The sequence below is a fragment of the Juglans regia genome, chromosome 6 (assembly GCF_001411555.2).
Source record: "Juglans regia cultivar Chandler chromosome 6, Walnut 2.0, whole genome shotgun sequence".
NCBI lineage: Eukaryota > Viridiplantae > Streptophyta > Magnoliopsida > Fagales > Juglandaceae > Juglans > Juglans regia.
Genome location: NC_049906.1, coordinates 3,460,175 through 3,604,353, shown reverse-complemented (window position 1 = coordinate 3,604,353; position 144,179 = coordinate 3,460,175). Strand labels below are relative to the sequence as shown.

The window sequence follows — 144,179 nt, the reverse complement described above, 5'->3', positions numbered from 1 at the left end:
AAACAGAGTGATGAACTATTAATTAAGAAATATGGTTTTGGGTGTAAGATTAATCTACTCTAGTATTTATATCATCCTTCCACATAAAAGCAAGATCCCCACGGAATCTTTTACTGTCCACCACAAAATTATGCTTGAAACCCAACAACTTTTTAATCTTTTCAACCTTAGTCATTCTACACTTTAGTTTCAATAAGGAAAATGAAACTCGAGAACTTTTTCCTTCACCATGAGGAAAATGAACCCTAGTTTATTTTGAACAACAATATTGCAAACTCTGAGAACTTTAATGTCGTTATTCATATATTATTATAAAGAAGATCGTGAACGTACTTTAATTTTATTAATAACGTATTGTTATTCGTATACTTGTTAATTAGAAGTTTGTTTCTGCTCGATTACCTTTTCTTGGGTCTCTTTCTATTTAGAATGTTGTGGGTTTTGCGTTGTTACTCAGCATTTATGGGATTTTAACCAAATTCAAATAATTAATTGTTGGAACGAAAATACAATAGTATTAGAGACATTCTTCTAACTTTTCCGAGTGTGATAGTATACTATCCTGTGTCCTAGCTCTTTGATATGATTTGAGTGAATGGTACAGATCGAATGAAAATGATGCCACCTGGTACAATCTTAATGGTTAATTGCCACTTGATAGAGTCTTTCTTGGGCCTTATCAAAGCTGCCGTATACGACTTGGCTAGATGTAGACGACAGAGACTTTGTGCAGCCAGTACTGGAATATATGTAGGTCATGTTCATACCTGGTGCATGGAATAATGTTCTTGATCCTCCCATATCCCTATAAAAATCGATCATCTACAGCAAGTTTTACAGGCCAAAGACACAATAGTAAACTTGAATCCCTCTCTTAGAAATAGTAGTGGTGGCAATTATGGGTGCTTATAATAGGCTGCTTGTGCAAGTCATATGGGGAGGCGTAATATTATTATCTGGAATGGCAACTGCAACACTTGCAGCAGCAGAACCTAATGGATCAGCCCTCCCTAACTGCCCCAACCGGTGTGGAGATGTTGAAATTCCATTTCCATTCGGCATAGCTCATGGTTGTTACCTAAATCAAAATGACGACTTTTTCATCAACTGTACCCAATCGGCAGGCCGACACCAACCAATGATGGGAAACCTTGTTGTCCAGAACATTTCCTTAGAAGGCCACCTTGACATCTTGATGTTCACTACCAGCATTTGTTACAATGAATCGGGCATGCGTTCGACAAACATTTGGTGGTCCTCTCTGCAAAGCTCCTCCACTTACACGATTTCTAGCACCCAAAACGTGTTCGTTGCTGTTGGCTGCGATACATATGCATACCTTCATGGTAAGCAGAACAATGGAAACTTTTCCATGGGCTGCATGTCCATTTGCCAGAATCAAAGGAATGTTTTGAATGAGACTTGCTCTGGAATTGGTTGTTGCCAGGTAGACATCCCGCGAAGAGTGAGCAAGATGACTTTGGAAGTAAATAGCTTCTATAATCACACAAAAGTATTGAACTTCAATCCCTGCAGCTATGCTTTCGTTGTTAAGAAAAAACTCTTCAATTTCTCCTCCGTTTATATTTCCAGTCTCCAAATTAATATAACCATTCCGATGGTACTTGATTGGACAATCGGTAAGGAAAGGTGTAAGTATGCTCAGCTCAAGTCTGATTACAAATGTGGAGGGAACAGCACATGTGATGATCCTGAAAACGGCTATGGTTACCGTTGCCAGTGCAAGAAGGGTTACGAGGGCAACCCCTACCTCCCACGTGCCTGCAAAGGTACTTGCTTACTACCCACGTCTAAGAAGCTTCTCAAAATCAAAATCTTAATGACTAAATTTTTCATTTTGAGAACATGTTTTGGTTTCATTTTCTTTAACTTGGCTTAATTCCATGTCAAACTGTTCGATCTGCAGATGTTAATGAGTGCCTGAACCCAAATCTCAATAATTGCACATCACCAAAGAGATGCATTAACACAGAAGGGAATTATACATGTTCTTGCCCCAAGTGGCACAGTGGGGACGGAAGAAAAGATGGTGAATCGTGCACTTTGAACCTCGGACTAGTGAACAAGACTGCCATTGGTAAGCATACAAAGTTTATTGTAATATTGGGAGGTGTTGGTTAAATATGTTTTTGGAATGTGCAGATGTTTGTGAATTATGCACAATGGCTTGAGGCTCATAATTAATAATACTCTGTTTCTTTCCATTGCAGCTAGTGGTGTAGGCTTTATAGTGCTTCTGGTCTCTAGCTCTTGGATGTATTTGATAATCAAGCAAAGAAAGCTAATCAAGCTTAGAGAAAGATTCTTTCGCCAAAATGGTGGTGTGATTTTAAGTCAACAACTCTCCGGACAAGAAAATTCAGTTCAAATAGCCAAAATCTTTAGCGCAGAAGAGCTAAAAAAGGCTACCAACAATTATCATGAGAATTCAATCATTGGTGAAGGAGGGTTTGGGACAGTTTATAAAGGTGTTTTATCCGATAAAAGAGATGTGGCAATCAAGAAGGCCAAACTTGTGGATAAGAGCCAAATTGAACAGTTCATCAACGAGGTGCTTGTACTTTCTCAGATTAACCATATAAATGTTGTTAAACTCCTTGGTTGTTGTATGGAGACAGAAGTCCCTTTACTAGTCTATGAGTTCATCTCCAATGGCACGCTTTTCGAGCACATCCATCATAAAAATAGACCATCACCAATTTCATGGGAGACTCGTCTTAAGATTGCTGCAGAAACAGCAGAGGCATTATCTTATCTGCACTCTGCAGCCTCTCCACCAATAATTCATAGAGATGTCAAGTCTTCAAACATATTACTAGATGGTAATTACACAGCTAAAGTGTCTGATTTTGGAGCTTCAAGATTGATTCCATTAGACCAAATAGAAGTGGCTACGTTGGTACAAGGAACTCTTGGATACTTGGACCCTGAATATTTGCAAACCAGCCAATTGACTGTGAAAAGTGATGTTTATAGCTTTGGCATCATCCTGATAGAGTTACTAACCGGAGAAAAGGCGCTTTCATTTGATAGGCCGGAGGAAGAAAGAAGTCTAGCTATGTATTTTCTTTCTACTATTAAAGAGGATAGACTATTTGAAGTTCTTGAGCAGAATCTAGGGACTGAAAGAAATGAGAAGCAGCTGAAGGAAGTGGCTAATCTTGCAAGGAGGTGCATCAAATTGAAAGGAGAAGATAGGCCTACCATGAAGGAAGTAGCCGCTGAACTGGATGGTTTAAGAGAGATTGACAAGCATTCTTGGGTTAACGTTGGTTCCAATTCAGAAGAGAATGAGTACTTGCTGGGGGAGACATCCGGTTCTTATACATATGATGTTGCTATTAAAAGTAGTGTTGTATATGATAGCATGAAGGACCATACGATGGTAGCCTTTGATGGTGGGAGATGACAGGAGTGTCTTCATATATCTTTTCTCGGGATACCATGTTGCATAGAATGTTGTTTTCATAAGTTTTCCATGCGTTGTCTTGCATATAATGTTGTCTGGTTTCTCTGTTTCAAATGTACTTGTTTAGATTCTATTTCTGTACGATTGTCACTAATCTAGACATGTTAGATTGCTGTCATGACATGTAAACAATTAGTGTAATATTTTTCTCTGTTGGTAGATTACTGTTGTCATGGCTCCGTTATGCGAATGAGAACTCACAATTTTATTATATGATTGTAGAAAGTGTAATGTTACGTATAATCGTAAAATGCGTAAATGTCGTGCAGTCGATTTGAAAAAGAGTGAAATCTATTATTAAAAAATTAATTTTTTTATGTGGATCTCATATTAATTTACTTTTTTCAAAGCGACTGTACGACACTTACACACTCACGACTGCAAGTATCATTTCTCTTGTAGAAATGTTATGGTGCAATTGACGGAACTTATATCAGCACATGGGTGCCTGCGGAGGCAACTAACACGTATCTATCTCAGAATCGTTGAGTTAGTCAAAATGTGCTGACAACTTGTGATTTCTATATGAAATTCACATTCATATATGCTGGGTGGGAGGGTACTGCACGTCCATGATGCTTGCATATTTATAGATGTGTTGAGTCATCTAGGGATTAATTTTCCATGACCTCCTGAGAGTAAGTAATATTATATATTAATTAATTTCTGGACGAACGGTATTTCATAATGTTTGAAACAAACATTATTAATGGTTTTTTTAATATTTTTCATGTTATTATTATTTAGTAGATTCTGCATTTCCATGCAATGAGAGATTTATGCCCCCATATTCCTGGGTGGGGTATCATACCGTGGTTTGCAGACCCCTTGATTTTTGCAATATATACAAACGAAGCTTTCATTATATTTATATCCAGTTCCTTTATTACAGCCAACACATGACATGTAATAAAAGATTTGGTCCAAGTCAATAACTTTTATCTTGGCCTCTATCCAGATTTTGAGTTTCTACATTAAATCATAATCAATTTTTAGAATGAATGTTTGTGTAAATATTTGAATTTATTACTAATAAAATAATATTTACCTCCATGGGTTGCAGACCCTTCATCAACTCTGCAATATCGCAGTTCTTCACAATTTCTCGGATACCAACAGATGACAGAGGGGCAGATGGGTATGTTAGGTTTCTTGCAATGATACTTTTGATGATCAAATCATTATCATCCGCCCTTAAAGTACAGGAATGAAGAATAATATAAGGAAATGAAATATGTAGATAAATTACATAAATCGCATAATTAACTATAATATAAATGCACTAATATGTAATATTTATTTTTTGAGAATTACCATTTCTTCATTGTAGCTGCCTCAGGAAGAATGGGATTGATTGTAATTGAGATAATTATTTTATAAGATTTTTTTTATTTATTTTAATTGGTTGGAATATTTATATATATATATATAATTTATCCTAAAATTTTTAAAACTAAAAAAATTCGTAGGTTAAGGGTACGTTTGGGTGTTGAAAAGTGTTAAGAAGTGTTGAGAATGTTTGTGAATAGTTATGAGTAGAGATTGGAGTGAGTTTGTGGGTCCCATTAAGAGTATTTTAAGTTGTTTGGATGTGTGAAGTATGTTGAGTTGTTAACTTTTGAGTAGGTAGTTGAAAAATGTGTGGGTCCCATAAATATTATAGTGATTTGATTTTTAATAATAAATATTATAATGATTTGATTATAGTGATTTTTTAATATTAATAAATATTGTAGTGATTTTATTTTCCTTTTATATATAATAATGATAAATATTATAATGATTTTATTTTTAATTTATATATAATAATGATAAATATTATAATGATTTTATTTTTAATTTATATATAATAGTGATAAATATTATAATGATTTTATATATACATATATATATAATAGTGATAAATATTATAGTAATGTTATTTTTTATTTATATATTATAGTGATTCTATTTTTAATTTATATATAATAGTGATAAATATTATAGTATTTTATTTTTTATTTATATATAATAGTGATTTTAGTTTTATTTATATATTTTAGTGTTTTTATTTTTTATTTATATATAATAGAGATAAATATTATAATGATTTTATTTTTTATTTATATATTATAGTGATTTAATTTTTTATTTATATATTATAATGATTTAATTTTTTATTTAAATTTAATAGTGATAAATATTATAGTAATTTTATTTATTATTTATTATATATTATAGTGATTTTATTTTTTATTTATATATTTTAGTGATTTTATTTTTTATTTATATATAATAGTGATTTTATTTTTTATTTATATATTATAGTTATTTTATTATAGTGATTTTATTTTTTATTTATATATTATAGTAATTTTAATTTTAATTTATATATTATAGTGATTTTAATTTTTATTTATATATTATAATGATTTTATTTTATTTATTTATATTTAATAGTGATAAATATTATAGTGATTTTATTTTTTATTTATATATTATTGTGATTTTATTTTTTATTTTTTTATTTATATTTAATAGTGATAAATATTATAGTAATTTTATTTTTTATTTATTATATATTATAGTGATTTTATTTTTTATGTATATATAATAGTGATAAATATTTTTTATTTATATATTATATTTATTTTATTTTTTATTTTATTTTTCACAATCCGCGTCACTACTCTCCAATCACATCCTGGCCGTCCACTCCAACCGAGAAGACACAACATAGAGCTGCATCCACTGTTCCCTCTCACACAGGAAAAGCACAACACACGGATTGTGCTTAGAAAGTTAAATAAACTCCCGCAACCCTCTCTCTCTCTCTCTCTCTTTCTATCTCACGGAAGGAAGTTCAGTATCTGCATCCACCGTTCCCTCTCACACAGGAAAAGCACAACACACAGATTGTGCTTAGAAAGTTAAAGAAACTCACACAACCCCGTCTCTCTCTCTTTCTATCTCACGGAAGGAAGTTCAGTATCTCCATTGTTTTCGGCTCAACATTGCCTCTCTCTCTCTCTAGATTTCTCATCCCTCCCGATCACACCGTCGGCATCTACTCTCTCTCTCTCTCTCCCATTTAATTTTCTGTCTTCTTTTTCACTTCTGACGAAGTGCTTGTAGTTCTTCCACCGTGTATTTTATACTATAAATTTGATCTATTTAACTCGTTTAAGGGGTTTATGATCCGATTTGGTTTCTTCTTACCTTAGGCTATAGTCTTGCCTGCTTTCCAACATGGCTGGCGAGAAGGCCATCAGTCTCGATGGGATTAAAAATCAGTCCGTTCATCTGGTACTCTCTCTCCCTCCCTCTCTCTCTCTGAATGAATATGTTTGGTTCCTGAGAAAAGTTAAAAATTTTACCTTTTGTTTTCGTGGATGATTACTCGTTTCCCTCTATATTTATATGTTTTCGGAACTCATAAAATTTTCGAGCAATCCCGTTTGTGTGTATATATATATATATATATATATATGTATTTTTCTTTATTTTTGTTCGATGTGTTTTTGCTTATTTTGGATGGTGTAGATCTGAATAATATGTCCATACTTTTTTCCTACCTTTTGTCTTCGACCAAAAGATGATATTTACCATTTTTAAAGCATTCCAGTGAAAGTAAACGACCTCTTTGTGTGTGTGTGTGTGTGTGTGAGGCCATCCACTTCACGGGAAAGGTGGATTTTTTCTTAAAATCTTCTTCTTCTGATCTGTTTTTTTTTTTTTTTTTTTTTTCGTTTTTGCTTCTTTAAATATGAATGTATGATTCTCCCTCTCCAAATAGCTGTTGCTTAGCCCAGCTGAGCCACTGTGAGGCCATCCCCTACACGGGAAAGGTCGAGTTTTTTTTTTCTTCTTCTGATCTATTCTTAATCTGATCTGTTTTTTTTTTTTTGTACTACTAGAAATCAGCTATTTTTCAGCACTATTATGTTCCAATTTTTCTTGTCTTACATTATTCTGTTTGTGTAATTTTTTCTCTAATCTAGCCAAAGGTTTTGGTAGATTTTTCTCCCCATAAAGTTACGATAAATTGAAGAATGCACGATAAAAGGTTACAATTTTTCTTGTCGTACATTACGAGTAGAAGAAATTGAAGAATGTACATGAACAGTATTTCATACGAGCGCCCTCCCTCTTTTTGGTGAACTGATTATTCAAAGAGACATGATTTTGTTATAAAGAAATTTCACGAATGTAAATTTACAAACTAATTATATGACTTGAAATCTATTTGGGATTGCCGTAAGAGTCTTAATAAATGCTTAAATAACTTTAGAAACTCTTTAAACGAAAAAATAGGTTGTTTGAGCGTTACATGTTAATCACTTTTAATATCAAATAAGCTAAAAAGTACGTTTAAGGAAAAATATCATTTTGATGCTTGTCCTCAAATATGTTTTTCTAGATAATGCAGAACATAATTCAAAATTTAAAAAGACTATCAATCGACAAAAATACTCATACAACTTTAAGATAATTACAACTTTTAAACTTTTTAGGATATTGTCATAATTTTTGAAAATTTAAATAATCGTAATTTCTACCTCATAAAACACTTTTTTAATTTGTTTTTAAACAAATATAACATGTTTAAAAGTGTTTTAAACATATGATTATCAAACAGTAAATAATTTTTTAATAATAGAACTTATTACTTAAGTTATAAGCTATAAGTTATATTTCTCACTGCAATCTCAAACATGCACTTGATGTGGTAACTGGTACGTTAGATTGTAAATTTATTTTTAGTGAAAAATAGATATAACATATCAGATAAAATCATGTCAATTTGTGAATTTACTTTTTACTCAAAATGATTAGTCAAATGGAAAGTCCCCAAAGAGAACCATATACGATTGAAAATATCCAAGACTCCAATTGTTATCGTAATTATAACCTGCTCATCAATTGGCATTGATGCGTTATGATAAAGCTTCCACCCAAAAATAGATCGATATTTTTGGAGGCAAGACATGGTTCCAAACACAAGCAGTGTTAAAGTATCTAGAGTATCTTCAGCCTCAGATGGAGGCTTGACTAATGACCTCACTCAAGGCCATATACAGCTGGACAATGAAGGCAATGGAGCCTTAACTAATGCCTTAACTAATGGCATTGACAGCAGTCTACATTCTTGGAAAGACAGATCACGATGATCAGTCTGTTAGTTGACAGCAATTGATTTAGTTTATTATTTCCTTTTTTTATTCTTTCCTAGTTATGTTTGTACACTTTCCTTCTTTTGTTTATTGTAATCTTCTTAGTTTGAATACCTTGTAATTTCCTTACTTAGAGTGATACTTGTATATATATACAGCAAAGCTGTATTGTAATAATTCATTGAGTGAATAGAAGAACCTTCTCTTTGGTCTAATTTCTTACATGGTATCAGAGCCCCTCTGGGGTTAACACCTTTCTCTGTTTCTTGTTTCTAGTTACTATGTCGATTTCTGGTCAGTCTTCCACTCTCTCTCTACCTAGTATCACTCACTTTATCTCTATCAAACTAGATAGTAACAACTATCTAAACTGGGTATCACAGTTCCTACCTATGTTGTGCAGCCATGATTTAATGGGCATTGTGGATGGCACTGAGCCATGCCCACCAAAATTTCTCTCTAATGAATCAGGGAATTTGACAACTGAAGTCAATCCCAATTTTCTGTTATGGCAAAAGAAGGATCAATACCTTCTTAGTTGGTTTAATACCACCCTGTCTGACAGTGTGTTATCATCTGTCTATGGCCTACATACTTCTAGGCTAGTGTGGAACTCTTTGGCAACAAGATTTGCCTCACAATCCAGGTTCAGAGTGGCCATTTGAAGCGACAGCTTCAGTCCTTAAGTCAAGGCTCACAAACCTGCACTCAATACCTTGGTCAAGCCAAGATTCTAGCTGACCAACTCACAGCAGCTGGAAAAGCAGTTGATGATGATGACTTGATCTCCTATATTTTGAGTGGCCTCAACCCAAACTATACTGCATTTATCACTTCCTTTCATTTTGCCACTAGAGAGTCAGTCATGTCTTTTGAATACTTTCAAGCTGAGTTGCTTAACCATGAGATCCTTCTAGGAAATCAACACAACCAACAGACCAATGAGTCAGGAAATTTTGCCCTCTACACTCAAAAGCCTAAATCTTCTAATTACAAAGGGAAGAACACTGGGCAGGGACAGCAAAGGCACACCTTTCCCTACAAGAAATCTGAAGGACAGAGACCTAAAACTGAGACAAATCAATTCAACTCTCAGAGAGGATCTTGTCAAATTTGTGGGAAGTTAGGACACCAAGCATTGGACTGTTATCACAGAATGAACTATTCATATCAAGGAAGGCATCCTCCCTCTCAGTTGGCTGCAATGGCTGCCAGGATGAACACTACAAATGCTGAATCTGATGAGCAACCTTGGTTTGCTGACAGTGGTGCTAACAACCATGTTACTGCTGCTTTGGACAATCTCACACTTCAAGAGCCATTCAAGGGTGATGAAGAAGTGGCTGTGGGCAATGGTTCAGGTTTACCCATTCTAAACATTGGCTCATCAACTTTCTTTCATTCCCACAAACCTTTTAAGCTCAATAACATTTTGCACTGTCCAAATGCAGCAGCAAATCTAATTTCCATTCAAAAATTTTGTGCTGATAACAAGTGTTGGTTTAAGCTAACTAACAGTCATTTCTTTGTGAAGGACAACCTCACAGGGCAGACTCTTATGCAAGGGCAAAGTAAAGATGGGCTCTATCCTATTCAACTCTCCAAGGCAACCAATAAAGTCAAGAAATTTACAAGTTTTCTTGGAATTTCAGCCAATGCCACTCTTTGGCATCGTAGACTAGGACATCCATCTTCTCCTATCTTGAATAAAATCAAAGAATATGCTCATATTCCTGTCATTGAGTCCAATAAAAATGTTGTCATGTGTGAGGCTTCTCAATTGGCCAAGGCAAAAACTCTTCCTTTCTCAGAATCTGCTAATGTAACATTGGAACCATTGGAAATAATACATTCTGACTTATGGACCTCTCCTGTTATTTCTACCAATGGTTTCAAATACTATGTTGCATTTATTGATAACTTCTCTAGATTCACTTGGATCTATCCTCTTAAAACCAAGTGTGAAACCTTTGAATGTTTTGTCAAGTTCAAATGTTTAGCAGAAAATTTGTTGTCAAGAAAAATAAAGGCCTTTCAATCTGATGGTGGAGGTGAATTTCTCTCCAACCAGTTCAAAGAATTCCTCCTTTCTAATGGCATAACCCATCGTATATCATGCCCTTACACTGCTCAACAGAATGGTCTTGCAGAAAGAAAACATAGGCACATAGTTGAGATGAGACTTTCCCTCCTTGCTCAGTCTAAACTTCCAAATACATACTGGGTTGATGCTTTTAACACCTCAGTGTACCTCATAAACAGACTTCTCAGTCTTGTGCTGAACAATAGTTGTCCCTACTTCAAGCTACTCAACAAGGCCCCTGATTACTCTTTTCTTAAAGTCTTTGGTTGTGCCTGTTATCCCTTTCTCAAGCCTTATAACACTCACAAGCTCATGTACAGATCCAAGAAATGCATCTTCTTGGGTTACTGCTCAAATTATAGAGGGTATAGGTGCCTTGACCCCTTGACAGGGAAAATTTTAATAAGCAGAAATGTGGCGTCTGATGAGCAGTCTTTTCCTGCCCAGGATTGGAAACCATCTCTACCTGTGTCTACTGCAAGAGAGCCTCCTCAACAGGTTAGTCCTTTGCACTTTAATGATGTTAATTTACCTTTACACCACACTGCATCAACACAAATTTCAGCTTCTGAAAATGCTGCCACTGCTGCACATAATTTAGCTTCATCACAGAATCATATATCCAACATCTCCCTTCCAGAACCATCACAAGAAGAAGAGCCAGCAGTCTCTTCCATACCTGAGCCATCTCAAGCAGAGGACACAACAGCCACTGCTGTACCTCCTCCTGAACCCACAGTAGTGCCTATACATCCTATGACAACTAGGTCTATGGATGGTTCTAGGAAACCCAAAAGCTTCTCAGATTACATAGTTTACACAGCCACTAAACATCCTCTCATGGCATTGCATACACTAGCTTCAGATATTTCATTGCCAACCACACCTCATTTTTTTTCCCAAGCTATTAAATCACCCCACTGGACAAAGGCCATGAAAGAAGAATTTGAGGCTCTTTTAACCAACCAAACCTGGACCTTATGCCCAAGACCCTCTCACAAGAATGTTATTCATAATAAGTGGTTTTCAAAGTCAAGCAAAAGGCTGATGGTTCTTTTGATAGGTTCAAAGCTAGACTAGTAGCTAAGGGGTATGAACAAAGAGATGGAATTAATTACACTGAGACATTCAGTCCAGTGGTTAAAGTGTCAACTATTAGAACCATCTTGGCTATTGCTGTCCATTTCAATTGGCCCTTGAGACAGCTTGATGTTTCCAATGCTTTCCTCCATGGCACACTTGAAGAAGAAGTCTACATGGAACAGCCATCTGGTTTTGTGGATCAAAGATATCCTCACCATGTTTGCAAGCTGCAAAAATCCATTTATGGACTAAAACAGGCCCCTCGAACCTGGTTTAACAAGCTTGCAAACACTCTCCTTGCTCTCGGTTTTCAAGAATCCAAAGTGGACTACTCATTGTTTGTCTTTCATCAATCTAACATTCACTTGTTTCTACTGATCTATGTAGATGACATCATTCTTACAGGCAACAATGTTCCAGCTATGACAAAATTGGTTCACTGTCTCAAGCAACACTTTGCTATGAAAGACCTTGGCTCCCTCAACTTCTTTCTTGGTATTCATGCCCAATATATGCCCAATGGCATGCTGCTATCACAGTCCAAGTACACACTAGACCTACTCTCTCGGTTCAAGATGCAAGAAGCTAAACCTGCAAAAACACCCCTTCCAGCAGGCTCTCAACTGTCACAACAGCATGGGGATCCCTTGGAGAATGCTACTGAGTATAGGCAGCTTGTTGGGGCATTACAATACCTCACTTTAACAAGACCAGACATCAGTTTCTCAGTCAATCAGCTGTGTCAATTCATGCACAACCCCACATCTGCACACTGGACAGCAGCTAAAAGAGTTTTGAGATATCTCAAAGGCTCACTTAATCATGGTCTCATGTTCACTAAAGGATCTCTCACACTCAATGCTTATAGTGACTCAGATTGGGCAGGGAACCCAGATGATAGGAGGTCTACAATAGGCTATGCCATATACCTTAGGCCATGTCTCATCAGCTGGAGTGCAAAGAAGCAAACTGTGGTAAGCAAATCCAGCACAGAAGCTGAGTATAGATCACTTGCACTCACTACTGCTGAACTATACTAGATTCGAATACTTCTTCAAGAGCTCAGGGTACCTATCACTACTGCCCCTACCCTCTGGTGTGACAATTTAGGGGCATTGTCTTTGGCAACCAATCCCATTTTCCATGCAAGAACAAAGCACATAGAAGTGGATTATCACTTCATCAAAGAAAAGGTTGTCAACAAAGATATCACCACTAGATACCTTTCAACCATTGATCAAGTTGCAGACATTTTTACTAAAGGACTCACCTCAGCTCGATTCTTGTTATTAAGAGACAAGCTGAAAGTGACAGCTTCACCCATCAGCTTGCAGGGGGATGTTAAAGTATCTAGAGTATCTTCAGCCTCAGATGGAGGCTTGACTAATGGCCTCACTCAAGGCCATATACAGCTGGACAATGAAGGCAATGGAGCCTTAACTAATGCCTTAACTAATGGCATTGACAACAGTCTACATTCTTGGAAAGACAGATCACGATGATCAGTCTGTTAGTTGACAGCAATTGATTTAGTTTATTATTTCCTTTTTTTATTCTTTCCTAGTTATGTTTGTACACTTTCCTTCTTTTGTTTATTGTAATCTTCTTAGTTTGAATACCTTGTAATTTCCTTACTTAGAGTGATACTTGTATATATATACAGCAAAGCTGTATTGTAATAATTCATTGAGTGAATAGAAGAACCTTCTCTTTGGTCTAATTTCTTACAAGCAGAAGGAGGAAAAAGTATGAGATGGACTTCTACTTAATTTTCAAGCAGACTTGACAAAAAATTTACTAGAGAGGATGGCATCGAGACTTTCAAATCCTTTGTCATTTATATGAACTTTGAACTCCGAAACAACTTCCTTCAATTGGTTTCCGCCCAGCTGAGAAATGAGATTGATATTAGGTCCAGTTTGTGGGCCATATGATGTCTTTAATCGTTAGTTCAAGTTTACTAACAATAAACCCTCTTCCAGGCAATGAACCATCCCTTTCCCAGTTTTCAAACCAGAAATTAAAAGCACATTCACAAATTATCCAAGTGCTATGTTCCATAATGAAAAGCAAATGGGAATACACGGATTTCTCTAAAGAAGAATGAGAATTTTGTAGAGGGTATTCATAAGGACCAATTAAGTTTTTAGCATACTATTGGTGGATGAACTCAATCAATAAAGGTATAGAATTTATGATTTTCCAAGCAATTTTCAATAGAGTATTGAAGACATGCATCTTGCAAACTTCTTAACACAAGACCACCTTCTTCTATGGGCTTACAAATATTTACACAAGATACCCAAAACCAATCTTCCCCCTAATGATTCGAACTTGCTACCTTCTCTTTTATTTTTTGTAATATAGGCCCCAATATTGCAATAGTGAGATTCTTGAAATGGGGGCCTCTAAGTATCTGAAATGGAATTAACCCTCCCTAAATTAAGTTACTATAACTATAACTACTTTTCTGGAATGTGAAACAGAATTGTGCACCAAAAATGAGCTCTTTTGTGGATTGATTAATTCTCCTGATGCTTTTTCATAGCCTACCAAATCTTGAGTAATTTGACAAGACTACTAGTTCTTGACCCATTTGTGAGAACTAGTATATCATGTGCAACTAGTAAATGTGAGATAGAAACACAACCTTTTTGGTACTTTAAAAGGAAGAATAACTCCATCATGGAGCATTTGAGACAAGCCCCCTACTCAAAGGTTCTTCACTCAAAACAAAAAGTAGTGAAGAAAGGGGATCTCCCTATCTTAATCCCCTTCTCGAGCTGAAGAAACCCTTGTGTTCCATTTAAACAAATAAAAAAAATTTGGTTCTTTGAAATAATGCTCTATCATGCTCATCCACTCTGCAGAGAAACGAAAATGAAATAAAACTCGAGCTTGAAAATGTTTCTTTATCAGAAAGAGAATCTTGCATTTCAAAATTTTCATCTACTAGCAGAGCATTAATATTCAACTGATCCATGAGAGTTTCAAAATAATTCTTAAGAGAATAAAATCTTCAGGCCTAGAAGATTCATATAATACTCGTAGCCAGAAACCATAACTAAGATTATAAACTATCCAAATGAAGGCTTCCTTCACTTTTGATAGATCCATTTCAACACATGCGAGCATAGCTTGGATGAGCATGTGTCAATGTAGCTAAATCTATTTCTACAAATTTTCCCAAAGGCCGAGCAATTAATTTCTGATATCAGACAAAAATTCAAAAGGAAGTAACGACAAACGTAACCATAATGGCGCAATTGGAAATTCTTCCTTTGGAGAGAAATCTCTGGTCCATTTGAATAATCAAAACAATGCACCTTTCATTTCTTGCGAATCCTTGGTCCAAGCTTTGGAAAATTCCTTTGCAAACTAATGTTTTAGAAGCACATGACGCTGATCGATGAGACCAATGATTGGCAGTTTTTCAGGATTCCACATTGTAGCTATAAGCAATCAAATAGCCTCCATACGTATCCGGGCAAAAATTATTCCAAAGAAATTAAACACAACACTACTAAATATGGTTTAAAATCATCCAAATTCACTTATGCCACCCGGCACTTAGTTATAATAGTTTAGGAAGCTCTTTTTTCAGGCTGCTAAAACAGGGGTTGTTTGGACGTGCAGTGGTGGCTTGGGTCACAACGGCTGCTCTTTCTGCACTGGACTATGTTAAGGGTTAATGGTGGCAGGGTCGGCTCAATACATTCCGTGGCTTAAGCCTAAAATTTTGAGTGAGGTTTTTTTTTAAAAAATTAATTTTTATTTTTATATTATATGTTTATTTAAAAATAATTCATATCATTTTGTAAACTAAAATTATTGATTAAGATTTTATACCACATTTTCAATTAATAACTGACTTAATCTTCATTAGAAAATTTTTGATTTAGAGAGAATTTTATCAAATTTAGTTTTACAAGTACTTTAAACTCTTCGACACAATTATAATTATTATTGTCAATAAAGTTCTATAAACAACTTACACATTTGACCTTGCCTCTTCAAAAGATTATACAAAAACCTTTTATGAACACTGAAAAATTAAATTTTACTATTTAGAATTTTCACATTAATTATATATTAAACTAATAATGACAAAATAGAAGTGTATTCTTATAAGAAGAATAGGTAAAATAATTATTATATGTGATAGTTTAATAATGATATAATATCTATTTAATCTCATTTATATTCTGATTCTCATTCTCATTGAGTTAATTAAAGTTTTTTATTGGGTATATATTTTTTTTAAAAAATTCTACTTTATATATATATATTTTTTTTATAGGGGGCCTTATTCCATTAAGGCCTTAGCCAATTGCCTAACTCGTCTAATAGAAGAGCCAGAATTGTGGTGCAAACAAGTGCGTTGCCATGACCATGAGGGAGTCGATGTGAAGGGGTTGGTGTCTTGGGTTGTAGAAACTGAGGTTGTACGTGACATTGAGGTGGTCACGAGGAGGGTGAGAGGCCAACGGAGGAGACTGGAGAGCTTGGTGGTACATAAATAGTGAGGAGTATACGGTGCCTTCTGGTGGAGGAGGGTTGCCTAAGGTGGATAGAGGTTGTCTATGTACGAGGGCTGCCCGTTTTGCGTGTGGCGTATGTGTTGGCAACGTGGATGCTTGGCTAATATGATGGTGGTGTTGTGCGATGTTTGGAGGCTATGGGCATGGAGGTGCTTAGGTCATGACTTGAGGCTATGGTGTTACAACCTTAGTTTCGTGATGAAGACGCGTTTCAGGTGCATGGGGCTCACAGTGTGGGTATATATAGTAGTCGGGTAGCGTTTTCTTTGCAACTCGGTCATGGTTCTTGGCAAACGGGTCTGTGCATTGGGGTAAACGAGTAGGATCCATTTAAGATATTTGGGCTCAAGTCTTGGGCCTTCCATATGGGTTCCTTGGTTAGTCCATAGGCCTATGTGTGGACTTTCAAGAGTCACTTTGGGCTTAACAAAAGTATTGGGCCGCTCTGATGGGTCTAACTAAAATCTAGGGCTTGCCTATAATTTCATTGGCTAAGTCATTTAGCAAGACGGATCTTAAATTGAAAAATAATCCAACTCGTCTAACAAATGGTTTGGGATCTTAAATAAATTCTTGGACCTAATACCAATTAATAAGGGTCCACTTGATCCATAAATATTAAATGGGATTCAATCCAATTAATTGGCCTAGCAAAAACTACTAATCAACCAAAATAAGATTTTGGGCCTGTAACCTATTAAGAACTATCCAATAAGTTCAATCGGGTTTTCCAAAATATTAGCCCATTAATACTATTTTAGGCCTAATAATATTATCCATTTTCCATCCCTAGCAATTTTAAACTGATCGTTACATCAGCAGCAGTGTTACAATCTAGACAAAAAATCATCACTGCTGTATTAGTTGCTCATAACATCAAACTAACCATAAAAGCACGCCCGATATACTATACTCCAACTGAACTCTGATCCATCCCCACAGTCTATAAACATGAACCCTAAGTTTTCGACTTCCAGAGACTTTCACACCAAAAACTCTTTGTTTTCATTTCAGCCCAAGTTTAGCAAATAACTCAACAAATAATTCTTCATTTCCGTTAGAGATACGCTATTAAACGACCTCACTACGTGAACTTACCACCCATCAACCGAACCAACACCATTAACCACACCAACATCACAATCAAACCCTACAAAATTTTTAGAGCTGTCTAGTCACTTGACACTATAAGTCAACTACTGTCTTAACATAACAGTGAGTAAAAAGAGAGTGTCTAACCAATCTCGTGGTAATGGTTGGCTGGATTTGGTGACAGGGCAATGCAACAAAAAATTAGTTGTGATATCCCATATGATAAATATAAGAGTATGTAGTGTATGAAATCCCACGTTATTTAGGAATGAGAAGTTTTTGCTCTTCTTACTCTTTATAAGATTCTAATGGAACTCCAATTGTATCATTGACTAGTTCTTTTGGAGTATAGACCATATAGTTTAGGTTTTCTATTGGGGCCCTCCAAATGATATCAGAGCCTATTCAAACTAGAAATGTGAGACTTGAGTTGTATCACCTACGATAGACTGGCCTAACGATGATGTCGAGAATTTAAGAAGGGTAGATTATGATACCACATATGATAAAGATAAAGATAGGTGGTGTATAAGATTCTACATTGCTAGGAAATGAGAAATTCTTGCTCTTTATAATGTTCTAATGAGACTTTAATTTTATAATTAATTAGTCATTTTTTAGTATAGGTCATGTGGTTTGGATCTTCCATTGGAGTGCTACATTAGTCATGTGGGGCAGCTGTGCGTGTTGTGTAGCTATCTCCACTGGTCATGATGGCAGTATTGACAAAGGGGACAGAGGACAAACTATGATACCCTATATGATAAAAATAGTTAGTGTATGAGATCCCACATTATTTGAGAATGAGAAGTTCTTGTTCTTTATAATGATTCCAATTAATAGCGATTTAATTGTATCATTGACTAGTCATTTTGGCTAGATGTGGCACAAATAGTATCAGTCTATCCCTACCAGAAGTGTGAGACTTAAACCATGTCACCTAAGATGGGTTGGCCTAACGAGGACATTGTAAATTTAAGGGTAGAGATTGTGATACCCCATTTCATAAAGGTATATATGTGGTGTTGAGATCCTACATTGATTGAAAATGAGAGAATTTCTATTATATTCACACCTAAACCGGATTTAGGTTAGTTTGAATCTCAAACTCATTTCAACTCATCTCATCTCATGATTACAACTTTCTCAAATTTTCACACAAAATATAACAAATAATTCAACTTTTTCAAATCTCAAAATAATAATAATATTAAAAAATAATATTCGAACAATATTTTATTCAATTTTCAACTCTCAATTCAACTCAATTCAATATCCAAACACAAATTTTCTTGAAAAGTTTCTACAAATATTCCATGTAGAATCCAACTAATTTTGGAGGAAATGTAGTACGATGAAGAATCCACCGAATTGCATATAAAACTCATATTTCTTAAAATTTAAGAGGTTAGAAACATGTAATCGGGATATGAAAATAGCTGTGAAACCTCCCTCCCTATTGACTTTGACTTAGCCTATATTTAGATGTTGAGATGAATTGTGAATAATAATATTTTATAAATTTTATTAAAATGAGTTTAAGTTTTTAAATTAAAATGTATGAAGTAAGTTAAAATAAATTTAATATTTTTATTAAAAAATAAAAAAATAGTGAATGGCATTAATAATTAATTTTAAATAAATTAAATTAAATTTAACAACCAAATACAACTTTAATCTTCAACGTAGATTTGCGCAGCTATCCAAATGAAAGAATGTTCTACCAACAAATTTCCCAGTACCGGCCTGCCTGAAGTAAATTATTTAAGATGGATGTCACATCTTGTAATGCAATTATTTTCATTAATAATAGACTCTGACTATAAGTTTTGAAAGGTTCTTTCTGAAAATTAAAAAAAGAAAAGAAAAAAAAGGAACTTAAATTTTAAATTCTGAAGGGTTCTTTCTGACCATAAGAGCAATACTAGATAACTTTCTCAACTTCTACTCATCACAATATTTTAAATTTTTAAATTTTTCTTAATATCTTTTTGAGTTTATTCTTTTTAAATTAATTCAATTCTTCTATTCATTATTTATATATTAAATATTTGATAAAATAAAAAAAATTAAAATTAAAAAAAAGTATAGTGTGTGGAGGTTACGTAAATATTAGGAGATTGTGTAGATTTTTTCTTCGTGTAAAGATATATATTTCACGATATTTTCTAATTGCTTTAAAAAAATAATATTAATTTGACACTTTATATATTTTAATTTTTTTATTTATTTAATACTTAAGGAAATGACTATTAATGTATTTCTAATTTTTTTTATATTTTTTTAAAAAACTTTAAAATGATAAAAAAATATGAATAAAAAAATTAAAAAAAATGAAAACATGATTTTGACCTAGTAGAAATTTGCAGCGGACAAATATGAGAGGCAGAATAACACCACTCTTAAAAAATAAATAAATATGCGATTTATATAAAAAAATAATTTTTTTTAACCATTGCGTGATATTTATGTAATAAGTCACAACTATACGTGACATTATTATTATATTTTCATTTACCAAGAACGCTAGCCAGGAACACGCATACTATATATAAATACATATATATAAAAGCACGCCGAGTACTACGCACACGCATGGAGTGGATGAGACTCCCCAGCAATCATCCAATATTGATTACACATTAATTACCTAGTTTAGATTACTGATCTACCATCTCGTGTAATTTCGATATATATATATATATATATATGCACTATGCAGCTAGGATGTAAATGGTGTTAATTAATACAGTGATGGAAATATCTATAAACGATGTCAATTAATACAATTAATATTTTGGTAAAGAACTCCAAAAACTTTGAAAATCTTTTAAACGTCTACCCATATTTTTTAATTAATTTACATTTTTTTTGTAAAGACATGAGCTTACTGTTAATTAGATGTGTTACATTATTAATGTTTGATTTAAATGGTAGGTCCTTTAAAAAAAAAAGAAGAAATTTCAATGGAAGGTATAAAATGAAAGGGTGCAAATTAATAATTAAAGGGGCGCCTTAATTTTCACTGTTATGTTAATATTTATTCTTATATATGGGTTAGGTTTAAAAAAAAAAAAAAAAAAAAAGAGGTCAACGGTGCGCCTTATATTCAATTGAGAAAGTTATTGGATCTTATCAAATTAGCTAATTGCCTTGTATTTAATGCAATATAAGTGAGGTGATACCTGGTACTGAATGGAATGGGTCTTCCCCCATATGGCTATAAAAACATGATATCCTCTCTAGGAAGTTTTGCTCACAAACACACAGTAAAATTGAATCCCTCTCTTAGAAATAGTTGAGGCAATGGGTTATAGTACTTTGCTTCCGCAAGTGATCTGGGTTGGTGTCATTTTATCAGAAATGGCAACTTCTGCAGTGGCAGCCACTTATGAATTAGCCCTCCCTAACTGCCCCGACCGGTGTGGAGATGTTGACATTCCATTTCCATTTGGCACAACTGATGGTTGTTACCTAAATCAAAATGACGACTTTTTCATCAACTGTACCCAATCGGCAGGCCGATCACAGCAACCAATGACGGGAGACTTTGTTGTCCAGAACATTTCCATCCAAGGCCAGCTTGACATCTTGATGTTCACTGCCAACATTTGTTACAGTGAGTCGGGCATCCCTTTGGACGTAGACTTTTGGCTGTCCTCTCTGGAAAGCTCCTCCACTTTCACCATTTCGAGCACCCAAAACGTGTTCACGGCAATTGGCTGTGACACCTATGCATTCCTTAATGGTGACCAGAACAATGGAAACTTCTCCATGGGCTGCATGACGATATGTACTCAAAATAAAAGCAATGTTTTGGATGGGACATGCTCTGGATTCGGTTGCTGCCAGGTAGATATCCCAGAAAGAGTAAGCAATTTTAGTTTGGAAGTACATAGCTTCAATAATCACACAAAAGTATGGAGCTTCAATCCATGCAGCTATGCCTTTGTGGTTAAAAAGGACAAGTTTAGTTTCTCCTCCGCTTATCTTTCCAGTCCCCAGTATAATGAAACCCTTCCGATGGTTCTTGATTGGACAATTGGTGATAAAAGGTGTGAGAATCCTGTGAACAAGTCGGATTACATATGTGGAGGGAACAGCACATGTTATAGTCCTGCAAACGGGTATGGGTATCGTTGCGACTGTTATGAGGGTTATGAGGGGAACCCCTACCTCCCTACTGGTTGCAAAGGTATGTATAAGTACACGCAAACGTACATCTAAGAAGCTTCATACAAAAAAAAATTATTGTAGAATCCTTCAATATATAAAGATTTTGGAAGAACTTTCAATTATTCTATTACGTACATATATTCTTTTGATCCCTTTTCAGGTCGTTGTAATGTTTTTTGTTTTCATTTTCTTGTACTTGGGGCTTAATTCCATGTCAAACTGTTGGATCTGCAGATGTTAACGAGTGTCTGGATCCAAATCTCAATAATTGCACATCGCCAAAGAGATGCATTAACACAGAAGGGAATTATACATGTTCTTGCCCCAAATGGCACAGTGGAGACGGAAGAAAAGGTGGTGAAGGGTGCGCTTTGAATCTCGGACCAGTGTACAAGATCGCCATTGGTAATTATACTGCATGTTTGCTATATTAGGAGGTGTTGCATTAACATTTGAATTTGGACTGATCTGAATTACGCTTTCTCATTCAGTTAAGTAGAACATGAAAATCAATGCCATTGACATATCTATATCTACCAAGTAAGGCTGCTAACCACCCTTACTAGAACAGATACCTTCCCCGTTCCCTGTCCCAATATGGTTGGGGTTGCAACAATCTTTAGCCCACCTCCACACCCTCCTCTTGTCCGGCCGTAGTCATTGTTTGGGCGGCTGGATTGCCCAACCTGTTCAATCACCACTTTTCTAAAGTTTTGAGTTGGTGAAAACTAGTAAATTTAAATATTTAGATTATATACATTATAACACTCTTTGACATGCATGTAGGTCAAACCCTTATTTATAAATAAAATTCAATCTTAATACCATGTTAAATCAATATTAAGTTATCGTAAAAGTTAATCAAGCCAATAGAAAGAACTAAATTTAACTATTTTGATTAAAGAAATGATAGACTCATTTTTTTTTTTTTTAAAAAAAAAAAAGTATATAAAATTTGAACACTTTAAACTTATATCTAGTATTGCCCATTTATTATATATAATATCTTAACACAATCTACCAGCATGATCTGGAGCCCAAGTCCACAACTGGAAAATCAAATATTCCATGTACAACAACGTACGCGTGTACGTGGCCTCAAAATCTGATTCAAAACTAAAATGGTCGAACAACAAATAAAAAAAAAAATTCTTGATATTTGCACTGGACCAGTGGTTCAATTTAATTTGCATTCCGCTATGGGTTAAAGGCAACCTCTCTGCTTCCAACAAATAATATTTGAGGTCCATTAGTAACATTGTTTCTTTCGATCCAATGCAGTTGGTGGTGTAGGATTTATAGTTCTGCTGGTCTCTAGCTCTTGGATGTATTTGATAATCAAACAGAGGAAGCTAATCAAGCTTAGAGAAAGTTTCTTTCGCAAAAATGGGGGAGTACTTTTGTCTCAACAACTCTCCAAACGAGAAAATTCAGTTGAAACAGCAAAAATTTTCGGCACAGAAGAACTAGAAAAGGCTACCAACAATTATGATGAGAATTTAATCATTGGCCAAGGAGGATTTGGAACCGTTTATCAAGGATTTTTATCAGATAGTAGAGTTGTGGCAATCAAGAAGTCGAAAATTGTGGACCAGAGCCAAATTGAGCAGTTCATCAATGAGGTGCTTGTACTTTCCCAGATAAACCATAGAAATGTGGTTAAACTCCTTGGCTGTTGTTTGGAGACAGAAGTTCCTTTACTAGTCTACGAGTTTGTCCCCAATGGCACACTCTTCGAGCACATACATTATAAGATTAGTAGGCCATCTGCAATTTCATGGGACACTCGTCTTAAGATAGCATCAGAAACAGCAGGAGCACTTTCTTATCTACACTCTGCAGCCTCTCCGCCTATAATTCATAGAGATGTCAAGTCTTCAAACATACTACTAGATGGTAATTACACTGCTAAAGTGTCCGATTTTGGAGCTTCAAGATTGATTCCACTAGACCAAACAAATGTTGCCACAATGGTGCAAGGAACTCTTGGATATTTAGATCATGAATACTTACACACTAGTCAATTGACTGAGAAAAGTGATGTTTATAGCTTTGGAGTCGTCCTAATAGAGTTGCTAACAGGGGAAAAGGCACTTTCATTTGTTAGGCCTGAAGAGTTGAGAAGTTTGGCAGTGTATTTTCTTTCTGCTTTTGAAGAAGATAGATTGTTTGAAGTTCTTGAGAAGAATCTAGATTTAGGGAATGTAGGAAATGAGAAGCAATTGAAGGAAGTAGCTAATCTTGCGAGAAGGTGTGTTAACGTGAAAGGGGAAGATAGGCCTACAATAAAGGAAGTAGTGACAGAGTTGGACGGTTTAAGAAGGACTGAGAAGCATTCTTGGGTTAACGTTGATGCCATGTTAGAAGAGACTGAATACTTGCTGGGGGAGACATCTGATTCTTATAAATATGATGCTATGATTAAAAAAACTGTTGTATATGATAGCATCAAGGACCATACAATAGAAGCCTTTGATGATGGGAGATAACAGGATCTTTTTCATATATCTTTACCAAAACCATTTTCTATATATAATTTTGTATTTCTGCTTCTTCTTCTTCTTCTCTATTGGCTTTCTTCCCTACTTTTTTGCTTTATTCTTGCTTTCTTTCTTGGAGGTTTTCTGTAATACTTGTAATAAAAGTACCTTAGTGCATTTATATGATTTGATTTCTCTATTTCAAATACTTTTTCCTTGGATTATTTTTCTGCCTTATTGTAACTAACCTAGCCAATGAATCAGGCAGATTTTTCTTCCACTTCCATGACTAGCTAGTCATGTCTACTAGCTTCTTTAAGGATCATTTGAATCATCTCCGACCTTTATCCAATTTGCTGGATGCCCGAAATTTTTGGCATACATTTCATACTCGATTATGCGATAGAGTCGATATATAGTAGATATAAGTAATATTGAATTTACAGATAAAAAAAGACATGAACAAATTTACTAGCCTACTTACAAGCTGGAGAAATTATCAGCTTATATACTCCAAAGTAGTACTGTAGGGTAAGTTAAGAGTTACGTAATATATTATACACTGCAGGTATATATACATTTCGTAATAAAACTCTTTCCGAATTAAACTAGTCAACTACTCGAAGTTTATACCAGAGAAAAAGTTTAGTATTGTAACACCCCAAACCCGGTTGGCCTGGAGAATTATTACCTGTCTCTTAAGAACTTATTTTCCAACACAACTAAAAAGAAAACCCAAAACTTTAATAGCAAATCTCAATATCAAAAGTGCTAAACAACCACATTTAAAACTCCTCAAAGTCATTACTGTAGTTAAAATAAATTAAGAAGTCCGAAATCTCCCGGTAGTCATAACAACCCAACCAATAATTTCATAAATCTCACTGAAACCCAAGATATAAATAAAACTCAAAGACATTAAAACTAAGAATATCAGAAGTCCTTCTTCTAACAACATCTCCTCAGTTTAAACACATTCAGCAATCTAATCCAAATCTTCATTTGGACTCTCAACATCATGTGAAAAATATTATAATGGTAGGGGGTGAGTTATCAACAACTCAGTAAGCAGAAATCATATGCTAGCGTGCCATTTACAAAGTAGAGCATGCAGAACAACATATTTCCCAGAGTTAACATGCAGAACAGAACATATTTTCAAAAGTAACAGAACGATGGTTTTAAGACAAGTAAAACCCTTAGTGCTTTGGCATAACATAAACTGAGTATCATCATCAGATCAAAACAGAGCATCAAACAGAGCAGAGACCATGTTTCACCCCCGTGGTAGGGTTGTACTAACCCCGGTGGCCAAACCAGGCAGAGACAGAGGTGAAATCTTTCATTTATTCTTCTCGGAGCCCCGAGTGTGCACACAGGAAAGACCACAATAAAACCACTTTGTTTCCAAAGTGGGTGCACTCAGAGACAGAGAAGTTGGTACCAACCCAAACAGAGTAGAGCATAACAGAGCAGAGCAGAGCAAAGCAGAGACAGAGTCAGATACGAAAACCAGTACACCATGCCAAAGGTTTTCAGATGTTATATCAAAATAATACAGAGTACCAAAACAGAATCAGACAGTTTATACACGCTGAACACAAAAGCCAGAACATCTTTCTAAATAAATGCACAACTTTTCATATTCTCAATATCGCTCTTTTTTCCAGATTTCAGAAAACACATGACAGAATTTAGCTCATGTCTACACAATGCATGTCAGAATATATTTTTCCTTTTTCACACAGATTTCATGAATAATACAGATAAGTGACCGAGGTTGATCTTTATTTTCACAAGTTTCCAACACAACACAAATTATGCAAGTTTTCATAAAATCAACTTCAGTCTTATTAACTTGTATAAAACTCAGCATAGGAACCCCGCTTACCTGACTCCTGCCGCGCATTATCTATGACTTGAATACGGTCTCTATCCGTCTCGTCACCTATTCATAAAAGTAATATAAACTAAATATTAAAGTCCAACAACACAAAATTGGTCTTAGACAACTTAAGACCCAATTTCTAGACCATAATTCAGCAAGTTTAATCTAACTCAAACAATCAAATAACAATCTGGACATCCCACACTTCGACCCAAAATATTCTATATCAATCTCAGTATTGTCCAATACATGCATCAAGACCAATGCCAATTCAAATTCCAATAACTCACACTTATTCCAACAGTTCGCAGTCCCAAACAATTACTAACAATTTAACCAACACTAAACTAAGCACACTTCTTCCCATTCACAACTCCATAACAAAAAATATAAACTAATACCTCCAAAAATTAAATTGCACTCGACAAAGAAAATTAAATTTCTCTCTAAATATTCTCTCAACCACCAATCTAACCGACCCCCTTACTCCTCGGACTCAGTCCGGCACAACCAACAAAATCACAGTAAATAAGAATTAGCGCAGAAATACATTTAAATCTCAAAAGTTCTTTGGGAAAAATACTTACAATGCTATAATATAATTTTTGAAAGATCACGAAGGTGCTAGAAGCGGCAACGCAGCAACAAAACAGTGCCACTGTGGCCGTGGGTCTCAAAAACCCACTTTTGAACGGGTGCAAACGAAGACCCGAGATTGATAGGGTAGGGCTTAGAGATGTCGGTGAGACTAGTGGTGGTGGTGGTTGGCCGTGGGTGGCGGCGCAGTAGTCGGTTGAAGTGCAAAAACACCCAAAACGGAAATGTTGATGGTGGGGCTTCACCGGTGACAGATCGGAGGTGGGGTTGGGTTGGGTTGATTGGGTTGCTAGAAGGTCGAGGATAATGTGGTGAGAAGATGGTGGCCGGAGGTGGCGCGACGGCGGCGCAAGGAATGCCGCGGCTTCGTGTGGTGCGTGGAGGCTAACGACGGCGCGGCTGGGGCTGGAAATCGGAGGGGGAGGTCGCCGGCCAGTGGGGAGCACGATGGGGTGGGCGGTGTCGCGCACGGCGGCGCGACGGCGGCGGGCTGGGTGAGGAACTGTTGCACGGCGTGAGAGAAAGAGAGAGAGAGAGAGAGAGAGAGAGAGAGAGAGAGAGAGAGAGAGAGACGTCCGCGCGGGAAGCAGGGGGAGAAAAAGAAAAAGAAAGAAAGGAAAAGAAGAAAAAGAAAAGAGGAAAAAGAAAATGTAGGGAAAGAAATGAGGTCCAATCCTCAAATCTTGGGTCACAAAAAAGATCCAACGTAAACGATTTTAAAACAACAAGTAAAATAAAATAGTTTAAACGTAATGATTAAAATGAAAATAAATAATTAAACCCCACAACAAGTTAATTTAATTTGAGAAGAAATTTAAACGCATAAAAATAATTAATTTAGAGAAAGCACTTCAAAAATAATTTTCACAAAATTAAAATCATAAAAATAACACAACTAAAAATCCAACAATTTTAAAACAAGAGAATAAATTTTAAATTAATAACAAATAATCTTTCAATTAAAAAAAAATACACTAAAATACGGGATGTTACAAGTATTGGCCACTAGCTAGCACGGGGCATCCTCTATATATGATACAAAGCTAATTAACACGAAGACAAGGGGCGATACTGGGCGGGGGGGAAAAAAAAAAGAGAGAGAAACTAAAATAGTCTCCTCACTATAAGAAAATTGTTTATTTGTAGTCATTTAATTTTAGCGAAATGACAGAAAAATGCTTATTTGTAGTCATTTAATTCTAGCGAAATGACTATTTACAACTAAAATGAGTTTGTTTTGGTCACAAATAACCTTTTCGTCACAATTAAATGGTCACAAAAGTCTATTTTTCTTATAATACCTATAAATAAAAAAAGAGAAGAGATGTAAAGACTTGTAAACAAAAATAATGGTTAAATACTAACTGACTAGTCTCTTAATTTACCTTTTGGAAATATTAGTCCATATATTCTAATTTTGAAGTTTTTATTATTTGTGCTTTCCACTTTATCAAATTAGTGATCATTTCATTAGTTTTGGCCATTTATATATAATATTGGTAAGATAGGAATCTTTTGCCTTAGTTTGCTTTCTTGAGAATGGGCAACTAATTGTGAATTAGATAACAATGATTATATCGTACGTACAGATTGGAGGCAGTCGCGATGCTGAGGTACAGATCGCACGGATTACACACCCCATGGGCAACATGAAAGCAAGTGTGTGCAATCATGCAATTTAAAAGTGTACAGTTATAAACGCAATAAAAAATAACAAGGCAATCTAAAAAAATCTAAGTACTAGAAAATTGAAATACAACCCAACAAAAAAGTCCTCCTTAAGGTTATTATAGTCATTCAATAGAAAACAATAAAATAAAAATCCAATCAACTACAATGGGGTTAAACCCGAGGTTATGACTCCTCAGGTGGGGTCGATCCTCCATACTCATAACCGTTCTCTGCATCAAAATCTATGATTCCATGAAATGAACCGCATGTGGGAACACCATAATGAGATTTCGCAATCTCAGCAAAGAAATCCATAAATCAACCACCAAGAAATACAAACAATTGAAATAGAAAACCACACACACACACGACAAGCATGAAAATATATTCCAAAATTTTACTTTTCCTCTCCCTTTACAAGAAAAATTTACAGATAACTCACTCATACCAAAATTCCATTTTATACACAGAAAATATTCATTTTGTTATGATACGCACCATGGTCTCCCCTATGGACTATCCACACACTCTGGCTCCTTTCGTCACACCACAGATAACGACCGTACTTACCAAGCATCCTCTAGCCTCTGTCTGAGCCCATTGTCACCCAACGACAACCTAGGGGATGTCACTCAGTTTTACACGCTCTTGAGTGGCCAAATGAGCTCTATCAGAAAATGCTCCATCTCGTCTTTGGATCGTCATACGCACACAAAATTCCATTAGCCTTTTGACACCAAAAACACAGTTTCCAAATTTACAGCACAGACAGGGAGCAGAGCATAATTAGTACAATAAAGATAAATAATGAAAATTAAGAAATGTAGATGCATAAACAAACATGGAGATTCCAACTCACAACTACACATGATTCCCAACTCCCAACGCTTCACCAAGCCCTCAGCCAACAATTCTAACACCAATTACAATATTATATCCCAAAGCTCCACAGGCCCCCCGGCCACTTTTCATTCACAAACAGACTGCAACAACAGTCAGATAATAACATATTCCACGCTAGTATTTCAAGGGTCACTCCAGGAATTTACTTACAATGCGGAAGGGTAATTTTGGATGATCAAGCACGCCAACTTAAAGTGTCCCTATTGATCAAGAGAAAATTATGAGTGTGCATGTGCACGGGTCATTACGCAGATGGGGAAAAGGATAAGTCAAATCTATACGGTGCCTAAAAAATAATATACATGGTAAGTGGCAAACGGGCTTACTGTTGTGGAGTCTAGAGAGGCGGAACACAACGGTGGTAGTGGTGGTGCACGGTGACAGGGGCGGATCTGGACAAGTTGAAAGGGATCTATAACTAGGAAAAAATCAAAGAATGGACGAAGGGAAATCTTGCAGTGAAGGGTGGTGGTAGGCAGCGATGCAGAACACTAAAGAAGGATCTAGACTCAGGTTGGGTGGATCTGAGAGGGGAAAGGCCGACACTGGAGGGAGGGTCAAGCAACCTCTAATGAGCTCTAGAGGGTGGTGGATCACAACAGCTTGCGGCGGGACCCTAGGCAAAAATCTCCTAAGCCACACGAAATGGAAAACAAAGAGGGGAATTAGAGATTTGGGAGTTGAGAACAAGGTTGAGAGGAAGAGGAGGGCTCGATGATGGGTTTTCGAAGGGTGGAAGCTAGCTTAGCTCAACGGTGGCGTGACTTTCGAATGGTATGATTTGGATGGTAGGTCTTGGTGGTTTGGTGTAAGGCAAGCTACAGAGGCTTCATGCATTGTCGTGAGCGACGATGCTCACATGGCCGAAAGAAGCCATGCTCTGCATGTGGTGAACTCGACTTCAACTGGGGGTCGCGAGCGGTGGTTAGATGGTGGCAGGGGATGCATGGGTGGCGGAAAGCTGCTACTAGATAGGGGAAAAAAACAAATGCCGAGAGGCAGGGAGAGTCTTGGGCAGCACCGGGGGAAAGAAGAAGAAACTTTAGGGTTTCCTTCCCTTGGTCAAAACGACACAGCATAGAGGGAGGGACTGGGCCTTTGTTTTTAGATTATGGGTTCACTTACACGGACTGGGCCCGAAATTTGAATACTCTCACACTGAAAATGAAACCGACTTAAATGACATATAAGGCTTAACTTCACCAAAGAAAACACACACACACACACACACACTAAAAGAAAGAAAAACCCACTTCCAAATTAGTCTTCGGCTTTTCACGGGTTGGGCTTCACATTTTTTTTTATCTAATTTATTTTTGTTATATTTTATATTTCTACCTATCATATGTTACTCAATTATCAAGAGTGCAATACAAATTCTCTTTTGTTAATCTATCTTACAACAATGGACTGGAGGTGTTAATGAAAACAAATTCAAATCTAATTTCATTCATGCCAGCAACCAATACAAACCTACAAAAAAGGTGTATACATAGCAAGCAGTACACATTCAATTCTCCAGCAAACAATGCAACCTCCATGCCCACAAGAATAGAAGCTCGACAAATATATATATATTAGCTTTACACATAGTTGGCCACCATGGATTACAAGCTTCACAAATGTACTAGCTTTACAAAAATAATCATACTTCTCCCTCTACGAGTCTACAAGAAAAAAACACACATGAAAGGGCCAATGTGATATCACCAATAACCTGCCTCAAAATAGCCATAAAAATGTGAAGAAGCAAACACCCCAGCTCTTTGTCCTTGACAAAAGCCACCATGAATAGAAGCAACCTAATGGAAAATAGAAGGAATCTAGTGAAGGAATCTTAGGACCATGGCCAAACCTTTGCAAAAATCAAATACATAGCGTTCCTTTCCAACTGTGTTCCGTTTTGCCAAAGCTCAACTAAATATTTCATCAAACATTCTAGAGACATCATAGAAACCAGTTATAAAGGGACAGTCAACATTCAGTTTTGAATAGTTGGCCGAAAAAGAATTGGAACAAGGAATTGAATATTTAATGAAGCAAATACCATAACAATCATAATAAAAAGAAAAAAGAAACCCAGGTCTCTGGAAGAGAATGACTAGTCAAAGATAAATTAGCAGGGTTGGGTGATAATTAAATAGAACTAATTTGATGTTTGTACACCAATTACTACATTTTAAGAAGTATACCACAACCATTGGTTCCAAATAGCAACTACTAACCAAATTCAAGTTTCACTTTTCCTCCCAAAGGAGAAAGGAGAAAACATTTATGGATGGCTACGAAAAGAAAAGGAGAAGAACACCTTAAACAAAAAATACTCCACCCACACAAAACTCAAGCACAACCCCTAGCCACAGGAGACAGAAAAAAAAAAAAAAACTATATTATCCACCATATTCCACCACATAAAACAGAATATTGATGTAAAATAGGCAAAAACCAGATACTAAATTTTACCTACGAGAAAGCTAAAATCTACAACAACAAAATACAATAATTTTTTTCGGGATAGAGAAAAGACATAGTCAAATAATTTATTCCGGTAAGAGAGAGAGGGAGACCAATTTCTTCCAAGAAGGAGGGGCTGGGAGCTCCACTAGGCTGGGAGTTCCACTAGGCTGGGAGCTCCACCTCCAACTTGTGCTTCATTCTCCATTTTCACCTGCAAAACAAAGAAAAGCAAAGCTCGGGCCAATCGCTCAAGGGACAAGAGGAAATGGAGTGGAAGGGAGAGAAAGTGATAGAAAAGGAGAGTCTGGGAGAAATACAAGAGAAAGGAAGAGGCAGTTGGACAGGATTTACTGTTTGGATAGTGAGTTGAAATAAGATGAGTTGAAATGAAAATTGAAAGTTGAATAAAATATTGTTAAAATATTACTTTTTAATATTATTATTATTTTGAGATTTGAAAAAGTTGAATTGTTTATTATATTTTATGTGAAAATTTGAAAAAAGTTATAATGATTAGATGAAACACTTTGAGTATCTAAACTAAGCCAATAAAATATAGCTTTTAAGCAAGATAGTTCCAAATGAAATAAAATATACATTTGGTCCATGAATAGTATCACACCAAATATGACTAGCTCTTCTGATTTACTGTTGCTCAAAGTTTCAATTGTGTCCCTTTGGCCAATCCAATGCAGCACTTCTGCTGTGAAATGAGGCATATTTTAATTTTTATTGAGATTTGGCTAAGTCAATGCCAGTGCTCTTAGTCCATATATTCTAATTTTGAAGTTTTTATTATTTGTGTTTTCCACTTTATCAAATACAATTATTATGAAAAATCTTGAGATGAGATATGATGCTTTCAACTCATCTCACTTTCCAAACATGCCCTGACTTCCACGAGAATTCCGTACAAAAATTCCATTAAGAATCCCTAATTTCCAGGAAAATGTCACTACAACACAATTGAATTTTTGTGATGGTTTTGAATTTGTGACAGTCTTGAAACTGTCACCAAAAATTCTTTTCTGTGACGATCGAAGGAAATTGTCACTAAATGTGAATGAGAAATGGTTATACATTCGCAGTATAATAGTGTTTCGTTCAAACATAAATCAAATGATATTGTTTTCGAATGAGTACCTGCGAACGTATAAAATATTACGTTTGGATGGTTTATTTATAGTTGAAGATTAAGCCCACTTACTTGTGAACATTTAAGTTATTCGTTCGAACGTTAGAATGTGTAAACTATTCGTTTGAACGTTTTGTCTTACAGTCCCAACGATTGTCATTAACGTTCGAACGTGAACTGTTTTAAAATTAAAGATGAAATTTCAAATTGAAAAATATTGAGAATTGAAATACAAAAACACTAGATATATTAAATAATATTATTCATTACATAAAGTATAGAAAAAGAAATATATTAAAATATTATAAATACAAAATACGATACAAAATGTCTTACTTGGCTCTTTAGGAGCGGCGAAGTGTGGGCAAATATATTTAGTCATAATTACCTATTTGGGGCAATAATATATGGTATTTGCAGTGACTTCTGCCGCCAGAAATAGCTTTATTTCTTGTAGTGGCTCAGAATGAGTTGTTTACAAATGTATAAAATTCCTTAGTCAATGTATTGACCTTTTCGTTAAGGATATCTAGACGATGACCAACCTTGATGACCCTCTTTGTACTGATGATATCTGTCGGTCGATGTACGCAGTAATATCTGAGACCATCCTATCGACCCAAGCAAGAGTACACGTATCGACCCAAGCAGGGCATGCATTCCCTGCAGATGTACCCATCGGCTACTTACTAGTATTCCAGCTATGGGAGAAACATCGGCCTGAGACTGGGTCGGATGAACAAGATCTGGTGTAGGCCCAGGCTCACGCTGAGCACATTCCCTTTCTTTTCCAATGCTTCAACAATGTGAGGTCATGTCTAGAGGGTTCATCTGCTCAATCAACCACTCCTCCGCTTGGGGTGCCACTCTGCACTCCAATAATAGCTGAGTAATGATCTCCCCATATGGTAGGTTGTCAATTGAGATCATGCTCGCCTCATAACAGATCTTCTCAAATATCCACAGTGGCAAGTCAATGGGCTCTCCACTTGCCACTTGTAGGAGTTAGGAATTGTGCACGAGTTTGACTGAAGGGTGACCTAATGAAATAAAATGTACATTTGGTCCATGAACAGTATCATGCGAAATATGACTTGCTCTACTTATTTATTGTTGCTGAAAGTTTCAATTATGTTCCTTTGGCTAATCCAATGAAGCACTTTTGATGTGGAATGAGGCATATTTTAGTTTATATTGGGATTTGGCTAAGCCAATGCCAGTGTTTTTAGTCCATATATTCTACTTTTGAAACATGTAATCGGAATATGAAAATAGCTGTTCAACCATCCTCCCTGGCGTCTTTGGCTTAGTCTTCAATGTAGATTTGCGCAGCTACATCCAAATAAAAGAATGTTCTAACAACATATTTCCCAGTGCCGCCCGGCCGGTAGTAAACTCTACGAGGACAATGATAGAATAGCTACCTACAGTTCTCCAACTTATCCACAATATCATATTAAAATATTATTATTATTATTATTATTATTATTATTATTATTTTGCTTCAATTCAAAATTATATATTGTAAAAGGATTGTGACATAGATGTTATTATATCATTTGGTGTCACATCTTTTAATGCAATTATTTTCGTTAATAAGAGACTGACTATATATAAGTTTTGAAAGTTTCAACTCATGATTCTGTGATGAATTTGAAGAAAAAGAGAATTAAAGTTGGTGATCTAAATAAGTGTCGCATCAATCACGTGAGCAAGGCTATTAATTAGCTCGATTATGCGATAGAGAGTCGATACTAATATAAGTAACATTGAATTTACATGTCAAAAAAGACTTGATCAACAAATGAACTAGCCTACAAGGAGAAATTATCATCTTATATACTCCAAAGTACGTAGTACTGTATAATGTAAGAATAGTAAACAAAAATAATGGTTAAATACTAAAATAGTCTCTTAATTTACCTTTTGGACATATTAGTCCATATAAAATAGAAACTAACAAATTTTTGGCAAAATGAGAGATTTTTGGGTTTTTAAACATTGAATAATTTCAAAGGTGGATGAGATGAAAAATAGTCCCTAATTTCTAAATTCTTACACTTTTATTAGTAATCAATTATCATAAGCTTTCCGTGGTGCCAATAACTATTTGGGTAAAATATAAAACAAAGATTAATCCAATATATTCATAAATTTAATATATATATATATATATATATTTATATATATGTTTCTAGCTAGAAATAGATCAGTACGGTTGTGTTCGATCAGATTTCTTAACGTTTCCATCTAAACCTTAAGATATAAAGTGAGGAAGAGATCAGAGCTTATTCATATTGTTATAAATATTAATCATGTACATACGTGCAGGCTTTATTTTATAAAAATTATTAGTGCTTGTAAATGACTTCTGTCATAGAAAAAAATCATAATAAAGAAAGATTCTTTCCCAGAAAAAAATAATAATAAAGAAAAATTTCTTCCAAGGAAAAAAAATAAATAAAGAAAGACTTTTCCCAAAAAAAAAATAATAATAATAATAAAGAGAGACTTCTTATACTAGTCATTCCCACAAGGTGGCACTAAAGCCACCGATTTTGGGTTCAGATCATCTGTCTTGATTTGTGTAATTCATTTTTTTTTAATGAATTCTTTTAATAATTTTAAACATTAAAAAAATCATAACATTATTAAAAATACTTTTTTAATCTCTAAGTGAAAAAAAAAATGTGTCGGCAGATCACGGCTTTCTCTTCCCATAATTGGGGCCTAAATTATTCGTCGCAATTTTGAAGCTGCAAAAAGTTTAGATTTTACTATAACACTCGGACTCAAAATTGGTATAGTTGAACTTTAAATTTTTATTTATTTATTTATTGGAGCTTGATATTTTTTTTTAAGTTTTTATTTTACGAATTTGAGTAGTGATTTTCTTTTAATTTGGAGATCTTGGTCGTTTATTTTTTTTTATTCTCCCCGCATGTTTAATTAATTATTTTTTTGTTTTTGTTTGTTTTCTTCTCATTTCCGTCTATTTTTTTTCTTTACTCCCATAATTTTCCTCTCGCCCACTCCATGCACACACACGGCACATCCGCGCGCACGTCTCTCTCTCGGCTCTCTAGGGTTTTCTTTTCTTGTTCCTCCACTTATATATATTTATATATGTATGTATTCAAAGAATGCTTCCGCCGCTGCCCTCCTAAGCGAAACCTTAGCCCAATATATTTTTTTTTTCCTCCTCTTCGCAAACAGCGCTCGCCCTCTAGCTCGTTCACCACCTTGCCGCGCCCAACCATTGGTTCACGCACACAGCCATGCTTACCACCAGGTTTTAGCCACTGCCCGAGCCCCACGAGAACCACACAACCACCACCGAAGGGTAGTCTCACTGCCAAACTCTTCCACATCACGATCCAGTCGCTGCCACCAGCATCTTTCCCGTAGCAGCAACCCACAAATCAGACTCAACGCTGCCGTCGCATCCCACCCTAAGCCATCGTTCAAGCCATTGAAGAAACCTCTGTTTTTGTCTCCGAAAACAGAGCACCTTTTTTTTCCTTTTCTGTTTGCTGCTTTTCAACGCAAACCAGCCAAGCGCCGCCGCCAGCAGCAGTAGTGTACGCCAAGGAATAAGTCTCCACAGTCGGAAGTCGTCCAGTTGTCACCTAGCACCACCTTTCACCGCTAACGCTGCATGATACGCAAACTCCCTCTCTCCCTCGCGGTTGCTCTGTCTCTGTCATTACTTAGCTCTGCTTATCACGCTGCCGAACCACTCAGCCAACCTCAAACCACTGGCTAGATACTCTTCGTCAGCCCTGTTCAGCCGTGCATTCTTCATCAGCACGCCACCCAACTACCAACATTTTCCATCGAAGCCACTCAGCTCCGATTGGATCCCTGGTGTAGCCTCCTTCCTCGGTGAGCCTTGTCACTGCCTTTTTTCACACTTGAAAACTATTTCCGGTTTTAGTGAGCGTCCATTGCATGCATTTGTGGTTCCAGTAATTTGTTGCCCTACATTTTGAGGTGTTTTGATCTTTATGTAAGGTTAGGGAAACTTACATCTAGGATATTACGATTTTACCCTTGAGTTTCAAGCCAAGGCTTTAGGTGGTCTGAGGTTATACTTTTCGGTTGGGTTGGGTTGACTTTTACGAAGGGTTTTTTATGACAGATAAGTCTTTTATTATGTTAGTAAAAAATGTTTCTTAAATGCTTTAAATTGTTATTTCTTTCAAAGGAATAATCGGTAAATGTTGTATTTTTACAATGACTTAGTTTATTATATGATCGCTGTGTAATTTAAAATATTTTTGGTGTAATTATATTAGCTAGTATTAGATTTTATAATTACACGTCAATAGTAAATAAGTTAGACTTTTAAATGTTTTTAGCCGAAGTTATTAAATGGACGTTGCCAATTTTAGGAAGGGATGTTATATTTTTGGACTTTTGAGGGTTTATGGTATTAAATAAGTTATTCTATAAGTTTAGACTTAAATACCGAAATACGTGATTGTTTGAAAATTTACGGGAATTACTTGATTATTTGATAGGTGACGATTGTTAATTATCGACATTTTGAGGAAATTTCTGAAAAGCTAATAAGTCCAGGTAAGCGGGGTTCCTATACTAGAATTTGCATTAAATAAAATGAACTGAGGTCCGTTTTGAAAAATATGCATGTTTTGTTATAAAAAGAAATTTGAACTACCTCAGTTATTTGTTCTACATTATTCATGAGATTTTGTTTAAGAAGAAAGTATTTTCTGTCATAACTGGTGTAGATATGAGCTTATTTTTGACATTCTATTTCTAAACTTTGAAAATGAGAGCGAATATGAAATTTGTGCATAAATTATGTTGTGATATGATTTTGTTCTGTTCTGAAGATTTTTGTTCAGTACTCTGTTTGGATAAGACGTGATTTCTGAAAATCTTTGGCATGATTCTCTGATTCTGAATTTGATTTTGTTTCCGTTCTGTTCAGTTACGGCTCTGCCACGGGTGATAATAGTGGCATACGGCCCAACCACGAGTTACAATAGTGGATATGGCCCAACCACGGGTAATAATAGTGGATACGGCCCAACCACGGGTAATAATAGTGGATACGGCCCAACCACGGGTAATAATAGTGGATACGGCCCTGCCACGGGTTATAATAGTGGTCTCTATTTTGAGTGCACACCTTGGTGACAGAGTGTTTCATGTTCTGCTTGGCTATCCGCAGATGCACAACCCTACCACGGGGATTATACATGGCCTCTGTTCTGATATGATGTTCTGATGATGATCTTTTATGTTATGCCAAAGAATATTTTGAATGAAATTATTTTTAAATATTCGCTCTGATATTTCGATAACATGTTCTGCTTCCGCACTCTGAAAATGAAAATGTTTTGTTCTGCATTCTGGTTTCTGTAAATGCTCATGTTTATCCACTGGTATATGTTCTCTGCTTACTGAATTGTTGATAACTTAGATTATCGAAATAATTTATTTTGAATACTCATAGTAGTCGTTTTTCGTTTGAATAATTTATTTTAGTAGGTACCCTTCCTTAATTAATATTGTTAGTCCAACAAGGACATATATATATATATATTATATCTTCCTAGCTACTCAACAATATATATGGGCATGCAGGAAGAGATTTTTATTCATTGATAAAGATTTTATTGTTTTTTCTAGTTGGATCGCATTGGCTCACTGAATACATCTATGTCCTACTTGAACTCCTAAAATTTCGATAAAAGTTTTAGAAATCTCATAAAAGACCATAGAAGTGCTAGTGGCCCATTATCGGAAAAGAAAAGAAAGACTTGAGTCATTCCATATGATTGAGCTTATCTTAAATTATTGTTGCGGGAATGTAACGCCCCGTCCCCGAGGGTCCGGAGAGTTAACTCATATAACCTGATAATCAACTCTAACAAGGCTAGAGTACTTCTAAATTCAAGAATATATATTTTCTCAAACCTCAAATCAAACGTAAATGCTTCAATTAAATGAACCATATAAACTCATCTATCCAATTTTCAATCCAACAACCCAAATAAAAATTCAACTCTTCTTCATGTCTCAAATAACAAACTAGAAATAATAAAACATTAACATAAGTCTCCATAAACCGTCTAAATCCATTGAAGCAAACTTAAGAAATATAAATAACTTCCAACATCAACACTAATACCACGAGATACCCAATAACCATTCACTGCTAAGCTTCTCCATAAACTCTAATAATGATCCTCAACTGAACCATCAATGTCATCTGAAATATTATGCAAATTAAAGGGGTGAGTTATCAACAACTCAGCAAGTAAAGAGCATATACTAGCATGTAAACATGAGCATTTATAACATTTGATAAGCAGAACAAAAAATTTACTTTCAGAAGGCAGAAACAAAACTTCGTACAAAAGCATTAGAGCGAAATTTCCAGAAAATAAACTTATTCCAAAAAAAGAAAATTCGTTAGCATTTCTAAACTGAAACATTATAATCATATCATCATTTGATGGTGGTTTAGATCGCTTCACATGTTCGACTAAACAGAATCAAAATATTTTCATTGGCTTATAACAAAAACTTTTAGAATTCCTTATTCACTCTTTTGCATAGTTCAGAAATAAAGTGCACAAAACTAGCTCATCTCTACACCAGTCATGATAGAAAAACACTTTCTCTTATATTGAATTTATGCATGTGCAGAATAAACAGTTGAGGTTGTTTCAGATCATTTCTTTTCAAAAATAAACATGTTTATTTTCAAAGTCAACCTCATTTTATTTCTCTTATGCAAAACTAGTATATGAAACATAGTTTTGAATTTCGTTCCGTACCGGCCGGTACGGCTGAAATTTTTCATACCGGCCGTCCAGCTAGTACAGGGACTATATCTATTTCGTATCGGCCAAAATACCAGCCGGTACCGGACATACCGGCCTAAATTTCGGCCTATACTGGCCTCAATTTCGGCCGGTACCGGTCGATATTTCGGCTAGTGTTTTTTTTTTTTCATTTTTTTAAACTACAAGTTTATTTTTTAACCCTCAATTCAGACTAGACTATTTATAATTTATATATATATGTATTTATATATAATTTATTTATATATCGACTATTCTGAAATGTTATCCCGAAATGCTATTCCGAAAAGGTACCGGTACCGAAATATTTCATTCCAATGCCTTGACCAGTACAGCGTCCAGTAAGGTATTCAAAACATTGATATGAACCCCGCTGACCTGACTTCTTCGTATTATCAACACCTTGAGCCGGAACTCTAATAGTAACACCACCTAAACAAAAAGAATATATATCCAACATTTAATAACCAATCTAGTAGGCTGTTATTTATTGAGTAATAAATCAAAACAGTCCCTTCACAACTCAATAACTATCATAACAATTAAACCTGAATAGCTCTCTCCTCAAACCATTCGCATTTAAAAATCCAAAACAACCACCTTCTATTAACACCAAACCAACTATAATTATTTCCAAAACCAACAACTGCAACTCCAATAATTAAAACATAACCCAAACCAAACTTCACTTCCAACCTTCCAATAAAACAATTTCAGTGTCCGCATCAATATTTTATTCATTCAACAATTTAAGACTTGCATAAAAAATTCAAAACAACTAACTCAAAACACCCATCAATTCACACTAAAAAGTCTCAAATAATAGTCTAAAACAGTCTCACAAATCCATCCAAAACCATACTCCTCAATATCAAGAATTCCATCATACTCAACCACCATCAAATCAGTAACTCTATTACAACTACACAGTCCAAACCTATCATTTAAAACCACCAAAAGCTTCGGGAAACTTACCCAAAAGAAATCACAAAACTTCAAACCACTTTGAATAAGCCGCTGTAATTCACTGCAAACCACGCCCCAAAAAGAAATTCACAGCAATCTCTAGTGAAAGAGAATGCGACCTGCACAAGGAAGGCTTGAGAAGTTGAGTGTGGGCAACGGCAAGCCAAAGTGGAGTGGTTTGTGTGTGTGAGCAAAATCGAGCAGCACCAAAATAAAGAGAAGCCGTGCGAGCAAAACCAGAAGAACAGGGAAAAAAAGAAGAAAAACCAAAAAAGAAAGAGAGAAAAAAATCTGGATTGAAGGAAGAAATAACCAAAAAATTTGATCAGAAGCCGAACGAAATTGTAGTGGAAATACAATTTGAAGTTCCAAAACCTTGAGTTGAGCACAAGGTGAAGGGGTGAAGAAACTTGAGAGGAACCGAAGGAAAACTCTGCTCCAAGGGTGATGGGTTGCTTCTTGATCGCAAGAAGAGATAGAGAAAAGAAAAAAAATAACTTCAAAGTAGTGGGTGCACGGTTGAGTGAAGTGCGGAATTGCAGTGCAGTGGAGGATACGTGAAGACGAAGAACAGTGCATCCGAAAAGGGAAATTAATCCCTTCACCCAAACGACGCCGCTCGGTCTCACATCACCTGCTTGTGGGCTGGGCTTCATACAACCGGCTGACTTCAAAGGGGCTAGGCCTAAAGCCCGATTATTACAGGGAATCTTTCGCTTTGTCAGTCATAAATTTACATGATGATATTCATTTTTCTTTGTTACTTTTATCTTTGGATAAGATATCTTTTGTCAAATCAACTGCTTGAATTTTTGTTTGTTATTTTGCTACTTTTGAAGACCTATCTTATAATTTGTGTTTTATTATTCGACCTGCGTTTTATATATAGGAAAACATCAATGTCATTAAACGCATAAAAGCATTACAAATTGTTCTTATCAAGCCAAATAGATTGGGAAACAGACATAATTGGGACATGGTCCCGCCACATTTCAGTATCTACCACATTCAAAGCATTCCTAGCCAATCTATATGCAGCTTCATTTTCCAATCTGTGAACATGTACACTATCCACTCTTGGAAATAGCTCAACAATCTCTGTATGTCTTGCAGCAAATGTCCAACCTAGAGGTGTTAAATTTTCACCAGATGATTGAAGCTCATTAACCAACAAGAAACAATCAGTTTCCAAAACTGCAGCCCTCTTAACATTGCTAAAGCTTCAACATTTTCTTGGTTTGTCATCTCATTTGCTATCTTACTGCATGCTATAATAACAGCCCCTGTTTCATCTCTTAGTACCACCCCCACACCAGCCTAATTCCTTTGATCAAAAATGGCACCTGCATCCACATTTAGTTTCAAACTGTAACCAAATGGAGGGAGTTTCCAATAGCACACTTGCTTGGCCTCTTTACACTCAGAAACCTGCACCACTTTATGAGCTTTCTGCAATGACAAAGCATATTCAGTCACATATTCAATCACCTCTTTATATATATTTGGAAGGATAAAAGAAGCAAGTGTAGAGAATGTAAATATCTCACTCAGACCCTTGAAAAAAATATATCTCACTTATATTTGATTGCCAAGATTGTACACCTCGCATTTGTTTTTATTCATCTTAACGGTTGAAGTTCGATATGAGTACTATATGTCCCTTTTTTATAATTAAAGGCTATATTTTTTAGTTTAATAATTTGATACATAAAGGATAAAACATTCAATTGGAGGAGTATAAAGGTATTGGCTTGATCATCTTAACGGCTGCATGCATAGGATACTTTATAAACCACAATCAGATGATGGGATTGGGGAATCTTTTACTTATCCAAAGTTAAAAACAATATTGCTTCCGTCCTTCCTACTTTTCTTTTGAATAAGAGATCATATTTTGTTGAACCAAGAGCTAGGGAAAAACACTTAACTTGGTTCGATAAAGGATCAGACAAGTCTATATATGTATCTCTTTCTTCTTTAAAGAAGAATAAATTGTTTCAAAGTTGTTAAGAAAGGTAGAGCAAATGAAGGGAAAGCGGGGCAGCTGAAGGAAGTGGCCGCTAATAATCCTATTGTGCTCAAGTGGGAGAGGTGAGGTTCATAGATCTACTATCAAGAAACCTAGCTATCTTCTTCTCATGCAATTTTCCCCTTTGCTGCTCAAGAAAGAAAACTCGAGCAGCAGGCATTTTGTCAATGCCATACGGTTGTTCTTTCGCAATTTCCATCCAATTAATCATGTTGCTGCCTGCTTGTGGTGCTGCATACTATACTCGAGTTATGAGGTTGTACTGTTAATATGTTATATATTCTCATTTGGTGCAGGTGAATGGACTGTTCTGCTTTTATGGATTAATGTACATGACATGTTTACTTCGCTATATATATATATCATGTTTCTTAACGAACCATATAAAGAAAACTCAAGTTGCTTGTATTGATACATATTTCTTGCTGTTTTGCATTGACTAAAAATTCTAACTCATCCTAATTAGTCTCGTTAAAGGTACGTACCTAATTGACTTCTACAGAGACTAGGCCTTTTAAAGCTGTCTGCAGCACAAAGAAAGCAGAGTAAAGGAAAGCCATGGATATGATTGGAAAACTTCTACAACAACTGCTAATTGGGGTCATAACTTTAGCAGCCACAGCAGCATATATTCCAAACTCAATCTGCGACCGTATGTGTGGAAAAATTAAAATACCCTACCCATTTGGAACAAGCAAGAGCTGTTCCCTTGACCAAACTTTTGTCATCACTTGTAACCAAACGTTGGATCCAGCAACACCATTTCTGGACAGTGATATACCTGTTGAGGACATATCAGTACCAAATGGTGAACTGTGAGTCTCAAACCCCGTAGCCCTCCTTTGCAAAGGCTGCGATCACAAAGGCTACAATTTCCTCGAAGGCGCCGATTCCGAAAATAATTTTAAACATTGCGGTGGGCCCAAAGATAATCCATCATATAGTTCTTGCATCTCCAATCGTGGCCCTTCTTCTGACCGAACAATAGCTAAAACTTGCAGTCAGCCCAACGGTCCTTACAGTCGATGCTTGAGGTCAACTAGTGTGGACTACACACGCATCTCTGCCTTGCTTAATTTGTCAAGTTTTCGCATCTCAGAAACGAGGAACAAGATCACTGCTGTTGGTTGTGATGTTTATACGTATATTCAAGGTTCAGAGGAACAGAAGGGCTTCACCACTGGGTGCTTATCACTCTGTGACCAAAATCACAATGTGGTTAACGGGTCTTGCTCTGGCATTGGCTGCTGCTAGACTTCTATCCCGAAAGGAGCAACTGGGTATATTTTGAACGTTCGGAGCTTGAGCAACGACACCTTACCTTGTGGCAAACATCAATGTGGTTACGACTTTATAGTGGATGAACAAGCATACAAATTTTCCTCTGTAGATTTCACAAACTTAAAGAATAGGAAGATTGTACCTCTGGCGCTTGATTGGGCAATTGGAAATAAGACATGTAAAGATGCTCAGAAAAATAAGGGAAGCTACGCATGTAAGGCAACACATAGTTATTGTTACAATTCCACTAACGCCCTGGTTATCGTTGCAATTGCTTGAAGGGTGATCGAGGGAACCCATACCTTCCTGATGGACACGATGATAGTTGCCAAGGTAAATGATGCCATCCTTTATCTGTCTTATTATTCCTTGTTGGGAATAACTGTATATCTAAGACTAACTCGAAGTATAGTACCGGAAATAAACGAAAGAAATTGATGACAATCACACAGAAAGAATACCAAGAATTAAGTGGTTAGACTCAAAGTGAGCCTACGTCCACTGGTGGGGTCAGTATCGGAGATTTCACTATCAACAAAGATGGAGTACAGATGAATAATACAAAACTTCACAAGGAAGTTATCTCTCAAACTCACTCTAACTTCTCTCTCAAGAAATCACTAAAACAAGACAAAAATTATTTCTGAAGTGTTAAAATCAAAGGGGGCGCGGTTTGGTATTTATAGGAACAGTGAGAATTCACTTCTGTGAACATTGGCTCGAGCGAACACTCGAGCGAGTGTCGAGCGAGCGTAGGTTTTGTACACTTCGCTCAAGCCAACAGACGAGCGATGTCGAGCGAAACTCTCAGACTGAATATCGCTCGAGCTGAATGTCGAGCGAGGGTCGAGCGAAGCTCTCTGTCTTCATATCGCTCGAACTGAATCTCGAGCGATGCTCGAGCGATGCTCGAGCGAAGCTCTCTGTCTGAATTCACTCGAGCTGGATGTCGAGCGAATGTCGAGTGAAGCTCTCTGTCTTCATATCGCTCGAGCTGAATCTCGAGCGATGCTTGAGAGACGCTCTCTGCCTGATTTCGCTCGAGCTGAGTGAACCTCCGCTCGAGCGAACATACGACAAATGCACTGTTCCATCTGAATTCAAGCCACTTCTTAACAAATCTCCACCTTGGCTTGAACTCTGCCAATTTCAACACAAAAAACCTCTGACCACAAAGCCAATCCCCACCACCAAATCCCTTACGGGAATTACGAAATGCGAACCTCAATCAAGTCCAAACAGAGTTTGAACTTGTATACTGCAACTGGCTTTGTCATCATATCTGCTGGATTCTCTGTAGTAGCAATCTTCAGAATCTGTATAACACCCTCTGTAACAATCTCTTTGAGAAAATGATACCTGACATCAATGTGCTTCGTTCTCTCGTGATACATTTGATTTTTGTCAAATGTATTGCACTCTGACTGTCACAGAATACTGAGATCCCATCTTGCTGTAAACCCAAATCATTGATCAAGCCTTTCAACCAAATGGCCTCAATAACAGCCTCTGATGCTGCCATGTACTCTGCCTCTGTAGTTGATAAAGCAACAGTGGATTGCAGTGTTACTTTCCAACTAATAGCAGACCCACACAAAGTGAAAACATAACCTGTCAATGATCTTCTTTTATCTAAGTCTCCAGCATAATCAGAATCAACAAACCAGTAAGTTTGGAACTGAGATCGACATCTCTATCAAATATTAAGCCAAAGTTTAAGGTTCCCCTCAAATACCTGAGTATCCATTTCACAGCCTGCCAATGAGTCTTACCCGGATTAGCCATATACCTACTAACTACGCTCACAGCCTGTGAAATGTCTAGACGAGTGCAAACCATTGCATACATGATGCTGCCAACTGCACTGGAATAAGGAACACTAGCCATGAACTGTTCCTCTTCATCTGTCTGAGGAGATAGGGAAGCTGAAAGTTTAAAGTGTGTAGCAAGTGGTGTACTTACTGGTTTGGAATCAAACATTCCAAATCTCTGAAGCACTTTCTCAATGTACTTTCCCTGGGACAAGTACAACTTTCCAGCTTTCCTATCTCTGAAGATTTCCATCCCCAAAATCTTCTTTGCAGCATCTAAGTCTTTCATTTCAAACTCATTTCTGAGTTAGGTCTTTAACAAACCAATGTCAGATATGCCTCTAGCAGCAATAAGCATATCATCAACATATAATAGCAAATAAATAAAAGACTTATCAGATAACTCCTTATGATAAACACAACTATCATAGTTACTTCTCAAATAACCATGATCAATCATAAAGGAATCAAAACACTTATACCATTGCCTTGGAGACTGCTTCAAACCATATAATGATTTCTTCAATCTGCACACATGATCTTCTTTGCTTTCAACAATGAATCCCTCTGGCTGATGCATATAAATGGTCTCTTCAAGCTCACCATGTAGGAATGTTGTTTTAACATCAAGTTACTGTAGCTCTAAGTCATACAATGCTACTATAGCAAGTAGCAATCTGATCGAACTGTATTTCACCACTAGAGAGAAGACTTCATTGAAGTCGATACCTTCTATCTGACTGAAGCCCTTAGCAACTAAGCGTGCCTTGTATCTTGCATTTGTATCACCCTGGATTCCCTCTTTTCTTTTGAAGACCCATTTGCAGCCAATAGTCTTCACCTTCTTTGGCAACAGAACCAAATCTCATGTTTGGTTTTTGTGAAGAAACTCAATCTCTTCAGTCATAGCTGCGCGCCACTGTGCAGATTCTGCTCTCTTGACAGCTTCTAAATAACTGGAAGGCTCCTGACCAACAATATTCTCTGTCGTAGTAAGAGCATACATCACCATATCTGCATGAGCATATCTCTGAGGTGGTCTAATCTGCCTCCTCTGTCTACCAGTCGCTATATTGTAGTCTTGCTCACCTTGTGCGCCGCTACTTGAAACAGAATCATGCTCATCTGCAATAGCATGATCTTGGGCGCCACAGGGCAGCCCTTGTGGTGCTTCCACCTGAAACTCCACCTGCTTTCTAGCATCCTGTTCTTTTCTTGTAGACACAGTAATCTCCTTTCTCGGATTAAGCATGGATTTTTCATCAAAAGTGACATCCCTACTGATCACAAACTTAGGTGATTTAGGATCAGTACACCACAACCTGAATCCCTTCACCCCACTGGCATACCCAATGAATATGTCTTTCTTTGCCCTTGGCTCAAGTTTTCCATCATTAACATGGAAATATGCAGGACAACCAAAAATTTTCAAATTTGAATAATCAGCAGGAGTATCAGACCATACCTCATTCGGAGTCTTCAAACCAATCGCTGTAGCTGGAGAACGATTGACCAAGAAGCAGGCTGTGTTGATTGCTTCAGTCCAGAAATCCTTAGCCAAGCCTGCATTAGAAAGCATATTGCGGGCTCTCTCCAAGAGAGTCCTGTTCATCCGTTCAGCTACCCCATTTTGCTGTGGAGTATGTCTAACTGTACGATGTCTGGCAATACCTTCATTTTTGCAGAATTCATAACTCACCTCCACAAAACTGCATACCATTGTCAGTGTGAAGTCGCTTGATTTTCTTGCCCGTCTGATTTTCAATCAAAGCTTTCCACTGTTTGAAGTTAACAAATAGATTGCTTTTCTGCTTCAAAAAGTAAACCCAAACCTTCCGTGAGAAATCATCAATGAATGTAAGTAAATACTGAACTCCACCTTTTGACGGGACGGAAGATGGGCCCCAAAGATCAGAATGAATATAGTCCACAGAACTTTTGGTTCTGTGAACCCCTGTAGAGAACTGAACCCTGCACTGTTTTCCAAACACACAGTGTTCACAGAAATCCAGTTTTCCTATCTTCTGGTCACATAACAAACCTTACTTACTCAAAATTGACATCCCCTTCTCACTCATATGACCCAAACCCATATGCCACAAACGGGTGACATCTGAATCTGGATCATCTGAAACAGACACTGCAGCTGCAGCTGTCACTGTAGAGCCTTGAAAGAAATAAAGACCATTTGTCTTATCTCCTTTCATCACAACCATAGATCCCTTACTGACTCTGATAGCTCCACCTTCACCAGTGTACTTGTAGTCCAGAGAATCAAGAGTACCCAAAGAAATAAGATTCTTTTTCAACTCTGGAATGTGTCGAACATTAGATAATGTCTGGACAATTCCATCAAACATCTTAATTCTAACTGAACCAATCTCAACAATTTTACAAGCCATATCATTCCCTAACAGAACGGAGCCTCCGTTGACTGATTCATAGTTAGTGAACCAGTCCCTCTTGGGACACATATGAAAAGTGCAAGCTGAGTCCATGACCCACTTGTCACTAAAGCGAATATTGGAGTCGCTAATTGCTAGAACAAGATCTGGGTCGTTAGACCTATCATCAGCAACACTAACGGCATTAGAGGAACTAGTGCCGTCCTCTTTGTTTTTCAATTTTGGACACTCATTTTTGTAGTGACCAAACTTATGACAGTAATGACATTTGACATTTTTCTTACTAAACGTTGTTTGTGAACTGCCCCTAGATTTCCCCTTATACTTCACTGAACCCCTGTCATTCGATCTACCCCTGCTTGAGGACCCCTTAACAAGCAAGCCACTAGCTTGTTCATTAATGTTCTTCACACTCAATTTATTCCTCAACTCCTTAGAATTCAAAGCAGATTTTACATCTACCAAGGAAATTGTATTTCTACCATACAATATGGAATTCACAAAGTTCTCAAAAGATGTGGGTAATGAACATAAAATAATTAACGCTTGATCTTCTTCTTCAAGCTTAATATCTATATCCCTCAGATCCATAATGATTTTATTAAATTCATCTAGGTGTTCAGAAATAAGAGTACCTTCCTTCATTTTGAGAATGTACAACCGTTGTTTCAAATATAAACGGTTGGTGAGAGATCTCTTGATGTACAGATTCTCAAGCGCCGACCAAAGACTAGTTGTAGTCTCCTCGTCAGCAACCACTCTTAAAACTCCATCAGATAGTGACAAAAGAATAGTACTATGTACCTTTTCTTCTTCTTCTTTTGAAGGAGCCGGAGAATCGTCAAATACTGACACTTCTAATACTTTTGACAAGCTCTGTTGTCACAGTAAAGCCTTCATCTTGATGTGCCATAAACTGAAATTGTTCTAACCGTCAAATTTCTCCACTTCGAACTTAGCCATAGCCATCCCACCAGATCACCCTGAGCCAAGCTCTGATACCAGTTTGTTGGGAATAACTGTATATCTAAGACTAACTCGAAGTATAGTAGTGGAAATAAACGAAAGAAATTGATGACAATCACACAGAAAGAACACCAAGAATTAAGTGGTTCGACTCAAAATGAGCCTACGTCCACTGGTGTGGTCAGTATCGGAGATTTCACTATCAACAAAGATGGAGTACAGATGAATAATAAAAAACTTCACAAGAAAGTTATCTCTCAAACTCACTCTAACTTCTCTCTCAAGAAATCACTAAAACAAGACAAAAATGATTTCTGAAGTGTTAAAATCAAAGGGGGCGCCGTTTGGTATTTATAGGAACAGTGAGAATTCACTTCTGTGAACATTGGCTCAAGCAAACACTCGAGCAAGTGTCGAGTGAGCGTAGGTTTTGTACACTTCGCTCAAGCCAACAGACGAGCGATGTCGAGCGAAACTCTCAGACTGAATATCGCTCGAGCTGAATGTCCAGCGAGGGTCGAGCGAAGCTCTCAGTCTTTATATCGCTCGAGCTGAATCTCAAGCGATGCTCGAGCGAAGCTCTCTGTCTTCATATCGCTCGAGCTGAATCTCGAGTGATACTTGAGCAAAGCTCTCTGCTTGATTTCGCTCGAGTTGAGTGAACCTCTGCTCGAGCGAACATACGACAAATGCACTGTTCCATCTGAATTCAAGCCACCTCTTAACATTCCTAATCATATTTTTTGATACGACACATTTCAAGTGGTCTTAATTACATCCGTATAATTTTTTTTTTTTTTTAAGTTTGTATGGAAACATTGAAATTTCTTGTGACGGCTGGCTATATATATTTATTGTGTTTCAGATATTGATGAGTGCAAGCTGGGCAATTGGAAACCAGCTTGCAATGCCACAGCAACATGCATCAACACTAATGGAAATTACACATGCACTTGTCCCAAGGGATACGAAGGCGATGGGAGGATAGACGGAACAGATTGCAGGCCTATAGTTGGCCAATCTAATAATAAGATCATCAGCATTGCATTGGGTACGTACGTACGTACATTTATAAGAACTTTATTTCCCAAGCTCACTGATTTCTACTTTGAAAACTACAATATTATGGAATCACTAATTATATACTTTCCCAGTGCATAGATCATTTGCTTGACAAACATTCATGTATTTCAAATCTTGGTTGACTCATGATCTTAATATAATACATATTAGGTTCGTAACCTTCTCGATAGAGATACGAAACTTTCTAGCTAATTGGCCGAAGTGTATTTTATAACTTTGAATATGCAAATACAGGTGTCAGCATAAGCCTCGTAGTGCTCCTTGTGGGAACCTCCTGGGTATATTGGGGACTCAAGAAAAGAAAACTCATCAAACTCAAAGAGAAGTGGTTTCAGCAAAATGGGGGCTTAATGTTACAGCAACGACTCCAACATCACACTGGATCTATGGATACAGCAAAAATCTATAGTGCAGAAGAACTTAAAAAGGCAACCGACAATTACAACAAAAGTAATATCCTTGGTCAAGGAGGTTATGGAACTGTTTACAAAGGAGTGTTGCCAAATAACAAAGTGGTTGCTATTAAAAAGTCCAAAATTGGTGATCAAAGTCAGATAGAGCAATTCATAAACGAGGTAGTTGTGCTTACTCAGATCAACCACCGGAATGTTGTCAAATTGCTAGGTTGTTGTTTGGAAACAGAAGTTCCCTTACTAGTCTATGAGTTCATCACAAATGGGACACTTTCTGACCATATTCATGATAAAAGTCGGTCATCCTTACTCTCATGGGACAAGCATTTGAAGATAGCTACAGAAACTGCAGGAGCCCTTGCATATTTACGTTGTGAAGCTTCTATGCCAATTATACATAGAGATGTGAAAACTGCAAATATACTTTTGGATGGTAACCACACAGCAAAAGTATCGGACTTTGGAGCTTCAAGACTTGTTCCTCTAGATCAGACACAATTAACTACGTTGGTGCAAGGAATGTTTGGGTATTTGGATCCAGAATAGTTCCGTACTAGCCATTTGACGGAAAAAAGTGATGTCTATAGTTTTGGTGTTGTTTTAGCAGAATTATTGACAAGTAAGAAAGTAATTTCTTTTGTTAGCCCTGAAAGTGAGAGAAATTTGGCAACGTATTTTGATTCTATAGTAGAAGAGGATCGCCTATTGGAAATTCTTGATGATCATATCTACAATGGGAGTAATGCTAAGGAACTTAAAAAAGTTGCTAATGTTGCAAAAAGAAGCCTTAGTGTTAAAGGAGACGATAGGCCTACTATGAAAGAAGTGGCAGTCAAACCGGATGGATTGAGAATTAAGGAAAAACATTCAAGGAAAGAAAGTTAATCACAACACAGATAACGGGAGTGAGTATTTTCTTCATCCATCCACACACTCTTCAAGCATCGATGTTAGCACTGGTTATTCTTCCACAAGTACCATTGATAGCATGGGAAATCAAGCACTAACACCAACAAATGATGGCAGATAATCCATTTTTCCTTTAAGCCACAATCAGGCAGCATGTTCCTCCAAGTCAACGGATGATGGTAGATTTCGGTCTCTTTGCACGCAGTGTTTAAGTTATCTCCATATAGATCTTTTTGTATGTAAAATTTTTTCTCTCATGGTCTGCTTTGTATTATTGGGAGCTTTTGTATGTACGAGTGAGCAAGTCTAGTACTGCTCAATTAGGTGTGTGCTTTGAGGATCCTTTCATCATGTGTTCTAAGTTTTTATTTGTGAATTATGGGTAGATTAATTAATGTAACTTAAATATTTGTGCATGCTTGGTGGTAAAAGAATTTATACTTCAAGAAAAAAAAACGCACTTTTTATCCAAAGATGATTAAGCACAAAAAAAAAAAAAAAAGAACTTGTTAATTTTTCCATTGCACGCCGCCATCGACCCACCATCATCGTCCACCTCCACCGTCGCCGGCGAACCCAACCAAGCCCCTCCCTCTTGGTTTCTCTCTCTCGTAGTTCTCTCTCGCTCTTCACAATCGAAGTCCTTTCTCCCTCGGGTTCCCTGTGCTGTCGCGTCCTCCGCCGCCACACCACTTCCATATACCGGCGTAGCTACCCCCCAAGGGTCCCCAGCCCCTCCACCGAAGCTTTCCCTCTCTCTCACTGTCGATCTTCTCTCCTCCTCATAGATCTTGCTCAAGCTTCTCATACAAGTCCAGCTGCCTTCCTCCAGGGTCGCGGGACCACCCCCATGCTCCACTGCCTTCCCTTCAACGCCGTAAGCCAACCTAGAATAGAGCACTATTTTGTTTACCAGAATATAGGAAAGTAGCTTTTATCTCAAATTAAACGAAATTCTTAATTGGTTTGGAGAAATTCTTAACTGTTTACAGAGTTTGTATCTCCCATTTTACTCAAGTTGTTGATAGCAAGTGATGACTGATTTTGTCGTGGAATTGTGTTTCTCCATGTGTCTCCCATGTGTTTGTGTATGTATAATGTAACTGTGGCCATATAGTGTAAATTAAAAGACCTAGCTTCTCACTTTATTTCCTTCATTGCTTTCCTAGATCTTCTTTTAATTTGTTTAGAGGAAAGCATGCAAGGAAAGAACAGAACAAGTACTAGGATCATTAAGGATAAACACATTATTTTGCGTGTACTCGACCTAGCTAGGTAAACAATAGGGTAAGAAGTTTGGAGAATTGAAGTGCTAAGGAAATTTTCATTTCTTGTGCCAACTGTGTTAATAAAACTGCTTAGGGAATTGAAGTGCTAAGGAAACTTCTACAACCGCACCAGACAATGAAACTCTGTTTTGTTGCAACCATTGAGAAATAAGCATATAATGAGTATCAAGTAAAGTGTCATGTTCCTATAAAAAAAAAAAAACAAAAAAAAGTAAAGTGTCATGAGGTGCTTCGGCTACATCTTTTTCCATCAATAGAGTTTTATTCTTACTTATAAAAAAATGTCATCATAAACAAATAAGTCCAGAAACTAACCATAACAAGAATCTCTATAGTTACATAACATCAAATCAAGTCTACGCTACCAAATACTGAACCAAATAATAATCATGAAAGCATAATGCAATAATCTTAGTAACATAAATCATTTGGCTCTCGGGGCACTTGTATTATCAACTCCTCAATATTTCATAAAAACTCTAGTCAACAGGATCTTGATATGTGGAATTATCTAACAAACATAAGAGAGAATTTTAATGAACCAACTTTGTAAGTTAAATTAATCCAGATTAAATCTTGGGATCTGTTTAAAGAAGATCCAAAGAATATACATTCCTCATTTCATCATGCCCATGAAATTTAAGTTCTACAGAAAATACTAAATGGATTTTAGTTCAATAAAAATAGAATAGCAAAGTTATTAGGTAATAATTTGCAGTAAGCAACAAATCATTCAACTACTCTCTTGAATGGAAATATATTCTTCTTGATGGGTTGGAATTATTTCACTAATATGATGACTTAATATATTTCATTACAATATATTCTTCTGCTGTGCTAAATGTTCAATTATAAAAAGAAAAGATTATGTGCTAAATGTTTAAAACATGTTATCATCTATATATTCCTTGTGTGCTAGGGTGTTGTCTTTTTTGTAGATGAGTTTATGTGGGATGAGCTACATGGTATGAAATTTCAATATTTTCATAATCTTGTATGATACTTGGATAAAAAAATACTTTGTATTTGCTAGGCAGTCGCTCAAGGATTATTCTAGATGTCATGTTTTTCAGAGAGATGACTAGGTACTTAAATTTCTCACAGAATTTTCAAAGCCTGCACTTCAAGTTATTTACTCAATTATCATTAGCTGTTGGAATAGATCTCAGAATTAGCGGCGATTTATTTTATTTTTCGTGACGACTATAATTCGCCGTAAGTAATCCAATACCAGCGACGTTATGATCGCTGCAACTGAGTTCACAAAACCAATAACTCAATTGCAGCGATTTTTAAATCGTTGGTATTGATTTATACCAGTGCATTTTAATCGCCGCAATTGTTATTTCAAAACCATTTAGTCAATTGCGGTGATTTCATAAAATCGCTGGTAAAGTATATTTTAGGCGATTTTCTTACTTTTAGCGACGGTATTAAATCTCTAGAATTAATCTTTCCTAACGATTAACAACTTACTCGTATCCTGCAATTGCTGCGATAAAATATACTATTTGTGGCGGAAAAAAATCGCCGGTAAAGAAAATATTTCGCCGGCGATTTTTGGCTTCTGTTGGAGTAGATTAAAAGTGGGGCTTTAATACCGGTGAACCTATAGCGATTTATAAATCGTTGGGAAAGGTGATAGGCGGCGATTTTATTGGTCTTCCCAACAAATTAAATGAATCGCCGGGAAAGGTGATTCCCCTTGTAGTGGTTGCAACCAACACTACTAAATTATTTCACATCCGATATTCAAAATTGACAATTGTTGTTACAACTTTGGAAATTTGATACAAGTTTGATGTCAAACATAACTCGTTTAATTCTATGAAATGGGTTAGAATTGATTCATATACGACACAATCCAACTCGACACAACTGACAGCCCCAGTTCTAGGATAACTATACTGGTCTATTAGTCTGTTTCAAATATATTGGAATGAGGGGAAAAACATTGGGAAAAAAACCATTGATGTTATGCCTTAAAGCAGGACCATTTTGTGAAGTTAAAGCACATAAAGCTTTCATTCGTGGAAACTAACATTAAACCAACATCCAGCAAAAGACACCATTAAACCAACATGTATTATATATATATATATATATCGATTTGTCCTTCCATTCGAGGAAACTAAGGTACCTAACAGCACTAGTACTAGCACTAGTCTTGCTCTGTAGTGCTCATATGGCACGGAGGAACTATTGCGTAAAAAAAGTGCTAAATCGTATTATCAGTTGTTTCTTAAGGACTGTATAGTGTCTATAGGTCTAGGTGGTACGAGACCACAGAGGGAATGTGTAGAGATTATTTCAACTTGAAAACCATTAGGGAAGACAGTTTGATATCTCTGCCTGATGTATTAGCATTCCTTTATTGTTTAAGTTTCTAGACTTCCCACTCTGCAATTTAGAAAAAAAAAAAATCTTCTGTAAATACATTCTTATATCAAAAATTTAAATACATTACTTGCCTTTCCATTCTATAATTTAGAAACATTTTCCCTTCTAGAAATACATTCTTACATACAAAATTTAACCATTAGGGAAGATTACATGTTGAACCTTGACCACAGTAACCCATCCTGTCTGGATTTGATTCAAGAACTGCATATTTTATATTGTTTGGAATTGCTCGTTGAATAGGGATTGTTTGTGGAAAGTCAAACATTTGGTTGTCAAAAGATATATAAAATTGAAAAGTGAGATGAGATAGCTGAAAAGTACTATATATAATGGTTTGAATTAAGAGAGAAATATATAGCTGAAAAGTATTTTGTGCTAAGTTCAAGTTTTGGTTGGTCAAGTTTTGCTTCTAGGAATTTGTGTTGTTGTAAATATTACTAGTTATTCCTTGTCCAAAGAAAAAAAAAATGATATTCACGAGGAGAATTTTCGTTGGAAAATGTATGAGCTGCAATAGTCTAAACTTCATCGAAAAATGCATTAGTAAGCTTATCATTTCTTGACAAATTTGGAATTAAAGATGTTTTTGATTGTTCTCAATTATACATTCATTTGTTACGAATTGAAGAATTAAAAATATTAGTTAAAGGCAGTATTGAAACTCAAGCTTCAGCCTTCTGCTCTTGATTTAAACTGGTATTATTTTGTGTTATCAAAATTTAATGGCCCATTAAAAAAAAAAAAAAAATAGAATCTTATGCTCTTGCTTTATCTCACGGCGCAATTGAACCATAAAGAACCTAGTGTTACTATACACTCTGCCTACATTCGCCCTCCTATAACAATAAAACGGGGCATATCAGCTGTATGACAGCACTTTACTAGTATTGACGACTTCGAGGATCCCAATGAACCCAAAGCTGCATGCGATTATTGTGGTAAAGTTTTGTTATGTCATCCAAAAAAAAAAGATACTTCATCATTAAAATACCATAATCAAACATGTAAAGCCTTTATTGCTATTTAGGTTGGAAGGGATTGTAACATCCCGTATTTTAGTAGATTTTAATTGAAGGGTTATTTTTATTAATTTAAATATTGGTTCTCTTGTTTTAAGTTTATCGGATTTTTCGTTGAATTATTTTTTATGATTTTTAAGTTGTGAAATTTATTTTGATATGTTTTCTTAAGATTAATTATTGTTATGCATTTAAATTACTCTTTATTTTAAATTAGTTTATTGTTGGATTTAATTATTTTATTTTCATTTAATCACTACTTTTAAATTATTTTATTTAACTTGCTATTTTGAAATCTTTTTCGTTGGATCATTTTTGTGACTCAAGATGTGAGCCCCCAGTTTCCAGCTCATGCTCGCGCCGCCGTGAGCACCAAGCACGGCTTCAAGCCGCGACACCCATTGTGCTCGCATGCCGTAGTCGCGCCGCCATTGGCCCCCATCTCTTCACCACATCATTGGCGACCCCCAGCTACCTAACTCACCCATCCTCAGCTCTGATCCACTACCGATGAATTGCATCCATCTCCATTTCCTATTTGAGCTTTTTGGACGTCAACCACCGCCACCCACAGTCAACCATCACCACCATTTGCTTCACCAAAATCCCTAAACTCTTCCCTAGTAATCTCAAGTCTTCGTTTGTCTCCATTCAAAATCTAGCATTTTGAGACCTTCGGCCTTGTGCATTTTCTCATTGTTTCATTGCAATGTCACCACTTCTAGCACCTACGTGATCCTTTGAAAATTATATTATAGCACTGTAAGTATTTTTCCAATGAACTTTCATGGTTTAAATATATTGTTGCACTAACGCATTTTTACTGTGAATTGGTTAGTTGTGTCGGATTGAGTCCGAGGAGTAAGGGAGTCGGTTGGATTGGGGGATGGAGTTGTTTGTGTGACTGGACTATGTTGTGATTTGTTGGCTGTTGGATTTTGTGTCGTATCATGTACATTGCATATTCGCACGCAAGTTCATGTGTTTTTGAAAACTGGATTTTCATGTGAGAAATGGTTTTTGGGTGCGTGTGTATCACGACCCCAAGCCGAGATGGGCCATTATCTCGATGGAGCTCCTCTAGTCACTCGGGAGCGGAATATACTGAGTGACGTCCCTTGGGGTATCGCTGGGTGACAACAGGATCGGATGGGAAGGTAACGCTCTCGTGCCGACTCCATGGCCCCTCTACTGGCAAGGGCTAGAGGATGCTTAGCCACAAACGCGCTAGACATGGAACTGGGCATCACTCGTTACGAAATCACTCGCACAGTCATTTCCCTTGGTGTGATGAAGGGAGCCGGGGTGTGCGGATGATCCCTAGGGGAGATCATGGTGCATACGGTTAAAATGGATATTGGACAATTTTCTGGGAAAATGGCGAATTATTGATTTGGGCCATTTTCTAGAAAAATGACGGGAAAATGTTTTATGGAAATATTTTGGGCCAAAAAAATGGGATTTTGACGTGCGTTGGAAAATATTCATTTTCAGGAAAAATGTTATTTTGGGTCTAAAGCATATTTCATCATATACATACATAATTATTGGTTGTATTAATGCATTTTTATTCTACAGGGTTGTTTGGATTATTACTTGCATGCGATATCATTTTATGGTAATGCAGATTTTGATGCAGATGATGTTGTGGGTGAGCCGGAAGATTCGGCTTCGCCAGAGGAGTGATATGGGATCACTCGTTTATGTATTTGGACTTGTATTATATTTTTTCGAGAAACTCTATAACACTTTTTAAACGTTTTACTCTGTAAATTTGTATTAAACAATTATGATACTTAGTCGACTTACTTAAACTATTTGTTGCATTGTTCATTGTACATTATTGCTTGTACACACACTTGGTATTATCGTTGGGATGTGTGACTGTGTTGTGATCATCCGGGAAGTCTCGATTCCCAAGCTTGCATACATGGGGGTCAGGGGTGCCACAGGGATAACCCCTAATAAAAAATGACCGGGGCTACGAAGCAGAATGTGGTGGATGGTACAACTAGCAGTCCTAATGCTGGACTTGCCAAGTACAATAAACAGAAAATATGGTTGGTGGTAGATAAAATGATAATTGTGGATAAGCTACTGTTTAGATTTGTAGAAAAATAAGGTTTTAAAGATTTTATGGCTGCAGTTGAGCCTAGATTTTGTATTCCGTCTCGCATTACTGTTATGCAAGATTGTATGAAGATGTTGATGTTAGAAAAGGAAAAGTTAAAGAACATGTTCATGGCATCCGATTATAAGATTTGCATCACTATTGACTTGTGGACGTCAATTCAAAATCTTAACTATATGTGCATAAGAGCCCATTTTATTGATAATAATTGGATCTTGCATAAGAGAATATTGACTTTATGAAAGTTCCTTATCATAAAGAGATAACAATAGGAAAAGAGATTGAGTCATTCACACTTGGATGGGGTATAAAGAAGATATTTACAATCATAGTAGACAATGCATCTTCTAATACTATGTTCATCGATTATTTGAGAAAATTTGCCAAACTTAGGGACTACATGGTATTAGACAATGATCTTTTGCATATAAGATGTTGTACACATATTATGAATCTTATTGTCCAAGATGGATTGAAAGAAATTGATGAATTAATTATGAAGATTCGAAATGCACTAAAATATGTGATGTCTTCCCCTGCAAGAATTAAAAAGTTCAAGTCATGCACGGAGAGACAAAATATTTTGGATGGTGGGCCTCTTTGTCTTGATATTCCAACTAGGTAGAACTCAACATATCTAATGTTGAGTGCGGCTCTTAAGTATTATGCGGCGTTTAAGGTGCTTCAAGATGAAGACAATGAGTTTGGCCCATATTTATGTGAGGTTGGATAAGCAATACCAACTTTATGTTATTGGGAAACCATCAAGGCTTTTGTTCGATTTTTGAATATTTTTTATGATATGAAATTGCGGATTTCAGGCTTAGTTTATGCCACTTCAAATTTGTTCATTCAAGAAATAGCTACAATCTATAACCATTTGAACAAATTTTCAATGAGTGAGAGTGATATGTTGACAACCATGTCGGAGAGTATGTTGTTGAAATATGCCGAGTATTGGGAGAATTTTGAGAAATTGAACATATAATGTTGTTTATAGCATCTATGCTTGATCCGCGTTCCAAGTTGGAAGTTTTGGAGTTTTGGTTTAAAAATATTCTTGGCCATGAGCGAGCATCTGAACTTGTTACAAGTTTAAGGAGGATGATTGAGCGGATGTATAAAGAGTATTCAAATCCAATGTAGGTTCAAATAGGGGGCCAATCAAGTGTGAGTGAGACCCAAAGCAACACTTTTTATGATGATGAGGATGATCCCTTCAGTATGTATCACCAATATCAAGCATCAAAAGGTTTGGTAGAGTCTAAATCAGAATTGGATAAGTATCGTTGAATGATTGACACCCTACTTTGATATTCTAATGTAGTGGAAGGTGAAGTCTAGTAAATATCCGATCATTGCCAATATAACTCGAGATGTGTTAGCTATTCCCAAATTTACTGATGCTTCTAAGTTGGCATTTAGCATTGGAGGTCCTGTCTTAGATTCATTTCGTAGCTCATTGGCCCCGACAACAGTTGAAGCTCTTACCTGCACACAAAACTAGTTATGGCTCCCTTTATTAATTATGACTCTCAAGAAGTAATGAAAGATATTGAAAACTACAAGTTAGAAACCGGTATGATTTATACTTGAAGAATATTTTAATATAGTCATTTCAATCAATTATATGTTTAACATAATTTTTTTTCATATAGAGATAACTTTGAAGAATATTTTGAATGAGGGCGATTGAAAATTCCTTGAATTTTCCCTACTTGTTGAACTTACAGTGATTACGAAGGAAATTACGAAGTTCCTTATGGTGTTTTACGAAGTTCCTTACAAAGTTACTTAGTTGGCTAGCTAACTTATTTAACTTGATAATTTTTTCAGGTAAATATAGATTTTTGCATTGAATGATCTTTCCATTGTTTTTATGATGATCGTTTTGAATTTCTGATGTGATGATTTTGACAAGTAAATATGATCTTTCCATTGTAGACTTAGACTTGTGAGAATAAAACGGATGTGATGATTTTGTGATAAATGGAACATGATCGTGGGTTTATTCTTTCGAACCAGGTTCCCCTTAGTGCATCTATTTTTAAGGAAAACATTTAGAAGGCTCACATCATAATATCATTTTACTAGGGTTAGAACTCTTGGAATCACCTCTGTGTGTTTCTCACGTCTCTGCGTCTAGGGTTACTGCATGGTGTCTCAGATGCCAGCGGGGAACCCAAAAAAATCCCTTTCGTATGCCCACGTTGTTTCTAAAGCACCATCTTCATCGTCGTTCAAACTCCCTATGCGTTATCCTGCTGATGTTAATGGTCAATCGAGTTTTGTTTTTGCAAAGGTAGAGATGTCCAAGGCTGCAGAAGATTTTAGATTTGCTTTGGTGTTGAAGTTTCTTCGTTCCCTTCCTTCTATTGATGTAATTCGACTCTCAGTAGTCAAAACGTGGGGCTTGCAAGAAATCCCTACCATTAGTTTTATGGATGCTCACCATGTTTTCATTAATCTGCAATTTGAGAGGGATTTCGTGCATGCTTGGGCAAGAGAAGGGTGGGTCATTGATGGGTGCACATTTTGTTTATTTAGATGGACTAAAGATTTTGATCTTAAGAAGGAGCCATCTACAACGTCACAATGGATATTTTTGCCAGGTTTACCGATGCATATGTATAGAGTTGATTGTCTTCAGATATTGGCAACGAGGTTTGGCAGATTCATGGGGACTGATAATGCAACTTTGAATAAGATTAGGGCATCAGGTGTGTGAATTTGTGTGGAGATTGATCTCCTAGAGGAGCCTGTTCAAAGTTTTCTCATTGTTGTTTCCGCTCATCAGAAAATTTGGCAAGAAGCGCGATATGAGAAGCAGGTTTCTTATTGACAAAAATGTCGCCATCAGGGTCATACAGAAGTGGTTTGTAGGGTTGGGTTGAAGGATTTTAAATTGGAGAATCGAGTGATGCAAAAAGTTGATAAGAAAGAAAAAAAAAAAACTAAGTGTGGAAGGTTAAAGGTTAAAGTGCAAATAAGGAGAAGGAAGTAAGAAAAGATCTAGTTATTAGTGAGAAGGAAGACCTAGATGTGGATCAAAATATTATTGTTGAAGAGCCAGAGAACGTGCAAAATGAAGGCTCTCAGGGTTGGGACCAGGAAATGCAAGTGAGAAATGAACTGGTTGTTGGTGAGTGAAATGTAGTAATTGTATATGAGGATGTAAATGGGGTTGATACAGGGAAGAAGGTGGTAGATATGGAGCCAGCTGTTAGCGAAGAGGAGAAAGATGTATTGCATGAAGATGGCTCCTTGAGTCATAATGTTGTGGCTGAGGAGAATGGGAATCATGTTTTAAAGTTTTGAAGTGTTGAAAAAGATATGGCAGTGTAGGAGTTTTTTGCTTGTGAGAGGCTAAATGATGAAAGCATGCAATATGATATTTTATTCGAAATTCTGGAAATGGAAGCATTTTGGCATTAGAGGATGATGTGCACTGCTCGGATCAGGAAGAAAATGGTAATTCACAAAATCTAGCAAGTGAGAAAGGGTATAGATCAAACTCGGAATTGATTACTCTGGCATCATGTGTGGAGAAAGCTACAAGTTATAATCTGAGACATTCTAGACGGGTTGCTTCCCGTCCTGAGAAATTAAATTTATGATAGACAAAATCTTGTTGTGGAACGTGCATGGTTTGGGCACATCTAAAAGAAGATTAAAGAGTTCGGTAAGGAAGTACAAGCCTCTTGTTTTGCTTATTTTTGAACCTTTTACGGGAGAGGTGTTTATGGTTTATTGGGCTGATTATCTTGGGTTTTCTTCTTATTGCACTAATGAAGCTATGGGAGGAAAACTTTGGATATTTCTGAATCTATCCATGATGCTGCAGTGGTGTATTTTGAGGATTTTCTTCAAGAGCATCCAGGCAATCCTGTCCTTGATCTATCGGGATTAACTCAGCTTGAGGTGGTGGAGGAGGAAAATCAAATACTTTGCGGAGTTCCATATAAGAAAGAAATAAAAAGAGCTTTGTGATTTTTCCAACATTGCTGGGAATTGGTGAAGTTTGATTTGAGGGAGGCAGTTTGTGATTTTTTTAGGGGTTCTCTCCTCTTCCCAGGTTTTATACTTCCTCTTTTGTTGTTTTAGTGTCCAAAGTTTCAAGTCCCTTGTCCTTTGAAAAATTAGGCCTATTAGCCTTTGCTCTGTGGTGTATAAAATCTGCTCTAAAATCTTAGTCGCTCAATTAACTCCGGTATTGAGTCATATTATTTCTTTGGAGCAAGGTGCTTTCCTCCCTAGAAGAAGTTTTTTCGAAAACATAAGTCTAACTCAAGAGTTAGTGCATGATTTAAATAAGCCAGTTCGTGGGGGCAATATACTGACGGAAGTAGACATTGCCAAGGCATATGATACGATTGATTGGAAGTTTTTATTTCATGTGTTAAGTGCTTTTGGATTCTCGGCAAAAGTATGTCAACTAGTCTTCAAATGTCTTACAACGCCATGGTTTTCAGTGCTTGTGAATGGGACGGCTAAAGGGTTTTTCAAGGGTGGTAAGGGCTTCGTCAAGGGGATCTCCTTTCTCCTTATTTGTTCATTCTTGTAGAGGAAGTTTTTTCTCGGCTTCTCAAACAAGGATTTGAGGGAGGAAAAATTGGTGGTTTTACTCATCCAAGAAATGGGCCATTCATTTTCCATTTGCTCTATGCGAATGATATGATGATATTTGCAAATGGTAGTAAAAAGTCGGTTCAGGAGATTAAAGCTATGCTTGGTTTATACGCATCGTGGTCGGAACAGAAAGTGAATGAAACAAAGTCCTCAATTTTTTTCTCTCAGAAAATTTCGGTATGCAGGCACCGTGAACTTTTGGCTTTAACGAGTTTCTCGGAAGGAAAATTTCAGCTAAGTACTTAGGGGTGCCTATTATTTCTAGAAGGATGAAGGGAATTTACTTTGAGGAGTTGGTGCAATAGATATGCCAAAGGATTGAAGGATGGAAAGTTAAATTTTTTTTCTTCAGGCGCTTGGCTTATTTTATTGAAACATGTTCTATCTAGTATGCCGGTGCATTTGTTGGCTATCCTTCAGGTTCTGAAGTCGGTTATTGAAACGTTACACAAGTTGTTTAGCTCCTTCTTCTGGGGCTCGGTTGATGGTAAATCTAAAAGAAAATGGGTTTATTGGGAAAAGCTGTGTAAACCAGTTGATGAGGGGGGGCACTAGTTTGAGGAATTTGAATGGGGTCCAAAGTCATTGCATTTGAAGTTTGCATGGAATCTGGTTACTACAGACTCTTTGTGGACAAGGTTTTTTAAGTCAAAGTATGTTAAAGGCCAGCATATTCGTTAGTATCCCATTCTAAATAGTTGGTTAAAGAAGGAAATATATCATTTTGGCAGGACAAATGGGTGGACTCTGGTCCATTATGTGACTAACAGATGATTGTGGAATGCCCAATGTTAGTTGTGAAACAATGCATGGTGGGTAATAGCTAGGACATGAATTATTTAGTGCAGCTTGTGGGCCAAGAAAAAACGGACTTAATATTTTCAAAGGTTTGTGGTACGAGACAAGGTTAGGACCAACTGGTTTGGCTGGGCACTTTGGATGGTTGTTTTACGTCCAAGAGTGCATGAAATTTTGCTCATGTTGTGGCTCCAAAATCACAATGATCTGAGTGGATTTGGCATGCTGCAATGCCAAATAAATTTTCGATTATTGCAAAATAAACTTGTTCTAATTACATTAAGAATCAATTGAATGATTGATAGTATGTCGCATTTTAATCTTTTGACCTTAATTATTACCTTAACGCGTTTTAAGTGGTCCATTCTCATCTTTTTGAAGAATAGAACACCTTTTCGGAAAAAAGAAAATAAGAAAACAAATATTGGAGACAGATGAAGGCTAAAGCCCCCATTCAACATGCCACAGTCAAGTCCATAAGAGTTGGAAATGTGTGTTGATAACTTGATTGGAAGCTTCCCAGAAGTCTCTGAGTCGAGTCAACGAAAAAGCAGGTCAAGTCTTTGAGCCAATTTCGTCCGTTGGATCGTCTTTATCATTAATGGCTTGAAATTGACAAGAGTCTACCCGGATAAGTACCAGGTCCCTGCCAAAAGTCGGTCTTGCAATAGATGAGAAATTAATAGGGCCGCAATTTTATATATCCAATTATTATTACGTGGTATTAGCCATTTAATAATTAAAATAGTAATTTTAATTTATACTAGATATATTTTTATTATATTTATATAATATATAATAAAAAAATGATTAAAAAAATAAAAATAATATTAAAAAAATATATTTTAATAAGATTTTATTCAATTTTTAAATATTAATTTCAATTAAAATTAACATATTTTATTTCATCTATAAAAATAAACGGTGCCTTACGAACATACATACCGATAAAAAGATATAATGTACAAGAGAGCACGTATTTCATTTTACAATAAATTATAAAATCTTTTTAGGCCAGTTGGGATAAGGGTTAATAAATTGGTTAGTGATACGCTTACCACCCTATTATTATTTGTCTACTATCCAAGTTTATTTTAAATTTTTTTTATTTTTTATCATTTTATTTTAAATATTTTTTTAACATTTTTAATCATTAAAAAAAATTAAAAAAATATATAACTTTATTAATATTTATTTTCTTAATCTAAGTAAAATTAAAAATTAAAAAAAATTAAATATAAAAAAATAATAAATAGATGATAATAGAGTAATAATTCTGTCATTATTATTCTAATAAATTATCACATGCTTTTTGGACGTGCAGGGCCTACATAATTAATGGCTTGAAATTGACAGGATCTACACGGATAGGTACCAGGTCCCTGCCAAACGTACTCGGTCTTGCAATAGATGAGAAATTGAGAGGGCCGCAATGTTATATATCCAATTATTATTACGTGGTATTAGCCATTTAATAATTAAAATAGTAATTTTAATTTATATTGGATATATTTTTATTATATTTTTATAATATATATTAAAGAAATAATATTTACAAACTAAAATATACAAATCTCGCACATTTATATTTAAAAAAATAGATAAATTTAAGACTTATATAAAAAAAAATTAATTTGTAATAATAGATTCTACTTTTTTTAAAGAGAGTACATAAAACTTGAACAATCTTTAACTGTATTTAGTATTACTCAATTATCAAATAGATGAATTGTATAATAACTATATAAAAAGTTGTATTATTCTCTTTATTTTTTTCCACGTAATTAATATTAGAAATTTTCTTACATTACTTAGTTGCAATTTTGGAACAGTGTTCCTTTGAGTTTTTGGCAGGAATTCCCTTCACTGTGTATAACGTGATTTAAGCTGCCTGTTTTTATTTGATTCTCTCTTCTACAACTCCATCCAATTAATCATGTATACCTGTTTACTTCGCATTATATATACACACGTTTCTTAAAGAACCATATAAAGAAAACTCAAGCTGCTTGTATTGATACATATTTTTCGCTGTTTTGCGTTGAATAAAAATTCTAACTCATCCTAATTAGTCTTGCTAAAGCTACGTACCTAACTGACTTCTACAGAGAAGAGGTAATTTAAAGAAATAATAATAGGGTTACTGTTTTATTACTACTCATTTATTATTTAAATTGTATTTGATTTTTTTTTTAATTTTTAATTTTATTTAATAATTAAGAAAGTAAATATTAATAAAATTATATATTTTCTTATTTTTTTTAATTATTAAGGATAGTAAAAAAATACTTAAAAAAAATAATAAAAAAATAAAAAAATTTAAAATATACTTAGATAGTAGGTAGGTAGGTAGTAGAGGGATAATAACTCTATCCCTACCCAATTTAAAGCTGTCTGCAGCACAAAGAAAGCAGAGTATCTGTGAGAATCTTTTTCTTTGCCAGTCATAAATTAACGGAAAATACTATTATATCCACTCATTTTCACACAACCATTTAATTGCAGGTTAAAATCTTTTTTTATTTATTTAATAATTAAGAAAATAATTTTAAATTATTTGATATATATTTTTTATTTTTTAAATATATTTAAATATGTTAAAAATATATATATTAAATATTGCTCAGTTAATTGCATTTATTTTATAGCACTCCACGTGAATTATTTGGGGAATTAGCTTTCTCTTTTTGAGTTTATTTTGCAAACCTCTGGGGTCAAATAATTTGCACCCGTACGTGTTTCCAATAATTAGAAACGTCAAGAAGTCCGTTCACACTTGTCCACGGTGGAAGAAAGGCACTTTCCAGCTACCAGCTACCAGCTACACAAATTTCTAGAGATCTCTTATATTAATACTGATGAATTAAAATTAGTTTGACTCTTAATAATTTAGTTTTAACTGTTCAAACTATATATAATTATGTCACAGGGTTTTTTTTATTTATAATTTTTATAATTAGATGATATAATGTGCCATATTATTGATAATTAATAGCATCAAATGTAAACATTAATTAAGGATCATGCTTGGAGAATGAGATGTGTTGAGAATTTTGTAAGTAGTAGCTAGTAAAATGAATTCTGAATAGTAGTGAAATAACTTAAGTATTTATTATGTTTTGAAAAATGAGTGAGAAAAAATTAAATAAAAAATGTTATAAAGTTTAAATATTGTTAAAATATCAATTTTGTTTTGATATTTGAAAAATTTGAAATGTCTTTTGGATTTTGTTTTGGAAGTTTGAGAAACTAACTGTAATTATTAGTTTGAAAATATTTATATTTGAATGATGTTGAGAAATAAAATGATATGAAATGGAATGAGATAAAAACTATTTCCAAACAACCCATGAATAATTTGACTTGCCAAAAAAGATCTATAGCTTAATTTGGAATGGTCGGCCCCCTTAGCTAGAACCACGAACGTACCAAGAGGAAAAAAAAAACATAACTTGGTAATTCGATAGAGGAGATCACAAGTCTATATATGTATATCTTTCTTCTTTAAAGAAGAATATATATTGTTTCAAGTTCCTAAGAAAGGCGTAGAGCAAATGAATGATCAAGAAAAAGCGGGGCAGCTGAAGGAAGTGGCTAATAATTCTATATATTGTGCTCAAGTGGGCAGTGTGTTCCAAGTTTTTAATTTATTTGTGAATTATGGGTAGATTAATTAATATAACGTAAATATTAGTGCATGCTTGGTGGCAAAAGAATTTATACTTCAAGAAAAAAAACCACTTTTTATCCAAAGATGATTAAGCACAAAAACAAAAGTACATGTTAATTTTTCCATTCGTCTTTGTTTAAAAAAAAAAAACCATCTCTTAAAAATTCTTAATTTTCTCAAAACATATTTCCGAACAGCCCCAAGATGGATTGGGACTTGCATGACTAATATCACTGAGAATTAGGGAAAAGCATTCAGGGACAAAAAGCTAATCACAACACAGATCACGAGAGGGAGCAATTGCTTAGTTAGTAATATAAGTCTGTGCAATCTTTAAGTAATGTTAGCACTGGCTATTGGTCGACAGGTACCTTTGACAAGTCCACTTTTTGTCTTAAACTTTGTTTAAGTACGAAAAAACAAAACCATCTCTTCATCAGCACTCTCAGGTTGCGTTTAGACGTTGAGATAAGTTGAAATAAGTTAAATTTTTTATAAATATATAGTAGTGAGTTGAGATTATTGAATGAGTTTAGTGGAGTCTACTTAAAATGAGTTTAAAATATGTTTAGATGTTAAGATGAGTTTAGATATATTTATGAGAAGTTTAAAAAAAAATCCCACCATTATTTTATACTATTTATATCACAGTAAAAAGGGAATCATTTCCGTAGCGAACGCCAAATGCTTCAGGAAAAATATCAAATAAATGGGCACTGTAGCTTATACGGCAAGAGAACATGCAAGCAGAAATAACTTTTGGATGCCATCGTTTTTTTTTTTTTTAATAGTATGCACTATTCACAGATTTGTACTATTTGAAGTTGTTATTCACAGATTTGCACTGTCGCGTCCTGCATCTGTACGTAAAAATGAGTTTACGGATTAAAGCTTCACGTGTGTTTGGGGGCAGAGCTCAGCCACAAATTTTTCTTCAGCATCTTTAATGACCCCACTCCTCCAAATAATTCCAAAATTTCAAAACAATTCCGGCCATTAATATTAAGTTTGACCGTTCCAATAGTTGGACTAGCCCTTTTTAGAAGTTTGACCGTTCCAATACTATAGGCCTAATTTTCACACTAGCTAACATCTCTAATTTTTCTATTTTTCTATTCAAAGATCGATGATAAAAATGTCATTTTTATATAATAAAAATTAATGATTCCTTCTAGTTGATTAATCTTACAGAAATATTTTGAATAACCTCAAGAAGGGGAATTACAAGACAAATTACAAAACACGACTTTAAAAGGCAGTTGACTTGTGAAATTATTTTTGCATTTTTTTTCGGTAGGTTCATTTCTATCTCTCCCTCTGTGTTTTTCGGTAATTGAGATATTGAGAAAAGATAATCCCAGCTTATCTTATATATGATGGATAAAGAAATTTCTTAGTCCGATGGCTCAAAGACAGTGAATGCAGAGAATTTTCAAGCCCAACACATCTGGTTTACATGGCTCGCTACAAAACTATTACACCACCCCTTGGAGTCGATAATTATGTTATTTGAAAACACAGAAAATTAGAGTAAGTTCCATATGCAGCAATTAGCAAACAGTTCTTACAAATTGACATGTAAAATTGATATTTTATAATTGAAAGATATATATGGTTTAATGCGATATGTTGGATCTCTATGCAGACGAAACTTATATAATTGAGTAAATTTCTTATAACAAGGCCAAACATTTCTCTTCCTAGAAAGTTAAAGATAAATAGTTGGAAGACCAAAAATATAAGAAAAATATACAACCAAATAGAACTCATATCAACACAACAATTTACAATTATTTTACAATTATTTTTAGGATTCATATACTTTTTTTATTCAAAAAGAGATATTTAAATTATAAAGAAATTTTATAAAAATAAACTCATAAATTAATATGGTATCTTAGATTGTAAAATTATTTTTATTATAAAATAAATTTAATGTATTATATTATATCATGTCCATTTATAAGCTTATTTATATGAGATATTTATCTTTGCGTTATCTTGTTTTCAAAAAGTCAAGATATGATGGGATTGGGGAATGTTTTGATTTTCTAAAGTTAAAATCATTGCTTTCTTTCTTGACTCCTTCCTACTTTTTTTTTTTCTTTTGTATAAGAAATAATATTTTGTTGAACCAAGACTAAAAAACACTTAACTTGGTTCGATAGAGGATCAGACAAGTCTATATATGTATCTCTTTCTTCTTTAAAAAAAAATAGATTGTTTCAAAGTTCTTAAGAAAGGTAGAGCAAATGAAGGGAAAGCGGGACAGCTGAAGGAAGTGGCCGCTAATAATCCTATTGTGCTCAAGTGGGAGAGGTGAGGTTCATAGATCTACTATCAAGGAACCTAGCTATCTTCTTCTCATGCAATTTAATTTTCCCTTTACTGCTCAAGAAAGAAAATGACTTTTACTTCCCTGAAAATGGACATAAAAATAACAAACCTAAAGGCTAATTAAAACTCTATTCGGAACAGTGTTCCTTTCAGTTTTTGGCAGGAATTCCCTTCTCTGTGTCTAACGCAATTATAGCTGGCTGTTTTTATTTGTTTCTCTCTTCTACAACTCGAGCAGCATGTATTTTGTCAACGCCATACGGTTGTTCTTTCCCAATTTCCATCCAATTAATCATGTTGCTGCTTGTTTGTGGTGCTGCATACTATACTTGAGTTATGATGTTGTACTGTTCATATGTTACATATTCTCATTTGGTGCCGGTGAATGGACTGTTCTGGTTTTATGGATTAATGTACATGACCTGTTTACTTCGCTATTTATATATCATGTTTCTTAACGAACCATGTAAAGAAAACTCAAGCTGCTTGTATTGATTCATATTTCTTGCTGTTTTGCGTTGAATAAAAACTCTAACTCATCCTAATTAGTCTCGCTAAAGCTACGTTATACCTAATTGACTTCTACAGAGAAGAGGCCATTTAAAGCTGTCTGCAGCACAAAGTAAGCAGAGTACTTGTGGGTATCTTTTGCTCTGCTTACTTATACGTACCTAACATGACGGCATTCATTTTTTTTTTTTTTTACTACTTTTATCTTTGGATAATATATCTTTAATTTTTTTGATCATCAATTGCTTAATTTCTCTATTTTCGTTATTGCTTAATTTTTACACTTTATACTCGAGATTATTAATTAATACTAATATATCGTTATTGCTTCTACTCGACCGCCATTAATGTGTACACCTCACATTTTTTTTTTATTGATGTTCTTAGCGGCTGAAGTTCGATACGTATAATTAAAGGCTATATTTTTTAATTTTGATAATTTGAGACATAAAGAATAAAACATTCCATAATTGGAGTATAAATGTGTATTGGCTTCACCTTAAATATTGCTTAGTTAATTGCATTTACTTTATAGTACTCCACATGAATTATTTGGGGAATTAGCTTCTCTTTTTGAGTTTATTTTGCTAGCTTTTGCAAACCTCTGGGGTCAAAAAAAAATATTTCATTTACTTTATAGTCTACAATTATAGTCTACAATTATTTGGGGAATTAGCTTTCTCTTTTTGAGCTTATTTTGCATTTTGGACCCGTGTTTTCATTTTCTGTTATTTTTCCCCCTTTTTCCACGTGGTTTCCAATAATTAGAAACGTCAAGAAGTCCCTTCACACTTGTCCACAGTGGAAGAAAGGCACTTTCCAGCTACCAGCTACACAAATGTCTAGAGATCTCTAATATTAATACTAGTACTAATGAATTAAAATTAGGTTGACTCTTAATAATTTAGTTTTAACTGTTCAAACTATATATAATCAATGAATAAATCTTCACAACTTCCTCATACTTCACATTTTACATTTTTTTTTTAGTTTTTATTATTTTTTTCTTTTATCAAATATTTATTATATAAATAATAAATAGAAAATTTGAAATAATTTAAAAAGAAAAAACTCAAAAAAAAAATTTAAAAAAATATTAAAAAATTTAAAAATTTTAAAAAATGTAAAGTGTGGAATGTGATGGAGGTTGTGTAGCAAAACTCATATATAATTATGTCACAGGGTTTTTTTGTTTCTAATTTTTATAATTAGATGATATAATGTGCCATATTATTGATAATTAATAGCATCAAATGTAAAACATTAATAGATGCTTGGAGAATGAGATGTGTTGAAAATTTTGTAAGTAGTAGCTAGTAAAATGAATTGTAAATAGTAATGAGATAGTTTGAATTAAGTATTTATTAAATTTTGAAAAATGAGTGAGAAAAAATTGAATAAAAAATATTATAAAGTTCAAATATTGTTAAAATATTAATTTTGTTTTGATATTTAAAAAACTTGAAAGGTCTTTTGGATTTTGTTATGAAAGTTTGAGAAACTTGTAATTATTGGTTTGAAAATGTTTGTATTTGAATAATGTCTAGAAAATAATTTGACGTGCGTAAAAAGATCTATAGCTTAATTTGGAATGGCCGTCGGCCCCATTAGCTAGAACCACGAACGTACCAAGAGGGAAAAAAAACATAACTTGGTATTCGATAGAGGAGACCACAAGTCTATGTATGTATATCTTTCTTCTTTAAAGAAGAATATATATTGTTTCAAGTTCTTAAGAAAGGCGTACGTAGAGCAAATGATCAAGAGAAAGCGAGGCAGCTGAAGGAAGTGGCTAATAATTCTATGGCAATGCGTATTCATAGACCTACTATCAAGAAACCCATCTTCTTCTCAGATAATTTTCCCTGAAAATGGAGACTAATTAAAACTGTATTTGAAACTGAACTGTTCCTTGGAGTTTTTGGCAGCTTCCTTTCTGTGTCTAACGTGTATAACTGCCTGTGTTTTTATTTGTTTCTGGTGATCTCATGATCTACAACTCGAGCTGCATGTTTGTTCTTTCCCAATTATCATCCAATTAATCATGTTGCTACGTACGTCCAATTAATCATGTGTTAATGCTGCTATAATTAATGGAGTTATGCTGTTGTCTTAGTACTGTGTTATCCTGATTTGGTTTTATGTATTAATGTACATGCATGGTCTGTTTGCTTTGCTATATATGTTTTGTTCGATGTACGTACAGGCCGCTCCTTCTTAGTACTCTTCGCCATTAGTCTCTATATCATATGTTAATTATGTCTGTCTAGGCTCTCTGGTTAGAGATCTTAAGAAAGCTCGGTGCCTTTATGTGGGCTGGCTTTCAAGTTCCAATTGCTTGTACAATATACTTGGCTATTAAATCATTATTAATATATGTATTCATATATTTCAAGATGCTTGTATGGACACATGTATTTCTTGCGTTTTTGCGTTGGATGAGAACTCTAAGTACTCATCCCAAGTCTCGCTAATGGTACCTAATTCACTCCTACAGAGGAGATCATTTACAGTTGTATACAGCGCAAACAGCAGAGTCCCGGAAAAGAAAGCCATGGATTTGCGTGGAAAGCTTCTGCAACTACTGCTACTTGGGTTCGTAATTTTAGCAGCAACAGCAGCATCTATTCCGAACTCAAACTGCGAACGTATGTGTGGAGAAGTAGAAATCCCCTACCCGTTTGGAACAAGCGAGGGCTGTTACCTTGACAAACCTTTTCTCATCACGTGTAACCACACGTTCTCTCCTCCAAAACCATTTCTGGACGTTGATTTATCTGTTGTGGACATATCAGTACCAAAAGGTGAACTCCGAGTCTCAAACCGCATAGCCTTCCTCTGCAAACGTTATAATCCAATTACTGCTAATGCAAAGAATCGTAATAAGCCAGCTGTATCATCTTGCGGTAGGCTTAGATATAGTTCTTGCTTGCCAAGTACTGTGGACTACACACGCATCTCTGCCTTGCTTAATTTGTCAAGTTTTCGCATCTCCGAAACGAGAAACAAGATCACTGCTGTTGGTTGTGATATTTATTCGTATATTCAAGGTTCAGAGGGACAGAAGGGCTTCACCACTGGATGCTTATCACTCTGTGACCAAAATTTCAACGTGGTTAACGGGTCTTGCTCTGGCATTGGCTGCTGCCAGACTTCTATCCCAAAAGGAGCAACGGGGTATATTTTGAACGTTCGGAGCTTGAACAACGACACCTTACCTGGTGGCAAACAGCAATGTGGTTACGGCTTTATAGTGGATGAACAAGCATACAAATTTTCCTCCTTAGATTTCAGAAACTTAAATAATAGGACGACTGTACCCGTGGTGCTTGATTGGGCAATTGGAAATAAGACATGCAAAGATGCTAAGAAAAATAAGACAAGCTATGCATGTAAGGCAACGCATAGTTATTGTTACGATTCCACCAACGGCCCTGGTTATCGTTGCAAATGCTCCTCAGGTTATCACGGGAACCCATACCTTCCTGATGGACAAGATGATAGTTGCCAAGGTAAATGATGCCATCCTTTATCTAAGTCTTATTATTCCTAATCGTAGTTTTTGGTACAACACATTTCAAGTGGTCTTAATTACATCCGCATAATTTTTTTTTTTTTTTTAATTTTGTATGGAGACATTGAAATTTCTTGTGACGGCCGGCTATATATATTTACTGTGTTTCAGATATTGATGAGTGCAACCTGGGCAATTGGAAACTAGCTTGCAATGCCACTACAACATGCATCAATACTGATGGAAATTACTCATGTACTTGTCCCAAGGGATACGAAGGCGATGGGAGGATAAACGGAACAGATTGTAGGCCTATAGTTGGCCAATCTAATAATAAGATCATCAGCATTGCATTGGGTACGTACGTACGTACATTTATAAGAATTTTATTTCCCAAGCGCGCTCACTGATTTCTACTTTGAAAGCTACAATATTATGGAATCACTAATTATATACTTTCCCAGTACTGCGTAGATCATTTGCTTGACAAACATTCATGTATTTCAAATCTTGGTTGACTCATGATCTTAATATAATACATATTAGGTTCGTAACCTTCTCGATAGAGATACGAAACTTTCTAGCTAATTGGCCGAAGTGTATTTTATAACTTTGAATATGCAAATACAGGTGTCAGCATAAGCCTCTTAGTGCTTCTTGTGGGAACCTCCTGGGTATATTGGGGACTCAAGAAAAGAAAACTCATTAAACTCAAAGAGAAGTGGTTTCAGCAAAATGGGGGCTTAATGTTACAGCAACGACTCCAACATCACACTGGATCTATGGATACAACAAAAATCTATAGTGCAGGAGAACTTAAAAAGGCAACCGACAATTACAACAAAAGTAATATCCTTGGTCAAGGAGGTTATGGAACTGTTTACAAAGGAGTGTTGCCAAATAACAAAGTGGTTGCTATTAAAAAGTCCAAAATTGGTGATCAAAGTCAAATAGAGCAATTCATAAACGAGGTAGTTGTGCTTACTCAGATCAACCATCGGAATGTTGTCAAATTGCTAGGTTGTTGTTTGGAAACAGAAGTTCCCTTACTAGTCTATGAGTTCATCACAAATGGGACACTTTCTGACCATATTCATGATAAAAGTCGGTCATCCTTACTCTCATGGGACAAGCGTTTGAAGATAGCTGCAGAAACTGCAGGAGCCCTTGCATATTTACATTGTGAAGCTTCTATGCCAATTATACATAGAGATGTGAAAACTGCAAATATACTTTTGGATGGTAACCACACAGCAAAAGTATCAGACTTTGGAGCTTCAAGACTTGTTCCTCTGGATCAGACACAATTAACTACGTTGGTGCAAGGAACGTTTGGGTATTTGGATCCAGAATACTTCCGTACTAGCCATTTGACGGAAAAAAGTGATGTCTATAGTTTTGGTGTTGTTTTAGCAGAATTATTGACAAGTAAGAAAGTAATTTCTTTTGTTAGGCCTGAAAGTGAGAGAAATTTGGCAACGTATTTTGTTTCTATGGTAGAAGAGGATCGCCTATTGGAAATTCTTGATGATCACATCTGCAATGGGAGTAATGCTGAGGAACTAAAAAAAGTTGCTAATGTTGCAAAAAGAAGCCTTAGTGTTAAAGGAGACGATAGGCCTACTATGAAAGAAGTGGCAGTCGAACTGGATGGATTGAGAATTAAGGAAAAACATTCAAGGAAAGAAAGTTAATCACAACACAGATAACGGGAGTGAGTATTTTCTTCATCCGTCCACACACTCTTCAAGCATCGATGTTAGCACTGGTTATTCTTCCAAAAGTACCATTGATAGCATGGGAAATCAAGCACTAACACCGACAAATGATGGCAGATAATCCATTTTTCCTTTAAGCCACAATCAGGTAGCATGTTCCTCTAAGTCAACGGATGATGGTTGATTTTGGTCTCTTTGCACGCAGTGTTTAAGTTATCTCCATATAGATCTTTTTGTATGTAAAAATTTTTCTCTCATGGTCTGCTTTGTATTATTGGGAGCTTTTGTACGTAAGAGTGAGCAAGTCTAGTACTGCTCAATTAGGTGTGTGCTTTGAGGATCCTTTCATCATGTGTTCTAAGTTTTTATTTGTGAATTATGGGTAGATTAATTAATGTAACTTAAATATTTGTGCATGCTTGGTGGTAAAAGAATTTATACTTCAAGAAAAAAAACCACATTTTATCCAAAGATGATTAAGCACAAAAAAAAAAAGAACATGTTAATTTTTCCATTAGTCTTTGTTTTAAAAAAAATTCCCTTAAAAATTCTTAATTTTCTCAAAACATATTTCCTAACAGCCCCAAGATGGGCGATTGGGACTTGCATGAGTAATATTAAATGCACACATGTGAGATTATTCAAGAAGTGGCTGTGGAACTGGATGGATTGAGAATTAAGGAAAAGCATTCAAAGATCACGAGCGTGAGCAATTGCTATTGGTCAACAGGTACCTTTGATAAGTCCACTTTTCATCTTAAACTTTGTGTTAAGTACTAAGAAGTTCAGATAAGTGGGGTTCCTATGCTAGACTTTGCATAAAAATAAAATGAATTGAGGTCATTTTAAAAAAAATATGCATGTTTTATTATGAAAAGAAATTTGAAACGACTTTAATTATTTGTTCTTCATTACTCATAAAATTCTGTATAAGAATAAGATATTTTCTAGTATGACTGGTGTAGACATGAGCTTATTTTTGACATTCTGTTTCTGAACTGTGAAGAAAATGAGTGAATATGAAAGTTTGATAAATTTGCATGTGACGTGAAGATGTTCTGAATCTATTTTGGAAAACGTGAAATGATCTGAATTTCAGTACTCTATTTCGATATGATTTGGCATCTAAAAAACTTTTGGCGTGACTTTCTGATTTTGTTCTGACTCTGATTCTGATTCTGAATCTGTTTTGCTCTGATATGTGGCCCTGTCACGGGATATAATAGTAACCTTTGGCCCTGTCACAAGATACAATAGTGACCTCTGGCCCTGTCACGGGATACAATAGTGACCTCAGGCCCTACCACGGGATATAATAGTGGATTTCTGTTCTGAGTGCAATCATTTTGATATTCATGGTGATTTATGTTCTACTTGGCTTTCCACAGAATGCACAACTCTACCACGGGGGTTAAACATGGCCTCTGTTCTTATATGATAGAATAAGATGAAGATGTTCAGTCATGTTGTGCTAAAGGAGTCTTTGAATATGAAAAGTAGTTGTTTCTGAGTATGAAATGTTTGAAATATCGCTCTAGATTTCTGATAATATGTATTTTTGAGATATGCATATTGAGAATTGAAATGTTTTGTTTCTGCATTCTGAACTTTGTGAAAATGCTCATGTTTACATACTAGCATATATTCTCTACTTACTGAGTTGTTGATAACTCACCCCTTTTATCTTCACAATATTTTCAGATGATTTTGGATTTTTCAGCTGAGGATCAAGACTATGAAGCATTAGGTGAGATGACTTAAGAATAGTGGACTAAGAATAGAAAGTTTTCGATGAGTATTGGTGATTTTTGTTAATTATATTGTTGAAATGTGAGTTTAAGTGAGCGTAGAGAAGTTGATATTTTCTTGTGGTTACTGTATTGAGGATTTGACATATGAGTTTGTGGTTAATTAAATTTGAAGTGTTTATGCTTGATTTGGAGCTTTTGGGAGTGTATTAGCAATGTTGGAGTTGATTATCAGGTAATATGAGTTAACTCTCTGGACCTTCGGGGATGGGGTGTTACAGATTATGGGTCCACCCACTTTCGAGAATCAGTTCTTCCGGGCTTAAATAGAACCCGCATGGGGCCATTAATATAAGATTCTCATCAATCATTAGCCCTACAACTCGACTGTACACTACAAGAAATTAGACTTTTTCCAACGATTTTAAGATCATCGCAAAAAAAAAATTGCCGCTAAAAGTACTTATTTGCGGCGATTATCAAATCGCCGCTGAATTTCAGTGCAAAGTTGACGAATGCGGAGGGAGAGTTTCTTGCTTATTTTTCGACGATTTAAAAATCATCACTTTAGATACTTTTCCCAGCGAATATCGTCGCTGCAAAAGTAATTTTCTTATTAAAGGTGAATTTGTAGCTCCAGAAAAAACTAATAAAATTAAAAACCCCGCGTTTTCCCCTCATTCGTCTAATTCCCTCCAACCGTCTCCTCCCCACTCCCGTCTCTTCCCAATCCCTATTCTCCACCGATTCCCACTCTTCATGCCTCCACGCAGTAGCTACTGCAAGCCGCCATCGACCCACCATCATTGTCCACCTCCACCGTCGCTGGCGAACCCAGCCAAGCCCCTCCCTTGCGGTTTCTCTCTCCCACAGTTCTCTCTCGCTCTTCACGATCGAACTCCTTTCTCCCTCGGGTTCCCTGTGCTGTCGCGTCCTCAGCCACCACACCACTTCCATATACCGACGTAGCTACCCCGCAAGGGTCCACAGCCCCTCCACCGAAGCTTTCCCTTTCTGTCACCATCGATCTTCTCTCCTCCTCATAGATCTTGCACAAGCTCCTCGTACAAGTCTAGCCACCATCCTCCACGATCGCAGGACCACCCCCATGCTCCATTGCCTCCCCTTCAATGCCGTAAGCCAACCTAGAATAGAGCAGTATTTTGGAAAGTAGCTTTTATCTCAAATTAAGCGAAATTCTTAATTAGTTTGGAGAAATTCTTAACTGTTTACAGATTTTGTATCTCCCATTTTACTCAAGTTGTTGATAGCAAGTGATGACTGATATTGTCGTGGAATTGTGTTTCTCCATGTGTCTCCCATGTGTTTGTGTATGTATAATGTAGTTGTGGCCATATAGTGTAAATTAAAAAGATCTAGCTTCTCACTTTATTTCCTTCATTGCTTTCCTAGATCTTCTTTTGATTTGTTTAGAGGAAAGCATGCAAGGAAAAACAGAACAAGTACTAGGATCATTAAGGATAAACACATTATTTTGCGTGCACTCGACCTAGCTAGGTAAATAATAGGGTAAGAAGTTTGGAGAATTGAAGTGCTAAGGAAATTTTCATTTCTTGTGCAAACTGTGTTAATAAAACTGCTTAGGGAATTGAAGTGCTAAGGAAACTTCTACAACTGCACCAGACAATGAAACTCCGTTTTGTTGCAACCATTGAAAAATAAGCATATAATGAGTATCAAGTAAAGTGTCATGTTCCTATAAAAAAAAAAAAAAAAGTAAAATGTCATGAGGTACTTCGGCTACATCTTTTTCCATCAATAGAGTTTTATTCTTACTTATAAAAAATGTCATCATAAGCAAATAAGTCCAGAAACTAACGATAACAAAAATTTCTATAGTTACATAACATCAAATCAAGTCTACGCTACCAAATACTGAACCAAATAATAATCATGAAAGCATAATGCAATAATCTTAGTAAGATAAATCATTTGGCTCTCGGGCACTTGTATTATCAACTCTTCAATATTTCATAAAAACTCTAGTCAACAGGATCTTGATATGTGGAATTATCTAACAAACATAAGAGAGAATTTTAATGAACCAACTTTGTAAGTTAAATTAATCCAGATTAAATCTTGGGATCTGTTTAAAGAAGATCCAAAGAATATACATTCCTCATTTCTTCATGCCCATGAAATTTAAGTTCTACAGAAAGTACTAAATGGATTTTAGTTCGATAAAAATAGAATAGCAAAGCCATTAGGTAATAATTTGCAGTAAGCAACAAATCATTCAACTACTCTCTTGAATGGAAATATATTCTTCTTGTTGGGTTGGAATTATTTCACTAATATGATGACTTAATATATTTCATTACAATATATTCTTCTGTTGTGCTAAATGTTCAATTATAAAAAGAAAAGATTATGTGCTAAATGTTTAAAACATGTTATCATCTATATATTCCTTGTGTGCTAGGGTGTTGTCTTTTTTGTAGATGAGTTTATGTGGGATGAGCTGCATGGTATGAAATTTCAATATCTTCATAATCTTGTATGATACTTGGATAAAAAAAAACTTTGTATTTGCTAGGCAGTCGCTCAAGGATTGTTCTGGATGTCATGCTTTTCAGAGAGATGATTAGGTACTTTAATTTCTCACAGAATTTTCAAAGCCTACACTTCAAGTTATTTACTCTATTATCATTAGCTATTGGAATAGATCTCAGAATTAGCGGCGATCTGTTTTATTTTTCGCGACGACTATAATTCGCCGTAGGTAATCCAATACCAGCGATGTTATGATCGCTACAATTGAGTTCACAAAACCAATAACTCAATTGCAGCGATTTTTAAATCGCTGGTATTGATTTATACCAGTGCATTTTAATCGCCGCAATTATTATTTCAAAACCATTTAGTCAATTGCGGCGATTTCATAAAATCGCTGGTAAAGTATATTTTCGGCGATTTTCTTACTTTTAGCAACAATATTAAATCGCTAGAATTAATCTTTCCTAACGATTAACAACTGACTCGTATCCTACAATTGCGGCGATAAAATATACTATTTGTGGCGGAAAAAAATCGCCGGTAAAGAAAATATTTCGCCGACGATTTTTGGCTTCTGTTGGAGTAGATTAAAAGTGGGGCTTTAATACCGGTGAACCTATAGCGATTTATAAATCGCTGGGAAAGGTGATAGGCGGCGATTTTATTGGTCTTTCCAGCAAATTAAATGAATCGCCGGGAAAGGTGATTCCCCTTGTAGTGGTTGCAACCAACACTACTAAATCATTTCACATCCGATATTCAAAATTGACAATTGTTGTTACAACTTTGGAAATTTGATACAAGTTTGATGACGAACATAACTCGTTTAATTCTATGAAATGGGTTAGAATTGATTCATATACGACACAATCCAACTCGACACAACTGACAGCCCCAGTTCTAGGATAACTATACTAGTCTATTAGTCTGTTTCAAATATATTGGAATGAGGGGAAAAACATTGGGAAAAAAACCGTTGATGTTATGCCTTAAAGCAGGACCATTTTGTGAAGTTAAAGCACATAAAGCTTTCATTCGTGGAAACTAACATTAAACCAACATCCAGCAAAAGACACCATTAAACCAACATGTATTATAGATATATATATATATATATCGATTTGTCCTTCCATTTGTGGAAACTAAGGTGCCTAACAGCACTAGTACTAGTACTAGTCTTGGTCTGTAGTGCTCATATGGCACGGAGGAACTATTGCGTAAAAAAAGTGCTAAATCGTATTATCAGTTGTTTCTTAAGGACTGTATAGTGTCTATAGGTCTAGGTGATACGAGACCACAGAGGGAATGCGTCGAGATTATTTCAACTTGAAAACCATTAAGGAAGACAGTTTGAAATCTCTGCCTGATGTATTAGCATTCCTTTATTGTTTAAATACTTTCTAGACTTCCCACTCTGTAATTTAGAAAAAAAAAATAAAAAATCTTCTGTAAATACATTCTTATATAAAAAATTTATAAACATTACTTGCCTTTCCATTCTATAATTTAGAAACATTTTCCCTTCTAGAAATACATTCTTACATACAAATTAAAAGTTCACTGCATTACTTGCTTCCCACAGTTTATTTATCCGCACTAACATGTTAGTATTACAGTTTCTCCACCTCTCCGTGTCTTCGTACTGTTTTTGCTTCTGTGCGTGGAAGATTACATGTTGAACCTTGACCACAGTAATCCATCCTGTCTGGATTTGATTCAAGAGCTGCATATTTTATATTGTTTGGAATTGCTCGTTGAATAGGGATTGTTTGTGGAAGTCAAACATTTGGTTGTCAAAAAATATATAAAATTGAAAAGTGAGATGAGATAGCTGAAAAGTACTATATATAATGGTTTGAATTAAGAGAGAAATATATAGCTGAAAAGTATTTTGTGCTAAGTTCAAGTTTTGGTTGGTCAAGTTTTGCTTCTAGGAATTTGTGTTGTTGTAAATAGTATTAGTTATTCCTTGTCCAAAGAAAAAAAAAATGAAATTCACGAGGAGAATTTTCGTTGGAAAATGTATGAGCTGCAATAGTCTAAACTTCATCGAAAAATGCATTAGTAAGCTTATCATTTCTTGACAAATTTGGAATTAAAGATGTTTTTTATTGTTCTCAATTATACATTCATTTGTTACGAGTTGAAGAATTAAAAATATTAGTTAAAGGCAGTATTGAAACTCAAGTTTCAGCCTTCTGCTAGCTCTTGCTTTAAACTGGCCCATTAAAAAAAACAAAAAAATAGAATCTTATGCTATTGCTTTATCTCACACCGCAATTGAAACTTATAGAACCTACTGTTACTATGCACTTTGTAACACTCGGATTCAACTAAGCTCAATTTTTTATTTATTTATTTATTTTGTTTCAGTTTATTCTATTTTATTTTATTATGTTCATTCACACGTTAACTTCCGCATGTTTTATTCTTTGTCTATTTTTTTTTTACCCCTAAGTCTTTCTCTCGTCCACGGCATGCATGATCATACATGTCTCCAGTGTATTTTTATCCACTCCATGCACACACACGACTCAATTTCCGTCCGCACGCACGTCTCCCTCATCTCTCTAGGGTTTTCACATCACATATATTTGCACACGTTCTTCATCTATCGACAAAAACCTAGTTTAACTGTTTTTTTTCCCTCTCCTCTTGTTTTCCCACAGCCGAAACATAGTTGCTGCCCTCCTCAGCCTCCATCCCCACGGATTCTCTCACCCCAAGTCATGCAACACCCCAACCGCGGGCCAAGCCATAACACAACACGGTTGTATTTTCTGTGACGCCGCGGCCCAGACCACGCAAACGTAAGCCTCAACCATCGCCATGTCGTAGCCTACATCCTTGTACGTTCGTAGCAAACTACTTCGCACCGCCACCACCATCTCCAGGTAAAACCGACAACTCGTGCACACTGCATCTCCACTAATTCGCAGCTCCACCTCGCCGTGTGCCACCTCCACTAGACCATCATTGAAGCTCCCCTCCTCTGCCATACACCACTGCACCATCACCATATTGCCGACGACAACCACCTACATAATGAACCGAAAACTCCCTTGTTTTAGCCCCCGAAAACAGAGCAACGCTCAATTGGTGCCATTGTCGTTCAAAGCCACCACACATGATGCCAACGCCTGCACGTCGTTTCCCCCGGCACAGAGAACTCCGACGGTCACTCCACACCACTCCTATCACGCCGCGACCCTACTGGTAAGCTCACAAAGTGTCACGGCCTCCTCGCCATTGTTCCGTTCTCTCTCTCCGTCTCTCTCTTGTTCTACGAGAGGTTTTTCTCTCACTCGTCTCTCTCTCTCTCTTCCAGTGCTCCGCCGAGATCACCACCGCTATGTCGCACGCTGCCGCTTGAATTTCCTCCTTGGGTAAGCCCTGCCATGCATGTTTTGTGTTTTACGCAGGTTTTGCCATTTTGATTGGTTCTCAAAGAATGGAATGAAATTACTTTAATACCCTTCACTACATATTATTTAGATATGAAATTATAGTTTTGCCCTTATTATTAGATGGTTTCAATTTGAAATTTTGTTTGTATTAAATCTGTTTTTACATGGTTTATGTGGGAAGTATAAGAAATTTTACAAAAAATAAATAGGATTTTCAAATTGTACTTTTGGTAGCAAATTATTTTAGTAACTGTGTAATTTATTTTTAAAACATTTAAATTATGATTAAAGCTATTTGTTTATTATTTTTTAACGAAATTTTTACTAGTACTTACCTTAAATGTTGAGTATTATCAAAGAAATTTAGAGAATGAGGATATTTAAGGTTATGAAATTTTAAATATTGAGGAATTAAAATAGGTACTTCAGGTGTAATCTGAGATTTATTTGTTCACTGGAGATTTATTTAAGTTACATGAATTTTTTATAGGTAACGAGTGACAATTATTCAGTACTATTGTGGAGAATTTCTGAATAAGTTAAGAAGTCCAGGTAAGCGGGATTCCTATGCTAGACTTTGCATAAAATAAAATGAACTGAGATCCTTTTTGGAAAATGTGCATGTTTTGCTATGAAAAAAAGCTGAAAACAATCTCATATATTTGTTCTGCATTACTCATGATATTCTGTTTAAGAAAAAAATATTTTCTGTCATGACTGGTGTAGACATAGGTTTATTTTTGACATTCTGTTTTTGAACTTTGAAAAAGAGAGCGAATATGAATTTTTGTGCATAAATTATGTTTTGTGATCTGATTTTATTCTGTTCTAAAGATGTTCTATAATTTGTTATGATGTGGCATCTGAAAAACCTTTGGCATGACTTTCTGATTCTGCTCTGACTCTAATTATGATATGGAGATTTTGATTCTGTTTGCTCTGATATGTGGCCCTGTCATGGGATACAATAGTGACCACTGGCCCTGTCACGGGAGATAATAGTGACCTCTGGACCTGTCACGGGATATAATAGTGACCTCTGACCCTGTCACGGGAGATAATAGTGACATTTGGCCCTGTCACGGGATACAATAGTGACCTCTAGCCCTGTCACGGGATACGATAGTAACCTTTGACCCGCCACGGGATATAATAGTGGCTTTCTGTTCTGAGTGCAATCGCTTTGGTAACATGGTGATTTATGTTCTGCTTGGCTTTCCGCAGGATGCACAACCCTACTACGGGGGTTAAACATGGTCTCTGTTCTGATATGATATGATAAGACGAAGATGTTCAGTCATGTTGTGCCAAATGAGTCTTTGAATATGAAAAGTTGGTTTCTGAATATGAAATATTTGAAAAGTCGCTTTGATTTTTCTGATAATATGTATTTTTGAGATTTGCATATTGATACTGAAATGTTTTGTTTCTGCATTTTGAACTCTGTGAAAATGCTCATATTTACACACTAGTATATGTCCTCTGCTTACCGAGTTGTTGATAACTCACTCTTTATCTCCATATATATTTTCAGATGATTTTGAATAATCCAACTAAGGATCGAGATTATGGAGCATCAGTGAGATGATTATTTAAGCATAGTGGATTACTCATTGAAGATTTCTGAGAGGTGGCAGATTTTATTAAGAAATTTTGTAGTATTCTGATGACTTTATATTTTGGAATCTAACTATATTGATGAATTGTGAGTTTTAAGTTATAGGGAGTAACTTATATTGTAGTATTCCCCTTGATCCCTGCGGGACCAGGGCGTTACAGACTCTGCCTCCAATTTTGGACAGCTCTCTGCCTATATTTGCCCTCATATCACAAGAAAATGGGGCAAATCAGATGTATGACAACACTTTACTAATATTGACGACGTCAAGGATCCCAATGAGCCCAAAGCCACATGCGATTATTGTGGTAAGGTTTTGTTATGTCATCCAAAAAAAAAGATACTTCATCATTGAAATACCATAATCAAACATGTAAAGCCTTTATTGCTATTTAGGTTGGAAGGGATTGTAACATCCCGTATTTTGGTGTATTTTAATTAAATAGTTATTTTTATTAATTTAAATATTGGTTCTCTTGTTTTATGTTTATCAGATCTTTCTTTGGTTTATTTTTTATGATTTTTAAGTTGTGAAATTTATTTTGATATGCTTTCTTAAAATTAATTATTGTTATGCATTTAAATTGATCTTTATTTTAAATTAGTTTATTGTTGGATTTAATTATTTTATTTTCATTTAATCGCTATGTTTAAATTATTTTATTTAACTTGTTGTTTTGAAATTTTTTTCGTTAGATCATTTTTATGACCCAAGATGTAAGGATTGGACCTCATTTCTTTCCCTCACTTTTTTTTTTCTTTTTGCTCTTTTTCTTTTCTTCTTCTCTTTATTTCTTTTTATCCTCTCTCTCTCTTCTCCCGCACGTGACTTCTTCCTTTCTCCGCCGTCTATGCGTAGTCCTCCACAGTGCTGATGTGCTCCACCCATTGCCATCACTACCCCTCCCAACCGTCTCCCCAATGGCCGGCGACCTCAACCCCCCAGTTTCCAGCTTCTCTCGCTTCGCCGTGAGCCCCCACGCACGGCTTCAAGCCGCGAAACCCTTTGTGGTCGCATGCAATTTTCATGCCACCATTGGCCACCCCTTCTTCACCACGTCACTGGCGACTCCCTAGCTACCTAGCCCACCCATCCTCAGCTCTGATCCGCCTCCGGTGTAGTCCATCCTTCTCCATTTCCGATTTGAGCTTTTTGGACTACAACCATCGCCTACGCTGCGACCCACAGCCAACCACCACCACCATTAGCTTCACCAACATCCCTAAGCCCTTCCCTAGTAATCTCAAGTCTTCGTTTGTCTCCGTTCAAAATCTAGCATTTTGAGACCCAAGACCTTGTGCATTTTCTCACTGTTTCATTGCAGTGTTGCCACTTCTAGCACCTCCGTGATCCTTTGAAAATTATATTATAGCACTGTAAGTATTTTTCCAAAGAACTTTTGTGGTTTAAATATATTTTTGCACTAACCCATTTTTACTGTGAATTGGTTGGTTGTGCCGAACTGAGTTCGAGGAGTAAAGGGGTCGGTTGGATTGGAGGATGTAGTTGTTTGCATGACTGGACTATGTTGTGATTTGTTGGCTGTTGGATGTTGTGTCGTATCATGTACATTGCATATTTGCACGCATGTTCATGTGTATTTGAAAAAAGGGTTTTCATATGAGAAATGGTTTTTGGGTTCGTGTGTATCACGACCTCAAGTCGAGATGGGGCATTATCTCGGTGGAGCACTTCTAGTCACTCGAGAGCGGAATATACTAAGTGACATCCCTTGAGTTGTCGTTGGGCAACAACAGGATCAGACTGGATGGTAACGTTCTCGTGCCGACTCTGTGGCCCCCTCTGCTGGCCGGGGCTAGAGGATGATTGGCCACGAACGCGCTAGGCGCGGAACTGGGCAGCGCTCGTTATGAAGTCACTCGCATAGTCGTTACCCGTGGTATGACGAAGGGAGCCAGGGTGTGCGGATGATCCTTAGGGGAGATCATGGTGCATACGGTTAATATGGACATTGGACCATTTTCTGGGAAAATTGTGGATTATTAATTTGGTCCATTTTCTGGAAAAATGATGGGAAAATGTTTAATGGAAATATTTCGGGCCAAAAAGATGGGATTTTGGTGTGCGTTGGAAAATATTAATTTTCAGGGAAAATGTTGTTTTGGGTCTAATGCATATTTCATCATATGCATGCATAATTGTTGGTTGCATTAAAGCATTTTTATTCTCAATGGTTGTTTGGATTATTACTTACCTACAGTACCGTTTTATGGTAACGTAGATTTTGTTGCAGATGATGCTGAGGGTGAGCCTGAGGACTCGACTTTGCCAGAAGAGTGATATGGGATCACTCGTTTATATATTTGTACTTGTATTATATTTTTTAGGGATAACTGTACAACACTTTTTAAACATTTTACTATGTAAATTTTTATTAAACAATTCTGGTACTTAGTCGACTTACTTAAACTATCCGCTACGTTATTCACTGTACAATGTTGCTTGTACACACACTTGGCATTATCGATGGGATGCGTGACCGTGTTGTCATCATTCGGGCGTCTCGATTGTCAAGTTTCCGTACATGGGGGTCGAAGGTGCCACAGGTGTTTTCAAAGCCGTTCGGCTTTGAGTAAAACCACATGTCCCTTAGTTGAGGTACCAGAAATTTTTTGAACTTGTAAATTGAAATTATTTATTTAAATTATGTCATATTATGGGTTTATTTCTATTTTAATATATGTTGTATTATTTTATTGTACCTTTTATTTTACATTTGGTTGTGTTTGATTTTGTCCTAAGTTTTAAGTGGGTTAAAGGTTGCTCTATGAAAGGAAGATGGTAAGACCAAGAAGGCCAACCAATGAGCCCGAGGATGAATTACCGAGAGGCGATGGGAATTACGCCATGGCAAGGGCGTTAAATCGGATGACGGAGTTCCTCCAACAGAATTTTTGACCGTCGCAAAGAGATCCAAATAGAGCAGTTCAAGCCGGGTGCACCTACGGGCGCTTCCTAGTGCATAGGACTCGTACCTTTACTGGTGAAGAGGATCCACTTCGGGCTAGAAGGTGGATTGAACACCTTGAAAGGACATTTGAAGTATGTGGATGTGTAACACCCCGTATTTTAGTGTATTTTTACTGAAGGATTTTTTCTATTTATTCAAAAATTATTTCTCTTGCTTCATAATTATAAAATTTTAGTTGGGTTATTTTTATGATTTTTAGTTTGCGAAAATTATTTTTTTAGCGCTTTCTTAAATTAATTATTGTTGTTTGTTTAAATTTCTACTCGAATTAAATTAAATTATTATCGGGTTTAATTAATTATTTTAATTATAATCATTGTGTTTGAAATATTTTATTTCACTAGCTGTTTTAAAACCGTTTCTGTTGGATCATTTTTGTGACCTAAGATGTGAGGATTGAACCTCATTTCTTTCTTTTTCTCTTTTTTTTTTTCTTTTCTTTTCTCCTTTTTCCCTTTTTCCTTTTTCTTTCTTTTCTTTTTTTTTTCTTTTTTCTTCTTCTTCTGGTCTTCTCCCGCGCTCTCTCTCTCTCTCTCTCTCTCTCTCTCTCTCTCTCTCTCTCTCTCTCTCTCTCTCTCTCTCTCTCTCTCTCTCTTCCACATTAGCGCCGGTAGCCCAGCATTGGTAGGTGATTGGCCACCATCCCACCCCATTGTGTTCCCCTGCAGCCGGCGACCTCACCTCCATTCGCCCCGCCGTTAAACACCAGCAGCCCTTCAAAGCCGCGGTGCCACTTTCGCTCCAGCGCTACCGTCGCGCCACCTCCGGCCAACATCTTCTCACCACTTCATCCTCAACCTCTTAGCAACCCAATGGACCCAACCCCACCTCCAATCCGTCACCGGTGAAGCACATCCAACTCCATTTTCGTTTTGGGTATTTTTGGCCTTAAAACACCTCTTGCGCCGCCACCCACGGCCAACCACCCTACCCTATCAATCTCGGGTCTTCGTTTGCACCCGTTGAAAAGTTGGTAATTGTGACCCACGGCCACAGTGTATTTTACACTGTGGTGTTGCTCAGATGTCGCCTTTTTCAATTTCGTGATCCTTCGGAAATTGATATATTGCACTGTAAGTATTTCTCCAAAGAACTTTGGTAATTTAAATGTATTTTTGTACTAACTCATTTCATTATGTTTATTTGACATGCCGGACTGAGTCCGAGGAGTTCGGGAGTCAGATGGATTTGTGATTGGAGTTGTTTGGTTGGTTTGATTGAATTGGTTATTGGTTGTTGATTGTTATGGATCAGTGTTGGTGCATGTACATATCATTATTTCATGCATGATCATGTTTGTAAAGAAAATTGGGTTTTCGTGTATTGCATTCATGTGCATGTGTGATTTGGAAAAATTATGATTTCATGTGTGAGAAATGATTTGAATATGTTGAAGTGTTTGGATTGATTGATTTGAGAAAAAAGGGAAAGAGACTGTAGGGATGGTGGTAAGCAGGGACGGTGGTAGAGTCCCGCCTGCGATTCCTGCCTACGATGCATGCAGTAGGGATGGTGGTTGTGTCCCGCCTGTGATTCCCGCCTACGGTGCATGCAGTAGGGATGGTGGTAAATAGGGATGGTGGTTGTGTCCCTCCTGTGATTCCCGCCTACGGTGCATGCAGTAGGGATGGTGGTAAGCAGGGACGGTGGTAGAGTCCCTCCTGTGATTCCCGCCTACGGTGCACGCGGTAGGGATGGTGGTAAGCAGGGATGGTGGTTGTGTCCCGCCTGTGATTCCCACCTACGGTGCACGCGGTAGGGATGCTGGTAAGCAGGGATGGTGGTATAGTCCCGCCTGTGAGTCCTGCCTAAAGTGTCCGATAAATGGTTGGGATTCGTGTAAATCATTTTTCTGGGAAAATATTTTACGGATAATTTGGACCGAATGAGATTTTGGCGTTTGTTGGAAATAATCATTTTCGGGGAAAATGATGTTTTGAGAGAAATGTATATTCTTTTTATGCATACATGTTGGTCGCATTTAATGTATTTTTATTACGTAGTTATTTGGGTTATACTTACTTGCGGTACCGTTTTATGGTATCGCAGCTTTTGATGCAGATGAGGATGATGAGTCTTAGGCTTTGGCTTCATTGGGAGAGCGATCTGGGATTGCTCTCGTGCACACACTTGGGCACATTTCGTTGGGATGCGTGACCGTGTTGTCACCATCCGGGGGTCTTGATCCCTGTGTATTTATATAAGAGGGGTTGGGGGCGCGACAGGTGGTATCAGAGCAGTTCGGCACTGGATAAAACCATATGTCCCTTAGGATAGTACCAGAAATTATTTTCTTATTTTAAAATAATTTTGTAAGTGTTGTAAGTTAAATTAATTATTTTATATTATGAGTTTATGGTTATTTCTTTTTTTATGTTAAATAACCTTATTTATTTTATTGTATACTAATTTGCTTGTTTATTTATTTTATTGTATGTTGTTTATCTTATTTGTTTTATTTTTGGTAGGTTATTTTATTGTTTTAATTATCTTATTGTGAACTACTTCATTGATTTTATTCATCTGGTCGTAAGTTATTTTATTTACAGAAATTTATTTTATTTTGCTTGGATCGTGTTTGAATTGTTTGGGAAATTAAGCGGGGTTGAGAATTACTCTTGACAGGAAGAATGGTGAGACCAAGAAGGCCAACTGATGTGCCCGAAGATGAGTTACCAAGGGGTGATGGGAACTACGCCATGGCTAGGGCATTAAATAGGATGATGGAGTTCCTCCAACAGAATTTTCGGCCACAGCAAGGAGAACAGTACAGGGCAATGCAGGCCGGGTGCACCTATGAGCGCTTCTTAGCGCATAGGACCCCTGCCTTTACTGGTGAAGAGGATCCATTATGGGCTAGAAGGTGGATTCAAGATCTGGAAAGAACGTTGAAGTGTGTGGATGGACTGAGGCCCAGAGGGTATTATATGGAAGCTATATGCTGTAAGGTGAAGCGGCAAATTGGTGGGAGACCAAGCGGTCACTCTTAGAAATGGAGTTGGGATCCTTGGTTGCTGTGTCTTGGCAGCGTTTTAAGAAAGAATTTGATGACCGATTCTTCCTTGTTTCGGTGAGATGGTAAATGGCTCGGGAGTTCAATAATTTAGTTCAAGGAGACATGACTGTCGAGCAGTATGCAAGGAAATTTATGGAGCTTGGACGGTTCGCTCCTCACCTCATTGCTACTGAAGAGATGCGGGCTGAACGTTTCCAAGAAGGGTTGCGCCCTCAAATCCGCAGGCAGGTCGCATGCCTGGAAATCCAGAACTTTCAGAGGTTGGTCGATGTGGCCTCTATTGCTGAGCAAGAGTGAGGTGTTGTGGTAGGCTCCCCTCCGGGTAAGAAACGACTTAACGTTGATGGTGAAGGGAGCAGCTCCGAGTCGCCACAAAAGTTTGTGCAAAGGACTGGGGCCCGAGTGCAGGCAGCCACCAGTATACGTATGGGGGGCCGAGCTCCAGTTTGTGGCAGATGTAACAGAGCTCACGAGGGTGAGTTCCGTCAGGGTAGGAACCAGTGTTTTGAGTGTGGCCAAACGGGACACTTTTATCGTGAGTGCCCTAGTCGGACCCAAGGGAATCAGGGTGGTCATCAAGCTGGTAGAACTAAACAGAGACAAGTAGTTCAAGCTCGGATGAATGCAGTGACTCCTGGTAGTGCTGACGACGAGATTCCAGAGACTCAGGGGACGCTGGAGTTATGGCAAGTATGGGCCTAATCTTACCTTTTGTAATGGATGCCATGTGTGGTTTATTCTTGGGTTTTTAAAAAGTTATACAAGCGGTACCCATGTTCGTTGGGTGTTAGAGGTTGTGTGATTCTATTAAGTGTGTTCTGGTTGCATCTGGTATCCTGTTCTGGCGTGATGATTGGCTCTACAAATTTCGAGGACGAAATTTTATTTTAAGGGGGGAGGATGTAACATCCCGTATTTTAGTGTATTTTTACTGAAGGATTTTTTCTATTTATTCAAAAATTATTTCTCTTGCTTCATAATTATTAAATTTTAGTTGGGTTATTTTTATGATTTTTAGTTTGCGAAAATTATTTTTTTAGCACTTTCTTAAATTAATTATTGTTGTTTGTTTAAATTTCTACTCGAATTAAATTAAATTATTATCGGGTTTAATTAATTATTTTAATTATAATCATTGTGTTTGAAATATTTTATTTCATTAGCTGTTTTAAAACTGTTTCCGTTGGATCATTTTTGTGACCCAAGATGTGAGGATTGAACCTCATTTCTTTCCTAACATTTTTTCCTTTTTCTCTTTTTTTTTTCTTTTCTCCTTTTTCTTTTTTCCCTTTTTCTTCTTCTTCTGGTCTTCTCCCGCGCGATCTCTCTCTCTCTCTCTCTCCGTCCGTCGCCTTCAACGCCAACGCCGCCGTGAGCCGGCGGTGGCCTTCACCGCCCACCCCATTGTGTTCCCCTGCAGCCGGCGACCTCACCCCACCAACCTCACCTCCATTCGCGTCGCCGTTAACCACCAGCAGCCCTTCAAAGCCGCGGCGCCACTTTCGCTCCAACGCCGCCGTCGCGCCACCTCCGGCCACCATCTTCTCAACACTTCATCCTCGACCTCTTAGCAACCCAATGGACCCAACCCCACCTCCGATCCGTCACCGGGGAAGCACATCCAACTCCATTTTCGTTTTGGGAATTTTTGGCCTTAAAACACCTCTTGCGCCGCCACCCATGGCCAACCACCACCACCACTTGCTTCACCGACCTCCCTAGGCCCTATCCAATCAATCTCGGGTCTTCGTTTGTACCCGTTGAAAAGTTGGTAATTGTGACCCACGGCCACAGTGTATTTTACACTGTGGTGTTGCTCAGACGTCGCCTTTTTCAACTTCGTGATCCTTCGAAAATTGCTATATTGCACTGTAAGTATTTCTCCAAAGAACTTTCGTAATTTAAATGTATTTTTGCACTAACTCATTTTACTGTGTTTATTTGACATGCCGGACTGAGTCCGAGGAGTTCGGGAGTTGGATGGATTTGTGATTGGAGTTGTTTGGTTAGTTTGATTGAATTGGTTATTGGTTGTTGATTGTTATGGATCAGTGTTGGTGCATGTACATATCATTATTTCATGCATGATCATGTTTGTAAAGAAAACTGGGTTTTTGTGTATTGCATTCATGTGCATGTGTGATTTGGAAAAATTATGATTTCATGTGTGAGAAATGATTTGAATATGTTGAAGTGTTTGGATTGATTGATTTGAGAAAAAAGGGAAAGAGACTGTAGGGATGGTGGTAAGTAGGGACGGTGGTAGAGTCCCGCCTGCGATTCCCGCCTACAGTGCATGCAGTAGGGATGGTGGTAAACAGGGATGGTGGTTGTGTCTCGCCTGTGATTCCCGCCTACGGTTCATGTAGTAGGGATGGTGGTAAGTAGGGACGGTGGTAGAGTCCCGCTTGTGATTCCCGCCTACGGTGCACGCGGTAGGGATGGTGGTTGTATCCCGCCTGTGATTCCCGCCTACGGTGCACGCGGTAGGGATTGTGGTAAGCAGGGATGGTGGTATAGTCCCGCTTGTAAGTCCCGCCAACAGTGTCCGATAAATGGTTGGGATTCGTGTAAATCATTTTTCTGGGAAAATATTTTACGGATAATTTGGACCGAATGAGATTTTGGCGTGTGTTGGAAATAATCATTTTCGAGGAAAATGATGTTTTGAGAGAAATGTATATTCTTTTTATGCATGCATGTTGGTCGCATTTAATGTATTTTTATTACGTGGTTATTTGGGTTATACTTAACTGCGGTACCATTTTATGGTATCACAGCTTTTGATGCAGATGAGGATGATGAGTCTTAGGCTTTGGCTCCATTGGGAGAGCGATCTGGGATTGCTCTCGTGCATCGATATTTATTATCCTAGTCTTTTATATATTTATCTTTTGTAATATATTTGGGATGACTGTATAAATTTTTAAAGATAAATTATTTTGGATAGCTATATTTAAATTTCTGGTACTTAGTTGACCTATTATATTATCCGCTATTAATTTTGTTGTGCACTTTGTATGTTGCACACACTTGGGCACATTTCGTTGGGATGTGTGACCGTATTGTCACCATCCGGGCGTCTCGATCCCCGTGTATTTATATAAGGGGGGTTGGGGGCGCCACAGGATGCACGGAGGGCCATATGGTGTTGTATGGGAGTTTCCTGCTGCAAGGTGAACCAGCAAACTGGTGGAGGACTAAGCAGCAACTCCTAGAGATGGAGTTGGGATCTTTTGCTGCTGTGTCTTTGTAGCGCTTCAAGAAAAAGTTCGATGACCGTTTCTTCCCTGTTTTTGTGAGACGGCAGAAGGCACGGGAACTCAATAACTTGGTCCAAGGCGATATGACTATTGAGCAATATGCCAAAAAATTTATGGAGCTCGAGCGATTTGCTACCCACCTCATTGCCTCTGAGGAGTTGTGAGCCGAACATTTTTAAGACGGTCTGCAACATGAGATATGCAGACAAGTAGCTTGTCACTAGATCTCAAACTTTCAGAGGTTGGTGGATATGGCCACTATTGCAGAACGTGAAAATAGTTTTGCGGAAGGCTCCCATTTGGGTCATAAGAGGCGGAGTTTTGTTGGTGAGCAGAGTAGTTTTGGGTCGCCACAAAAATTTGTGCGGAGGACTAGGGTTCGATCGCAGTATGTAATAGGTGTAATAGAGCCCACGACGGCAACTGCGGTCAGAGGGGGATCCAGTATTTCAGATGTGGCCAGCCAAGGCACTTTGCTCGTGAGTTTCCTAAACAAGCTCAAGGAGGTTGATGTGGTGGGATGAACAACCAGAGGCAGTTGTTGCAAGCTCGGGTCTATGCTGTGACTCCTAGAGATGTTGATTACGAGGCTCTAGAGACTCTGGATGCCAGGGTGATTACTGGTATGCATTTAGTTTAACCTTTGGATTTGATGTTGGTGTGGGTTGATTTTTTTTTAATTTCACTGGTGTATGTGTTTGCCTCAAGTAGAGTTCGTCTGTATGATTTTTATGCCTATACTTTATTTGACTCTGGGGCATCTCAGTCTTTTGTGTCTGCCACTTTTGCACGGATGTGCAATCTAGTCACGAAGCCTTTATCACAATCTTTGGTAGTGACTCTTCCAAATGGTGAGATTGTGTGGTGCTCTAAAGTCACTTTAGGCTGTCCTTTGGATTTTGGTGGGAGGACACTTGAGGCCGATTTAATTGTATTCAAGTTGCTTGGGTTTGACATAATTCTGGGAATGGCTAGGATGCATCGGTATTCTACAAACATTAATTGTAGAAGTCGGGTAATCGATTTTCAAATTTCGAAAGGAGACTACTTGGAATTTGTGGAAAGCAAGTTGAAAGCGAGACCAATAGTTATAACAGTAATTCAAGCAAAGAGAGACATAGCTTGTGGAGCAGATGCATTTTTAGTTCAATTGGTGTCTAAGCCATTTGTGAAGAAGTCTTTAATGCATATTCCAGTTGTGGAAGAATTTCCTGACATGTTCGTGGATGAGTTGCCCGGATTGCCTCCAGTTCGCGAGATGGAATTTGTTAGCGATTTGGAACCTGGAGTGGCTCTTGTGCATAAGGCTCCATACCGTATGGCACCGGCTGAGTTAGGAGAGTTTAAAACTCAATTGCAAGAACTGGTTGATAAGAGATTTATTTAGCCTAGTATTTCACCTTGGGGAGTGCCTGTTTTATTTGTCAGGAAGAAGGTCGGTACTCTCAAGATGTGTATAGACTGTCGAGAACTTAATAAGGTGACTATCAAGAATAAGTACCCTCTTCCTCGGATCGATGATTTGTTTGACCAGTTTCAAGGAGCAGCTGTCTTCTCGAAGATTGACTTGAGATTGGGGTACTACCAGTTGAGAATAAGAGATAAGGATGTGCACAAGACTGTTTTTAGGACGAGGTATGTGCATTATGAATTTAAAGTGATGTCTTTTGGGTTAGCTAATGCCCCTGCCACCTTTATGGTTTTGATGAATCGGGTGTTTCGACCTTATTTGGATTTATTTGTGGTGGTGTTCCTTGATGACATTTTGATTTATTCACGAGATTTGGAAGAGCATGCTTGTCACCTTCATCTGGCGCTTGGGAAGGTAAGAGAACATCGGGTTTATGCTAAGCTAAGTAAATGTGAATTATGGTTGGAAGAAATTAAGATTCTTGGACACGTGATTTCCCGAGAGGGAGTGGCCATAGATCCTAGCAAGGTGGAAGCTGTTTTGTTGTGGCCTCACCCTTCAACAGTGAGTGAGATACGAAGTTTCTTGGGACTTGCTGGGTATTATCGAAGATTTGAGGGAGGATTTTCTCGACTATCTGGACCTCTCAATGCTTTGATTAGGAAGAATACTGAATTTGTATGGTCAAATAGATGCGAGAGAAGTTTCAAAGAGTTGAAGAGGAGATTGACAACAACACCTGTTTTGGCACTCCCGGAGCCACACAAGCTGTTTGTGATTTTTAGCGATGCATCCAAGTTTGGGTTAGGATGCATTCTTATGCAGGAGGGACGAGTTGTTGCTTATGCATCTCGTCAGTTGAAAATTCATGAGAGGAATTATCCCATGCATGATTTGGAATTGGCGGCTATAGTTTTTGCACTCAAGATTTGGCGACATTATTTATATGGAGAAGTCTGTAAAGTTTACACTGACCAGAAGAGCTTGAAATATCTGTTTTCACAGAAGAATCTCAATATGAGACAAAGGTGATGGTTAGGGTTGATTAGCGACTACCAATGTGAGATCAAGTATCATCTAGGAAGCGAATCTAGTCGCTGATACTTTGAGTAGGAAGTCTCAATTGGTGGACGAGGCAGAGTCATCAGGTTTGGACTCTCTCCTTTGTGGGATGAGAAGACTTTTTATTGAGAGCTCTCAAGAAGAAGAATTGTTATCTTCGGTTTTGGATGTCCGAGTATTTGATTTTGAAGAATTGAAGACTCTCCAAAGAAGGGATCCAAGGTTGTTTGCCATCAGGAAAAGAGTCAGGAAGTCTAGGGGACCCTTGTATTATAGTTTAAAGAGCGTATTTTGTCAGACGCTCATGCGGCTCGTAGTTCTATTCATCCTGGAAGCACAAAGATGTAACGAGATTTAAAGAGAAATTTCTGGTGGGAAGGGATGAAGATGGATATCGCCAGGTTTATTGAGAAATGTGACACATGGTGTCAAGTTAAGGCAGAGCATAAAAAACTTGCTGGTAAACTTCAACGTCTTCCTATTCCTAAGTGGAAGTGGGATGACATTTCTATGGATTTTGTAGTGGGTTTGCCGAGGACCCCTGGTGGAAAGAACTCGGTTTGGGTGATTGTTGATCGGTTGACCAAGAGTGCCCATTTCTTGCCTATCAATAATACCAACTCTTTGGGAAAGCTAACTCGGTTGTATGCCAAAGAGATAGTGCGTTTGCACAGAGTACCCAAGAGTATTGTGTCAGATCGGGACCCGTGGTTCACATCCCATTTTTGGAAGAGTTTGCATGCAGCTTTAGGCATTAAGTTGAAGTTTAGTAATGCATATCACCCTCAAACTGACGGTCAATCAGAGCGCACTATTTAGACTCTTGGGAATATGTTGCGGGCATGAGTCATGGAATTTTAGGGAGGTTGGGAAAATCACTTGCCGCTAATAGAGTTTGCTTATAATAACAGTTTTCATGCCTCCATTTAGATGGCCCCTTATGAAGCTTTGTATGGAAGGAAATGTAGATCACCTATGTGTTGGGATGAAGTTGGCGATAGTAAATTAATTGGGCCTAAGATAATTCAAGGAATGAAAGATCAAGTTCTGGTTATAAGGACTAAAATGGCGGAAGCACAAAGTCGTTAGAAGAGTTACGCAGATACGAGGAGAATAGACTTATCGTTTGAGGTAGGTGATTGGGTTTACTTCAAAGTCTCTCCTATGAAAGGCGTTAAGCGCTTTGGTAAGAATGGAAAGCTTAGTCCGAGGTATGTTGGCCCTTTTCAGATTGTAGAGAAGGTTAGGTTTGTTGCTTATAGTGTTGCATTGCCGGACTATTTTGGGGAAGTTCACGATGTGTTCCATGTGTCATCATTGAAGATGAGTTTTGGACAACAAGAACCACGTTTTGTCGACCCAGAATGCATTCAACTTCAGCCTAATCTTACTTATGAAGTTGTCCCAACGCAGATTGTGGATTGGAAAGAGCAAAGGTTAAGGTCCAAGACAATATCTTTGGTGAAAGTGTCATGGGGTGATCCGTTGGCTCAAGTTTTCTCTTGGGAGATTGAAGCCAACATGAGGGAGCAATATCCGTATTTGTTTGATTGATCCTGGCAGTATGTTTGTTCAGTCTGCTCTTAGTTGAATCTTATTCCTATCCTACCTTAAATCTTAAAGCTTGCCAATTTCAAAGACGAAATTTTATTTAAGGGGGAAGGATGTAACACCCCATATTTTAGTGTATTTTAATTGAATAGTTATTTTTATTAATTTAAATATTAATGGATCTTTTGTTTTAAATTTATCAGATTTTTTGTTGGTTTATTTTTTATGATTTTTAAGTTGTGATTTTTATTTTGATATGCTTTCTTAAGATTAATTATTGTTATGCATTTAAATTGCTCTTTATTTTAAATTAGTTTATTGTTGGATTTAATTATTTTATTTTCATCTAATCACTTCGTTTAAATTATTTTATTTCACTTGTTGTTTTGAAATCTTTTTCGTTGGATTATTTTTGTGACCCAAGATGTGAGGATTGAACCTCATTTATTTCCCTCACTTTTTTCTTTTTCTTTTTTTTTTCTTTTTCCTCTTTTTCTTTTCTTCTTCTTTTCTTTTTCTCTTCATTTCTTTTTCTCCTCTCTCTCTCTCTTCTCCCGCTTGTGACTTCTCCCTCTCTCCCCCGTCCGTGTGTCATCCTCCACAGCGCCGCCGTGTGCCACCCATTGCCGTCAGTGCCCCTCCCAACCGTCTCCCCACTGACTGGCAACCTCACCCCCCAGTTTCTAGATCCTCTCGCATCGTCGTGAGCCCCCACGCACGGCTTCAAGCCACAACACCCAGTGTGCTCGCACGCCGTTGTCATGCCACCATCTCTTCACCACATCACCGGTGACCCCACAGCTACCTAACCCACCCATCCTCAACTCCGATCCGCCACCGCTAAAGTCCATCCATCTCCATTTTTTATTTGAGCTTTTTAGACTTCAACCGCCGCCTACGCTGCCACTCACAGCCAATCACCACTACGATTAGCTTCACCAACATCTAGGGGTGGTACCCGCCTCCTACGAGGCGGGGGCACCCCTTCCCTGCACCCCGCCCCGCATTCACCCTCGCACCCCGTATATGTTCTCTGCTTATTGAATTGTTGATAACTCACCCCCTCTTATCTCTAATATTTTTAGATGATTTTTGGATATTTCAGCTGAGGTTTAGGACTGAAAAATTGGGTGAGATGACTTAAGAATAGTAGATTAAGAATAGAAAGTTTTCGATAAATATTGGTATTTTTTATAATTATATTGTTGAAATGTGAGTTTAAGTGACATGTAGATAAGTTGGTAATTTTTGGGTTACTGTATTGAGGATTTTATATACGAGTATGTGTGGTTAATTAAATTTGAAGTGTTTACGTAGCCCAATTCACCATTTCTAAAACCAAAAATCAGTTCACCATTCTTGGCCGTTGTGACACTAATACTGGAATTATCTTTGGGTACCAAATGGGAGAAAGGTATTGGACCGGGTGCGGATCTAAGTGTTGTTGGTGCAAAAGGGGCTGTAAAACATAAAATAGTGAGAGAAGTTTGTTTCAAGGCTTATGGTTAGAATATAGACCCAAACTATTATAAACGTTTTAACTTTCCATAACTTATCTTTTTCCAAGATAATTCACAACTTCTGAAATCAAAGCCCCAAAATATTAATAATAATAAATATTATATATATTATTTTGAAAATATTTTAAACAATCCTCCACCATTTTCAAAATATATCCCGGTTAGAATAGGAAAATTTATACATAAATGAAGGTGTCTTTTGGACTTGAACCTTCACATAGTGAAAATACATCAAAGTTAACCAAAGGGTTATAGTAGAGATGCTTTGAACTAGCGATTCTATACGATTAGCCGGATATATCTCACCTATAAATTTTCTTCTCTTTGGGTAGTTCATAAAAGTCGACACGTGGATTGACCTTGTGCCTATATCTTGGTTTCATGAGCACTCTAGAGACAAAGCCTAATTCGCATAGGAGGCTGCACCACCCCCGACACTCATATAGGTAGACTTATCGAAAGTGTTATTTAACTAAACACTTTAACATAACCATGTTATAAGTCTATTAAGAGCTTATTGCTCAATATCTCCTTTTCATTTCAGTAGTACCAAGCACTTAAAACCATGGGATGGTAAATTAGTTTGAAAAATAATTTTAATATCATAATGCTTGCAATGTAACACCCGAGCCCAGCACCAAGCCCGCTTTCTAAAATCCTTAATAGAGATATTTTTTTTTTTTTGGGCTTGATTTTTAGGGTAAAATATTTAATGGACTAAGTGAGATTTTTATTTGTTTTTTACTCGAAAAATTTGCAGGATTAATTGAACTATTTTTTGTAGTTGTTTTCGTGGACTGCTTTAATCGACCTATTTAATTTTAGACCCAGACTCCGTTCCTCTAGTCAGATCCAGCATCCAAAACTTTTATAAACTCCCCACAACGCGCGACTCTACCCCATGCTCATGCACGTTCCTTCTGCCCTCGACTCTAGGTTTTTCTTATCACCTATAAATACACATATCTCTCTCTTATATTCCAAAATTTGCCCACTGCCCAACCTCTTCCCCTCCGTAGCCCACTTCTCCTCCACACTGTGAGCTCTCCCCCACAACGTAGCCATGTAGCACCCCCAACCACTGCCACAAACAAGCCAAGCCTGTAACGCAACACGGTGTTCCATCCCGTGGTGCCGCTGCACAGATCACCCACTGCACCATAGTGCAATGCGAAGACAGTCACGCTGCCATAGAAACCACCCAACAAACCACCACCACCACCCTTGATTCTTCACGCCTCAGCCACCAGAGTTGCACCGCACAACAAGCTCTGTTTTTCCCACCCAAAAACAAAGCAGCCCACGTCCACGCCTTCAACCCCGTTTCCTCCACACCTCAACCACTCGGGCCCCCGTTTGCGCTCCTCAAAACAAAGCCAAACGCCGCCAGCAACGGAAGCTGCCACCCCTTGCCCTGACTGCTCATTGTAAGTCGTAAGCCATTGTCTCTTTCTCTCCCTATCTCTCGGGTTCTCTCTTTTTCTCTCACTCTCATCACGTTATCTCCCTATATCAATCCTGTGCCGCCTCACCCAGCCACCTTCTGCTGCTCGTGCTTCCCTTGGTAAATCTCTACCACCCTCTACCCTCAATGAACAGTTGGGTTGTGCTTAAGTAAAATGAACGAGATCAAATTAAGCTTTCCTGTAAAATAATTTACGCATGGTAGTGAACTTTTGTTTAGACTTAAGCCCCTGTAAGTCACAAGTGCTTTGCATTGGAGATTTTTGGGTTGGGCCTGATTTTAATGATGGGCCTCAGTTGGATGCCACCTTCTGCTGCTCGTGCTTCCCTTGGTAAATCTCTACCACCCTCTACCCTCAATGAACAGTTGGGTTGTGCTTAAGTAAAATGAACGAGATCAAATTAAGCTTTCCTGTAAAATAATTTACGCATGGTAGTGAACTTTTGTTTAGACTTAAGCCCCTGTAAGTCACAAGTGCTTTGCATTGGAGATTTTTGGGTTGGGCCTGATTTTAATGATGGGCCTCAGTTGGATTACAGAAGTTATTATGCTATTTTACGTGGGCTTCGTCTCACTTTAAATTCATCCAAAAAATTGTTTAATAGAAAATATTAAGTGAAGATGTATTTTGCATGAGTATAATTTTAATGGAGTACAAATGTAGACATACAAGTTATTTTATAGAAATAATTTAGATTTTAATGTATTAGTAGTAGACATTTAGTGAATATCGATGAATTTGAGAAGTAGTGAGATTTTAGGGTTATGAGAATTTTAGATTTTGAGGAATTAAAATAAGACGATTTTTTTTAGTATTTTATATTTAAATATCGAAAATACATGAATTGGAAATTTACTGAAGTTACGTGACTATTTGTTATAGGTGATTTTTTTTTTCGTTCAGCCCTATTGTGAGTAAATTCTAAAAAGCTAAAAAGTCCAAGTAAGCGGAATTTCTATGCTAGACTTAGTGGTAGCGAGCGAAGATGAGACAATGTGTCACTCGGTACTTCTCTAGAGAGAGATAAGTTATAAGACACAAAAGATATGTCGCCTTAGTAGGAGCTAAGATGAGGTCTATCATATTTAAAAAGATTGTGCAAGGTTATCCAAAATCCATGTAGCACATAGTTTAGCCAGATGCGAAAACCTCTTTGACACTTTGGGTAGCGAGCAAATGGAGGAATTCGGATTAGGTGCTGAAATAACGACTAGATGAAGATCTGTACGGTAAATTAGATATAAGGTCTTTTTTGAATTGAGATTAGAAATACGTTTAATAATTGATGATCTTAATTTATTTATGCCCTTAACAAACTTTTGACTATGTTCCGGCTACTTCTTGTCGCCAAAAAAAACCATATTTCTTGTAGGATCTTTTTAGAAGTTCCAGAATTTTGAAAAAAGAAATTAATGTAATCGAACAATCCCATGATATTGTCTCGGTGGATATATGTACGTAACCACTTGATTCAAGTGTGCAACTCCTCAATGGCCGGCCTCCTTCTTCACGTACAACACAAATTTCTAATGTTTTTATGATCGATTACCCAAACATATCACAAAAGTACTTATAGTCATTAATTTTTGTCCACAATTATCACTTACTAATAAACAAGGAACTTAGTTTATAACTAAGAAATTATTATGGCCACAAAAACATTTGACAAAAATAATCGACAAACTAATATGATTGACTTCATATGATACATTTAATTTACTAATTTACAATAAAAATAACTTTATATTTTAACATACTACACACTACAAGAAAAACTATGTTTTCCAGCACCAATAATCGTCGCAAATAATTTATAATATCACCGCATTTAATCTTTCTCAACGATTTCTATTGCGCCGAACGTTCGTCGTAATTGTTTATTTAATTATAAGTTGAACCAATGATAGGCAAAACTCGTTGAGAAAAATTACTTTTTCCGACAATTTTTAGTCGTCGCAAAAACATAAAAAAGGCCGGAATTGGTGTGATCCATTTACAACTAAATCGTTGAGAAATGTCATTCGCAATGAAAAATTTTGTCACAAATACTCAATAAATCGTTGCAAATGGCTAGATCTTTTTTCCAGCGATCATGAATTATCGTCGCTATTATGTATTCTCAACAGGTAATTTTCGAAATAGAACTTTTGTGGCGATCATAGATCGCCTCAAATATGTTTAATGGATGAAAAAAATATTTCCGGAGAATTATACTCGCCGGAAAAATGTTTTTCACAAAATAAAAAAAAAGCACAAAAACAGAATACATAAATTATTTGAACTTTCCAACTCACACCCAAAAAGGTGATTATGATCCAACAACACATGCAACACCTCTTCAACTGAGAAATATACCCATGCAACCACTTCAATATATATCTTCCCTCAAAGATTCTAAACTGAACCCTAACCTCATTGTCAGCATTCATAATCGGTACCTGAATTACATGTCCTCAAATACTAATTCCATACTTCTCATTCTATTTGCTCCATCAAAAAATCGAATAAGGGAAGCAAAGTATAACCTAAAAGCAGCCAAGATATGGCCCCAACAGAAATATAAAAAGAAATAATTTTTTTTTTATAGCAAAGTCAACATAAATATCAATTATACTACAGCTAGGGGCAGAACAAAAAAATCTGGTTTGGGAGGGTCAAGTTAAAATTAAAAAAAAAAAAAAATTGGAGGGGCTAAATATTAATTTTTATATAGTCTACTTTATAAATTAAACACCTTTCAAAACTTAATTTTCATCAAATTTTGAAATTGTGGGGGCCCAAAGCACTAGAGTTAGATTTTGGATTGCTTTGGCTTCCTAGACCAACCATTATATAGGAGGCCAAGGTAATACTGGGGTCATCCCACCCCCTGCCCCCGCTAGGTCCTCTCTATGCAGGGCGGGGGACCCCGCCCCCGCATGGGCGGAGCGGGGTAGCCCGCCCATCCATACGGAGGCGGGGCGGAAACGGGGCGGGGCAGCGGGGGCGGGCCCCCGCTGACCCCTACAAAGCACCCGTGCCCAAGCCTCTTAGTAGTTCCGCCCCTGACTACAGCCTTGAGTTTACTTTCCTGTGCTAAATAGATTTGTTCAGAAGCATCTTCTTTTGGCTCGCCGTCCTTACCACACTCTGTTTTTTGCTTCCGTTGCTTACAATAATTAATGAAGGTAGAAAAAGGTAATGGAACCTAGAAAAAGAAAAACAGAGAAAGCAATTGGAGCTAGCATTAGCCATAAGAGAGAGCAATCAAAAGCTTCCAGAATGTTACAAAATGTTACAAAACTATATAGAATGATTACCTTCTCGTGACTTCTCAGATCACCATAAAGACAGGCGCAGATCTGGAAGAAAGAACACGCTTTCAGATTCACATTGTAAAAAAATTATTCTACTTCCAACACCAACAAGAATATATATTTAAGAGAGAGAAGTAAATAAAATTAATCCAGCGAATGTAGAGGCTCGTGGGATAATCTAAAACAATTAGAGCATTTACCCATCAACAACAATGCAGGCCAGAGTAAATACATGCTCCAATCTCTTATTAGATTGAGATCTTCCGTTCATCTCCTTTTGACTTACCTGTATAACAACACGTAAAGTTATACACGAGTACCAATAGGACTAGTAATAAGTGCATAAAAAATTACAGAAAGGCCGAAACTTACATGCTTCAGGATGTATGGGTTAAGCGATGTTGAGAAGCACTACTGCAGCACAACTACATGGCATTGGGCATGTAGAGAAGCAGAAGATGGGAGTGTAAACAGATCAAAATATAGGTATAAACACACACTATACGGTTACATAGATAAGCTTACTTGCTACTGGCATTGTTAGTTTTGCTGATCCAGCATCATACGATCAAGAAGAGGACTTGTATTTTTCATTACTATTCTTCTTGAGCCCAAATTCATAGCAAATCATGATTGCAGCCACCTACAAGTTAGATTAATAAATCTATTTAGAAGCTTCTCTATTTATGTACCAAACACACTTGTGATATGTGGAAGCCTGACACAACAACTTATATAAAAGGTGTTGGTATTTTTGACTTTTTTTTTTATAAATATAAAATATAATGGCCCCAGACATCACCAGGTAAGGAAAGAAGATTTGAGAAAAAAATAGAACCATATAGCATCGACTGCACAAAGGTCCTAATTGCACAAAGAAGTAGCTTCAGAACAGAAAAAGAAATCACAGCAAATTACAGAGAACAACTTCATTGCTTTTAAAGAACTGTGTAGATTTAACCAGAACAAGATTATGGAGAATAATAGATTGACATACCGAATATGCTGGGATTGTGTTGGAACTTGAAGAATATAAGGAAGAAGCCAAAGAATGTTCAAGCGGTGGAAGTTCCTCCCCCTCGGAAAATTCCCTTTTGAAGCATAAAACCAAACACTCCAAAGGGTCCCCAACCAACATTTTGCCTGCATTTTAAAAAGTTATGTTAATAAATTCTGACCATTTAAAAAGAATTAAAAATAATAGCGCTCTGTCTCTCCCTCTCTGCAATCTAATTATCCTAATAGCTAATCTTTTATCAAAACAGACAGCATATAAACGGATACCCATTCAACCGCTGTTATCCACCCCTAAGAAATACACGTGCAGAGTCAAAAGCAGAGCTTCAACATATAATAAGAAACATAAAAATACATAAGCAGAGTATTTGTCATTTACATTCTAAATGAGATAAAAACTCCTCAGTAAACAAATTAATGAAGCTGATATAGTTGCTAAAGGCATAAAAATTACACACTAAATTTTAAATTAGGCTGTTAGCAAAGATTCCACATGTCATGAAACTCAATCAAAGTTAAAGAAATAAAAGCCTGGAAATCATATACAATTAGTTCACAGACCAAACAAGGAAGTAGAAGCATTGAAAATCAAACAAAAGATACTTAAATTACTTCACGGCTGCTGTGACAAGGTCAGGCAAAAACCAAAATGCAATTCCTTCGACCTTCAACATATATACCTATAATTCGGAAACAGAAAAGAACAAAAATTATATTTCAGAAAATGAATCTAACAATGAATATAAATATCCGAGAAACCAAAACAGCTGCTAGATTTATGAGTTATATTCACAACTATCTACCAAACCCACCATCAAGGCGCTACTAAGGATCTAATGCATTCTCACAAGAAATATATTTTATATCTGGAAAACAAAAATTACAAGACAAGGCAATATTAGGTAATTACCTATTGCAAAACAAAAATTACAAGACAAAACATAATAACAAAGCTACTAGACTTTACAAATTTAATATATGACATTTTGAATCCATCCAAATGCACAATTTAATTAGTTTCAACTAACTCCAGGCAGGGGTAGGTGCAATAGCAGCTTCAACATTAGTGCAACCATGCAAGAACAGGAACTCTCTAAACAATGATAACCATGTGATATCCCATATGATATGGATAAGGGTAGGTGGTGTATGGGATCCCACATTGTTTGGGAAGGAGAAGTTATTGCTCTTTACAAGGTCTCAATGGGGCTCCAATTGTATCATTGACTAGTCCTTTTGGAGTATAGGCCATGTGGTTTGAGCCTTCCAATGGGACGTTACAAATGGTATCAGAGCCTATCCCAACCAGAAATGTGGGACTTGAGCCGTGCCACCTATAATGGATAGGCCCGACGAGGACGTTGGGAATTTAAGGGGGGTAGATTGTGATACCCCATATGATATGGATAAGGGTAGGTGGTGTATGGGATCCCACATTGCTTGGGAATGAGAAGTTCTTGCTCTTTATAAGGTTCCAATGGGACTCCAATTGTATCATTGACTAGTCATTTTGGAGTATAAGCCATGTGGTTTAGGCCTTCTATTGGGGCGTTACAAATGGTATTAGAGTCTATCTCAACCAGAAATGTGGGACTTGAGCCATGCCACCTATAATGGACAGGCCCGACGAGAACGTCGAGAATTTAAGGGGGGTAGATTGTGATACCCCATATGATATGGATAAGGGTAGGTGGTGTATGGGATCCCACATTACTTGGGAATGAGAAGTTCTTGCTCTTTATAAGGTTTCAATGGGGCTTTAATTGTATCATTGACTAGTCCTTTTGAAGTATAGGCCATGTGGTTTGGGCCTTCCATTGGGACGTTACACACCAAATGTATTTTTTGGACAGCAATACTCTGGACTGCGTCTATTCGACCACCTTCAAAGGGAGGTGGGACATAATCAAACTTAAAACAGAAAACCCCTTGTCTACTTTTTTTTTTTTTAAAGCTTAGTGTTATTACATCATGCGTTGCATGATATCTCCAAATAACATTTCCTTTTACGTAATTTTGAATACTCATAGTACTCGTTCTTCGTTTGAATAATTTATTTTAATAGGTACCCTTCCTTAATTAATATTGTTAGTACAACAAGAAAAAAAAAATATATATATATATATATTTATATGATCTCTTCCTAGCTAGCTACTCAACAATATGGGGCATGCAGGAAGTGTAACGTCCCAATGGAAGGTCCAAACCGCATGACCTATACTCCAAAATGACTAGTCAATGATACAATTGGAGTCCCATTGAGACCTTATAAAGAGTAAGAACTTCTCATTCTCAAGCAATGTGGGATCTCATACACTACCTACGTACCATTATCCATATCATATGAGATATCACAATCTACCCCCCTTAAATTTCCAACGTCCTCGTCGGGCCTGTCTATTATAGGTGACACGGTTCAAATCCTACATTTCTGGTTGGGATAGGCTCTGATACCATTTGTAACGTCTTAATAGGAGGCCTAAACCACATGACCTATACTCCAAAAGGACTAGTCAATGATACAATCGGAACCCCATTAAGACCTTATAAAGAGTAAGAACTTCTCATTCCCAAGCAATATGAGATCCCATACACCACCTACGTACTATTATCCATATCATATGGAGTATCATATGAAGAGATTTTTATTCATTGATAAAGATTTTATCGTTTTTTCCAGTTGGATCGCATTGGCTCACTGATTACATGATCTATGTCCTACTTGAACTCTGAAAATTTCGATAAAAGTTATAGAAATCTCAGAAAAGACCATAGAAGCGCTAGTGGGAGACTTATTTGAAAAGAAAAGAAAGACTTTAGTCATTCCATATGATTGAGCTGATATTAAATTATTGTTGATCTTAAATTATTGTTGCGGGAATCTTTCGCTTTGTCAGTCATAAATTAACATGATGACATTCAACTGCTTGAATTTTTCTTCGTTACTTTTATCTTTGGATAAGATATCTTTTGTCAAATCAACTGCTTGAATTTTTGTTTGTTATTGCTACTTTTGAAGACCTTTCTTATAATTTGCGTTTTATTCCACCTGCATGTCTTTCCTTTTCCCTGTTTTGGTTTTTTTTTTTGCTCTCTTTTTTCACATTGGAAATACTTGTTTTGTATATTTTAAATAGTACTACTACAAGTTTTACACTTTATACTCTACTAGTTAAAGGCAACGTGCGCTGCACGTATGCCCAGTTGTCTACTATTAAATATTGTAAGATGTATAATAGGCAGTAAAATATGATCAATTTCAGATAGAATCATCATGTAAAGCAAATCATCATATTATCACAAGCAGCATATGAATAAGGATTTTTAACTAAATCATTTCCCTTTTTATCTCATATTATAAACCCTAATATCAATGCTTATATCCAATAGTATTTTTACGAGTTCTAGATAAAATAACATATATGAGAATCTTGGATCTTGTTAGGCAGCAAACTCAAGAATTGAATGCATTTAAATGAAATGTAACATCCATAAGCAAATTAAGATTATTTCTTTTACTAAAAATAAAATATTGTTTGGTTAACCTTACCAAAATCTATTGTTTAAAAGACTAATGTTTCTATAATATTAAAAAATAATATTCTAACAATATTTTATTTAACTTGTAATTTTCATTTCAACTAATCTCATCTCAATTAGGATCTAAGCTATCAAAAAAGAAAAAAAAAAACCTCAGTATCCAAACTCACCTAATCGGCAAAAGAGCAAAAACATAAGAGAACCGGATTTGATGAGAAAAAAGGAAAAAAGAGAGAGAGAGAAATTGATAAGAACACTGTTCATCCCTTACTTATTTTCAAATAAAAGTCTATTTGAAAATAGATTTTATTCCAAAATTTTCATATCATATCCTATCTCCTTTTTAAACATAACTGAAATACAAAATTTTAAAAATAATCATTACAACTTTCTCAAAATTTCAAATTTCAAATAAAATATAATTTATCTTTTAATTTTATAAAATATTATAAAATAAAAATAATATTATAAAATTATAATCTAAGTGTCTGATAATATTTTAATTTTATAATATTTTTATTTAACTCTTTCTCTCTTTCAATTATTTTTTATAAAATTTCATCTCATCTAACTCTCTCCAACATTATATAAATTTTCAGAGAAGGAAAAAATTAAAAATGTTCTAATATATATTAACATATTCTAGACCATATTATTTAACACTACAAATAATGTTAAATTATTACGTTAGTTCAAAGGCAGTTTAGCTTTTAATTTAAAAATGCAAACAAGATCATCTTAATTTATTTCAAAAGTTTTCATAACTCTTTTTAATATTATTAAAACAGAAACACTATAAAAAATAATAACAATAAAAAGCATTAATTTATTTAACATTTTCACATTTGGCTAAATAAAATAGTAATAATGACATATTATATTTTTAAATTATTAAGAAGTTATAATTTATTTCCTTATGAAAATTTGTAATTATACTAACCAATCTACTATTATTACTCTTAATAATTATAGTTGGATGCGCATGTTGTATATTTGTTATTTTCAAAATAAATATATAATGTGTCAGTTTTAAAATTCAAAACTACAGTGATAAGTATTAAATATTTAATTATATATTTTATAAAGTCTCATCCTTTACATTTAAAAAAAGGTAATGATAGGGTTACTACCCTATTACTACCCAATTACTACTCATAGTTAATTTCAAATTTTTTATTTTTTTATCATTTTCTTTGAAATACTTTTTTAACATCCTTAATCGAAAAAATGAAAAAAATATATAATTTTAATAATAATCACTTCCTTAACCATTAAGTAAAATAAAAAATTTAAAAAAAAATCAAATATAAAAAGAGTAGTAAATGAGTAGTAGGAGAGTAGTAACCCTATCATTTTCCTTTAAAAAAAATTAAACAAACTATAGTACATTAAAAATTATAGATCTATCTCAAATAGTGTAATTAATTTCAAGTTAATTAATAAACAAAAATGAAAAAAAAATATTTAAGTTTATTTCTTAAAAAATCATTAAACAAAAACCATTAATAAAAGAAAAAAATTAGATTTATACTGAAACTGTAACAATTCAATTCAATATTTACATAATTGAAAATTAAAGGAAATAAAACACAATAAAGACACAACGCTCCTATCAATAAAATAAAATTTAAAAAATCAAAAAAAAAAAAGTCAAAAAAAAAAAAAAACAGTGCCGCGGCGGCTTGGATTCCTCGTGGCTGTTAACGGCGGCACGATAGGAGCTGATATTGGAAGGGGAGGAATGCCGGACGGAGGGGAAGAGAATGGGTGGGGCGGTGTTAGCCACGCCGACGTGCGGTGGAGCACTAGAGGCGACGAAGAATCGGACGGGCCGCGGCTTCGATTCGCTCGTGGCGGTCAACGGCGGCACGAGAGGGGCTGAGATTGGAAGGGAATGGACGCCGGTCGGAGGGGAAGAGACTGAGAGCGGCAGTGTCGAGCACGACGGCGTGCGGCGGCGCACCGTAGCAGATGAAGAAACGAACGGGGGAGAGGGGAGGAGGGGCTCGCGCGCGGGAGAGACAGGGGCAAAATGGGAAAATTTTCAGTGGCAAAATCGTAATTTTGGAATAAAAGTAGGGGCAAAATTGGAAACGAAAATATTAGACGAAAACACTGTTCATAGGCGATTCGCACATTTTATATATATAGAAATTATATATTAATATGATACATTATTATATATATATATATATATATATATATATATAGGAAAACATCAATGTCATTAATCGCATAAAAGCATTATAAATTGTTCTTATCAAGCCAAATAGCTTGGGAAACAGATATTGGGACATGGTCCCACCACATTTCAGTATCTACGACATTCAAACCATGCCTAGCCAATCTATGTGCAGCTTCATTTTCCAATTTGTGAACATGTAGACTATACACTCTTGGAAATAGCTCAACAATCTCTGTATTTCTTGCAGCAAATGTCCAAGAGGTGTTAAATTTTCACCGGATGATTGAAGCCCATTAACATTGCTAAAGAGAGCTACAGTAACAATATTTTGTTGTGACGAAAAAAATCGCCGCAATAAGTATAAAAGTCGCCGTAAAAAGTCAACAGTAAATCTCTCTCCCAGCATTTTCCACTTTTGCGATGAAATTCTGCGGCGACTGAAAAATCGCCGCAAATAATGACCTTTTGCGACGATTTTTTTTGCGGCGATCTTAAAATCACTGGGAATGACCCATTTTCTTGTAGTGTGTCACTAGTGGGACGTCATTCGATGCTTGATCAACAAATATGGGCCGATTGATGGTGGGAAGGAGGACAATAAATATTACTGGTGGCTTGCAAACAAGTGGCCAATTGACGGAGAGAAGTGATATATCTCTTCACTCTACTCAGCGTGGGGTAGGAAGAGAGATTGAAATTGAAAGTTGAGATGAGATGAGATGCTCCGTTTGGTTACATAGATAAGATGAGATAAAATTTGAAAGTTGAATAAAATATTATTAGAATATAATTTTTTAATATAATTTCTATTTTGAGATTTGAAAAAATTTAATTATTTATTATATTTGTGGTGAAAGTTTAAAAAAATTATAGTGATAAAATGAGATGAGATGAAATGAGTCTCATTTCCCAAACCAAAGGAGGCCAATTCATAGAGATTTTATCCTTTTTTTCCAGTCGGACTAGTGGTTACATGTATCTTTGGGCCTACTACTTGAACTCTTAAAAACCATAAAAGTGCTAGTGGGAGACTTCTAATTACTTCTTAGAAAATAAAAGAAAGGCTTCTTTTACGAGCATTCCATGATTGAGCTCTTAAATTATTTGTGTTTTCTTTTCTCTCTTTTCACTTCGAGAAATATTTGTTTTGTATATTTTAAATAGTATCAGAAGTTTTACACTTTTTCCATGATAACTTGCATGGATAGCTACTTTGTAGTAGTCCACAATGATGAAATTGGAGAATCTTTTACTTTTCCAAAATTAAAAGTATTGCTTTAATCGATCATACTTTTCTTTTGAATAAGAGACTATATTTTGTTAGACTATTAATTTTCTCTTTTTTAACTTCTTTTGCTAGCTTTTGCAGACGGCCTGTGGACACTGCAAATTTGACCATTAATTTTTATAAAGTTTGTAATATTGTTGGGTTACTGTAATGATCATGTTGTTCCCGTCTTGTGTCTTGTCACTAGGCAGTAGGAGATAATATATTTTTAGTTAAAATCACCTTGTTTTTTTTTTTTTGTTTTTAAAGACATAGATAAATAATGTATTAACATTAATTATAATTAATGAAATCACCTTGTTATTAATTAACATTAATTATCACCGTTTAACAAAACAAAATTTCAAGGTAGAAGACAGAGATAAATAATGTAGGCTATGTAGTCATTTGCTAGTGGTCACTGGAACTTTTGCAATAATATGAAAAACGAATTATTAGCAAGCTAATTGACCTTAAAACATTTCCATCTATGATGAGAAAATAGAATACTTTTCTTCCCCCACCCCACACATCTTTTTTATTATTATTATTATTTATCGATCAAATTTACAAACCTATTAGCAAGCGAATAATTATAAACAAAATTAGTAATTTAAAAACCCAATTAGCATTTTTATTTAATTAAATTTTCTTATAAATTTTCTTTTTAGAGAGAGAGAGAGAGAGAGATCAGGAAAAATGGGTCGGGTCGGGTTGGAACACCCGATTCTGCGGAAATAAGTTTCAAATTAGGTAATCGGCTAATCGGTATATATGGGTTGGATTGGAACATGGTAATCGGCTAATCGAGTTTTGACGTGCATTGACGGAACAGCAAATAATTAATGCTCGCAATATAGATATAGATACTCTAATATAATATAATCTTCACCAGACACTGGAAAGTCATGTCAGAATCTAATTCTAGAAAATTGCACAATACCCAAAAGCCTGATCATGTACTCACGAAGAAGGAATTAATGGAATAGGCCGTTGGGCATGATTAGATATTGTTGAAAAAAATTCACTGTATGAGAAACTTAGGACACGAGACACCAATGATCATATATTTGGTTATAAAAAATTTTAAGAAAGTTTTAATATATTTTTAAAAATTAAGTTTTGTATTGTTTGTGAATGTGGAATCTTATATATATTCAAGTAAAGTTGAAAACTTCTTTGACTATTATTTTTTAAAATAGATTTTAATTTGGTGATGATAAAAATTGTTTTAATTTTTTTTTTTTTTTTTATTTGGATAATGATTCGATGAAAAGTGAAAACGTTATATTTCTAAAGATTTTTTTGAAGATATTTGGTATAAAGTTTCAAACTCTTTTAGAAGTTCCAGAATTTTGAAAAAAGAAATTAATGTAATCGCGCGAACAATCCCACGATATACCGTCTTGGTGGATCTATGTACGTAGCCACGTGATTCCAGCGTGCAGCTCCTCAAACGGCCGGCCTCCTTCTTCACGTCTAATGTGAATTTTATGATCAATGATCCAAACATACCACAAAAGTACTTATAGTCATTAATTTTTGTCCACAAGTCAGTTACCAATATACAAGGAACTTAATTTGTTTATAACTAACAAAATTATTACAGTGATAAAAATATTCTATAAAAATAAATTGATAAATTGATTTATTTATTTAGAAAGTAATTTTACAATAAAAGTAATTTTACAGTTTAACGTACCACATCAAATTACTCCACTTTGTGAATTTATTTTTGTGGAATATTATTTTTATAACTAAAACATTTATCCAAACTAAAATGATGAATAAATAAGCTGATGATCTCGCGCGTCAGTTCACTTTTTTTTAACATGATGCATTTACTCATTTTTTCGATCGACTATAATCCAGCTTTAATTTGAAATAATAAAACCGCTGGCCTAATTTTTTTTTTAAAGCTTACTCATTTGTTTTTTAAAGCGTGCGGCAAGAGGTGGGGTATTTATTACATCATGTGTTGCATGACATCTGCAAATAACATGATTTCCTTTTACGTAATTTTGAATACTCATAGTACTCGTTTTTCGTTTGAATAATTTATTTTAATAGGTATCCTTCCTTAATTAATATTGTTAGTCCAACAAGGACTTATATAAATATATATATATATATATATATATATATATTATATCTTCCTAGGTACTCAACAAATATGGGCCACGCAGGAAGAGATTTTTATTCATTGATAAAGATTTTATCGTTTTTTCCAGTTGGATCGCATTGGCTCACTGATTACATCTATGTCCTACTCGAACTCTAAATATTTCGATAAAAATTTTAGAAATCTCAGAAAAGACCATACAAACGCTAGTGGAAGACTTGTTGGAAAAGAAAAGAAAGACTTGAGTCATTCCATATGATTGATCTGATCTTAAATTATTGTTGATCTTAAATTATTGTTGCGGAAATCTTTCGCTTTATCAATCATAAATTTACATGATGATATTCATTTTTCTTTGCTACTTTTATCTTTGGATAAGATATCTTTTGTCAAATCAACTGCTTGAATTTTTGTTTGTTATTTTGCTACTTTTGAAGACCTATCTTATAATTTGCGTTTTATTCCACCTGCATGTCTTTCATCTTCCCTATTTTGGTTTTTTTTTTGCTCTCTTTTTCCACACTGGAAATACTTGTTTTGTATATTTTAAATAGTACTACTACAAGTTTTACACTTTATACTCTAAATTATTAATACTGATACATACATTATATATATATATATATATAGGAAAACATCAATGTCATTAAACGCATAAAAGCATTACAAATTGTTCTTATCAAGCCAAATAGCTTGGGAAACAGACATTGGGACATGGTCCCACCACATATTTCCGTTTTTTATAATTTATAAAGCCTATATGTTTTAGTTTAATAATTTGATACATAAAGGATAGGGTATAAATGTATTGGCTTCACCTTAATTGCTTAAACTGGTTCCACCTTCTTGGTGCTTGCTGCATGCATAGGATTCTTTATAAACCACAATCATATCATGGGATTGGCGAATCTTTTGCTTATCCAAAGTTAAAAGCATTGCTTTCGTCCTTCCTACTTTTCTTTTGAATAAGAGATCATACTTTGTTGAACACAACTTGGTTCGATAGAGAATCAGATAAGTCTATATTATATGTATCTCTTTCTTCTTTAAAGAAGAATAGATTGTTTCAAAGTTCTTAAGAAAGGTAGAGCAAATGAAGGGAAAGTGGGGCAGCTGAAGGCGGTGGCTAATAATCCTATTGTGCTCAAGTGGGAGAGGTGAGGTTCATAGATACTATCAAGAAACCTATCTTCTTCCCATGCAATTTTCCCCTCTACTGCTCAAGAAAGAAAACTCGAGCAGCAAGCATTTTGTCAACGCCATACGGTTGTTCTTTCCCAATTTCCATCCAATTAATCATGTTGCTGCATGTTTGTGGTGCTGCATACTATACTCGAGTTATGATGTTGTACTGTTAATATGTTATATATTCTCATTTGGTGCCGGTGAATGGACTGTTCTGGTTTTATGGATTAATATACATGACCTGTTTACTTCGCTATATATATATATATATATATATATATATGTTTCTTAACGAACCATATAAAGAAAACTCAAGCTGCTTGTATTGATACATATTTCTTGTTGTTTTGCGTTGAATAAAAATTCTAACTCATCCTAATTAGTCTCGCTAAAGGTACGTACCTAATTGACTTCTACAGAGAAGAGGCCATTTAAAGCTGTCTGCAGCACAAAGAAAGCAGAGTGCAGGAAAGGAAAGCCATGGATATGGTTGGAAAACTTCTACAACAACTGCTACTTGGGGTCATAATTTTAGCAGCAACAACAGCATCTATTCCGAACTCAAACTGCGAACGTATGTGTGGAGAAGTAGAAATCCCCTACCCGTTTGGAACAAGCGAGGGCTGTTACCTTGACAAACCTTTTCTCATCACGTGTAACCACACGTTCCCTCCTCCAAAACCATTTCTGGACATTGATTTACCTGTCGTGGACATATCAGTACCAAATGGTGAACTGCGAGTCTCAAACCCCGTAGCCCTCCTTTGCAAACGTGGCTATAGTACCTACAAGAGAAACATCGCAACTGTGGACTACACACGCATCTCTGCCTTGCTTAATTTGTCAAGTTTTCGCATCTCAGAAACGAGGAACAAGATCACTGCTGTTGGTTGTGATGTTTATACGTATATTCAAGGTTTAGATCATGGACAGAAGGGCTTCACCACTGGATGCTTATCACTCTGTGACCAAAATCTCAGCGTGGCTAACGGGCCTTGCTCTGGCGTTGGCTGCTGCCAGACTTCAATACCAAAAGGAGCAACGGGATATATTTTGAACGTTCGGAGCTTGAGCAACGACACCTTACCTGGTGGCAAACATCAATGTGGTTACGGCTTTATAATTGAGGAACAAGCATACAAATTTTCCTCCTTAGATTTCAGAAACTTAAAGAATAGGACGACTGTACCCCTGGTGCTTGATTGGGCAATTGGAAATAAGACATGCAAAGATGCTCAGAAAAATAAGACAAGCTATGCATGTAAGGCAACGCAAAGTTATTGTTACGATTCCACCAACGGCCCTGGTTATCGTTGCATATGCTCCTCAGGTTATCACGGGAACCCATACCTTCCTGATGGACAAGATGATAGTTGCCAAGGTAAATGATGCCATCCTTTATCTAAGTCTTATTATTCCTAGTCATATTTTTTGGTACAGCACATTCCAAGTGGTCATAATTACATCCGCATAATTTTTTTTTTTTTTAAGTTTGTATGGAAACATTGAAATTTCTTGTGACGGCCGGCTATATATATTTACTGTGTTTCAGATATTGATGAGTGCAAGCTGGGCCATTGGAAACTAGCTTGCAATGCCACTACAACATGCATCAACACTGATGGAAATTACACATGTACTTGTCCCAAGGGATACGAAGGCGATGGGAGGATAGACGGAACAGATTGCAGGCCTATAGTTGGCCAATCTAATAATAAGATCATCAGCATTGCATTGGGTATGTATGTACGTACATTTATAAGAATTTTATTTCCCAGGCTCACTGATTTCTACTTTGAAAACTACAATATTAAGGAATCACTAATTATATACTTTCCCAGTGCATAGATCATTTGCTTGACAGACATTCATGTATTTCAAATCATGGTTGACTCATCTTAATATAATACATATTATTAGGTTCGTAACCTTCTCGATAGAGATACGAAAGTTTCTAGCTAATTGGCCAAAGTGCATTTTATAACTTTGAATATGCAAATACAGGTGTCAGCATAAGCCTTTTAGTGCTCCTCGTGGGAACCTCCTGGGTATATTGGGGACTCAAGAAAAGAAAACTCATTAAACTCAAAGAGAAGTGGTTTCAGCAAAATGGGGGCTTAATGTTACAACAACGACTCCAACATCACACAGGATCTATGGATACAACAAAAATCTACAGTGCAGAAGAACTTAAAAAGGCAACCGACAATTACAACAAAAGTAATATCCTCGGTCAAGGAGGTTATGGAACTGTTTACAAAGGAGTGTTGGCAGATAACAAAGTTGTTGCTATTAAAAAGTCCAAAATTGGTGATCAAAGTCAGATAGAGCAATTCATAAACGAGGTAGTTGTGCTTACTCAAATAAACCACCGGAATGTCGTCAAATTGTTAGGTTGTTGTTTGGAAACAGAAGTTCCCTTACTAGTCTATGAGTTCATCACAAATGGGACGCTTTCTGACCATATTCATAATAAAAGTCGGTCATCCTTGCTCTCATGGGACAAGCGTCTGAAGATAGCTAAAGAAACAGCAGGAGCCCTTGCATATTTACATTGTGAAGCTTCTATGCCAATTATACATAGAGATGTGAAAACTGCAAATATACTTTTGGATGGTAACCACATAGCAAAGGTATCAGACTTTGGAGCTTCAAGACTTGTTCCTCTGGATCAGACACAATTAACTACGTTGGTGCAAGGAACATTTGTGTAACACCCCGACTCCGAGGGTCCGGAGAGTTAACTCATAAAACCTGATAATCAACTCTAACAAGGCTAGAGTACTTCCAAATTCAAGAATTTATCCATTTTCCCAAACCTCAAATCTGACGTATATACTTCAATTAAATAAATCAAATAAACTCATCTATCCAATATTCAATCCAACAACCCAAATAAAATCAACTCTTCTTCATGTCTCAAATAACAACTAGAAATAATATAACATTAACATAAGTATCCATAAACCGTCTAAATCCATTGAAGCAAACTTAAGAAAAATAATTAACCTCCAACACCAACACTAATATCATGAGATACCCAACAACAAAACAATGCTAATCTTCTCCATAGACTCTAATACTGATCTTCAGCTGAGCCATCGATGTCATCTGAAATATTATGAAGATTAACGGGGTGAGTTATCAACAACTCAGTAAGCAGAGAGCATATACTAGCATGTAAACATAAGCATTTATAACATTTGATAAGCCGAACAGAACATTTACTTTCAGAATGAAGAAACAAAACTTGTACAAAAACATTAGAGCGAAATTTTCAGAAAAATGAACTTATTCCAAAAAGAACTTCCGTTGACATTTCTAAACTGAAACATTATAATCTTATCTTCATTTAATATCACATCGGGACAATACCATGTTTAACCCCCGTGGTAGGGTTATAAACCACCATTATACCCGTGGCTGGGCCATATTCCATGTTTCACCCCCATGGTAGGGTTATAAACCACCATTATACCCGTGGCTGGGCCATTTTCCATGTTTCACCCCCGTGGTAGGGTTATAAACCACCATTATACCCGTGGCTGGGCCATTTTCCATGTTTCACCCCGTGGTAGGGTTATAAACCACCATTATACCCGTGGCTGGGCCTTAACAGAAACAGAACGGATTTCATCGAAAATCCGATTACAATCATATACAGAATCAGAACTTCATGCCAAGATTTTCAGATGACACATCATATCAAAACAAAACACTGAAAAGCTTCAGATAATTTCACATGTTGGAGATAAACATAAACAAAATATCCTCATTTGTTCATAACAAAACTTCCAGATTTTCATATTCGCTCTTTTACATAGTTCAGAAATAAAGTACACAAAACTAGCTCATGTCTACACCAGTCATGACAGAAAAATACTTTCTCTTATATTGAATTTATGCATATGCAGAATAAACATCTGAGGTTATTTTCAGCTCATTTCTTTTCAAAAACAAACACGTTTATTTTCAAAGTCAACCTCATTTTATTTCTTTTATGCAAAACTAGTATATGAACCCCGCTTACCTGGACTTCTTAGCTTTTCAGAAATTTCTTCAAAAAATGTTGAGTCGACTAATAATCGTCACCTATAAAAAAATAATCACACAATTTCCGTAAGTTTTCAACCAATTACGGATTTCCATATTTAAGCCTAAACTTCTAAAATAATCTATCTTAATTTCTCAAAACTTAAAAATCCTCATAATCCCAAAGTATATCATTACTTCATAAAATCACCAATATCCACCACAACCCACGTCATACACAAAACACCAATATTTAAACCCGAACAACCAACAAATCTCATAGTCTAAACCAATCATACTAACAACTCCATCACCCAATCCAATCAACCCCGTTACTCCTCGGACTCAGTCCGGCAAAACCAACCAGCAATTAAAATACAGTGTAATGTGCTAGTGCAAAAATACATTAAATTCACGAGAATTCTTTGAAAAAAAATACTTACATTGCTATATAATGATTTCCGAAGGATCACGAAACTGAAAAAGGCGACGTCTGAGCAACACCACAGTGTAAAATACACTGTGGCCGTGGGTCACAAATACCCACTTTTCAACGGAGACAAACGAAGACCCCAAAATGATAGGGTAGGGCCTAGAGAGGTCGGTGAAGCCAATGGTGGTGGTGGTTTGCCGTGGAAGACGGCGCACATGGTGGTTTAAGGCCAAAAGTATACAAATCGGAAATGGACTTGGTGGGGCTTCACCGGTGACGGATCGGAGCCGGGGTTGGGTCCAAAGGATTGCCAAGAGGTTGGGGATGAAGTGGTAGGAAGATGGTGGCCGGTGGTGGAACGACGGCGGCGCAGCGGCGGAAAGAGTGCCGCGGCTTCGTGGGTCTCATGGTGGCTAACGGCGGCACAAGGGAGGCTAAAAATGGAGGGGTAGCTTCGTCGGCGGCAGGGGAAGCGGAGGGGCTGGGAGGTGTCGACCACCGCCGGCGGACGACGGTGCTGGGAGGGAGAGAAGGAAACGGGCGGAGGAGAGGAGAGAGAGAGATCGCGCGGGAGAGAAGAAACCAAAGGAAAATAAGGAGAAAAGAAAAAAGAGAAAAAGAAAAGGAGAGGAAAGAAAAAGAGGGGAAAAAAAATGAGGTCCAAACCTCATAACTTGGGTCACGAAAATGATCCAACGGAAACGATTTTAAAACCACAAATTAAATAAAATAATTTAAACGTAATGGTAAAGTCAAATTGAAATAATTAAATCACCCAGTGATTAATTTAAATATTATAAGCAATTTAAATGCATAACAATAAATAAATATCAAGAAAGCACACAATAAAATAATTTTCACCAAATTAACAAATTAAAATCATAGAAATAAACTCACTAAAAATCCAACCAATTTTAAAATAAGAGGATAAATTTTTGAATAAATAATAAAAATCCTTCAGTAAAAATTACACTAAAATACAGGGTGTTACAATTTGGGTATTTGGATCCAGAATACTTTCGTACTAGTCATTTGACGGAAAAAAGTGATGTCTATAGTTTTGGTGTTGTTTTAGCAGAATTATTGACAAGTGAGAAAGTAATTTCTTTCGTTAGGCCTGAAAGTGAGAGAAATTTGGCAACATACTTTGTTTCTATGGTAGAAGAGGATCGCCTATTGGAAATTCTTGATGATCACATCTACAATGGGAGTAATGCTGAGGAACTAAAAAATGTTGCTAATGTTGCAAAAAGAAGCCTTAGTGTTAAAGGAGACGATAGGCCTACTATGAAAGAGGTGGCAGTGGAACTGGATGGATTGAGAAATAAGGAAAAGCATTCAAGGAAAAAAAGCTAATCGCAACACAGATCATGAGAGTGAGTATTTTCTTCATCCATCCACACATTCTTCAAGCTTCGATGTTAGCACTGGCTATTCTTCCACAAGTACCATTGATCACATGGGAAATCGAGCACTAACACCAATAGATGATGGCAGATAATCCATTTTTCCTTTAAGCCCAGGCAGCATATTCCTCCAAGTAAACTGATGATGGTAGATTTCGGTCTCTTTGCATGTAGTGTTTTTTTTTGTTTTTGATAGAAAAGATAGTTTCATTATCTTTGCATGTAGTGTTTAAGTTATCTCCATATAGATCTTTTTCTATGTTAAAATTTTTCTCTCATGGTCTGCTTTGTATTATTGGGAGCTTTTGTAAGTAAGAGTGAGCAAGTCCAGTACTGCTCAATTAGGTGTGTGCTTTGAGGGTCCTTTCATCGTGTGTTCTAAGTTTTAATTTGTGAATTATGGGTAGATTAATTAATGTAACTTAAATATTAGTGCATGCTTGGTTGCAAAAGACTTTATACTCCAAGAAAAAAAACCACTTTTTATCCAAAGATGATTAAGCACCAAAAAAAAAAAAAAAGAACATATTAATTTTTCCATTGGTCTTCGTTTAAAATAATAATAATAATAATAATAAAAGCATCTCTAAAAAATTCTTAATTTTCTCAAAACATATTTCCTAACAGCCCCAAGATTAGCGGGTGAGGATTCTCCCGGTGGGCCGAACCGTGCAGGAAGACGGCCACCGAAGAAGCTCGGATCAACTTTTCTTCCTTATTTGGCCTGAAAAACAAAAAAAAACCAGGGAAGAGCCGAAAGAAAAGAGGGAGGGGGAGGAGGAGGAGGTAGGAAAGGAGAGGAGGAGCCGAAGCTGCAAAGTTTTCTAGAGAGTGGAAATGAGAGTTGGCTTGCATGAGTAATATCATTGAATGCACACATTTGAGAGCATTCAAGAAGTCGCAGTGGAACTGGATGGATTGAGAATTAAGGAAAAGCATTCAAGAAAAAAAGTTAATCACAACACAAATCACGAGAGTGAGTAATTGCTTAGTTAGTAATATAAGTCTGTGCAATCTTTAAGTATTGATGTTAGCACTGGCTATTGGTCGACTAGTGCCTTCTTTTTTTATTTTTTCCTTCCAAACTATGAGATCTCCATTGAAAAGAAACTGCAAATAGAATTCAGTTATAGAAATATATCTAGACTATTACCACCATTCTAAACAAAACCCAAAGAATTAAACTAAGGCAATTACAGAACTTAATAGTGGATCTTTCCCATTGTGAAAATCCAGCATATACTCTGGCAACTTGATGAGGGGTATATCTCCAAAAATAGCATTTGAAGAAGCCCATTGCGCCATTGTGTGCACGCATCGGTTCTGATCCCGATGTATTTTGACAGTCTTCCAACTCTCAAGATTGTTTACCATTAGTATGGTATCTCTTATCCATCCTTCAATGAGCCAATTTGAGTTATGAAGAGGTTGGTGTAGAGCTGAAATTACCACCTATGAGTCACCTAGAATGATGTTTGTCCATTGGTTCCTTGTTGCCATTTTGACACAGATGAAAGCTACTAAGGCTTCTCCGCAATTTGGATTTGGATTACAACTAGAGGTAAACTCAGTCATACAACCCACTATATTTCCTAAATAGTCTCTTCCTACTGCTGACGCTGTGTCACCTGTCTGTCTTACTACTACATCAAAGGATACTGAAATTTTTCCTATTTCAGGGGGTTCCCAGATTGTGTTGCCTTGGGAGAGTTTAACACTTCTACTTTCTAGATAAGTCCACTTTTTATCTTAAACTTTGTTGTAAGTACTAAAAACAAAACCATCTGATCTTCATTAGTACCCTCAGTTTAGAAACATGATATTCATGATTAAAACCCCTATTACAAAAGTAAGAAAAATAATAATAATAATTTCAGGAAAATAATTTTATGGTCCGGCATAATTTTATGATCTTTTCCCAAAAGTATTTTTGAATTGTTTCGATTAATGCAATTTTAGCTTCTTTTAAAAATTCAAAAATTTTGAAAGGAAAAGTTGTAATCAAGTGCATGATACTCTCTTGGTGGGTCTATTTAAAAAAAAAAATGCAATGTTTTTGTGATCAATCACCCAACCTGCATATCACAAAACTTTATAGTCATAAATAATTTTTGCCCACGACCGATTGAGATTAATTATATTACGTCTTTGTTAATTTTTAATTTGGCTTATATTTAGTAAAAAAAAAATCAGTAAATATATTAATTATGTTAGGTAAATGAATTGGCGATATATTTTATATATATCAAAATGATGAATAAAATAGTTGATCTCGTTGTTTATTTTTTAACATGATATATTTACTCATTTTTTCGACCATAATCAAGCGCTGGAAGATCTAACACTTTTACCAGTGATTATGTATCGTTGGCTATACCCACAAAATCGCTGGCATACATCTAGCCCAGCGATTTTTAAGTCGCTGGAAGATCGCCAGTATTAACGCCCCACTTTAGATCTAGTCCAACGGAAGCCAAGAATCGCCAGGAAATATTTTCTTTACCAGCGAATAAAATTCGCCGCAAATAGTACCTTTTATCGTCGCAATTGCAAGGTTCAATTCAGTTGTTAATCGTTGGGAAAGTTCAATTCCAGCGATTTAATATTGTCGCTAAAAGATGAAAAATCACCGGCAATACCATTTGCAAGCGATTTTTCAAATCGCTGCAATAGACTAAATGGTTTTGAAATAACAATTGCGACGATAAAAATTTGCCGGTATACATCAATACTAGCGATTTTTAAAACGTTGCAATTGAGTTATTGATTTTGTGAACTCAGTTGCAGCGATCATTACATCACTGGTATTAATCTATACCGGAAAATTGCAGTTGTCGCGAAAAATAAAATAAATTGCCGCTTAATAAAATCGGTGGGAAAACTTGTAATATTCGCTGCAAATACTCTAAAATGCCGTAAAAGTTATTTCCTGCGATATATAGTCGCCGCAAATAATAAGTTTAGTATCAAAAATTATTTTCAGCGAAGTTTAATCGCCGGAAAAGATATTTCACAAAAAAAAAAATCCACAAATTAAATGAACACAGGAACTCATTAAATGACAGGAGCAAAAACTAATTGAAACTAGCCCAGTTTTAAAACTGGTTCTTGACTCACGAGACCCATTTGCTGCCTCAGCCACTTCACTTGAAACTTCTGAATTTCAATTCCATCAAGTTTAATATGAGCAGAATCAGGTTCCTAAAACCTTTGCAGCAATGAGATGACTATGGATTTCCCACTCCCACTTTCTCCAACCAAGGCAACTGTCTGAGAAAAAAAAAAAAAAAATTAGTACCAATGTGAACAACTTGTTCGAGTTTTTTGTGCTAGTTGTTGAAAACACCAAAAGTACTGAGCCATATGAACCTTGTTAGAATGGATAGTCAAGCTGAGGTCATGGAAAATCTGAACATCTGGCCTGCATGGATACTTAAAGCTTACATGACGAAACTCAATTCCTCCTTTGAAATTGTCTAAAGTTATACCAGACTCATCACTTGCATCTATCTTCGATTGCTGGTCTATTATTGCAAATATGGAAGAAACAGCATTCTTGGCTTTGCCAGTATCTGGACCCATGGAACTTGTTTGAGAAACTCCCGTGGCTACCATGGTCAAAGCAAAGAAAACCTGAAAACAAAGCATCCACCATTATTTTACTTAACAAGGTCTCAAGAGTTCATGCCCTTGTTTGATTTCTTGTATTACTGTTCAAATCGTTGGAAAGCCTGTTAAAAGCAGAGAAGGAATTCATACTTGGAAAACATCTGAGGATGTTGCTTTCCCTGCCTCAACCAGTTGAGCTCTTGCATAGAAAAAGGTAGCATAGGCAAGAAACAACAAGCCAAAAGATGTCCCATATCCTGTTCCAGTGATCAAGCCTTGCTTTATCCCTGCCTTCCTTGGGCCTTCACATTTGCTTCTGTATAGATTCATCACCTTCTCTTCAGCACAGAAAGAAGCAACAGTTCTTATACTCCCAACTGCATCATTGGCAACTTGGCTTGCTTCCATATACATTATCTTCAACCATACAATTGAGATTTTGAGGGATCAACTTTCCAAATAATATACTTAAAGAGTGATGAAAAATTAGAGATATATATATATATATATATATATATATACTCAAGAGTTTTATTTATTTATTTTAAATCTCAATTGTATACAAAAAATTGATTTAAGAAAGGGAAATGCTTTGCATCTACGCTGAATGCTTTCATCTCTGTAGTCACCAAAACAAAAAGAGATAAAAAGGAGATGATTAGTTTTAGAGCAGACCTTTGCATCTGCACTGAATCCTTTCATGAACTTTAATTGAGCATATGCATTGATACCAATCATGACACCAACTTCAACTTTAGCTATACCAACACATGACAACATAACATTTGGTGCTCCCAATCATCACACCAAGTTCAACACAGACTTACAAATTTACTCTGTTTCTCACATCAAACTTGAAACAGGAAACAACAAACAAATAAATATAAATGACAAACTTACAAAAACAACAAACAAGAAATGAACAAAGCATATCGATCTGTTAAAAAACCTAAGGTTAATATAACACACTTGTCATCTTCAAGTTATATGGGGTAATTACTTAAACAAAGAGCAAACACCTTTTCCCCATGCAGGTGTGTTAATATGCGTGCATGTGATCAACTCATGAGTTGGATATAGATCAATATATAAATCTTTTCCCCATGCAACTCCGTAATTAATTACATGCATGGATATTAAATCATCTCATGCATAATAAGCTGGCCGGGTGATCTTCAGTGAAACTAACAACTGATCCTAATTGCCTAGTTGTGATTTAAATGCATGCATGATTTTTGGTTGTCAAGAAGGCAAAAGATCAGAGCTCCTTACCTTGAACAGTGGACGTCGCGCATCAGAAATCTCCTCGTGCTTCAAGCATTCGCAGTTTAAAGCCTTTTCAAAATCTCCCTAGAGATATATATATATATATATATGTCCAAATAGCTAGTGAGAAAATCATGTGCATGCTAGATTTGTATAACCATGCATGTAAGAAGCCTTTATATACATCCATAAGAGAGAAAAAGGGGCCGGGAAAAAGGAAGAAAAATGGTTAATGACTTATTTACAAACTAATGTTAATTTGTATATGAGTTTCTTGTATAAAATTTCTGTATAGACCTACTACGCGCGTACTTATCCCATGAACAAATTTAAGCTATGTTGTATGTGTAGCTTATGAACTTGAGATTTTTCGTCTATGCTCTTAGAGTTTCATCTCTACAAAATTTTGTATTTTTTCATTATCTATAGAGTTTGTAAAAATATTGTTAATTATTTTACAGTTTTCACATAGATTTTGGTTTTGCTTTTTGTATAATCTATTTGATAATTGGATTGAAAAGTCAAAATGGCAATATTGTGATTGAGATAATTTATTAAATTGGTCATAATTAGCATAAAATTAATATATATTGAACCCTTCTAGGTTTATATACCTGGTCTATCCTAGAGTTTTCAATAGGTATCAAAGGTGATGTTATGGTACTTTTCAATAATTAGTATCAAGCTAGGTGGGATTCACTCACTTTGGATTAATTTTCTAAGTGACCCTAGCTAGGCTTAAGATCATCACTTCATATGGATAAACTCAATCTCTCGCATCAAGACCCTGTTTTGATGGTAACAGTTATGCCTATTGGAAAGTTTGCATGAAAATATCAAAGAATTAGGTGTCAGGAGTAGTCTAGAGGGAAAAGGCTCAATAAGTGGGATAGAGTCAAACTCAGATGATTTTTTTCTCAACCAAGTTCAATATCGGTGCTAGCAGCTAGGGTTTCAAAGGATAAAACGTTCTTTCGTGTGTGAAATTATAGATTAGATCAAAGTTTCGTGAGCTACATTAATATGGGAAGAAATGTAATAGACAGCTGCATCATGGAACCCATAGATGTCTTTATTTAGTAACCTCTCCCAGCAATACCCCGCCTAAATCCTATCTTAATGCACAGTAGCATAAGCCCACAAGAGGGCGGAGGAAAGAGCTTCCATGAAAAACACATGTGAATTGCAGGTAGACTTGCCAAATGCATGAAGAAACATAGCTGAAGAGTCAAAGCTCAATGTCTCTCTGCCACAATATCTGTTCCCCACTTTTCCAAATAAAAAAAAAAACCCTCCCTTTCTTTCCTTAGATCACAGAGAAGTAAGAGAATGAAAAAAAAAAGCACAAGAATGATACACAAATTATCTTCTCCCTTTAATCATAAATATAAAATTTAAACGCACCCCGGGTATTAACTCTGATAATTCCATTGTATATCAAACAAATAAAAACTCAAGGTTGAGCCAGTTTCCTGTATGATCATATAGCAAATACATATAACAAAACAAACTCACCCTCTTTCAAAATATAAAATATATAGTTTTAAATACACCATATATAAACTTGTAACAAAGTTAGCATCTAAAAAAGGGAATGGCACTCGCAAACTAGAAATCACGTTACATTTTTCATTTCTACGTACTTTCCCAAATAATTCATCTGAGTCAATTAGAAACATGCAGCCAAAGGGAAAGGAGAGAGGGGAGGGTTGGGGGTGGGGGCACCATTTTCAGATGCGCTTATTAGGTGAAAAACGATTGGAACTACCACTTATCTAATCCTTATTATTTCACCTATTCCAGGTAAAAGACACAATTTTCCATGTTCCACATCCACTTCTTGGAACCATATTTCATTTACTGCTTGCTAAAAATAAAACATTGAACAACACAACAAAGTAATAAGCATAATTTATGGGTAGACATCGCATAAAAAACAACAAACAAAACAAATAACAAAAAGAATTATAAAGTTCAAATCAATTTCAACCAAAAGCTCTCAAAACCCAAATTCTCAGCTTGTATATACTGACAATATTCATTTTAAGGGCTTGTTAGAATCCACAAAATCATTACCAGCATTTGGCACCGTAAGTTAATTAATTAAACAACGACAAAGTACCTGTCTTGTGCAGAGTAGGTTAGCACATTTCCATTAACATCATCAAACTCGGGCCATTTCAGAGACTCGGACTCAAACAGAACAAAACCAAATTCTGGTTTTCCCCTCCGTATGTACCTAGCCATTTAACATGGGAAGAAATCAAGATAAAGGATACCCCGTACAAAATGTAGGAAAAATCCCTAAAACCCACGGACACGCACGGTTTAAAATTCATTTCACAGAAATTTCATGGGAGTGGAAATTAACTTGAAGTGAATGTGGGTGTATTCGTGAGAAGCAGTGAAGGAGAAGGGCCTTACCACCGATCGACAACTCAGAACTCCAACAATGAACACAAATGCACAGTAGCAAACCCACGAAAAATCTGTAGAGAAGAGGGAGAGAGAGGGTCTACTATGAAGAGAGAGAGAGAGAGAGAGAGAGATGGAGAGAAATACTTGTAGATTTTTTGCACACCGTGTGAGAGACGAAGACGGATTGGGGAGAGAGGGAGGAGCGGATGGAGGGAAATGAACAATGGCAAAAGGTGGGCGAATTCAATTTTAGGGTTTGTATTGCGGCGAGTTATTATCGCCGCAGAAAATAAACTTTCGCCGCCAACATGCGAAGCTCATGCGGCGATTAAGAAAACCGGATGCAAAATTCTTATTTGCGGCGACTAAACTTCGCCGCAAATATCCTATTAAATTCAGTACAAGACTGACGAATTTTACGGCGATTTTTAATTCGCTGCTACAGTAAAAACATTTTGCAACGAAAAAAGTTGCCGCAATAGTTCAAAAAATCGCCGCAATAAATGAACCGTGAATTCCACTTTGAAATGTCTTATGAATTAAGTTGGAACTCAGCGGTGAATTAATAATCGCCGCAAAAAATGACTATTTGCGGCGATTTTTTTTGCAGCGATCTAAAAATCGCGGGAAAATGTCTGATTTCTTGTAGTGAGCATTAATTTGAAAAAGTCAAGCTACGAACAGAAAACCCCTAATTATATTATTTTAAAGCTTATTGTTAGATTTTGTTAAGATATAAAATAAATAATGAAATTTATCTCTTTCCATCAACTTAAACTTTTGGGACAAGTGGTGATTACGCATGGTATCAGAGCTGAGGTCCTGAATTTGAACCCGACTCTACACTCTATCTCATTTAATTAAACATTCCATATGTTGAGACACCCATTGAGGGGACTGACCCACACGTGAGGGGAAGAGAGATTTTTAGTCATTTTATCGTTTTTCCAGTTGGATATATATATCATTGGCTAATGACCTTGATTACATGATCTATATAATTTTCCAGTTGAACTCTTAGGTCCCGTTTGGATGTTAAACTAAGTTGAGATGAGTTCAGTTCTTTATAAATAGTAGTGAGTTGAGATAGTAGAGTGAGTTTTGTAGAACTCATCTAAAATGAGTTTAGATGTGTTTGGATATTAAGATGAGTTTAGATATATTTATAGAAAGTTGAAAAAGATTGTGGGTTCCACGTGTAAAAATGTGTTGTGTTGAAAAAGGTCGTTGGTCCCATATGTAAAGAGGTTTTGAGTTGAGATGAGTTTAGTGATTTGAAAGTTATGTATTTAAATGTAATACTAATTAGCTTAAAATTATACCAAACTAAATGGATCTTAATCCAGTATAAATTCCAAACGGTACATACCTTTAAGATGTTGATAAAATTAATTTAGAAATCTTAAGAACTATAGTGCTAGTGGGAGACTTTAGAAAGAAAAAGAAAGAAAAGAAAGACTTCTTTAGAGTCATTCTATGATTGAGCTCCTAAATTATTGTTGTAGATGAGAATCTTTTGCTTTCCCAGTCAATAAACGTTTATCTTTGGATAACTCACATAGTGGCATTCATTTTTTTGGCCACTTTTATCTTTGGATAAGATATCCTTTTGTCTGATCAATTGCTTGACTTTTTCTTTTTTGTTTTGCTACTTTTGCAACCTGTCTTACAATTGTTTCCACACGGGAAATATTTATTTTGTATTTATTTTGGATACATTATTTTGGAACTATAAAAAAAAAAAAAAAAACGTATAATTTAAATATCTCGCTTAGATTATTTGACCGTCAGCATTGTACATGAACTCACATTTTTTAATTGATCTTAACGGTTGAAATTCGATATCAGTACTATATATATATATATGTCCGTTTTTCAATAATTAAAGGCTCTTTTTTTCAGTTTTAATAATTTGATTCATAAAGGATAAAACATTCAATTGGAGCATAAATGTATTGGCTTCACCTTAATTGCTTAATTAAATTGATTCCACCTTCTTGCATACATTCATGTATTTGAAACTACTAGTAGTAATGAAACGTCCAAAGACGTTTGCCCAGTGGAGAGAAAATATGTGTTAATTATATATATATATGAGCTATATATAGATGAAATATAAATAACACATCTGCATTATATGTAAGATTATATTTTCCTACAAATTTATAAATCACATAGTAAAAGAAAACCAAAATTTAATTAGGAAAAAAATGAAATGTGAAGGAAATAAGAATAACAAATTTCAAAGAAAAGAAAGCAAAAAATATATGCAACAATGATAATAATATATATGCTAACTTACAAAATATAGTTTGATTTAACTTTTTAAGAGGAAATGAAGTTTAGAAAATGATATCATATTATCATCTAATCATGATCAGCATGTTTCTTTTTCTTTTGCAGACTTAATTGATAAAATAATAAAATTTTTGTGGTGTTGTTGTTTCATTTCGTCTAAGTTGATTATCCATTCTTTTCGTGAGATTTATTTGGCCATGCCCAAAAATGGTAGATGGTCCTATAAAAGAATAAAAAACTTATTATAAAAATTTATGTTTTGACTTATAATTCTATTATTTAAATTGAAAGAATTAAAAAAAATGCAATATTATATTACATTGCCAGTATGATTCATAAAATGAATTGCTGAATAATCTAACGTTTTTTCTGCAATTTCACCTAATACTACTGTAGTCCCGTAATATCATCAACTTCAACATACGCTTGACAACTCCTAGCACGGTTAAAAAATTGGAATTATAATTACATGGTAAGTTAACAGAATTTATCTAAATTAATATTTTAATTTAATTTTAAAAGAAATGAGAAGTTATAAGAATTTTTTACCTTTCATCAATAACATATATCTCTTGGATTGTTGTTGGTCCAAATGTTGTCGTTACCTCTTTAGTTGGCTTAATTTTGATTGCAACAGCTAAAATATCTAAATATTCAAATAGAAATGTTAATTTATTGATTATTATTTATAATAAAATTAAAATAAAATTACCTAGCATTTCTCACATTAAGGATTTCTCTCAAAATGCCCTTCTCTTTGTTCTCTTCTGTCATTTCCATCACTCCCTCTGGTGGTTGTTACCGCCGACGAACTCGTCGTAGCCACCCCCACAGCTGGCGTCGCCTCCCGGGCCCGAGAAGAAGGTGTTTTTCCCTCTGATGCACTGCTCTTCCCAACACTTTTCTCTCTTCAAAAAGGTTGGAAGCACCACCACCACCACCACCTCCACCGTTCCTCTTCAAATTCGTTGTCTTTTTCGGTACATCCCGCAAAAAACCCTTAAAAAGCTTCAATCTTTCTCATCCTTTCCCTTGAGTTTACTCAGCAACCAAACAAAACTACAAAAAAAAAAAAAAAAAAAATTTAATTTTTATCTCTTTGGGTCGTGGATCTGAGGTTGGGTCATTCCACAACTGAACGGATCCAAGCCAATTAGATTTCTTCTTACTATCCTTGCGGATCACCGTCTATGTATTGGCCTCGTGCAAATGGTGCTCTTCATTGTCATCATCGGAAGAAGCAGACGACTTTATCGAAAAGAACACCTCGAACACTAGTGGAACATCATTTGAAGTCATCTGCTCCGAACTCTCAGACTGGCCATGCGAGTTGATTTCCGTTGTTGTCCCCGAAAATTGTTGCCGACACACCTCAATAGCTGCACAAACGCAAAAAACGAAAGAAAAAATTGAACTTTATTTAAAGCAAAACTATGGAAGTTGAATGATCGACTTCAAAAAAGTGGATGAGAGGAATGAGTCTCACTTACCAAGAGCGGAGTAGCGGAAGATGATGGATCAGTTTGAGGGAACGGATTTAGACGAACAGTGCTATATTTAACGGAAAAACAAGAAAATTCCGTTAAAATAAAAAAAAAAATTCGTTTTATAGCCTCTTTATATATAAAAAGAGATAAAGAGATATATATAAAAAACGTCTAATGTAAATATCTTGCATGCTTAGATCTGACCTTCAGTACTAAATATTGTACATCTCACATTTTTTATCAATCTTAACTGCATGTACTTGAAATTCGATGTGAGCATTATTTGCCCCTTTTTTATAATTAAACGCATGCATATAGTTTTTATTATTAATAATTTGATTCATGTTAGAATGCACAGCGGAAAAAGTACCTCAAGCTCAGCTTAAAGAATTGCTCCACAAGTTTTCCAGATTGATAAACTCCAAACGTTTCCTCTTAGTGGTGAAAGTGTACTACGTAGTATGAAACTAGAGTAACACTTAACAAATCCACAGTCTAAGTATTTTATCAAGATAGAACAAAAAGAGAGAGAGTCTTTTTCTATTTTTCAGATGGTGCCAAAAACACAATTGAGGAGGACTATATATAGTCCTCCTCTGCACGGTTGGCCTTAAGGGCCAGCCTTCAATTGCCATGTGTAACGGCAGTAACGCATGGCTTTAAGCCATGCGTTACAAGCAAATAACGCATGGCTTAAAGCCATGCGTTACACTGCAGGAGGGGGTCAGCCCCATGTGGGCGCCTCTCCATCTAATATCTCCCACTCGCACACAGTAGGCATGACCCCAGGTCAGCATCTCTCTAATGTTCTCAATCTTGTTCATACAAATAAATAGACCGTGCGACCACCAAGCACATCTGTAGAAATGAGGGAGTACATACACCAAATCTCTCCCAGAGAAGACCAGCATAGTAACATCCCTAACGTGTCTGGTCATGTCCTAGACTTATTCGATCGCATCAAGATCAAGCATTTTCGAACCCTCTTGAGTTTAAAAAACTTAGAACAATACTTGATTACCTCCAAATATTTCAATGTGTTCACAACTTTTAGCCGCTACCAAGATGTAGCGTCATTTGTATGACGTCAGCAAACACTATCGAAGATACGATATTGAATAGTCTTCCCTTTACACTCATATCACTCAATTTTGGTCGAACTGCTTTCCTAACAATGCCTCTTTAGACCGTATCAATCATGGCCATAGACAGCATGCCAAAGTAGCAAACATCACAACCTCCATCTCGTGACATAGTTAAAAGTAAAGGACATTTTTTAAGAAATGAGACTCACACAGTGAGAAAGAGGGAAACACTTTACTCACTTACTCATATGGTCGTATAAGCACATATAGTATGAAACACATGCTACGGTGGATTTCTCATTCTCAAAGAGCATATGGCTATATCAACACCGTACAGATCTTAGTCTAACCGCTCCTTAAGCGTCTAACCCGAATTCCTCAATTTGCACGTCTCCAAGGCGTCAAAGAGGAACTCGCATCTGGCTTACTACAGGCTACATGGATGGTGGGGTAACCCATGCATAGTCCTATCAATGGACCTCATCTTAGCTCCCACTAAGGCGACATAACTTTGTGTCAACCAACTTATCCCTTTGGACAAGTACCTAGGGACACAATGTCTCATCTCTACTCGCTACTTAAGCGCTAGAGGCGATCGCTCGTGTGAGTGAGCCGATCTAAGCCTGTTGACATATCTTATGTGTGTGTATTAAAAACAATACGATAAAGATAAGAACTGAATCATATTGTATTAATATCCCAAAGGAAATGTTACATCTTTATGTCATTTGAAACACAAATTACATTTATAGTCTATGCAGTCCTAGATTCCTAACATGAGCCTCGAAGACATCTTTTGCTATAGGCTTCGTTAAGGGATCAGCAACCATGCGACTCGTAGAAAAATGCGAGAGCTGATGTAGTGATATCTGATATCTATGTGTTTGGTTCTTCCATGATACTTTGAGTCCTTAGCATATGCGAGAGCTGCCATGCTATCACAGAATATTGTCACCGGATCTGATGTATCCGTGCCAATATCTAAATGCTTGAGGAACCTCCGTAACCAAACAGCTTCTTGAACTGCTGCAGAACATGCTATGTATTCTGCCTCCATGGTGGATAACACTATACAGGGTTGTTTCTTGCTGCTCCATGTAATGGCGCCTGGTTGAGCAGAAAGACATACCCAGTGGTTGATTTGCGCTCATCTAGGTCGCTGCCCCAATCGGCATCACTGTAACCTCTTAGCTGCAAATCTGAACCCTGATAGCACAACATATAGTCCGCAGTTCCCTTGAGATATCGTATAATCCTTTTGACCGCTTTCCAGTGAGCTAGTCCGGGGTTTGATTGGAATCTACTCACTAAGCCAACTGCATAGCATATGTCAGGCCGAGTACACATCATTGCGTACATCAGACTACCCACAGCATTAGCATAAGGGACACGGGCCATCTTTTCTTTTTCTTTTTGAGTCTTAGGACACATCACTTTAGACAAGTTATCGCTCCTTGCAACAAGGGTGTCAATGGGTTTACATCCATTCATTAGGAAGCGCTCAAGGACTTTCTTTATGTAAGTCTGTTGAGACAAACACAAAAGTCTCTTTGAGCGATCTCTGTAGATCTTAACTCCGAGAATGTATTCTGCCTCACCCATATCCTTCATCTCAAAATTGAAGGATAACCACTCTTTTGTTGCGACTATCAACCCTTTATTATTTCCAGCTAGTAGTATGTCGTCAACATATAATGACAACATAATGAAACTCTTCTTAGACCTTTTGACATAAACACAATGATCCTCTGTGATCATCGTAAACCCATTCGAGAGAATGGTTCGATGGAATCTGAGGTACCATTGTCTAGATGATTGCTTTAGGCCATATATAGATCGTTTGAGCTTGCACACTTTGCACTCTTGACCTTTGACCACAAAACCCGTTGGTTGATCCATATAGATCTCCTCATCTAGTTCTCCATTGAGAAATGCTGTCTTAACGTCCATCTGGTAGAGTTCCAAATCCATGTTTGCTACTATAGCTAGAATCAGGCGAATTGAGGCAAACCTCACCACTGGTGAAAAAGTCTACTCATAGTCTATACCCTCCTGTTGGGTATATCCTTTCGCCACTAAGCGAGCTTTATACTTATCTATTGATCCATCCGACTTGCGTTTGACCTTAAGAACCCATTTGTTCCCAATAGTCTTACGCCCTATTGGTAGATCAACCAGATCCCAGACCTGGTTAGTCTTCATAGACTCAATCTCATCATTAAGAGCTTTCATCCACTCATCTTTAGTAGAAGATGAGAGAGCATCATAAATTGTCCTAGGCTCGTCATCATCATTCGGAGCTACCATAAAAGCTTCCCCTTCAATCTCAAAACGATGACGGGGAACACTTTCACGTGTGCTTCTACGCGGCTGAGGTTGTTGTGATTGATTGACAAGTGATGTGCTCCCACTCGGATTCAAATAATTTGTAGGAGCTTGAAAAATTTCTTCCTCATTCTCAACTAAATTCCTTGGAGCATTTTCCTCTTGTTCCACAATCTCATGAAGTTCTAAACTCCTATCAACCTCACATCTACTTGGAAACTCATCTTCAATGAAATCTACATCTCGTGACTCAATCTCAGTCACACTTCCATCAGATTGTTCACCTATTAATACATACCCTTTAGAGTGTTCTGAGTACCTTATAAAGATACACTTCTTCCCTCTAGGGCCTAACTTCCCATACTTATGAGAAAAATTGTGAACAAAACCCGTTGAACCCCATGGCCGCAAGTTACTTAAATTGGGTTTCTCGCCGGTCCATAATTCATATGGGGTGGAAGTTACTGATTTAGAGGGCACTCGGTTAAGAATGTAGGAAGCAGTCAAAAGTGCATCCCCCCAAAAAGAAATTGGTAGGTTTGCTTGCGCCATCATTGACCTAACCATCTCAAGTAGTGTTCGATTTCTCCTTTCGGCCACGCCATTTTGCTGCGGTGTACTCGGCATCGTCAACTGTCTTTTGATTCCTTTTTCATCACAGAGCCTTTTAAATTGCTCAGAGAGATATTCTCGTCCTCGGTCAGTTCTTAAAGCTTTTAAACTCTTGTCTAACTGATTCTCAACCATTCTTAGATATCGCCTAAAACATTCCAATGCTTCAGACTTATGGGAGATTAAGTAGACATGATCGTAACGTGAAAAATCATCTATAAATGTGATGAAGTAGACACCTCAGTGTCTTGCCCTCACACTCATTGAACCACAGATGTCTGAGTGGACTAATTGCAGTGGAAAAGATGCCCTTGTGGCTTTTCAAACGGTTTTCTCTTAGCTTTTCCCATTAGACAATGTTCACATGTGGGCAGGATGACCTTAGCGAGATTGCCTATTAGGCCTTCTCTAGCTAACCTAGTCATTCTATCTTGCCCTATATGGCCAAGCCTAGCATGCCATTTATATGAATCCAAATTATCAGATGTAGAAAGAAAAACAATAGACTCATTTATATTTGAATACTCCAAATTCAATATCATAAAACCGTCTTGAAGAAAAGCATTGCCATAAAACACATGGCCCAAATGAAAAGAAACATAATTGTTTTCAAATACAATTTGAAAACCAAGTCTTAATAGAGTGACTACAAAAAGTAAGTTTCGTCGGATCTCGGGAGTGTATAGCACATTGTGAAGGAAAAGAGTGCGGCCACCCCGCTAGTCCAGCTTGTAGGTACCAAGTCCCAGTACCTCCACGCTAGCTTCATTCCCCACCTTGATATCACGACTCCCAGCTGGAATCCGGCGATACTTAACAAATCCGACTCTGTCTCGCGCTATGTGTTTGATCGCTCCTGAATCAACAGTCCACACAGGATAGGAGTGAGCAACCATCACATGGCTGGTTACAAAAACAATGCGAGAAAAGTCAAAGTGTACCTTCTTCGGCTCAGTGCAGTCACGAGCGAAGTGGCCATTCTTTCTACAGTTGAAGCACTCTAATTTCAACTTGTTCTTCCCGCGCTTGCCCCTCTTGTTGCGCTGAGAAGTTCCTGACACCTTCTTAATTTGTCCAGCAGCTATCCCATTCTTGGACTTCTTGCGCTTAGGCCTTGATGCCTTACGCGAACCAGAATCAGCCATATAGGCCGTGTGATTGGGCTTGGCAGCCTCTAGGCGCTCAGCCTCCAATTCCAAGTGACGCGAGACATCATCAAAGTCTTTGATATTCTCGTTATGCGTCAGGTTCTGGCTCATATTCTCCCAAGAATTCGGCAGTGAACTTATCACTGCCTGGACTTGCTGTTCATCAGTCAGGTTGTTTCCTGCTGACTTAAGTTCGTGGATCATGGTTGACAGAGCCCTAAGATGCTGCTTCATCGTGTGGTCAGAGCGCATCTTATAGGAGTCAAACCTCATGGTTAACCCACGCAACCTAGTGGCTGAAGTTCCACCAAACTTCAACTTCAAAGCCTCCCACATGCTTTGGCAGTGTTGTAGATCTCGAACTCACACATTAGATCATTGTGCATGATGCTTAACATTATTATGCGCGCGCACCGACTTTTCTTAGCCCATTGAGTATAGGCTAGTTGATCTATTTTGTGTTGTTCCGAGATCCCTTCCCCGGGCTCAGTAAGGGAGTGAGATAAGAACTCCAAGACCTCTTGCTCATCTAAAACATATTGGATTTTACGATGCCAAATGTAGTAGTTCTCCCCATCCAATTTCTCCCCTTTGTTTAAATCGGCAACTATACTCATGGATGCCATTTCACTACAATACGCAAAGAAGGGATATTACACACACACCTAAGAAATCTGCCGCGTCCATCCAAGTTAGAAAAAAAATAATTGAGACATGTCACAAAATCGAAAAATCGCTAGGCTTCATAATCATCTCTTGCGCCACAATATCCAATTATTAAATTTCTAACCTAATTCCCGCGCAAATTCAAAAAACAAATATGGGAGAATTAATCATAAATCTCAACCATACTCCCACTATCTTAAGTAGTCATCTAGTCCTAGTCACATGTAAAGACATAACCTACTAAAATCGCAGTAACCTTTTAGGCCAGTCTACAAGGACAGCTACTTCAACCATAGTAACCTGTTGGGCCAGTCTACAAAGATGGTTCATATAAGACCATTACAGTCCATTTTTCTTGTTCCATCAGTGCATTTACAGTTCTTACTGGGGTCACTGTGGTCTTTTGGCTATACAATGCATTTACAATTCTTACTGGGGTCACTGCAATTTTTTTTTCAGTCTATCATCTACACTGACATTTCTAATTAAGACTACTTAGTGGGAATTTTTCTATTTTATCAATAAAGACTAATGTATAAACATTCAAGCCTAACATTCATGGATGATAAAATAATCACATATCCACATATTCAATTCACATATACATATAATCACATTTAATATAACAAATTAAATAAAAGATCACATGTAATATAACATAATGGAATAAAAAAAATAGCATGAATATAACTATATATCGTAGCATATATTAAGTCATGCAAAACAATTTTTTTTTTTAATAGAAACAAAAAAAATGTATAATAAATACATTAAAAAAAAACCCCACCTAAACCAAAGGGAAGTCGCAACCCAGTGGTGTGCGCAGCCTTTGACCGGTGGTCCTAGGTTCGAGTCCCAGAGATGCTAATTTTTATCCCCTTCATTTTATTTTCTGTAAAAAAAACAAGGTTGGGCTGTTTTTTTTTTTTTTTTAAACACTGAAGGGCCGAATGGCCCAAACAAATTTGGGCCAAGCCTAGCCCGCTGCCCAAGTCACCTTCAACCTTCAGAATCGGTACGGTTCATGTGAACAGTACCGAGAAAAACACAGTGGCTTGAAGCCACCGTGACAATGCGCCACCGTCCTTGGGCTGGACGGCAGAGCACTCACTGGAGTGCTCTGAACGCCGTGGGCTGCTCCACACGGTGCGCGCGGCACCATGCGGTGCGCGCTGCATCACGCGTTGCGCGCGGCACCGCTGGGTGCAAGCCATACCCGCCAGGTGCTTGCGGCACCGCTGGGTGCGAGGGGCACCTTCGTGGTGTGCGCAGCACCTCGCTGGTGCGCGCAGCACCTCTGTGGTGCGCAGCACCACCGCGTTGGTGCTCGCAGCGCCTTGTGGTGCGCGCAGCATCTTGCGGTGGTGCACGCAGCACCACTGTGTTGGTGCTCGCAGCACCACCTGGTGCGCGGCCATAATTTTTTTTTTTTTAACAGATAAAAAAAAAGGATAAAAAAGACATCTTACAAATTATCAAGCATATGCGAGAAAAATTATAAACTGGAAGCAATTCAAAAAATAGCTATGATACCAATATTAGAATGCACAGCGGAAAAAGTACCGCAAGCTCAGCTTAAAGAATTGCTCTACAAGTTTTTCCAGATTGATAAACTCCAAACGTTTCCTCTTAGTGGTGAAAGTGTACTACGTAGTATGAAACTAGAGTAACACTTAACAAATCCACAGTCTAAGTATTTTATCAAGAGAGAACAAAAAGAAAGAGAGTCTTTTTCTATTTTTCAGATGGTGCCAAAAACACAATTGTCCTCCTCTGCACGGCTGGCCTTAAAGGCCAGCCTTCAATTGCCATGTGTAACGGCAGTAACTACAAGCAAATAACGCATGGCTGAAAGCCATGCGTTACACTGCAGGAGGGGGTCAGCCACATGTGGGCGCCCCTCCATCTAATAATTCATAAAGGATAAAGCATTCTATAATTGGAGTTTAAATGTATTGGCTAGATTTCCTATATATAATTTGGTGTGTAATTAACACATCAATACTTGTAGTGATCAGATCGATCCATTATAACTTAAAAATTCAAAAACACCAATCATTTGTAATAGGCCGTTTTTTTTAAAAACTTTTGCTTTGCCATGATGCATGATAAACATGATGCATTCATTTTTTTGCTACTTAATTTTATCTTTGGATAAGATATCTTTTGTCTGACCAATTGCTTGTATTTGCGTTTTATTCCACCTGCATGTGTTTCCATAATTAAGTTTCCCAATTTAGTGCAAATTAATTGCTTATATTGATTATTCCATCTTTTTGGTAATTCTACAATGATGGGATTAGGGAATCTTTTGCTTATCCAAAATTAAAAATATTGCTTTCGATCATCCTACTTTTCTTTCAATAAGGGATCATAAAGCTCATGTAGGGTCAAGATAATTCCACAATGGGGTAGCAAGAGAGATAGAAATTGAAAGATGAGATGAGATGAAATGTTTCGTCTGATTACATAGATAAGATAAGATAAAATTTAAAAGTTAAATAAAATATTATTAAAATATTTTTTAATATATTTTCTATTTTGAAATTTGAAAAATTTTTAATTATTTATTATATTTAAAATTAAAATTTTAAAAAATTATAATAATAGTTATGCATGAATATTATGCTTAATTAGAAGAAATCGAATATTGACGTGCATTGACGGAGCAGCAAATAATTAATGCTCGCTATATAGATATAGATACTCTAATATAATATAAACTTCACCAAACACTGGAAAGTTATGTCAGAATCTAAGTCCAGAAAACTGCACAATACCCAAAAGCCTGATCATGTACTCACGAAGAAGGAATTAATGGAATAGGCCGTTGGGCATGATTAGACATTGTTGAAAAAAAATCACTGACGTTATCACTACTGTATGAGAAACTAAGGCCTCTTTGTTTTTAGATATTTTTTTAAAAAAAATTGAAGGTGTTTGGTATAAAGTTTAAAACTCTTTTTAAGGCATCTTTATTTTAACAACTCATTTCATTTTTTTTTTTTTTTTTTTGATAATAAGAACTTCATTCCAGACTACAAACCAGAGTGCTTACAAATTATAAAGATCTAGCCAAATATATACTGAGATAGAAAAGCAGGGAAAGACCCCATCCATATTTCCACATCTGAGATGGTCCATGCATGTCTTGCAAGGAAATGAGCAACCTGGTTTCCACCACGAAGCACATGTTGAACTTGGTGATCTTCGAAACGACCCAGCAAATTTCTGACTTCCTTGAGTAAGTTCCCTTGAATTGAAAGTGATTCTTCATTGAGTCTCATCTGCAAAAAAAATCGAGACCTAGAAGTTTCAGAATTTTGAAAATAGAAATTAATGTAATCGCGCGAACAATCCCATGATACCGTCTTGGTGGATCTATGTACGTAGCCACGTGATTCCAGCGTGCAGCTCCTCAAACGGCCGGCCTCCTTCACGTCTAATGTTAATTTTATGATCAATGATCCAAACATACCACAAAAGTACTTATAGTCATTAATTTTTGTCCACAAGTCAGTTACCAATAAACAAGGAACTTAATTAATTTAGAAAAACTCTAGAGTCAGTCGGCTGGTGCAAGCGCCGTGTAAGCGCGGCTGATGTGGCAAAATAAAAAAACGCACCGTTTTGAGCAATTTTCATTTCCCTCCCTGTTTGCGTTTTCATTTCCTCTCTCGAAGCCGAAGTCCCCACACCTTCCCTCCCTCTGTGTTTCCATTTCCCTCCCTCGAAGCGCCTCCCTCCCTCGAAGCCCTCCCAAGAAGCCTCTCTCCCTCCTTTGTGGTTGTCGTTAACCCTAGAAGAAGGTGATCAAGGACTCTAGCAATCAATGAGTTTCTTACACTGGTAATTTAAATTTATTTATTTTTTGTTTTATTTTTGTTTTTGGTTAAACTATATGTTAGCGCGGTCCTTAAAATCGCCTTCCTTAGTGAAACAATCATGGAAACATGTCGAGTCATAGTCGCCTTAAATCATCACGTTCGGTTCTCTCTAGGGTTTTCCTTTTGAGTCCACTTTTCCCACTTGAGTCGTCTTATCCTTGAGGCATTTCCCTTTGCCATTGGATCTGTCACTTCCTTAATTTTCTTTGGAGATTAATTGGAGGATTTCAGCTCCATTGGTATGTTTTCAGTGTCTCATTCTATGGCGGGGAACATTTACTGCTATTCTTTCAATATTATCAGCTCTACTAAAGATTATCAGCTAAGTTAATGTTTCTTCATTTTTTTTGTTAGTAATCAACATCTACTTCCTTTAAAAAAAAAAAAAAAAAACAGTTGATATCACATTTGTGGGTTCATTATTTGTTTGTACCCAAGCCGGGTTGCTAGAACTTCTACGCCAATATTTTAGTTTAATGATCCATCATTTTAATATTTCACCAAATTAAATAGGAACAATTAGATCTTCTTGGCCCAGCTGGGAAGTTTGATGAAGTAAAGGCCATAAGAATATGGAAGTCGGACCATTTGAGGTTCTTTTCTTGAAGATTGTTCTATTCATGGCGTGTTGAACTGGGTGAATATGTTGCAGAGCATCTCTTTGACTTGGATACTGAAAACTCAGGGGTTTATGTGCACTGCTGTTATAAAAATATATATGAAGAAAGTTCCTGGATGTACTTCAAATTGAGGTGGATGTTGTTGTTTATTATTATTTATAATCAATTATCAAAAAAGGAAAAAGAAAAAGCAATTACTCTCATTCGTTAATGTTTTGAATGGATCAATTTGAAATTAAATTCTTATTATGTAATGTATAATAGGAATTATGACAATATTTTTGCTGGATGAAAAAAATTGGCATGAATACATGATATAAAGTTTCAATTCTGTATTTCATAATCTGCTTGATGTTTATTAATACAATTCAGTTCTTGATGATTGGCATCTTGTGCTTAAAAGCAGAAACTTGGCAAGCCGGCATTGAGTACAAGTGTAGAAGATTAAACCTTCACTTGATTCTGAAGACATTTATAGCAGGAGCTCACATAGACATTTGTTTGTAGCTGATGATCTACAATGTATTATCTAAACTATTCCAGTTATACATTTGTATAAGTGTGACTCCTGTAACACTCATTTCCAAGATTATATAGCAGCTAACATGTAATGAATGTAATTCATGTATTGGACACTCAAACTATTGGGGCAGGGTTTGCATTTTTAATAGTTTTATGTATTTGCAAGTTTATATATATATATATATATATATATATATATATATATAAACTTCTGTTTGTTTGAGGAAATGCAAGTGACTGTGTGTGTTTTTGGGTTTAGTTCAAGCTACAGCTTTTATGATTATGGAGGTGTACTGGGAGTGCAAATCAATAAAGGTACATTGGTAGTGAACCTGTAATGGTGGTTGTTGGTTTTTGTAGTGGGAGAAAATGAACAATAGAAAAGACACCTACAAATTGAAATGGGACCAAGCATTTTTCTTTATATAAACACACCTGCAGATTGAAATGAGACTCGTGTCCTGCAATTATCCCTATTGCAATCACCAAGCATTCAACTAAAATACAAAAACTCAAAAAATGGCATTTTCGTTACTTAAAACTTGTATTCCAACTGAAGGATAAGAGTACCACTTGAAGGTCTGATTCAAGAAAAAAACAATGGAGACAAAACCTAAGGACTAACTCCAACATAAATAAATCTACCTATCTGTTTTGACCATACAAAACCACAAGACTCATAACATTTTATCTTAGTGCCAAACGGCAC

The 144,179-nt window shown here is 36.3% G+C and overlaps 4 protein-coding genes, 1 long non-coding RNA gene and 1 pseudogene across 8 annotated transcripts; 4 read left to right on the top strand and 2 right to left on the bottom strand.

Annotated features, from left to right (window-relative positions):
• The first annotated feature begins 762 nt into the window (after nucleotides 1–762).
• On the top strand, nucleotides 763–24,107 carry LOC108980353. Its single transcript, XM_035691103.1, has 7 exons — nucleotides 763–1,790; nucleotides 1,928–2,098; nucleotides 2,232–3,355; nucleotides 20,102–20,120; nucleotides 20,822–21,637; nucleotides 21,853–22,023; nucleotides 22,900–24,107. The coding sequence occupies exons 1-7, from the start codon at nucleotides 899–901 to the stop codon at nucleotides 24,105–24,107; spliced, it is 4,401 nt and encodes a 1,466-aa protein (XP_035546996.1). The 5' UTR covers nucleotides 763–898.
• Nucleotides 24,108–49,511: 25,404 nt separating this feature from the next.
• On the top strand, nucleotides 49,512–51,862 carry LOC108980354 (annotated as a pseudogene).
• A 17,633-nt stretch (nucleotides 51,863–69,495) lies between these two features.
• On the top strand, nucleotides 69,496–77,219 carry LOC108981953 (wall-associated receptor kinase 2-like). Of its 4 annotated transcripts, none has more exons than XM_035690548.1 (4): nucleotides 69,496–69,712; nucleotides 72,754–73,752; nucleotides 73,926–74,111; nucleotides 74,385–75,882. In XM_035690548.1, the coding sequence occupies exons 2-4, from the start codon at nucleotides 72,795–72,797 to the stop codon at nucleotides 75,446–75,448; spliced, it is 2,208 nt and encodes a 735-aa protein (XP_035546441.1). In that variant the 5' UTR covers nucleotides 69,496–69,712; nucleotides 72,754–72,794; the 3' UTR covers nucleotides 75,449–75,882. The 4 variants fall into 4 exon arrangements, 3 of the variants coding, with proteins under 3 accessions (XP_035546441.1, XP_035546440.1, XP_018808756.1); XM_035690547.1 differs by having other exon boundaries at nucleotides 72,738–73,752; XR_001994640.2 differs by lacking the exon at nucleotides 69,496–69,712 and adding an exon at nucleotides 77,174–77,219 and having other exon boundaries at nucleotides 72,168–73,752; nucleotides 74,385–75,620.
• A 27,327-nt stretch (nucleotides 77,220–104,546) lies between these two features.
• Nucleotides 104,547–105,426, bottom strand: LOC118348578. The gene is made up of 3 exons (XR_004801655.1): nucleotides 105,338–105,426; nucleotides 104,713–104,983; nucleotides 104,547–104,626 (listed from the first exon to the last, which is right to left on the bottom strand). It is a non-coding gene; the product is annotated as an uncharacterized LOC118348578 (long non-coding RNA).
• A 9,874-nt stretch (nucleotides 105,427–115,300) lies between these two features.
• On the top strand, nucleotides 115,301–121,604 carry LOC108981954 (wall-associated receptor kinase 2-like). The gene is made up of 5 exons (XM_035690555.1): nucleotides 115,301–115,628; nucleotides 116,076–117,037; nucleotides 117,209–117,394; nucleotides 117,661–118,362; nucleotides 121,116–121,604. The coding sequence occupies exons 2-5, from the start codon at nucleotides 116,137–116,139 to the stop codon at nucleotides 121,475–121,477; spliced, it is 2,151 nt and encodes a 716-aa protein (XP_035546448.1). The 5' UTR covers nucleotides 115,301–115,628; nucleotides 116,076–116,136; the 3' UTR covers nucleotides 121,478–121,604.
• Nucleotides 121,605–122,133: 529 nt separating this feature from the next.
• On the bottom strand, nucleotides 122,134–125,550 carry LOC118348756 (ABC transporter B family member 21-like). The gene is made up of 4 exons (XM_035691102.1): nucleotides 125,287–125,550; nucleotides 124,897–125,160; nucleotides 124,736–124,797; nucleotides 122,134–122,251 (listed from the first exon to the last, which is right to left on the bottom strand). Exons 1-4 carry the CDS (start codon nucleotides 125,548–125,550, stop codon nucleotides 122,134–122,136), a joined length of 708 nt encoding a protein of 235 aa, XP_035546995.1.
• Between the last annotated feature and the right edge of the window lie 18,629 nt (nucleotides 125,551–144,179).

What these genes read in the sequence shown, in the direction of transcription:
- LOC108980353 (XM_035691103.1), top strand. Translation starts at nt 899, where the DNA reads ATGGGTGCTTATAATAGGCTGCTTGTGCAAGTCATATGGGGAGGCGTA. An exon ending in AGTGAACAAGACTGCCATTG is followed by an intron (nt 2,099 to 2,231) that starts GTAAGCATACAA and finishes TTTCCATTGCAG; the next exon opens with CTAGTGGTGTAGGCTTTATA. An exon ending in AGTGTACAAGATCGCCATTG is followed by an intron (nt 22,024 to 22,899) that starts GTAATTATACTG and finishes GATCCAATGCAG; the next exon opens with TTGGTGGTGTAGGATTTATA.
- LOC108981953 (XM_018953211.2), top strand. Translation starts at nt 72,645, where the DNA reads ATGGACACATGTATTTCTTGCGTTTTTGCGTTGGATGAGAACTCTAAG. An exon ending in ACAAGATGATAGTTGCCAAG is followed by an intron (nt 73,753 to 73,925) that starts GTAAATGATGCC and finishes ACTGTGTTTCAG; the next exon opens with ATATTGATGAGTGCAACCTG. An exon ending in GATCATCAGCATTGCATTGG is followed by an intron (nt 74,112 to 74,384) that starts GTACGTACGTAC and finishes ATGCAAATACAG; the next exon opens with GTGTCAGCATAAGCCTCTTA.
- LOC108981954 (XM_035690555.1), top strand. Translation starts at nt 116,137, where the DNA reads ATGGATATGGTTGGAAAACTTCTACAACAACTGCTACTTGGGGTCATA. An exon ending in ACAAGATGATAGTTGCCAAG is followed by an intron (nt 117,038 to 117,208) that starts GTAAATGATGCC and finishes ACTGTGTTTCAG; the next exon opens with ATATTGATGAGTGCAAGCTG. An exon ending in GATCATCAGCATTGCATTGG is followed by an intron (nt 117,395 to 117,660) that starts GTATGTATGTAC and finishes ATGCAAATACAG; the next exon opens with GTGTCAGCATAAGCCTTTTA.
- LOC118348756 (XM_035691102.1), bottom strand. Translation starts at nt 125,550, where the DNA reads ATGTATATGGAAGCAAGCCAAGTTGCCAATGATGCAGTTGGGAGTATA. An exon ending in TGACTATCCATTCTAACAAG is followed by an intron (nt 124,798 to 124,896) that starts GTTCATATGGCT and finishes TTTTTTTCTCAG; the next exon opens with ACAGTTGCCTTGGTTGGAGA. An exon ending in GTCATCTCATTGCTGCAAAG is followed by an intron (nt 122,252 to 124,735) that starts GTTTTAGGAACC and finishes TTTGTTTTTCAG; the next exon opens with GCCAAATAAGGAAGAAAAGT.